This window comes from Pungitius pungitius, chromosome 9, assembly GCF_949316345.1.
Source record: "Pungitius pungitius chromosome 9, fPunPun2.1, whole genome shotgun sequence".
NCBI lineage: Eukaryota > Metazoa > Chordata > Actinopteri > Perciformes > Gasterosteidae > Pungitius > Pungitius pungitius.
In genome coordinates this window covers 19,555,322-19,695,891 of record NC_084908.1, presented here as the reverse complement: position 1 = coordinate 19,695,891, position 140,570 = coordinate 19,555,322, and the positions used below count along the sequence as shown (strand labels likewise).

Sequence of the window (140,570 nt, the reverse complement as noted above, 5' to 3'; positions counted from 1 at the left end):
TAATAAATAAAGCGGCCGTACTCGGGGGGGATCTCGTGTGTCCCAAACAGGGCAGGGAGTCGCCCGGCCATGTGTTCCTAACGTGCCGCGCTAATTGCGGCCTTTTGTACCAAACCAGCCCCCCCCCCCGCGGCCTTTTTGATGTGACTACACTCGTTTCTCCCTCAGTCGAGCTCGCGCTGCAGCCATGCGTGGCCCACTGTTTGCTCCGCAAGGCCATTGATGGCGGTGCGGCGGCGTTAATTGTTTTGTTCTGTTTTGGCGGCCACTCCCCGTAGGTGGGCTCCATAATCTACGCCGACACCAGAGAGAGACTCCTGAGCGAGGCCCGCCCCCCCCGCTCTGACCAAATTGGTAATTAGGAGACTGACGCTCAGATGCAAAAGATGACTCTCATTTGTGTTCCTGTTGGAAGTTTGAGTTTGGATTCATCATCAATGGTTACGTCTCCTGTCAAAGCTTTGCTTGTTCTAATGATATTATTTTAAACCATTTTGACTGTTTCTTTGTTTTGGGTCTCTCGTGACGCAGTTTGAGTTTCTGTTTTTATTCACGGTTGTCAAAAAAAGGTATTTTAGGGATATTAGCTGTGCAGATGTTTTTTGAGGAGACACAAAAGCATGTTTTTATAAGAAAGCTTGAGGCTTCTTGTTAAAACAAGTGGTTCGTACATCACGGCTGACAGTGACGTACGCGATAGGAATTTGTCCTCAGCTGCCCGTTAGCACATCCAAGCGGCAGATTCCTTGCAGTCGAGACAATTAGCGTGCCGGGAGTCACGGAGGCGGGGGCCTGTCGTTCGGGGACAGAGTCCAGGTGAGCCTCCTCCTCGTGATCACTGGCATGTTGGAATCAGCTTAATTGGGCTCTGTTTGATTTTCACCGACAGCGCCCCTTCACCGCCTCCAAACACTCCCACACACCAGCAGACAGAAGAAGAACAACTCCCCCCCCCCCACGAACCCTAATGGCCAGGCGGTGACTCGTCAAAGTCGACAGTGACCTCGCTGTTGGAGGCTCACGGGCACCTTTGAAGCAACAGCAACACCCCCCTCCCCCACCCCCCAACAGTGGGATCATTGGAACAGCAACGTGTTCATTCTTTCACTAATGTTGCAGCATTCATGTCATTGCTTCATTAGCAGTGCACAATTAAAATTATTTTTAGTCATCTCATAGGAACATCTATTTGATTTTTTTCTCATTTCTAGAAGAATTTTCCACTCATCTCCTCAGTTGGTCTTCAGAGTGATGGCCTTTTGTAATGTCTTTTCATCCCAGTTGTGTGAAGATTGTTGCTATTATTAATAATCTCTCAGCATAACATTGTATGAAAAAAGTGCAAATTACTTTTAAAGTACATCCCACACTTTTTAAATCCATGCGATGACCATCCAATTTATGGTCATTGGGATTTCCATGGCTGCGCTGCCGCTAATTGGAGTGGTTTGTTTCCATAAAGTGACGATAAAAAAGAGCAGGAGGTTGTGGCGGGGAGCTAGCAGCTCATCGAGGCGTCATGCTCGCTGGACATTTTTCCATTTAAAGAGGCCAATTAGGCCTGCAGACCGCCCCGCTCATCACATGCCGATCAGGTCGAGGGCACAAACAAACACACCCAGGACCCCATTATCCTCTCCAAAGGCAGTCAAGCAATTTCTTTTCTTAAAGTGATACTCCACCCAAAACTATTGAGTGTCAACCCCTTGAAAGGAGGAAAGAGCCTTTACTTGGGAAAATTAGAAAGATGTCAATAGAAACTTCTGCCATATGATCCATTTCAATGTGGGGAAAATCCAAAACCTTGAGTCTCATGAGCCTTCACCCTCCTGCTCACTCTCATACGAACCAGTTTTCTACCAACTTGGATCCCGCCACGTCGACCAAACTTATTAAAGTCGAAGCTTTGGCTTCCCTCCTACTCGTGTTATGGACACGAACAGCGTTCTGGGTGAACGTCCTCCGTTTGTTTCCCTCCACTCTACATTCTTCAGACTACGTCAGCTGAGCGACTGATGATGGTGCGGATGGGTTCCTGGTGGAGTTGATTGAAAGCGGTGTGCGTTGGTATCCGGTACCGAGGGGTCCCAAGCATCTTGGGCATCAAATATGAATCTGATGAAATTCAAAAACATCAAAGAAACAACATACTTAACGTCCACGAAGGGAAATCGATCTCGGACTCAAAGGTTGCACCCACCATGTGACACAACATGTTGTCTTATTGTTGTTGTAGTAAATAAATGAGCTACAGACAATCAAAGTAACGTGCACTAACGATCTTTAGAACCACAGGTGCCACAAATCACACAAACGGATCAGAAGAAGCAACAAATAAAACAAACTTACGCTGCCTCAACATCGTTTCAGATTCTACTGGGGCCTTTTTGTTATGAAAAATGTAAAGTGATGGAATTACTGCAAAGGAATGCAAAGTCGATACCAAAGAAAGGCACAAAGTTATGTTGAGGGGACTTGAGGCTTTGACCCCCCCCCCCCCCCCTGTGTGTTCTGGAATCTGCCCTCAATGAAAGCACATGGCTTAGCAGGGGACTTTGGGGGGTGTGGGGGGTTCGTGCCGCCCCGTCAGTCGGTGTGCACGAATCAGTTTGAAGGCAGATCAAAGGGGTTCCTCTTCCAGCACGGGGGTCCGGTCGGGGCTCCTCCACCCTCCACCTCCTCCTCCACCAGCCCACGATCGAAAGTCCACCCGTCCCGTCCACCTCTTTACGCCACGGGGGAAAGATTTCTCCATTTGACCCTTTTCTCCTCACCGGGTCTCAACACATCGAGACCGGCTATCAAAAAAGGGACAAGCAGAGAATAAAAAGAATGAAAACATGAACCGTATTGGCCCACCAACATTTCCTTGGGAACGCTATTTGTATGGAAGTAAATCTGTGTCATCGGGTTTTGAAAGAAAAAGGTGATTGAATTTCTAGCACTGAATATTTATGCATTGAAATTATCTGAATGTTAAAATACTGCAAATAATTCAACGTTAAAATATTCAACCGCAAAAAATTCAACTGCAAAATATTCAACCGCAAAAAATTCAACCACAAATAATTCAACTGCAAAAAATTCAACCACAACATCTGGGACCTCAAGGAAGAGCAATCGATCCTAGATTCAAGATGCCCACTACGATACAGCGGCTCATCTTCCTCTTCAAGCGCGTTCCTGGTTTCAAAACTCTGCCAATCACTCCTAACAGCTTGTTAGGATCTCAGCATCATTAAACTAGAAGAAGAGGCGTATTCTGACCGGCTGTACGCTCTCGTTTAACTTCCGCTTAGTTCATGTCCAATACAGTCTAATGTACAAATGTCAGCTTTCTATTACGGAATCTTACAGACACAAACCACACTCATGGCATAAAGAAGAGTTAAAGCCCCGTTATTATTGGACATGGCTACAATCCGGTCACCATGCTGCCAACAAGCCAAAGTTGAATTGGGTGTTCGCTCCATTTGCTTGACGCACGCTCCTGATCTTGAATCTAGGATCGATTGCTCTTCCCTGAGGTCCCGGATGTTGTGGTTGAATTTTTTGCGGTTGAATTTTTTGATTATTTTAACGTTGAAAAACATTTAAGTACATAATTTCAATGCATAAATATTCCGTGCTAGAAATTCAATCACCTTTTTCTTTCAAAACCCGATGACACAGATTTACTTCCATATATTTGTAACAGCTGTAATCTCAATCTTGCGTTAATCAAATCCAAATTCCAGCAAAATCGATGTGACGAGACGATTTCCGGCGCGAGAAGGCACCTACGGTTTCGGGTTTGTTTGAAGGACGATGGTATCTTCATTTGTAGCACCTTCCAGACTTTGTTTTGGTGGTTTCACGTATTTTGGCGTTGTTGCGGCAATTTTTCTGAAAATGTGAATTTCTTTAGGTCGTTCTACTGCATTCGCCCTCGTCAGCCACCGTGGTTTCTTACAGTCGCCTCTTGGTCTCTTCAAATGAACGGAGTTGAGACTTGTCGTCATCGATTCAAGACTTGACTTCTTTCCTTTTTCGGTCCAATCAGGAATTCTGGGTACTGTAGTTGACAGTTTTTGCTCCCCCCCCCCCCCCCCCCCCGCCCACGCTGCCATTCGGGGGCCACCAGGGTGCAAACCTCCCCCCAACACACACACACTTCAACCCTCCTGCTGTCTCGCACCACTCCAGTCCCGCCGTATCATCCTCTCACACACACGCCGCATCATAATTAGGCCATGTACCGAGTTTCCCGATAACGCGTACAGTTTATTTTCTGTCTTAATTCCTTATCGGATGCATCGATCGCGCAGCGCGGCGACTGATCTGCGGCGGCTGTCTGGAGAGCAGCGATAAGCCGCGTTATGTGTGCGTCTCTCGCCTTGTGTGTTCAGCCTCTGTAGGGCGGAGGAGGGTGTGTGTGTGTGCATGTGTGTGTGTGTGTAGCAGCTCAGGATTAGCACCTTATTAGCTCTGCAGCCTCGGCCTTTTTAAACAAGGCTGACACCTCGATGCCTCCTCGCTGAGAAAACAACAAATACTGTGGGAGTTTGTTTGAGCCGGTTGAAAAGGGTGAAGCGTTTACCTTCCTACATCGAGACGGGACGGACGGGTCTGCATCTCTGCACTTTACCACCTTATTTTGAGAAATTTAAACAATTTTTTTTATTTACTGTTAAGGAATATTGAGATATTGACATCCAGGTTCATTGTTGACTGTAGAAACATTGTTCTGTATATGACAAGTGGACATTGTTTGTAGACTGTTGATTTTGAAGCCTGGAGTTTTGGCATTTAAAATTGGGCTTTTGGACGTCGCCATCTTGTTTTTTTGTTGCCGGTGAGCAAAATGAGTTCATTAGGACTACGGAGGCTGTAAATGGACCTGGAGCCCAACCCACAGACGATCCTTCATGATCTATTTTACTTTAATGCTGTGTTAAAGAAGACCTGAGACCATGAACTTTTTACCGAGGGAATAAATCAAGAGAAGAGTAATCTTCTCATTTCTCACTTCTATAGGACCGGAGGAGTCGCCCCCTGGTGGTCACTAGAGTGAACGCAGGTTTTAAGACCAAACAAAATGTAAACCCTTTTACAGTCCATTCACTCAGTTTAAAATAAGCAAACCTTGATCAATCCTCAAATAGAGCCTCATGCCAGAATAATCTTATTTTCTGTAGTCTGTCTGAGCTTACAGAACCCTTAACTCAGCTCTGAGACAGAAGCAATTAGAACGCGATGCTAGCAACAATTAGTAGCAACTGGCTTCTCTTGTTGTTAAACTTATCGTATTTTTATATATAGACATATTTCACGAGAGGCTGTTGGCCGCCAGCCGAAGTAACGCGCTGAACATTAATAAACCTTTAGGTCACTGTTAGCGGATGATATTGGTTAAATGAGTCAGGAATCTAGTGTCTGATCTATTTTAGCTCCTCGCTGACCCAGCCATCCTCCACTTCCTCCTTTGACCACAGCCATAATTGCTGATTTCTCTCTACCGGCCCTCGCTGAAACCATGAAAGATAAGATAAGTCTGATGCCCGAACCGTGAATGAAAAGCGTGACTGAATGTACGTGACCCGCAGTGATCTCAAGTGGAAATCGAGTACACGCACATGCACGGACACAGAAATGCACATTCAGGCCTATCTGATCTCAGAAGCTAAATCCTCTGTCATTCATCCCTGTGAGACCGAGGCTTTGTTTACCCGGAGCTCCCTCTCAGTCCTCATGTGTTGTAACCTGCCTTTTCTTCGGCCGGAGAATACCTCCATCCCTGAGTGAGGGAGGGGGCCCCTGGGGGGGGAATCCTCGTGGCCTCTGGGCTAACGGCTGTGAATGGACTCCCATTAGGACACTGTTATTGGGACTCCCTCATTAGCATATCTGCCCATTGTCTCCTCAAACAATGGCGACAAACAAAACATTAACATGGAAATGGGTGAAATGTACCTAATTAGTTTTCTCTGCTGGTATTGTTAAGCAGAATAAAGATGGGGTTAAATTGCTTTCGAATGAGCTCCGAAGCCCCCACAGCAGCAGCTCCGCAGTGGATTCTGGGAATTCAGCGCCCGACATCTCAATCAAAGAATCTGCAGTACGAAGTTAAACCCTGAATGCAAGTGGAAGTGGAGGAACGTAAAGCGGTACACCGTCTCGAAGTAGAGGCTGTGTGAATCTAACTTTTATGGAGAGTTTTGAACGCAGTAATCGTACGTCGGTGGCGACCAAAACAACCTCAGACGCAACCCAACCCAATCGCAGAGAGAACCCAAACAGCTGGCTAACATCAAAGAGAACATTTAATTAAAAGGGACAATAAGCTCCTTTCTCATGTTCAAGCCAGGCAGCAACCTCGGGGACCGCTGAAGCCTTCTCTGACCACCAGGGGGCGACTCCTCCGGTCGCAGAAAATATTAAGCATTGTTAACATGAGTTTATGGTTTAAATTGCTACTTTAAATGATGGTCCATTTAGAGTCAAAATAGACCACAAAGAGGAGGATGCTTTATGGTCAACCATGTCTCCTCCAAAATTCCAAATAAATTACGATTTAGAGGAAACTGGTCACAGTCCTTTGTTGGAGGAAGTCACATTTATTCACATTTGTCTCCGGTCGTACTTCCCGCTCTCCAACAGGTTGTTGTTTTTTTTTGTGCCCCTGACGATGAACGTTAGGAAGTAAGCTGATGGTGGATCAGCGCCTCCGGGGGCCGGCTGCTGAGCTGCACTGAAGAGCAGGATTAGGCCTGTTCATAGGCTTTACTGGGCTTTAATCTTTAATCCAAAACCATAATATAGACCGCACCTTCAGTGGCTGTCGCTCATTGCAACATAAGATAGAACCATCGCACAAACACTTCAGTGTCAGAGGCCACTCAAACAAAAGCTGTATGTTTTGAGTCCCCAGAGGCAGGCGGCGCGTTGACTGCGTGCGCATGAAGCGACCGCAACCGATATGAAGCCTTTAATATATGAACACATGAGGGAACAGGCACTCTCAGACTAATTTGAATTAAATCTGCATGAGAGCAGAAATGCAGCCCGACGTCCTGCTGCGTGTCCTGATAACGTGTCGACCCCATTTTAATGATGTTTAAGGAATGTTTAAAAAAGGAAACCTAAGACATTTAATAGTGCCAAAGTTACAATAACAATATGCAACAAAATGTAAACAGGATGTAGTCACCTGCTGTTTTTTACTTCACTTTAACAACAATCGAGAGCGGAAGAAACTGTGAGGCCTCGGGAGAGATAATGGAGAGCGATGGCAAGTTAACGACCAGCGTCCACCTCGTTAAGGTCACGGTTCCTCGACGAGGGGTCACCGAGGTGACGGGCCGGGGTCTCCTCGTCTTCGGTTCATTGTGACGAGTCAACTCGCTGCCAATTAGCAGCTTGATTGTGTGGATGGTAAAAAAAAAAAAAAAGAAGACAGCTGCCTGAGTTCAGCAGTTAAACGAGGTGGAAGTGACGGTTCAGATTCTTCACCAAAGTAAAAGTAGTGACATCACACCGTGACAATGTGTGGTGTTAAGACACGCACTAAACAAGGAGAAAGGCAAAATATTATTATTATTATTGTATTAAATATCAAGTGGGAACCGCTGTTGCTACAAAATGAAGCAAAGAGTGAAAAGAACTACATTTCCTCAAATGGCCACTTGGGGCTGTGAAAGCAAATCCGTCCCCATTGTGTTAAATGTTAAAACAAACAACTTCACAGTAGAAATACACATCTTAAGAGAGCGGTTTGGTCTTTGTTGGCATATTTAACAGCTTTAAGTGAATATTTCTGGCTCCTACGCGGCGAGTCGCGGGACTCGGGGATCGGTAGATCGGCCCCTGGCCAATCACAGCCGGCCTCTCGGAATCCAAGATGGCGGCCACACTCGCAATCGAACCAGAGCGACGTCCTTTCAGTTCCTCTAGCACCCTTTTTCTTTTTTTTCACAGCGTTTTGTCTCTCCTCCCTCCCTAAATTTGCAAATTGACGGTGAGTGAATTCCCAAAACTCATTTAGCTAATTACTGCGAATCCCCCAGTGAGTCGACAGTCAACAAATGTTTACAGAGAAATAAGAATGTTGGATCCTTACAAAGAGGTGAAAAGGCGTAAAGAATACACAAAAAATAATAATAATAATAATTCACCAATAACTCAACTAGCAAGCAAGGAGCTTCACGTGAGACACAACATTTAAAGAAACACAGTGACGACCCCTCTCTTTCATATTTGTGATGCTTTTTTCACACCATTTTTAACAGGTTACTTGGCTTTAGGAACAAAGGTATCCGAAACACTAAAAACCAGCTACTTTGGAGACGAAAGGTTCTCAGTGGACAGTCAAAGAATCGCTGCACGTGCTTTCGGAGAAAAACTCACCAACAAGATTCTGTTCAACCCAATAGATTGATTTCCGCGCGCCGTCCTCGCCGAGCAAACGCAGCACAGTGAGGCCAATGCGCTCCACTTTGATGAGTCGGATGGCGCTCGTGCTGCTCAACCGCGGCTCCCGCCCCGAGAGAAAGAGAAAGGTTCTAAGCCGGCGTACGTGAGCCGCATGGCTGAGCGTCCGCTGGCTTTGAAACAAACGGCCTGCGAACGCTTTAAGTATATTATCAGCCAAGTTCTTTTAGGGGACGTATTGCTGAAGGAGCTTACCATTTAATTAATGTAACTTCAGCGAGATTACACCCGGGGCCTTCTGACTGACCTCCTGAGCAAGAGCTTAAAGGCACAAGAATGGCGTTTTTTACTCAACTTTGATGGGATGACTCGTATAATCTTTCACAGCGAAAGGGGGGAATAAAGTGTCTTAAACATAATACCCCTCCGATGTGAGAGCGGCCCGCGTGGCGCTCGAGTGGCGTCAGTGTCAGTCTTGACTTTTTAAAATTCGGACCCAAAAGTTTCTTCGGGCCCGTTTGGCTGAGAAATGACGCGGAGAAAGTGAGGAAATCATTCTCGTCTTCAGCAGGAAACATTTAGTCAACAGCACTGTGTGAAGTAGCTGGAGGTCGATATGAAAGTGTATTAATTAAACTCTACCCCATGAGGCTGCTGCATGTGAGATAAAACAGTTTTATATACGTGTCTCATTAGAGGTTATAATTGTCGACTGTATATTAATAATACATTAATCATCTAGCATCTTTCAAAGCACAGTTACAAGGTACTTCAAATTAAAATGTTGATAATTAAATAAACTAAAAGTAGTAAACTGAACCAAAAATAAGACAATCTTAACATTTAATAGCAATTAAAAAAATGAGAAGTAGAAATATTATTCTTACACACACATTTCAAAGCAATTTTCTAAATTTAAATAGTAAACATGTAAATAAATAGTACAATAAAATATTTTAGAATGTGTTAAATCTGTAGCGGAAATATACACAATAAAAATGAGTAAATTAACAAAAAACTTCAGTCTGGTTTTTTCATTCTATTTTTCCCCTAAAAATGAAATTTCTATTATTTGGCTGTGTTGATTCCTCTTTTTGTGTCGTCCTCCCCCCTCATACACCGCCCCAGATGTTAACTCACCCCCCCCCCCCTCCTCGGTCTCCCGCTTTAGTTTTCGGTGTCGCCCTTTCAAACATTCTTTGACAGTGGGATAAAGGGGACGGGGGGATTGGGGAGATTAGGCCACGGGATCCTCCAGGCATTGTCTGAGAATCTGCAGATAAAAAAAGCATTGCTTTGGTTTTGATTTGGTGGGATGGGGGAGAGGGGGGAGGAGGAGGAGGAGGAGGAGGGTGGAGCTAGCAGATTCAAGGTGGGGGGGGGGCAGGTGGCGTCATGGGTTGGGCGGATGCTGTTTCGGGGGTATCAGAATAAGAGGATCTGGATATTTGGATGTGATGGACAGCAGCTCCCTCACATTAGTTTCCCTCCGAAAAAACTTTTTCATGCAATTCATCCATTTTTACTCATTTGACATCATTACCTGTCGAGATAAAAAGTTAACCCTCTTTTTTTTGTGTTTACTGGGAAAGTCCATTTGAGTCCTTTCAAAATAAACCTCCATCTCCACAGGAACACGGATTATCTTCAGCTAAAGATTGCGGTTCAGGTTGAAATAACAAAAGCAAAGCACTGCAGCTGCTACACAATCTTATTTGGCTTCTTGCTGAAGTATCAGAATCAGAATTGATCCCCAGCTCTTCATCACTCAACGAGCATCAGTTCAGTGATGAAGATGATGGCGACTTCCTTCCCCATAAAAAAAAAGAAGCGCTGGAGGCTCAATGGCTTTTATTTAGTCTCCTCTCAGACGAGTCATTAAGGAAAGTCCTCGTTTAACAGCTGAGTGACTTCACGCGGTGTGTGTGTGTGTGTGTGTGTGTGTATTGATCATCGATGAACCCATTAACTCCGGGTGTGAAGTGACGACTCGTCGGCCCACAGAGGCCAGTCTCTGACTCTGCAGAAGGTCACTATCTTCTCCCATCGGAATCATCTTGGAGCGCAGGCGAAAACATGGAGCTTTGGATAAAAGCTAAATAACATGTAATGTCACGTAATGCAATGCATGCGATGCACTTCCTGAGGACCACGTTGAGCGGCGCGTCTCCTCCGCCTGACGGAGCAGCAGGTGGCTCCCAGCTGCTGCTCCGTCAGAGGCCCGTTTCGGGCTCCATTCAGATGCTCATATCAGTTAATTAGCACCGACCGAATCCCTCCCAATAAACTGCCTCCATTCACGTGCTAAAGCAGCCGCCCATGTACTTAAGTAGTTGTTATTTCCTTTTGTCTTTAATGCCTCTTGGCTGCACAACATCCGCATGCCAGGAGTGATGCATCTGACAAACTCTCAGGAAGAGGACTACATATCGCTGCTGATGCTTGTCAGAAGACGTCTTTGCTGCTCTCTGCTTTTACTCACCAAAAGTGATTTGTTTTCTTTCTTTTTTGTTTGACGCCAGGTCAAGATGGAGACCTTTTACCACAATTAAAGCAGTAAATACATGAAGTATTAATACGAAATCTTCTGAATTACAGTATGGTATTTGCATGAATTAACTAGATTAAAATAAACTGTTTTCAGGAAAGAAAAACAACATGACTTTTAACTTGACAAAAGGCTTTTATTGTGAAATCACAAGTCAATTTAATTTCATTGGGCATGTAAATGATGGAGATATTCAAACATTTTATTTTTTGTATATATATATATATAAATGTAGGCTATATATTACTGTATTTGTGTAGCTCAGATCTCTCCCCCCTGCTGGAACCCTGAGACGTTCTGCGTCCTAATGGAGTTGCTTCAGCCATTAGCCCGAGCAGATTGATTCATTACGCTAATGTGAGTCTAACCCCGTTGGCCCTGTTGAAATGCGTGAAATATGACACTCCTCAAATTTGTTCTAACACACGCCCTGGGGAGCCAAACAGAGCCGCCGCTAATGGGGGGGGAGGAGCCAATTATGCAGAGAGGAGCTGACTGTCAACAGATATTAGGACAATATCTGCTCCCTGTGCTCTCAGCCGGCCCACCTCCTCAAACACCCCCACCTCCTCAAACACCACCAGCTCCTCAAACACCACCACCACCTCCTCAAACACCACCACCTCCTCAAACACCACCACCACCTCCTCAAACACCACCAGCTCCTCAAACACCACCACATCCTCAAACACCACCACCTCCTCAAACACAACCACCTCCTCAAACACCACCACCTCCTCAAACACCCCCACCTCCTCAAACACCACCACCTCCTCAAACACTACCACCACCTCCTCAAACACCACCACCACCTCCTCAAACACCACCACCTCCTCAAACACCACCACCTCCTCAAACACCCCCACCTCCTCAAACACCACCAGCTCCTCAAACACCACCACCACCTCCTCAAACACCACCACCTCCTCAAACACCACCAGCTCCTCAAACACCCCCACCTCCTCAAACACCACCAGCTCCTCAAACACCACCACCACCTCCTCAAACACCACCACCTCCTCAAACACCACCAGCTCCTCAAACACCACCACATCCTCAAACACCACCACCTCCTCAAACACAACCACCTCCTCAAACACCACCACCTCCTCAAACACCCCCACCTCCTCAAACACCACCACCACCTCCTCAAACACCACCACCACCTCCTCAAACACCACCACCTCCTCAAACACCCCCACCTCCTCAAACACCACCAGCTCCTCAAACACCACCACCACCTCCTCAAACACCACCACCTCCTCAAACACCACCACCTCCTCAAACACAACCACCTCCTCAAACACCACCACCTCCTCAAACACCCCCACCTCCTCAAACACCACCACCACCTCCTCAAACACCACCACCACCTCCTCAAACACCACCACCTCCTCAAACACCCCCACCTCCTCAAACACCACCAGCTCCTCAAACACCACCACCACCTCCTCAAACACCACCACCTCCTCAAACACCACCAGCTCCTCAAACACCACCACATCCTCAAACACCACCACCTCCTCAAACACAACCACCTCCTCAAACACCACCACCTCCTCAAACACCCCCACCTCCTCAAACACCACCACCTCCTCAAACACCACCAGCTCCTCAAACACCACCACATCCTCAAACACCACCACCTCCTCAAACACCACCACCTCCTCAAACACCCCCACCTCCTCAAACACCACCAGCTCCTCAAACACCACCACCACCTCCTCAAACACCACCACCTCCTCAAACACCACCACCTCCTCAAACACCCCCACCTCCTCAAACACCACCAGCTCCTCAAACACCACCACCACCTCCTCAAACACCACCACCTCCTCAAACACCACCACCTCCTCAAACACCACCACCTCCTCAAACACCCCCACCTCCTCAAACACAACCACCTCCTCAAACACCACCACCTCCTCAAACACCACCACCTCCTCAAACACCCCCACCTCCTCAAACACAACCACCACCTCCTCAAACACAACCACCTCCTCAAACACCACCAGCTCCTCAAACACCACCACCACCTCCTCAAACACCACCACCTCCTCAAACACCACCACCTCCTCAAACACCCCCACCTCCTCAAACACCACCACCACCTCCTCAAACACAACCACCTCCTCAAACACCACCAGCTCCTCAAACACCACCAGCTCCTCAAACACAACCACCACCTCCTCAAACACAACCACCTCCTCAAACACAACCACCACCTCCTCAAACACAACCACCTCCTCAAACACCACCAGCTCCTCAAACACCACCAGCTCCTCTCAGCTCCTCTCCCAGCGAGGGGAGAAGAAATATATTAAACTAACAGTGAAGTTATTAGCTCTCGAGTCACAGAGATCTCATGAAATGGTTTTTATTTCATGAACGTAATCTTGAACGAGGACGAAAAAACAAAGAAACGGGAAGTTAATAAGAAGAAAAGAAGTAGTTTTGTTGCCTAAACTTAAATAAATTGTTTCCTGTGAAGACAGAAGAACACATCCTTTTGCAGATATTAATCAAATAATACTTACAAAAGTACATTAACTACATTATTTTAAGCTTTTACGGAAGTAAATTGTAAAGTAAACATTTAAGTTTTTTATTTTAAGTGATTTTAAACAGTTTTTCTTCCACTGTGACAATAACATTTCACTGGAATCTGTGAACAACACAAATAAAAAAGACTCACTGCTTCAACTGTGACCTTTGACACGCAGGAAAAGAGATAAAAAGAGGAAGACTATCTGAGCAGCCACCAGTCTGGAGACATGGAGGAGGAGAGGAAACCCTTCAGGGAAACCTCGCATCGCTCCTCATTCATCTCCCCTCCGATGGGGGGGGGGGGGGGGGCGCGCGCTTGTGTGAGGGAAGGGGCGTCTTCGGCGGGCGGAGATAAGGCCCGTTAGGGTGGATGTGGTGGGGCGGGTTATTTACCTGTAGCTCAAGGGGCTCTCGGCTCCCCGCGGGCCGTCACTTTACATTCCCCCCCCCCCCCCCCCCCCACTGCCCCCCCCACACACTGTCAACACTGATCATGAGACCCACGGAGTCAACGGCCTCAGGACCGAGGATCACATGGTCACAGACGACGCACTGGGCGGTGAAGTCAGCTGACATGGCGTGTTGTGTAGATGGCATGTTTGTGTGTCTGTGTGAAGTAGTTTGATTCATCACAAAAAGCAGGCACCACGTTACTAGACATTCATCAGAGGAGACATTGGTCCATCGTTTGGTTGATCCTCATATAGTCCGCCTGACGTCTTCATGATGAAACGTCTTCATGAGGAAACATCTGCTGCAGCTGCAGGTGAACCGGTGCAGCAGGTGGGTCCTGATCTCAGAGGCCCCTCCCTCCTCCGCTCCTCCATTTGGGAGCATTTCCTGCCACATTTGCTCATTCGTGTGAACGAGGGATGGAGGGAGGGGCTCAGAGGGGGGGAGGAAGGGGGGGGGGGGGGGCCTGTCCAGATTGTCGTGCATCTGCCGTTTCCCGGCGGTGTGGCGAAGGACCCGGCCGCCGCCCCACGCAGGTGCTGCCCCCCCCCCCACCCCGCCACCGAGGGCCACATTCTTCTATAGCCATGTGCTGCCTGAGCAAGCTGCGCTGCTGAGCGAGGGGGGGGGGGGGGGGGGCGTCCCACCACTGACTGGCCACTGCCCCGGCAACATGCATTGTTGCTCTATGCAAATGCACTCACACTGGGACAGAGGGCTCGGGGGGGGCATCCTGAGCTCAGGGGCCGGCGTAGAGAACGGAGGCCGGGGGCCAATAAATGAAAGTTTGCCTTAAATCCGGAGGATAATGGAGGCAGAGGTTGGGGCCGAGGCTCCGAGCCGAGATAAACAGAGGGATTACTCCTCGGTTTTGCATCACTCGCTCTCCTCTGGGTGGCCCTTAACCGTCGGGGAGGCCGATAGGGGAGGGGCGGGGGGGGCATAGGGGGGGGGGGGGAGAAGAAAAAACGTTTAACGCACGGACATTCACACAGCGCATGGGGGGGAGAGAACAGAGCCTAATTCCATCAAAGACGAAGAAATTAGCAATTAATTTATTCCAACCTCCCCGCCCCGGCTCCTTTTCTATTTTCATCCCAATTGTTGGTTGGTTCTGCAACATCTGGTCCAGAACCGGACGCCGCCTCCATTAAGGCAGAATGGCACAGAAAATCTCCCCTCTTTCTCATTCATTTCCACGGGAGATTAGTTAGGTTCGATGTGGAAAGTAATCATTAAAAATGTTGCTCTTTTTTTTTTTTTTTGCAGGCCATGCATAACCACCGCAGGGCAGACCCCTTTATTTGCAATTGTAATTTAAAGAATAATTAAAGAAGTTAAATGATTCTGTAAATGTAGAACAACTTGAGTCTTTGTGCTCAAGGGTGCATGAACCTGCGCCGTATGGCTGGTTGCTCCGATAAACCCGGTAATGAAAGAATGCGGCGCCGCGCTAATGGCAAATTTTCAAGTGTTTCGGATTTGCTCGCCTTTTAATCTGAGCCGAGGAGTCGGGAGGAAAAAAAACAGCCAAACAGAGCAGCTCCGTTCGTCTGAATCCACTTCACGTCCTCCAGAATGTAATAATGCACGTTAAATTCACATTTATTGTAGTTGAGGTGATGTTTACAAACCTCTTCTGGACATATTAAGCATTATTCACTCTGTCGTGTTGGGGTAAAACTCACAGACTGTGAAATAAGAAAAAGCCAGTCGGCCTTCTGATGCAGCAGAGATGCGACTAGAGAGAAACTCCTCTTTAAACGCCTCAGTCCTCCAGCACAGCTTTGGCTAAATCACTATTTACGTTCATTATTTAGTAAAATGCCTTTTAGTGAATTAAAATGTGTAATGTGAAATAAACAGCACTCGGTTTGCTCTCATGAAAGACTGGAAGGAGCAACACATCTTCATTGCAGGAAAGAATGGACCTAAACAGTAAATGGATGGTCAAAATATATATTTTTTTGCAATCGTTGAATGACTTGAGAGTTTGTCTCATTCGAGGAGAAGCTGGTGGACGTGTGAAGGCCGACGGGTCGGTGAGATCTTTGAACTGACAAACGAGTTTTAACGATCGCCTCGCAGATCCCCCACGAAATGTGTGTATTAAACGAAGGTTCAGCACACGTTCATCTCACGCCGTTACTGGAGAGCTGAGTCAGCGCCTTGAGGACGCTGCTTTAGTCTCTCGTTTATCGGTGAGCAGAGAGAGAGAGAGAGAGAGAGACGGCCTCGTATCAACCACGACAACCTGCTTCTGAGCAGCTTACGCACACACACACACACACACACACACACACACATTATTTAGGGTCATTCTCCACCACATTGAGGCCAGCCGCTGGGACTTAGCCGATAAAGCGCCGACATCCATTTCACATTTCACCGCATCGGTTAAATACTCAACACAGGCCTTCGAGAAGTTTGGCCACTTTTGCGTTGTTTGTGACGACAGATAAAGAAAATAAAAAGAGAAAACCCTCCGTGCCGGGGTAGTGGGGGTGGGGGTGTGGGTGGGGGTGGGGGTGGGGGTGGGGGTGATGACGGCAGCTCCTGTGGAGGTGACCTTGGAGGCGGCAGGTCCAAGGTGTCTCTGTGGGCGGAGCCGAACACACAGGAAGCAGAGGAAAATCAATCCGTCAGCGGACACACGTTGGGTCTCCCTCAGTGTGCACACGAACATCTGGATGCAGGTTGTAGGTTTTTTCTCAATGTTGGCATAAAAGAACTGAAACATTTCAAATCAAAGCCTTTACACACCAAGGCCGTTTTATCAGAGTTTAATTGATCAAACACGGGTTTTTTTGTCAGAAATACTGTGGAATTCTAATATATTACACATGTGTTTTCCTGAGCTGTCGCATAGCGAATAAAAGGCATCAACGAAGCACATCATATTTTTTTAGGATTATAAAACAACGACAGGAAAAAGCAAACTTCATCCCTCCTTTCAACCTGGAACAACACAACAAGGACCAAATCCACTCCTCTTCTGCCCTTTCAAAAGAAAACCCATGACCTTAAAATATGGAAAGGCGAGTATTTGGCAATGGATCAGAACAATCTGACAACTAAAGCTAAAGGTGAGGCTTTTATTTTGAAGGCCAGCAATCGTTAAGCTGGTAAACCCAGTAAACATCAACAGCTGGGGCCTGTTTCAATAAGGAGGTTCAACCAACTCTGAGTTAAAACTTGAACTCTGAGTTGACTTACCCTGAGATGGGAAACTCTGAGTTTTCGGTTACAGAACAGCTGAAATGAGTTAGTTCAATCAACTCTGAGTTGACCTACTCTGAGTTAAGCGCGTGGACCACAACTATAAAAAGCCATTATCAATGGAGCGCAGATATTACGAGTCACCATGGCAACAGCGCCAGACAAAAAGAGGTCTTCATATTTTTCACCAGCAGAACTGGATGTGCTTATGCAAGCATATGGAGAGTACGAACATATATTTTAAAAAAAAAGCAACACGGCTGCAGCGGCGAAGGACAGAGAGTTAGGAGAAAATAGCTGCTCGAGTCAATGCGTAAGTTTACATTTGATTTACTGTTATACAGTGTTGTGTGTAATTAATTTCTATGTAATCTAAAAACTGTAATTTAATTCCGTAATTTAAAGTAAAATCTGATGTAATTGCATTAAATGCTGCATAAACTATAAAGCAATTCTGTATAAAACAATAGTGGATTTAACATCAAATTTTAAAAGATATATTTTTTCAAGAATAATTCATGCAATTGTATAATGTTTATTTGAAAGCATTAAAAGTGCAGTTTCTTGTCTCTCCTTGTATTGTTCAAGTGGTTGAAGTTGATATGGGATTTAGAAAGTAATTAGTAATAAGTAGACCAATACTTTCTAGAGATAGTCATTATTACATTAATCTAATTACACTGTTGAAGAAGCCAGTTGTAGTTAGTAATATAAGTGACTTGCCCAACTGTTATAATATCAGAAGTGAAACTGGAAGAAGAGTGTGTTATTCAACCTAATTTTAATTTTCATGTAGGTGCAATCTTGCACATTAATACTGTGGATGGACCTCCTGTTGACATAGTCCGCTTCATTTTCGGAAGGTGCAATGATGGGAATATGTGTGCCATCAATGCATCCAACCACATTCGGAAATCCTAAAAGGAATTCTATTATTAGTTTACTTCCAGGGGTCGCAGCAATATGCTCTTAACTGAACGTCATTTATCAGGTTAGCCTCATTTAAACCGATTTATACATCACTGACCTGCAATCCTGTGAAACTCCTCTTTGATGGCTTTCACGGGTTTGTGCCCAGGAAACAGCACAAAAATTTGGAGAAAGCGCTTAAGAGCGAGGCACACTTTCCTTACAACTCTGCAAACAGTAGCCTTACTGATATGTTCTGCATCCCCAATGTTATACAGAAAACTACCATTTGCAAAGAAACGTAATGCAACGCAAAGCATCTGCTCGGATGTTAGAGCACGGCCGCGATGGCTGATGTTTCTGATGTAAGGATGGATGAGATTATGGATGTATCTTATTGACTGTAAAGAAAAACGGTACCGCTCAAATAAAAATGAATATGGATATGACAAAAAATCCACTCTGGGTCTCAAAATCCTCTCCCGACGTAAATGCAACTCCCTACGGATTAATGCAGCCTCTTCATCCACAGGATCGTCCATAAAAGGACATGCCATTTCATTCACTTGATTTGATGCGCTCTGCGTGACTGAAATGTGCGCAATGAATGAATACCGAAAGAATGAATGAGGTGATTAAATACCACTTCCTCTTTAAAAAAGGGGAGGAGACGAAATAAACTCGGGGTTTCCCGAAGAAAACCTGCTCCCGACCAGGTTAGGTTCACAGAGTAAGTTGCCATGGTAACTGACTCTGAGTATAAGTTACCTCTCTTTCTGAAACAGGCTTGACTTACTCTGCTTTCTCAGGTTTAACATACCTCCCATTCTGAAACAGAAAACTCAGAGTTTCCCTCATTTCAGGGTTAACATACTCAGAGTTTTCACTTAACCTCCTTTCTGAAACAGGCCCCAGGTTAATTCTTCTATGGCTAGTTGCTTATTTTGCTAGCTTTAGCCAGTTAGCACAAATAAATCCACAAGCTGTTTTATGCTGCACAAAAGCACATTGACTTTATGGTTTTGTTTGGACAGTTCTTCAGTTCGTCTGCATTGATGAAAACCCTGACATAGTTCAAAATGAACTTTTGTGTATTCACGCACACAATAATATTGTGTAAATAAACCAGCAGTTATTCAATGGTTTCATACACACAGTAACGCTTACAGACACCTGTTTTTAATGTACTGTTAAAACTGGTCATTTGCCAAATTGTAAAACCTAGTAAAGATTAGTAGTAAATATCGCATTTGACTGTTGGCATAATTATTGTTTTTGTGATTCTTTGGCCACGGTGATGGGGTATAAACCTGATGTGTAGACAGCTCAGTGCGATCCGATTCACACGTACGCAGACGATGGCCACACCAACGTCTCTAAGACCCACCAAACCTCAAATCTCACCCCTTTTGTAACGTCAGCATTAATTGCCGCGTCGGGACGGTGGTTAAAACGTGGCGTCAGGTTTTCAATTCATTTCGTTATTTCTCTTCCCGAAGCCACGATATTGTTTTTTTTCTTCTTCTTCTTCTTCTTCTTCTTCTTCTTCTTCTTCTTCTTCTTCTTCTTCTTCTTCCCATGATCCTCCTGGCAACGTCCCGCCAAGGGACGAAAAAGAAAAAAAAACAATCTTGAAAGAACACAAAGGCACAAAGAGGCGGAGGCAGCAGTGGCGGCTGTGGCGGCGGTGGCGGCGGTGGCGGCGGGCGTCTCGGGCCCCGACTGAAGACCCGCTCTCGCCATACAGCCACTCCGGCTCTGAGCGAATGCTAATGAGATTGCTCTGATCCCTCCGGTGCTTCCCATGTTTTCAACACCTTCAAGGACCACATGGCGCTCGCAGTATAAAGACAACTAAATGAGAAATCTGAACGTTTTTTTCCTTTTTTTGGGGGGGGGGGGACGCCGGGGGCCTCTTCGCTTTTCAACCTGGCCGCCCATTCAGCGCACCCCCCCCCCCCCGAGAAGAAAAGATAAGAAAGGCCGCGCCGCAGGAGGGGGTGAGGATGAGTAAACTTTTTCGAGGGGGGGGGGGGGAAATGGCGTATTTGTGAACCTGGAGCAATAATCAATTTACAAAAAACTGGAGGCGAAGCCTTTGAGGCGGACGAGGGGGGGTTTTTTTGCGGAAAAAAAAAAAAATTGAAAAGAAAAGGAAGAGAAAGAGACGGGAGATGCTCAAAATTTTTCGAGGCTGTTTCTCACAAGCGGCGTAATGAGATCACTAACATCTTGAGCCGGGCCTCCACTATGGGCCCGGCGAACAACAGGCTCCCCAGATGAAAGGTGAATGGGCCCGGGTTCCCGCTGGCTGGTTCAGAAGCGCTTTAATAGCGCAGCGCCCTGTGAAAGGTTCCCGGGGGCAGGAGCTCATATTAGCGGCCCGGAGCACACTGCTTAATAGGATGATGCCTTTTTGGCTTTTGTCATGAGATGATTACGGGCTCCGTTTGTCACCGGCGCCTGTTGAGCACAAGAAGACACTAGAGTCCACTCGGGCCCTCGGAGGCCCAGACAATGGGCCTTCGGGGGTGGAAAAAAAAAGGGGGGTCTTTCTTTGATGAGAACACCTCTCAGGGATCTATCAGGTGAGCTGGGGCTTTTGGAGTTCTGCGCGTCTCTCGCGGCCCACTTCAGGACACCTTCGAGTGCGTTTGTTTCCCCCTCTAAAAGACCCTCGAGTCCGTCACGGCGCTCGGGGAGGGGGGGGGGGGGGGGGGACAAAAGAGAAGAAGGGAGATGAAACCTCGCTGATAATGGTCCTCGAAATGGAGACAATGTGTACGCACGTCCGTGATTAACTTTACACTCTGAGCTCGGCGTAATCACGCTTTATTGTGGCGGGGTTTGTTTAAAAATCTGTTGCTGCTACTGAAACGTCCTTCCCGAGAGAGACAAGTCAATTCTTCCTCCACTGATCCTGTGGGAAGGGAAGCGATGCATTCACACACACGCTCCTCTTTCACGCCACCGGACAAGCGGAATTACGTAACAATTTCTCCTCGTCTTTGGAGACGGATCACGAGAGCGAAACGCCCGGCGGAGACCGGCGTCCTCCGGGGTCCTCCGGGGTCACTCCCGACATTCAAGGAAACCCTGGAGGCGCGCGGCCCGTCGAGGGCGTCTCCGGGTCTGGCGTTTTATCCCTGAAAAGGCGTCAAATGAGCCCTCTCTCTGGGTTCTTAGGTGAAAGAAGGTCGGCCACAGGTTCCCCAGCAGAGAAGGTGTTTGAGCGCCATGAGCGTCGCACAGAATCACGTTAAACACAGAATGCACTTTGTCCTTTTTTTTTTTTTTTTTCTTCTCTTTTTTTTTCTTTCTCGCAATCAATGCAGCTCCTTTCAATCAGGAGAGCTTTATACTCGGGATTAGTTTTGGTGACTTAAGAAGCTAGACTACCTCCGTACCCCCACCATCTGCAACTGCAGCCCCCCCCCCCTCGTTCTCCTTTGCCCCACCGAACCCCCCCACCCCCCCCTCACAAAAATAGCACAAGGATACTGCCGGCCTTTTCACTCCCTCCTAACAAGGCGGCTCCAAAGCACAGGCCCACTCCAAGTAATTAAATCAATCCCTTTGTGCTCCCCAATATTCCCCTTCAGCGGGCGACTGCCCAAGATCTGATTATGGCTCTTCATGCATATTCAGGCTGGAACCACAACTTGTCCAGAACAACCTCTCATTACTTTTTATACCCGCGTAACGAGCCGTCGACGCGCACACCGTGGGGTTGTGTTGTTGTGTTTTTTTTTTTATCTTCCTCCGCGGGCTTTGATTTGGCGCGGCGAGGAGGGCCGGGCACCGAGGCGCCGGGCCGCTGACTCCCGAAGGCTCCGCCGCGTTTTAGGAGAAAGCCCGTGAGATGAGGAGAAGTTGGGCTGGGAGCCCCCTGAAAAAAGACAAATTGGATTAGCAAGTATTGGATTAAAAAGGTAAAACGGAGGGATAACAAACAAGAAAAGCTGCCTGTGATCACAGGGTTTAATATATTTCTCTTCCCTTTCTTCTCTCCCTCCCCCTTTTCTTTCTTTCTTTTCGAGTAGAGATCCCAGGCTTAAGACAGACTTATTAAAACTGGGATTAATTTGTAATGCTCCCCTAACCCTCGGGGTCAACCAAAGATGTGTTATCTAAAGCAAACAGGAAAAAATGTACTATGACAACACAACGAGGGCTTTAAATCCGTGTCTTTGGGGCTTCGGGGGAATTTAGCTTTGTATAAAAAGGTGTTATCCCTGAGATATTTATTTTAGCAAGGGAAGGAAATCCCTCTCACTTCAATCTGGATGTAGGTAAATACAATAATTGCTTTTTCCTAATAGAAGCCATAATAAAATGGATGGAAGGAACGTTAATACCCGCTAAAAGATACTAAAGGGGTCTAATAAATCAAGATAATGTGGATAATCATGATAACAAAATGAAGCCTGAAAAGAGCAGAAAACAAGTAAACTCCTCTCCCTTTCTGAGAGGAGGAGAGCTAACTGTGGGCCACTCTCATTAGCCTTATCTTTGTAATGTAGCAGCGGCTCAGATTGGGATCTTAATCTTATTTGGTTATGGAGGCTTCGTTCCCTCCGACGAGCACAAAGACCTTTAGGGAAAAAGAAAAAAAAAAACCGGAGCCTTCGGCGAAATATCGCCTCCTTGTTTCCCCCGTGAAGGCTTTCGGGGGCTTGTTCCTCGGGGGTCGCGGTTCAAGGAGCCGAGCTGACCGGGCCTCGCTGCCGGGCCGCCTAAATCTCTTGGCCCGTTGCCCTTTTCTAGTCTTTGTTTCCCCCTGCGCTCCGTTACCCAGAAATGGAGGGGGGGGGGGTTCACAGGGTCGCTGCCGGACCTTTGATTTAAGATGGAAGAACGACCGGATTCTGTTGAGACGTGTCCTGGATGATTTTAGCGCTAAAGGGTCATGCTAAAAAACTTTCCTTATTAGACTCTTCATTATTAGCTTAGTTTTTACTATTGTTAATTGTTGCTTTTACGTTCCCTTTGATGTACAGAATTCTCTAAAGTCAGTCAGATAAACTATTATTCTATTTGATGCACAAACCGTCTGGACAATCGTCTCCAACAACCATCTACAAGCAGTTTGGTAAGCAGGACTACGCTAGTGACTAAAAGCTGCTTTCTCTGTAGTGACCACCAGGGGGCGACTCCTCTGCTCCCATAGACGTCTATGAGAAAAGCACTCTTCTTCTTTCTTGATTTATTACCTTAGTAAACATTGTAAACATGAGTTTATGGTCTCAGTCTGTAGTTTCAAGTCTTCACTACAGCATGATGTTCATTTTGGGAATGACGGTCCATTTAGAGTCAAACAGACCATAAAGCAAGGATACCTTTGAGCTTGTGATCGACAGGCCACTAGTTGTGAATATTTTTCCATCATAAAACTCAAACCTTGTAACAGTTTTCGTAACCAACATAAAATTTAATTATCGAAGATCTAAGTCAGCAGCATCTGCTCGAGGACACCGGCTCGTGTGAGATCTGGATTCGGATCTGTAGCCCAACAAGACAAAACCACATCAGTGCATCACCATGTATTTAAGTCAACTTGTGTTTTCTGTCCTGTTTTCTCTGCTGTTTCACTGCGTTACAAAGTCAATGTGACTTCGTTCCTGCCTCTGCTTGCAGACGTTCTCCTCCTCAGAACATTTCCGAGACGTAACCCACGAAATCATCGTTTCGAGGTTCAATAAATCTGATAGAAAGTGCTCTGCTTCGTTTAATTCTCCCACCTTGTGTCTTCATGAAGGACGGGTCGGGGGGATAGGAGCACATTGGCTAATCGACCGGCGTTACTGAGACACTAAAACCGCGATGTTGACCTTTTTCTTTTTTCTGACGATGCGTCTCAAAATACACAATTAAGAGTTTGGCGCTATGAGACACGTAGGGGGCACTGGCGGCCATGACGCTTGGTCTGACGCTGCGTCTTCTCCTGCTTTACTTCTCCTTTGATGACATGAAACGACATTTAGTCGGTTTTGCGTCCTCGCTGCGGACGGACGGATCCTCAAGTGATTTTTAGGGGCAGTTTTCGCCTTTTTGTAAAAAGCTCGTTGACCCCCAACATCAAAAGGAAAAGGTGACTCGTCGTCTGACGGCGTGAATCCGCCTGGTTTCATCCCCGTTGATCAATGTCTCTCGTGTCCGTTGGTCTGTCGGTAATCCTCCACAAATTGCCCTCTTTGGCAGTTTGTGTATCAGCTGTTTGCACTGGATTAATGTCTTCAAATCAATGTTTATTAATGGTTTCTTTAAGTGTTTAAAGATTAAGTCATTAACATATTGATGAAGTTCTCAAAGTTGCCCAGGGAGAGAAAAGAGGAACCGCTGAACTGACGCCAGCCGCCGAGAAAGAAGAAAAGAAGAAGAAGAAGAAGAGCTGAGAGGAAGCCATCACCTCCACTTTCCCCCGTTCAGCAAAATGAACACACACACACTCACACACACACACACCTGGGCTACACTCATTTTATATGACGAGCTGAATTATTGAAAGACTTCTAAACGTTCTGTTGTGTCGGATGAACTGGGATTGATTCCAGTGCTCAGCGGCCGCCCTCGGCTCACCATGCTAATTCTCTCTCTCACCTGATAAGGTGATCCATCTTAAATCAATTCTAATTAGTTTTATGTTTGGCTGCTGCTCGCCCCCCCCCCCCCCCCCCCCCCATCACCCTCGGTGGCTTTCAGCCGCCAGTCATCTGCACACCTGATATCGGTTGATCTCCTCGTTATTAGGTGCGGGTTATTGATTGCTGTATTTGTCGCTGCTGCTTGTACATCAAGGACACGCAGGTTTTGTTTGTTTTCAGGGTGAATTGTGTGTGTTTTGTGTGTGTGTGTGTTTGTGTAAACGGGTGTGTTTAGGTGTGGGTGGTCAAACGTGTCCTCAAACATCTCCCAATAAAAGGTTTTCCTGAGAGTTTAACAGAGACGGACGTCTCCCGGCAGGACATTCCGTCCGTTTTCACTCTGTACGCCGACGTGGTTGTGTTGGTCCACACCAGTGCGGTTACTGGGATTACTGGCCCAGGTCGATTAACAACGCAGCGAAGACACCCTGAGATCCGTCCTGTGGGAACCGTCTCGAACTTTGAGACCAACTCTTCACAGACCAGGTTGTCAATCAAAACTCAACACACATTAAACACAACAATGGGGGGGGGTGTGAAAAGAATGACAAATAATACTGAATCAACACAATGCGAAGGAGCAGAGTTGTGATCCCCCCCCCCGCCATCGATTCCCTCCCCGGCCGTTCCTCCTCACGCTCGGCGTCTCCATATTTGAAAGTTGACGCTCTCCTGTGGAGAGACGGACTCATGCATAGACTCCGCCGCTTTTGTGGCGCGTGGCGGTTTTTATACGATAAGCTTTTTTAGACGCTCAAAATCAATATGTAATCCTGTGGCGGGGGGCTTATCCCCTGGACCCGGCCATTTGTGAGGCTCTTTGAGCCTCGTTACAGGTCTCCTGGCAGCTCCGCGCTGCAGATTGATTAGTGGCAGAATCCTATCAAATGGCTCGGCTCAGATGATGGAGAAAACTCCTCTAGTCGACTGGACCTGGAGATAAGGCCCGGGTGGAGATCCCCTCCCAGCACCGGGTCGGGGGGGGGGAGGGGGACTCGTTTCTGACCTTTGCTCCTCCGGGGGCTAAGAACAGGACCGGTTTGGACGCCGTTGGTTCCGGTTTCAGGACATTTAGCCGGGACTTAACCAAAGTGAGGCTCAGGTTTAATCAGAATAATAAACACTATAATAATGACATTGATCCAAATCTGCCTGTACTTCTTGACATGACATGGCGCCCGTCAATCTTCACCTGGGATGCGAGTGAAGTCGAAGAACCAGACTGAATCCACTCTGATGTTTCCCCTGATTCCAGCAGACCTGGCGATTTGCTCTTTGGCGGCTTCTCCCTTTGATGCCCATCGGTGACGCTAATGGTCGCTAACGGAGGTCAAACCGGAGCCTGACACAGTTCACGTTTAAAGGGTCCGTTACTTTGCTTTGGGTCCATTCAATTTGTTTCATGTTGTCAGCGGGAATTCAATTTGGTTTTGGAACGAGAATCCGGGAAGAAATGCTCAAAAGGAAAGAATAAATAAGTCTGAAATAAAACCACGTCGTACAACGTACTGCATTTTGTTTTCTAACAAGCAAAATGATCTTTGGAATCAGTGAATTCATGCTGACGCATAACAAAGTGTGAGGTGGTGTGATGGAAAAGCAGGAACATTACATCAGATTCAGGAAGTGAAGTTAAATTAATTTTGTTTAGGGGCAAAAAGCTTCTTCTGACTCCGGCCAACGGCACTGGTGTTAAAGTTGAGCCTTTCGGTCACGTGACACAAGTCTCCTATGTGACTCTCAAGTTCTACACGTCGACACATGTTGTGCGTTCAATGATCACATGACCTTTTCCTTAGGAAAGGACTGCTTTGCTTTAAAAAAAAAAAAAAAAAAAAAGCAGCCATTTTGCTCCGAGAAATCTGGGAAAATGCTTCCCCCCCCCCCCCCCCCAATATTTTCCCCTTGTTGTTTTTTTGTAGTTGTTTGAGGGAGCGACGGGGAAACCGAATCTGTGCATTCCTGCGAGCCTCGCCAGCGCTCACATGGTTACCGCCGCCACGCATTGTTAGAGATATCTGAATGAGCGCCGGCCGTGCAAGTTTTAACGTGATTGCCCGAGGGGCAACAGAGTGAAAGAGCCAAGAACAGAGCCAGAGAGAAGAGAGGGGGGGGGGGGCATAATCCTAAAAGGATTGGAAGTTAACCCCCCCCCTCCACACACACACACACACCTCTGTGTTTCAGGGGGTGATGGGTACTGGATGGGGTCAGTTTGTTTCGTGGCTCTGGTGTCTGATTTCTCCGCCCCTCCTCCCCCCCTCCCCTCCCATCCCCCCCGGCCCAACCTCTTCTTCTTCTTCATTGTTTGCCGTCTTAATGAGGGGGGCGGTGCCGCGGGGCCTGTGATTGACAGCTACGTGCTCCAGTCTGAGGCCGTACTGTACTTGGATGACGAGTGGTTTCTACTGCGGCTCCTCGGGTGTCGGCTCCACTACTGTAAAAAAAACACCTCCCTGAAGCTGGGGGGGGCTCTTTCAGAGTCATTATTACTAAATATGTTGAATGTGGGAGAGACTGGAGGGGCTTTGGCAGCACTGCGGGGACAGGTTTGGGGTTAGAAGGTTGATTGGCAGCTTGTTACAGACCCAAATGAGCCATGAATTCACCACATTTTTCAATGCTGGTAATGTGAGTAAAATCAGAATAAAAATGTGGCTCCGAACTTCTGCCAAAATCAAACTACAAATCAGAACAAACAATAAATGTTGGTAATGCAATGTTTGTTTTTTGTCTACCGGTGTGTGTTGATGTGGCTTTTCCTCGTGTGTGTGTGTGTGTGCAGGTGCGATGACAACAGTCAGCTGAGCCTGTTTGTTATCTGCTCCATCGGCCTCCGTCAGCTCCACCGAGCCGAGTTCCTTCATCACAGAGATGGCGATGCACAGAGAACGTGGCGGTGGGTTAAAGCCACGGATCGCCTCCATCATAAATATCATCCCAGAGAGGGAGAGGGAGAGAGGGAGAGAGAGAGAGGGAGAGAGGGAGAGAGAGGGAGAGAGGGAGAGGGAGAGAGGGAGAGGGAGAGAGGGAGAGAGAGGGAGAGAGAGGGAGAGAGGGAGAGCATCCACCTGCAGGACCATGCAGCTGATCCAAATCATTTCAGCATAGATCCACTTCTGCTGCTTTAAGAGTTTTCCACTAAAAGTAATTGCACATTTCTATTTTACACCAACAAGCAAAAAACAAACAAATGGAGAAAAAAATCCAACTTTGGTGATTCCAGCGTTACTGTTTCTCTGCATGGACGTGGTATTCTCCTTATCATATTATACTCAATTACTGTTTCTAAAAGCCTGAAAATGGGTTTTTGGAGCCTGGAGCAGGTGATGTGATGAAGAGGATGTTACATCATCACACGTTTAGGCTCATTTCCCTCCATTTGCGTCCATGTCCCGTCAGCAGGGTCACGGTTTTAACTTTTTAAATAAGGTTGAGGGCCTTTTCAGACACACTTCTGCCTGTTTGTCGTTTTTCTTTATTCTTTTAACGAATTTCGTTGAAAATAACTGGTTGATATTCAGCTCTAGTGTCTCCACTAACAATTAAACATCTGTCATTTATTTTTTTTATTTTTATTTTTTACTATTTTCATTGGAAACGACGTCACTGCAAGCATATTTTCACTCAAACCCAATAAAACACTTTCTAAATGAAGCTAATCATTTTAAAGCCACAATCCCCTCCTGAATACCCGGATGAAAGTCCGGTTTTCCTACCTTCTTCTTCTTCTTCTTCTTCTTCTTCTTCTTCTTCTTCTTCTTCTTCTTCTTCCTCGTTGGTCCTAATCCGAGTGTTCTGGTTCTGATGGGCCACGTGGGGTTCGCTTCTGTCTCCTCCTCACCTGCCTGCTCAGCTGCTTTCCTTCATGCAGCCAAACCCGCTGTTGTCAGCTGGTTTTAAAGGGCTGCTGTCGTTTTCCTTCATTTAAAGTGTGCAGAAAGCTCTGAAGACGCCGGTATTTCATGCATCCTGCTTTTTAATAAGCGGCCAAAAACACAAACGAGAAGCCTCTCCAAACTTAACCCCCTCCACACACACACACGCGCACACACACACACACATGCGTGCACACACCCGCGCGCGCACACAGCTCTTTAGGCGGCCTGATCCCTGGATTTACGGGCTTAGTATTAAGAAAATACTCCCGCAATTTGGGATTAGACCCCCAAAAAACCCTCAGAACAACAATGTCTCCGTCCATTTGATATCTTGATACGTGTGATCAATGTAGCCGACCTCTCAGCCAATCACTGGGGACACGCAGAGGAAGGAGACAAATTAAAAAATAGCAACACTAATTGTTTCCGTTTGATGTCGTCAACGTTTTCCCGCTTCAGAAAAACACCACAAGGTCACATTTCTCTCGAATTACTGTGGGGAATTTTAGCCATTTGTTCTCAGGCCTTTGGGTTAAATGATGTAATGATGTAGTCATTTATATTTAATGAAAGTATTGTTAACAACATGTATTTGTTCAATTATGTTATTATAAAATTGCCTTTGTATATTTTTATATCCGTCTGGGAAAAGACACTTAAACAATTTATTTACAATTGTAAATAAATTGATTCCTTTAAAGATCAATTAAGACCAATAATGTATGACAGAAATAACTCTGCTTTAATCAACAGCTCTGTGAAATTATTGCTGCCAGATTTCTTTCTCAAAATTATTTCTGGATTTATTCAGCTGTTAGAGGTTGTTCACGGACAAAAATATATCCTGTGGCCTTTTATAATATAAATTAAAAACACAAAATGACAAGGCCTACTACGAGGGCAACCCACATTCCTGATGGCAGCTTTAATTGGCCATAAATGCTACCAAGCTAAAAAAGTTATTTTTATTTAGATTGAAAACATAGTTAAAAAACTCAAATTTACCGTTTAACTTTTCTTTTTACCTCATAGGCCAAATGAAAATACGTTTATAATAACATCGTTTTAAAAACTATAATATAATATTACATATTAAACATATTGTTATTTTTTTCTCCATTAGTAATATTACTCGATTGTCCTCAAATAAGCGGCCGCATCAAACAATGTTTTCGCCGTGATGGCAGCGGCTCTCCGCCCCCCCCCCCCCCCCGGACCACCCCCCCCCGGCTCTCTGACGCGGGCCGGTCCCTGTCACGTGGTTCCGCGTTACATTCGAAAGAGGCGGGCGTTTCGGCGCGCCGATTGGCCGAGCGCGTCCACCCCGCCCCTCCCGCGCGCCGCAGAGCTCTGTGATTGGCTCGCGGGACGCGGACCCGCATGCTTCCTTGACTCATAGAGGCGCGAGCCTTCGAGCACGAGCCTCAATCCGCGTCCGTCCACGCCGGCAGGAAGAGAGAGAGAGAGAGAGAGAGAGAGAGAGAGAGAGAGAGACGACGTTATGGTGCTTTTTCGTTTATTTTTTACTCCTCTGCGCTGAAATGCCGATTTTCTAGTTTCCGAATCAGGTTTCGCGCGGAGCAGTTTTGTCAGAGAACGAGAAACCGATTGTTTTCTCCATGTGGATATTCCTCGAGCTCTGGATCTGATTGGTTTGATATTTAACAGGATTTAAGCAGAAAAATAAGCAACAACAACAACAACAACAGCAGCAGCAGGAGCCTTAATAAGGTGAGACTCGTACCAGTTTTTATTTCGATTTATTTTTCCCGTTTGTAAATATAAACATAAACATTCCTGAAGTGACATCCGCACTTTACTCTTCTCTTTAAATACCTGGTTGTATTAAACTGTTTTTGAAAGCTCGCAACATACAGTTACACAATTTTAAAGACTTCAAAAACCTACTTAAAATACGAAAAATATTGGGAAATAAATTCAGAAAATAATCCGGGTTTTTTTTTTTGTGCCTCTGAGATCAAAATAAAAACAGCCAAAATAAAAACGGTTTACAGAGCAGTTTACGAACCATTTATAAATTGAGCTCATTAAAAGTTGTCTTTCCCTTACGACGTGTACCTTGTTTAATTCTCTGCGGCCTCCGCTCCGCTAATTGTCGCCCTGTAGATCTAATCTAAATTCTAATGGCCTTCATTTGCACACAGTTTTGACGCATTTACATTGCGTGTTTGGGCTCCTTCCTGCGGTTATGGAAATAGGTCATGCTTTATGTGGAGTGTTAAGGCTACAGTGCAGCTCCACCGGAGCATTTACCTGCTAAAAGGGCCCCACTGGATTAAGGAAATCTTTATCTAAATGCATTGTCTTACACTAGTAATAACAGTTCTTCATTAAGGCCGTTTATTAAAGCTGCAGCTAATGTTGGAACCTCTGCAGGGGGCCAACAAAGTAAATCAAAATAACAGGGTATTTATTCATTCTGGCATTAATGCTTTAAAAAAATATCCATCTTTATTTATTATGTTCTTTTCATTCGACGAGTTTCTGCTTTAAACCACTTTCTTTGTACTCAATAATATTACTATAATATTAATACTAATATTCTCTTTCTTGTTGGCATATTATAAGGCCTCTTCGCCAAGAAATAAATTAAATAAAAACAACCAGTGGATAATAATTAGTTCAGATTAAGGACGTGGAAGAAAGTCGCTTTTAGTCAGCGCGTGAATATTAATCTTATAATAAATATAGGTTCAACGCAAGAATAAAAAAAGAGAACATTTGAATTGTGACCCATGAATAGTTTTACTGATAAAATAAAATAAAGGAGTGCGTCATTTCTTTGCAAAGGCGGCCTGTGTGAACAAATCACGTCGCGGGGAAACCGTTTCTATCCGCAGGTGAGAACAAGTCTCAAGTGGCCTCTAATTTAAACGCGCGTCTTCACGGGTCCATTTCACGTGCGAGCCGTTGAATTAATGACACCGTAATGAAGATGCGAGCGATAACGAGCCCGTCTGCTCCCGATGGTTCTTGTGACTGATGTTAAATCAGAGTTTTCTCCCGTGAGATCAGTCACGTTGCTTTAACCGTTTAGCTGCTGCGTCTTTGAGACTCACGGCGAACTGAAGACATCCCGAAGGTCGGGTGTCTCTCTTTATTTCATATTAATCAAACAGCTGGGACCCCCCCCCCCCCCCCCCATCCTCCATCCTCCCCACTCCCAATCAAGTATTAGTGGGTTTATTCTGAGCCTTCACGTGCCTCCCATTCTCATGTTAAAGGTGTGAATGTTTAAAACACGTTGTGCAGATCAGTTCTCCACCAAACAGTGTATGACTTGTTGAACGCACATTTCCCTCATAATTAGGTTCTTTTCCCAAAAAGTCAGATCGGGTTTCCCCCTTTTCGTAAATGACTAAATTAAAGCCGATTTATCACGTCCCGTTGTTCGTGATTTGGGGATTCGAACATCATTCTAAACGCCCGGAATGTAAAACACAAACGTTTTTTTTTTATTATCTACAATCAGCGGGATAATTAACATGTTGGTGATTGCATAACAGAGTGTTTCTTCTGTTTCACGGCGCTCATTGTTCTAAAGCTTCTATTCTAAATGAAATGGCAGCGTTTGGTTATATTACTACAATAGTTCCACATTCGACGTAATAATGATTGTGTTTAAAGAGGAGCAGCTGAGATAAGCTAAAGTCTACGTGGGGTTTATTAGGCCTGCGTTTTGGAAGAGAAAAAAAAGTAAATAGGTCAAATAAATGAGGGCCCGCTGACTCACGCCTCGTGCTTCTTCTTCCCTCCCGCAGGATCCGACCACAGCCCCGGGAGACCCGCACCTCTCTGCCCCCCCCCCCCCCCCCCCGCACCCCGGTGTCCAGCATGATGTCTTACCTCAAACAGACCCCGTACGGGATGAACGGGCTGGGCCTGAGCGGGGCCGCCATGGACCTGCTGCACCCGTCCGTGGGTTACCCCGGTACGGAGCACCGGCCCAAACACCTGCATAAATACACACATATATATACACATGTACACGTGTGTATATGTGTGTATATTTCATGCGTTTTCATTTGTTTGCGTGCTGCGGAGTTTATTTCTAACACTTGTACACAGCTGCTGCAGTTTAGCACGAAGCATGGCTCGTGGTGTCTGGTTGGGGGGAACTATCATATGGCATCAGATTAATAATTCACAAGTCTTAAAGGGACTTCAAACTTTAATGGGGATTGGGCGGAAAAGTGAGTGATCATCGCGGTGGGGGGGGGGGGGGGGGGGGGAAGTGTCCACGCGTTAAACTCTCATTGTCTGGTGCATTTAACCCTGTAATTATTTGGTGATGTGTATTTTCCGTGCTGTCGTTACACGTTTTCTTGCTGACAAAAACGCAAGTTTAAAGCCTATAACTTAATTAAACTTAATTTCCCCAAAATATTTAATAAGCTAGAAAAAAATAGAACACTCTAAATTCGCGGGGAACGAAGATTATTACACACAAAAAAAGACACGACCAATCTCTAACTTTAGGAACTTTATTTCCAGTTTACATCGTAATTTATAATGAACGATTTGCGTTTTTCTTCTTCGTGCTGCAGGAAACCCGCGGAAGCAGCGCCGGGAGCGGACCACCTTCACCCGGACGCAGCTCGACATCCTGGAGTCGCTGTTTGCCAAGACGCGCTACCCGGACATCTTCATGAGGGAGGAGGTGGCGCTGAAGATCAACCTGCCCGAGTCCAGGGTGCAGGTGAGGGGGAGACTCGCGTGGGACTTTCCATGTGAAGGATCCCTGCGCTTTAAGGGGGGAGAAATCCGAGCTGTTTCCTCTCACTTTTGTTCTGCAAAATGTGTATCGAATAACGTCCTACTTGATCATCTGAGGCTATAAGTGTGAACGCTTTGTAAGGAGTTTGGCGTCAGAATAAGCAGAGAAACGCGTGAGCTCCCAGCAGAAGGACTCAGAGCTCAGGTTTCCTGTTACATCTCATTCACAACACCACCTGAGCTGCGTTTTTTTTTTTTAAACTTCTGCTCTCTGATGGACTTTCTGTTCTTCACCTCGGGCCTCTGCGCAATTAGCTGCAGTCTAAAAAGCAGGAGGGGGAAGAAAAAAAGAAAGAGGAGGAAAGCTCAGCTCCTGTGATCGAGTAGAGACAAGTCCCTTAATGAAAGGGGAGCATTGGATGCGGGGAGCTTTCTTTATAAAAGGCTCAGAGAATGTATTCCTGCTCCAGCGGCCCTCTGCTGGGCTGAAAGGCTTCATCATGGCCGCTGCCTCTCTGCTTTCTGCTGCTGACAGGCCGCTTTTACCACCCGAGGGCTCCACGACTCCCTTCTGACAGGCCCAGTCGTCAGTGTTTTTGGGTGCAGGGGCCGTTGTTATTTTTATGGAAGCGTGGCTATTTTAGTCAAACTGCATGTTTCCGCCGACATTGATTTTCCATTTAAAAAATATCCTTCTCAACAAGCAGTCGGGGGTATGAACTCCAGTTCATGTACGACGTGCCGTAATCATGAGCCACTTATGTATTCACATATATACAAACACACACGTGTTTAAAGATGCTACCAAAAGTCCCAAATCTTCTTCTAGAAATAACGCACACCCGTTACACCCGTTTCACGCAGATATTGTCCTCTGAGATCGTGCTGCACTTTCACTTAATACCATGAATCACTTACAAATATCATTATGTAGCCATTAGCTAATTTAAACTAAGTTACAGGACAGGTTGTGTCAGTTCACTGAAATCACATATATGTATGTGTGTTTCTATATATAGATCTATATGTCTCATCACGTGGATAGATTTAATTTAATTAGTCCAGATTTATTTATATAATTATGTTGGAGGTTTCAGCCTCCAAAGTGTAGTAAGTGCAGATTATCCTGAGAGCAGCAGCCAGAAACCTGAAAAAATAGTTCATTTGGGTGAACTGTCCATTTAAAATGGGGTTTTTTTTCTCAAAGAAACACAGACTCACAAGCGCCAAACGTTTGCGGTTCGTTTCTGGTGCTGTAGTCCTTTAGATGAGCCTCCATCCACAGAAAAGAGTCTCTCTTGAACTGTAGCCAGCAGCTAAGGTCAAAGGTCACAGCCACAGCACCTCAGTAGGGCGATGTTAGAGTAAAGGTGTTTAGTTCCTGCCGGCTCCGCCAGGTTAGGCCTTCTTTTTTTTCTTTTCTGGGAGGATTCTGATCCAGCCACGCGTGACCTTTTGACCTCTCCTCCTTCCCCAGGTCTGGTTTAAGAACCGACGGGCCAAGTGTCGGCAGCAGCAGCAGAGCAGCAACAGCGCCAAGGTGAAGCCCATGAAGAAGAAGTCGTCCCCGGCGAGGGAGAGCACCGGCTCAGAGAGCAGCGGCCAGTTCTCCCCGCCGGCGGTGTCCAGCTCCACCTCCTCCAACCCTTCCTCCGCCTCCTCCTCCGCGTCCTCCTCCTCCGGCCCCTCCGGCCTCCTCGGCGGTCCCGGTCTGATCAGCACTTCGGCCTCCGTCACCGCCCCGGTGTCGTCCATCTGGAGCCCGGCGCCCATCTCTCCGGCCCCGGCGCCGGCCGCGATGCCGGACCCCGCCGCCCCCGGCAGCGGCGCCTCCTGCATGCAGCGCTCCGCGTCGTCCTCCGGCGCCGGGGGGACGCCCTCCTACCCGGTGTCGTACAGCCAGACGGCGGCGGCCTACGGCCAGGGTTACCCGGCCTCGGCTTCGGGCTCGTACTTCGGCGGCGTGGAGTGCGGCTCGTACCTGGCGCCCATGCACTCCCACCACCACCCGCACCACCCGCACCAGCTCAGCCACATGACCGGCAGCTCCATGACGGGACACCCGCACCACCACATCGGCCAGACGTCGGGGCACCACCACCACCACCACCACCCGTCGCACCACCACCAGGCGTACAGCGCGCCCGGCCTCGCCTTCAACTCCACGGATTGTCTGGATTACAAAGAGCAGACGGCGGCTTCGGCCTGGAAACTCAACTTCAACGCCTCCGACTGTTTGGACTACAAAGACCAGGCCTCGTGGCGCTTCCAAGTGCTGTGACCTCCCGGGGTTCTCTTCTTCTCTGCTTACAAAGAAGTGTTCTCTCTGTTGTTTGGTGGTTTATATCTGAAGATGCGTTTAAACTAATATTAGAGACGTTTTTAAGAAAGTTTATTTGTGAACGAACTGAAACGACGCTCGGATAGCCCGAAGGCCTGAGCGGGGGGGCGAGGGGGGGGGGGGGGGTTCAGCTCTGTGGACGTCAGCGGATCCACTCGTCCGGAATTAATTATTTTTCTACTCCAGAGAGAAATGACTCATTAACGACTCTGGACGGCCTCTTTAATAGTAGAATTCCAGTGGAACCTGCAGGTTGTGCAGTTCGGGGTCGCCTCGGTGATCAATCAGTTAACTTTGTTGTGATCGGGATTATTCTTCAAAGAAATAACGTGAAAAAAATCATAAATTGGACTTTTGGTGGACTTTTCCCTACAAACCTTCTTTTTGGTGAAAAAACATTATGCTGCTATGATTCCCAGGATCGCTGATGTTCATTTCCATCTGATTTCAGACTTTACTCTTTCAGAAACTCGTCGTATAGCCTGTGGGGTGTTGTATTTTGGAGAATGAATTGCAGCACTTGTTTATAAAGTGAAAGATTTCTTTGCTATTTGTTATCTGCAGAGGAAAATAAAATAAAAATGTGAAATTAGACACGCAATGTCAGTATTCCATTGAAATTTGAAAGATGTACATTCGTGTCTTTATAATAAAGTCTTGTTAAAACATGAGCAGTCCGGAGAAAAGTTTATTCCTATTCAAGTTTTTAACAAATCACAACGGTTTTAAGAAAATTATGCTGAACTGGTTTCACTGGTTTCAAACTACAAACAGTGACAAATCTTCATTGATTGTAAAGAATAACCACTGGGTTACGATTTGGTCATTGTGCAATTTCTTACGCTCAGATAAATCCTTATTTCTCATTCACACCATGTTCACACAAACATTCACACCTGAAAGCCTCCCAGCAAAAACAGTCTGCTGCGTTTAACTCAATCTGTGCCTTCACAGTTTCTACGTGACGGAGAGTTAAAAATGGAGGCTATCGTAGCTTATTAGCTGCTTGGCAACTTTATCTGCCAGTATAAACTGTTTCAAAACAGAGACAGTAATGAGACAAGAGTGATTAACAGGGCATATCTTTTGAATAACATGTCTAGACATATTGTCCTGTTAGCTAGCAAGCTAACGAACCTCTGCAAGCGTTAGCTAAGTGAAAGCTCTCTTCACTTAATATTTGTTAAACATTATTCAATAATATGCCTCTCAGGAGTAAACGGTTTAATGCAGAGGAAACAGAAGGAGGCTCACAGAGATACTGTGACTTACTGTCAAGCTTGCTAGTGTGTTATCTGTTAGCTCATCAGCTAAACTAGCACGTCAGTTATCGCCTACATTACTCCTAAAATCACATGTATTTGGTCACTTTCTAGTTCAGACAGTTAAGAACCGTCTTGAAAAGCAACAACATTCTTATTGTTTAAATGGATAAAATAACCTATTTTTATGAGACCACACTTGATGAAAGTTATATCAAGAAAAGGTTTTATTGCTTTAATAAGATCCAAAAAAATATTATCAAAGATATATCGAAGACATGATTTCATATCAGTGATGTCTGTCAATATTGAAATTAAAAATGTCCTTACACATCTCGGAAATATGAATGAAAATGATCACTGCTTGGTATTTTTACTATTTTTACTCAGAATTACTAACAACAACTATTAGCCGTAGAAATCCTCGGCTGCCGGAGCGTGAAGGCAGAACAAATGTTAAACATCCAAACAGCGCGTCGATCATCAAACCCCTCCTCCCCGCGAGGGGGCCGACAGCCGGGCAGGTTAGCAAACACGCACACTGGCGTCCCCCGCTGTTTGTTTGGCCGCGTCGACGCTAAAGTACAACTCATTTGATCCGAGGAAAAAAGGCACAAATCACGATTTTAATTAACAGCGGCGCTGCTTCCTCGCGGCGTCCCTACAGCAGCTGGGCAAACAGTTCTTTGGGGTAAACACGGCGTCCGGGACGTGTGTTTGTCCGCCCGGCGCCCCGCTGGGCTTTTAAACCAGCGAGCGCCGCTGCCTCGTGCAAACACCGGTCGGGATTTACCACATTAGAGCAAACTAATCTTTAGGGCCATGTTCAGGAAATCTCTCTGCTTGTTGTGGAGAAAGGACGCCCCTCTCTCTCTCCGAACAGCTGTTCTGGATGTCTTATTATCCCACTGCGCCCCCCTCCCCTCCGGCCCCCGGGACCTTAATTCCCCCGTCTTTGTAGGGAAAATCGACGCCGCTTTTTCTGGCTTCTTACTTTTCCAGGACGCCACTGACAGAAACACTTCTCGGGGGGGAATCGCCTCACTTTCCCCGCCGAGGCCGCGCCTCAGAGGCCGTGAAAGTGTCCTCCCGAGTGCCCCTGAGAAGCACTGCCGGGGGCCTCTCTGGTGCCCCCAACAGATGATTCTCACACGACGACGGGGACGAAAGCAGCTTCCTGGACTGTGGACCAGCAGATGAAGCTAAACCACGAGAGGATGCCCCTTCATCTTGAGGTGGATTTAGGATTAAATGGCACGGTTGCTTTTGACCTTCATCTCCACAGACAAGAAGATAGACGTCTCTTCAAAATAAAAATAAACAATTGTCCAACGTTTATCAGGCGTCAAACCGGAATGAGATGAGGCTTCACCTACTTTGTCCCATACGGAGGTCGTCCATGAAACGTTTAGCCCAGAGAGAATGGGAGCGCGGTGTAACTGCTAGCTTAGCACAAAGAACGGGAGTGTGGTGTAACTGCTATCTTACCACAAGGAACAGGAGTGCAGTGTACCTGCTAGCTTAGCACAAAGAACAGGAGCGCGGTGTAACTGCTAGCTTAGCACAAAGAACGGGAGCGCGGTGTAACTGCTAGCTTAGCACAAAGAACGGGAGCGCGGTGTAACTGCTAGCTTAGCACAAAGAACGGGAGCGCGGTGTAACTGCTAGCTTAGCACAAAGAACGGGAGCGCGGTGTAACTGCTAGCTTAGCTCAATTGTAAAAGGAATCAATTTCCAACACAACTCCTCATACAATAAACCAGTCATTAATTTCCATGAGAGTGTCTAAACTTTTGATTGTATCTCCCCAACACCTGATCAATAATCACATTTAAAGTTGATCTCACGTAGCAGCAGCTCATCGCTGAAGGAGAAGCTGCTGGAGAATTTACTGCGGCAAAAACTTTTTTATCACAGTGTTTAAGCAGTCGCCAAATTGTTTCCTCAGATTGTGTTTTTACGTAAATGTATTTTTCGCTCTGTGGAGCAGGAGAGCTCGCCACGACTGAGAAACGCTGCTGTTCCAATGTTGCACCTTTGCTCGCAAACACCTGTGACTCCTTTTGTGTTTATTCAATTCCATCTTCTCTTTCACAGTGGCTTAAAAGTTGAGCTTTGAAGGTCAAAGAAGTTAAAGCGGTTAGCGGCTCAGAGGGCGGCCTGACGTGTCGTTTCATAACAAAGAGAACGACAAACGGAAAACCACAACGATAACAACGCAGGGCAAATACTGCGGCTTTGACCTGGTGACACACGCACGCACAACGTCACGCACACAACGTCACCGTGTGCGTCTGAGTGACAGGGCGTATGAGGCAAATCCATGCCTCGGGTGACAAATAATGTAAACGTATTTCAACATAATTAATGGTGATATTTTAGCTGTAAATTGAGGCTTCATCAGACGCGGATAAAAGATGCTCGGAGCATTTTTCACGTCGTTCATCTGGCGTGAAGACGACGAGACTTAACGCAGCTTCTCTGCCTGAAATATAAATGTTCAACTTTGAAAAGAAAAAACAAGACGTGGTCTCACAAAAAACTGTAAATGATGCTAAAATGTTGTTCTTTTTGTTTCTTTATTTTTATTTTTTAAGCTTTTGGTGAGTTTCAGATATATAAACATGCAAATCCATAAACTTAAACCTATTATTAAATTATTATTATATTTAATATATAACATTTATTTTAGTTTAATTACATTAAATATTGTTTTTGCATTTATTCATTTTAAACGGATTATATTCACTTATTCATTTTTGACTTATTTGATTTGATTGTTTTTTTATTTTATTTAAACATATAATTATATTCTATTTTGTTATTCTATCTAGTTCCTATTTCACACTATTTTACTGTCATTATTATAGCTTGTATTACATTTCCATCATTTCATTTTCCTGTGTGTGTCGGCCTCAACGTGTCAGGTCGGCAAATGGCTCAACTGCTTTTGTCTCTTCTGTTGTTTCACGGTCCACACTTGTTCTCTCATATTTCCACATGTGTCCATCATCTCTGTGATGCACTTTTGAAGACGTGTGCGAGAGGAGCTCTGCAAACAAAGTTTGATTGACTGACTGATGTGTTCTCACTCGGCTTCGTCCTCCCTCGTCAAACTAACGCGGAGCGGAGAAAAACCCACCAAACAGGCTTGAAAAGTGGGTAAAAAGCCAAATGCTGATTTATGATTTTTAACACTTCCAGCATCTGTGTGTGTGTGTGTGTGTATGGTTTCATATGGAAATCCCTTTAGCACGGCGGGTAAATAGATTACGATACAGTGAGGGATTAGGGACCGCCTCGCCGCTGGCCCACTAATCCCGAGCACAGACTGTCAACAGCCCTGACATGTCCGGGACTCCTTCTGCACAAAATGGCTCCTCGGCTGTTTAAGAAGCCAATCTGGAGACGCACACACCCTCCACCACCACCACCACCACCTCCACCAACATGAATATTCCTATCAGGGCTGTCAGCGGCGGGAGAGACAATGACGTTCGTCTTCAAAGGGGGGAGATTAGATGCTTTGCACGAGACAAAACGAGGCTCTTTGAAGTGATTCCGGTTCACATTCCTGCAACTTTTTGGGCCGTGCTCCGAGAAGAGAAAGAAGTTCTTCTGCGTTTTTTAAAAAGATCTTCTGTTAGCCTTTCAGATTGTGGGGCATGAGAGCGCCTGAGAAACCTCAGCCCCGTTATGTTGTGACTTTCACAGTTTCTCATTCTGAGCTTTTGTTTATCGAAAGTCATTCGTAGTTGGAATCATTGTTGAAAGTCATTGAACATAAAACCAGACTGGAATGTAGTAAAGTAAAGTAAAGTAACCCTAAGTCTAATGTTATGTAATAAACTATGATTAACAAATCGTTAACAAATAGGCTGCATCCTCCTGTAGATGCTCCTTAATAATTAAAGAATGTGTTTGCGTTACTCTTGAATAAAAAGGTCCCTTTTTTTTCCCTTTGTGGAAAATAGTGTCTTAAGTTCCGTGAGTGACAGCTGGCCACATCGTGATGCTGGGGGGCCGGATTTGGGCCGCGAGCCGCTGCTTGACTCCGACTCAACAATAGTTTCAAAACAAACCTGATCTCATGCTACTTTGTATTTAGAGCATATTTGAAAGCACAATAGTTCTTTTTACTCGACTGCATTTATCTATCGTGCACTTTGGCGTTGGGAGATCTGAATGCAGTACTTATTGTTATTGTAGTATTGTGAGCATCGGTGCGTCGCTCACGCCGGGCCCCTGCAGAACCTCGCATCTTGTTCTTCCCGGCGCTCCAGCGTTTGATGTCCTTTGCCTCCCGAGTGATTCTCTCCCCTTTCGGAGGCCGAAGCGGGGGCCCCTCCTTGAAACAAACGGCGAGGGGGGAACCTCTTTGTCGGGTGCGATGCCTAAGCCTAATCTAATGATTCAGATGACTGGGGGCCGTACTTAGTCGGACGGCCACTGGCTCGCTTCAAACGGGCCGCTGTAGGGTGGAAGTTTCCCGAGGATTAACACTTAAAGAAGAAGCAGCAGAAGGAGGAGAAGAAGAAGAAGAAGGAAAAAAAGAAGAAGAGGAGAGCCGCTGCCTTCCAGGGAATCCCCATTAAGTCGAGTCTCGGAGTGGCGGGGAGGAATGTGTTTTCTGCTGAGCCGGGGTCCAGGTCTATTTCAGCACTAATGGAAAAACTGGCCCGCGACGTTTGATCTGTGACTCCGCGCGACAGAGCAACAGAGACATGGAGGGGGGTCTCACTGCGCCCCCCCCCCCCCCCGCCTCGGCCCGGCGTCAATTTAAGGAGGAAAATAAAGTCGAAAATAAAACAGGGAACGTCGTGTCCTGGCCAACGTTTCAACAGCGATTTATGAAACACAAGAACGTCGATTTAAGAGAATTTTGAAAAATCTTAAATTTTCTTTAACAATGTAATTATTTGAAATGATTTTTTTGTGTATTTTTGTGCCTAAAAGTCCGACGCCTGACTTCCTGCTCGACTCGAAACTCAAAATCCAAGCTGCTTGGTCAGCATCCATTTGGCGTCTCTTGGGTTTAGTAAAAAAACCAAATTTGAAATCCCCCCCCGCAAATAGAACAGTCAGATTATAAAGAAGTCTATAAGAAAATTACTTTACTTCTCAATGGATTTATTACCTCAGTAAACAATGTAAACATGAGACTATGGTCTCAATCTCTAGTTTAAGGTCTTCTTCAACACAGCTTGATGTTAATTTAGTAAATGATGGTTATGGGCGGGGCTTGCCGTGATTGTCAGGTCTCTACCAATACCGGGGACTTATCCGGTGTCACGTGACCACTCCGTATTCCAAATGTGGCACAAAAAAACCCCAACATTCCGACGACGGCCTACGACCCCCAGGACGGCGCCCGGGCTTCACGTCCACAAACCAACCGGGTGACATCAGCGCCCCTTCTTCTTCTACACGCTCTGGGGTCGCAAATGGCGTCATCCGAAGCCGGGCCTTCCTTTCTTTCTGCAGCAGCAGATGTTGCCCCCGTGGTCACCCGATCGCTCTGTGGCCGTGTGGCTGGTGGGCGGAGCTCCGCCCCGGGAGACCTTCCCCTGTTTGTTTGTGGTGGACTTTATTCCCGGAGCTGCGGTGACGAGTCGGTGCCTGTGTTTGAGGCGCCCTTCGGTGTTGCTGTCACCGCTTTGACTGACAGGCCGGCGCACAACAGAAGAAGCGCCCGGGATTATAGTCAGCCGAGCATAAACAAACGCTGGCGTTTTTAGGAGGGGGGGGGGCGGCGGGGGGGGGGTGGGGGGTTGGTTCCACTGCGGAAAAAACAGCCCAACTCACCTAAAAGTTATAAAAAGCGGCGCCAGCGGCGTGAAGGGTCAATACAACGGCGGGTGACCCTCACACGTGAAAATATATACACGTTGTCAAATTAATTAATTGTGGGAGAAGAAATAAAACTCCCCCCCCCCCCCCCCTTCCGTCTTCACAGGAAACCGACTCCGGTTTCGATGAGACATTTTCTCAGTTTAGTTTCGGAAAAGATCGTTGTTTCGCTTCAAAAAAGCTAAAATAATCATTTTCGTCATTTTCACCTTCGATAACTGGTTAAAACCAGGAAAACGCTTTTATTTGGCCTGACATTTTCTTTTTTCAGTGAGCGGACGGACAGCAGAAGCAGATGATTTGGATGATGCACATCTGATATCGCTCGTCTTATTCACAAACGTGGCGCGGGAGGTGCTCTAATCTTATTTGTTTAAGAGCTTTAGGGGCTCACAATGAGGGGGCTTTGGTCTAAGCACAGCTGAAGCCTTATCATTAGCAAGAGAGGCGATTAAGAGCAAATTATAAAACAAAGAATTAAGTTCCGAGAGCCAATCTAGATGAGATCTCAGTTAAACTGAATCAATTTGGAGAAGTGGAAAGCCTCCCGACGCGAGGACGTCGATGATGAGAGACAGAAAACTGCGTCACAGTTTTTCATCCAGGGTTTTTAAGGTAATCCGAGAGGCGTCGGCCCTTAAAGGTGCAGCGTGTGCCACCCGGCGCCATCTAGTGGTGGGTCTGCTGATTGCAATCGGTCGAAGCTTCGTTTATAAAGTAAATTTACAGTGAAAGGTGCAACAAAAACAAACAGCTGCTCAAGAGCCACGGAGGTTGCGTGTGTTTTGTTTCCATGGAGACCAGAGCGCTGGTTCCTCGATTATATCAAAAAATAAAAGTAACATATTATATTTTATTTCTGACAATAGATGCTGTTTAGCTGCCGCTGCTTTAAATTCACGGTTCCAGCGTCGCGAAATATTTGCTTCTTTTCCCCGTTTTATTATGTTAATGAGTATGAGCTGTAATAATGTTGATGTTCGGACTAAACAGACATCGTGAAAGTGTCTCTTTGGGCTCTGTGGGTTTTTGTTTGTTCTATTTTGTTTGTTCTAGTTTGTTTGTTCTATTTTTTTAAAACTATTTTTACGAATCAAACAAACAATCAATCAGGCAAATTCAATGTTCAATTCAATCCAAAATAAACATAACTCAGTTTAATAGAGACGCGAAACAAACAGTATTTGTCTGATTAAACAAAAAATATACAAAAAAGAGATAACCTCAAATACCTTTCAATCCTGTGTGTGTGTGTGTGTGTGTGTCTGTGTGTGTGTGTGTCTGTGTGTGTGTGTGTGTGTGTGTGTGTGTGTGTCTGTGTGTGTGTGTGTGTGTGTGTGTGTGTGTGTGTGTGTGTCTGTGCGCTGGAGGGTGGGTTAATTTAGTGACTAATTAAAGAAGGGGGTGACCGCCTGGGTGAAACGTCAGCGCCCCCCCCCCCCCTCACTCTCTCTTTTGTCATCTTTAAAGTGGCCGTAGGAGTGTTAATAATTTGACCCTCCGCCCCCCCCCCCCCCCCTTCCAAATGTGTCTTAAGTGATGGGGAGGTGGGGGCTCGTTTGAAGACTGACCCTCCCCTCTTGTTTCTTGATTCCGCCCCCCCCTGCACACACACAGCCCCCCCTCTTTTCCTTACTCTCTCTTCTCCTGTTGTCTTCTTCTTCTTCTTCTTCTTCTTCTTTTATCCTCTTTCATGCTCCGCGGCCTCGGTTCCTCCTTTTCAATCTGCTCGGCTCTTAGAGGACGAGCGGACTGGAACTGTTGCTGTTCCCTCTGATGTGTGTGTGTGTGTGTGTGTGTGTGTGCGTGTGTGTGTGTGTGTGTGCGTGTGTGTGTGTGTGTGTGTGTGTGTAGGGGGCTTTAAGAGATGTCTCCTTCCTTACTTCCTTTTTACCTCTTTCTTACCTCCTAAAAACTTTCATTTGGTTTCTTTCTGTCCATTTTTGTTTAATATATGAAGATTTTTTTTTAATCACAGTTCACAGATTTTCCTCGTTTTTTGGTGCATTTTGTGGTCACAAAATGAGAAATATATCTTTGTTTTAATAATTGACTCAGAGTGTGTAAATATTCACAGTATGAAGAGACGCTAAGCATGAGATCATTTCTCCCGTTCCTGGCGCATAATAATAAAAATAATAATAATAATAACAATAATAATAATAATGCTGTTGTTTAAAATAAACTGCATTTTAAATTGATTTGACAGTATTTTTATATTGCTCATTTCCTGTACTTAAATGTTGAAGCTGTTTGAGGTGCAGCTCATTTTTTATGTTTTAAATTAATCTTTAACAGAGCATCTTATTTTGTATTTTCTAAAGATCAAACATTTGTTTGTAAAATCGGGTCCTGAAATGTAAGATATTTGTCAAAGGATCTGAACTCCATTCAACTGGAAACACATTTGAAAGTTTGATGGAAACTGCAGTTAAAGAACTTGGCAGATGAGTTCTTCCTTTCATTATTTCCTTTTAGCTTCTCATTCATTCATTGTATTTATTTGCACAATAAAGCTAATAAAACAAAGCAGAAATACAGCAACAAAACAAAAGTAACGTAATGAACAAAGTAAAGAAACATGAAAACTCACAAAGAAAACAAAATACAACAGGAAGCAAATACATGAAATAATGTTAATGTTTGTTTTTCATAATTTCTTTTTAAATAAATTGTATGTATAAATTGATAATAGCTTTATTAAAGGTCAACAAGTAGTTTAATAAAGGTCTATAGGTCACATTCATAACATTTATATTAGATACACCAATTATTTACATATATATATATATAAAGCTTCACAAAGTGATCCATCCGCTTTCTTTTTGTCTTCATTTACTTCCATCCTTTTTTCCCTCCCCTTTTCCTTTGAGCATATCATGTCTTCCTCCCTTCCTTCCTTCCTTCTTCCCTTCCCTCCCTCCTTCCCTCCTGCTCCTCAGACGGCGATGTACCCGCTCGGAGCGGCAGCAGCCGTCTGCTCGCCGGCTGCCAAGAGTGGAATTAAGTCAGTTGCCAGGTTGGATAAGGAATTGGATTCTCTTCCTCCTCTGTTATCCCTCTGGACCAGATCCTGTTGCCCCCCCCACCCCCCATCACACCCCCCTCTCCCCCCAAAAGAAGGGGGTGTGGAGGGGAGGGCGGGGTGTTAGTGGTGACAGGGCAGGGGGTCGGCAGCGAGGTGGGCAGGTGGCACCGTGGGGTTCGATCTCTGCCAGGTCGCTGTCACAGGAGCACCTGTCCCCCCCCCCCCTGTCACCCCCCCCCACCTTACAAAAATACCAGGCTTGTGTGTCTGGGCAGCAGCTGAAGCCGGGGGGGGGGGTGTCGGGCAGGGGGTCTGAGTTTCCGGATCGCGGCCGAGGTCGTCTCTCCACGCCACGCCGGCTTATTTCTCCTCCCAGGATGCAACACCTGGCCGGGCCTCCGCCCAGCTGGACGACGGGCAACGGCTGACGGATCAATCAACCGCAACTCACTGTGCGGAAATAAGGTGGCGTGTGCAAGGCATCCTGGGTAAAGGGAGTCTGTTGCGCTGTCTGTGTTTTTTTTTTTTGTGGGGCTTCAGAAGAATCCTCTGAATAAATGAAGGGTTTAACTCCCGTTTGTAAATGCTACACGCTACACGCTACATGCTACATGCTAACAGAGCTGTCGGCATTTGGTCGTTTCTCGGTTTAAGCAGGAAAGAAATTGTTCTCAGTCCACAGATGCACCGTTAACGGGGGTTTGTGTTGTTGAGCGGCCTCTTGCGTCTTTGTGGAGGTGGAGAACCGGTATTTGACGCCAGGTGAGTCACTTATTTAGACGTTTGGATTCAGGTTATCCTGATCCCCAAAGAAGGGATCTCTTTTATTGAATAAGCACAGTTCATACTTGACTTTCACTTTAGCGCCACCCGCAGTCCAAGTTTCCACATATTACCTCAACATCTCCTGGATGGATTGGCATGCATTTTGTTTCGGACATTCATGATCCCCAGAGGGTGAACCCGACTGACTTAAACGCCGTCCAAGGCTGTTGGATGGATTTCTAATCCCGCCCCAGGACTAATTGTGATAACTTTGGTGATTCTCTGAGATCGGGTCAAAGGTCAGGACCTGGCGTGCAGCCGCTATTACCAGAAATGTCCGCATTAATGACGTAAACGCCGTGGCTGCATGGTGCGTTCAAAGGCTCTGCAGAAATCAGAGGACTCTTTGGGGAGAATCAATGGTTGTAATTTTTAGTTTTTTTTTTTTACTTCTGAGCGGCTCTTCTGCTAAAAGTATCAGCCGAGTCCCTTTGGGGATCAAGGGGTTGTTGTGGGTGAGGGGGGGGGGGGGGGGGGTCTTGTGAAACGGACCATCGGACCTCAAAATACATCCCTCTACTTTTCCATTAAAATTATTTTTCCCATTCTCCAAAGAATGATTTGGAATTTAAAGTCCTCTATAATTGGGCCTATATTTTCCCGGCCTGCCGCGGCGGTGCTTATCAGCCAGGGGTAAGAATTAAGACCACATAGGGAAGCAAATAACATTTTTTAAAAGCTGGGAGACTTAAGTAGAAAATTGGCTTAGCATGCAGATAGCGAAGTCAACAATGGGAACATATATCCCAGCTCGCAGTGATTGAAGTCGCTGTCTTTCTGGATAACAAAGTGTTTGATTTCCTCCACGGCTCTTACATAAACTGCTAACTTGATTTCACACCCCGGATCTGAGGGTGACAACAAACACTTTAATTAGAGGGAGATGATGCCCGGGGAGGGGAGGGGAGGGAAAGGTGACAGACGGTAACAAATCCCCAGCACACTCCAGACCACCTAAATATACAGCCAGCAAAGCAAAATACCATCATTTCTTTCATTTCTTCTCCTACTTTTCGTATCTTATTATTTTTCTCGTCATCCTCAAGCTTGGAATTGTGAATATTTTTGCATAGCTTAAAGCCCGGGTGCTATCTCCCCCGAACCTACGCCGCTCATTTGCATTGTGCAGGGTTTGCACGGGAAGTTGCGCGCTCCGAAGGAGGGAGGGAGGGGGGGGGGGGGGTTGCGGGCCATAATTAGGCTTTTTTTGTGGTCGGCATTTGGAAGCGGACAGGTTACCTGCCGTTCTGGTGCCTTGAGTGGCACCTTGTCGGCCTTTTGAACCCCCGGAAGCCTCTTCCACGCGGTGAGATGGTGAGATCTGCTCCTGCTTCCGGAAGCTCCTCCACCTCCGAGCTGATGTTCACGCGCTGACAGAAGAGAGGAAAGACGATGAAAAACAGCTGAACAAAAAGGCTTTGAGGGCCGCGCAGATCACCGGGGGGGAGGGGGGGGGGGTGAGGGCGATGAACGCAACAAATCGAGGCCCGCCGCCTTTCCCTCCGGCGCGAGGGCCCAACGCCACCGCCGCGCTCCGCTTGTGGCGTTATTGGTCAGCGAAAAAAAAATAATCAAAGCACTTTTTTTTTTTTTTCTCTTTCTCTTTCTCCTCTGGAGGGGATTAGGAAGGCGAGGCTTAGCCCGCTGGACCAGACACTAGCGGGGAGGCCGGGGGGGGGGGGGGGGGTCTCCTTATCAGGGCCGGGCTGCTGGATGCAGCTCCGCGTACGGCGCAGATTGCTTTCACCGCCGCCCTGTCTGCGGGGGGCGAGAACAAAAGACGCGCCGCCCTGCGCCGCCAATAAGGCCCCCGACTCTGGTGGGACGCGGAGGGCTCGGGAAAAAAAGACGCCTTTATGTATTCATTAGGATGAGCCGTGAGATCATTCGTGCCCCCCCCCCCCACCGGCCTCCATTCTTCTTTTCATCCATCAATCTGGCCTCCATTAAAGGGGGTTAATTTCTCTCTGATGGTGTGAGTTGTGAGGATATGTGTGTGTAACAGTGTGTGACTGTGTGTTACGGCGATGCGCTCGGAGAAATGAAGGCCGTCACTGTTGTTGGCAGTGGAGAAAAAACACACGCGTTGGGACTTTGATTCGCCGAGTCGAGTAACGTATCAGAAGGGGTGCAGGTGGCGTTGTGTGGTGACCGCAGTGGGACCGTTTGAGCCGGCGCACCGCTGTCCGTAGTCCTGAAACGCAGCAGATCCACAGACGCCTTTCCTGTGTTTGAAGACTTTGTGTGAAAGACACTTTATTATTCACGTGTGCAGAAGATGCTGCGTTCTTATGTGAACTGGTGTGTGTGTGTGTGTGTGCGCGCGTGTGTGTCCTATTGCATGTCTTTATGTAACACAGTTTGTACAAAGAAAAGCTGACAGGAAATCTTTGGGACTACAAACGTTCTCGCTGGCGGCCATGTTGTTTCTCCCCTTACAACTAACACCCAATATGCGTCACACGGATTCCCAGTTTTGAATTACACCTCCCTCTCTCTCTCTCTCTCTCTCTCTCTCTCTCTCTCTCTCTCCCTCTCCCTCTCTCGGAGTGTCTCTTATTTCTCCTCCTTCTCGCTCCCTCTGGTTTGCGGCCCCCTCTGGGCTTTGGCTCGATTCTTGCCGGAGAAGAAAAAGCGAAAATAAAAAGGCGGCACAAAAGAGCGAGGCGCCCGAGGAGGAGGCGGTGCAGCGTTTCGGCGGACAGAGAGGCGCCGCGATCCGGCACTTCCTCAGACTCCTGGTGAAAGTGAGCCGCCCTTTGACCCCCACAGGGGTGTCATGGCCGACACTCGCTCTTTCAGGCTGAAACTGCAGAAACGAATCTGCCAGAAATGTTGCAACAAGTTGTTCTTTTGTCTCCTTTACATCCAAAGTGTTAAAAACCAGAGGTTTTCGTGTCTGACCTTTGACCTTTAGTGTGAATGCAACCTGGTCTACTTTTTGCAATTCAGGTGCCTTGAAAAAGGGGACTTTGCACCTCATCTTGAGGATGTAACCGAGTCAGAATGTTTTAAGTAACCGTTATGAGTGTGAAGATGCTTTTATTTAACTATTGAACACCTCAAACCCCCAAAATCATGAATCATTATCAGGTTACTATTTACTGATCGTAACTGAAACGTGAAGCTTCATTCAGACGCATTTACTTACTTACATACTGGTGGTACTGATCCATACTGGTGGTACTGATCCATACGGGTGTTTTGTGGGACAGGGAATGTGGGTGTGTCCCATTGACAGATGGTGGACCCCCCCCCCCACCCCCCCCTCTCTGCTTCTCCTCTCTTGACTCCTCGATGGCGGGGGAGGAAGAGAGCACACCTCCTGTCCGGGTTCATCCAACATGGCCGCCGGCCCTCCACCCCCTCCACCCCCTCCACCCCCAACCTGACGCGAGGCGGCGCGTCGGTTTGCATGCGGGGAGACGGCGCCCGGCGCCCTGCGGCACCCGGCCTCCCGTCCCCGGGGGACGAGGGCAGAGTTGAAGGGTTGAAAAGTTCATCGGGAGGAGAAAAGGTGGGCGGGGCCAGAATCTGACACGGCGACAGGAGGCGGGGGCAGGATTAGCCCGGGCGAAGGTGACAGAGGGCAAATAATAGGCGGAACAGGAGCGGCCGTTTTAAAGGTTCTGTTTGTTTGAGCTCTCTCAAAGGAATGCTTTGACTTTAGGACGATTGTTCTTTGTGAGTCTCCTCCTTGTGTCAGTTGGTCCTGTTCTTCACTGAGTCGACAGGTGACAAAACATCAAGGTGTTTATAACGTGGAAAGCATGAAAAAAAACAACGTACAAATGACTTAAAGGGTGTTAAACGTTTGTTCTTGTGCTTCAAAGACGACCCAATCAGATCCTCTGAGGCTCCTCTTCTGATTCAACCCCCAGGTCCGATAAGTACAGCGACTTAAACGTGCATTCTCTGTAATGGACAGCAGGGGGCGACACCCCTGGGTCCAAAAAAAGTCAGATTGTATAGAGGTCTATAAGAAAATGACTTCTGTCTCGATTCATACCCTCAGTGAGCATCGTAAACATGAGTTTGTGGTCTCAATCTCATGATGTTCGTTCAGTGAGTTACGGTCCGTAACATAAGGTATGCGTTTAGGGGCAAACTTACTGTTAAAAAGTCGTACAACCTTAAACCTTTCATTTCATGGTCCGCGTTCCCCGAGCTGCATGGAACCCTTCAGGTAAAGACTTTTACATCTCACCTCCAGACCTACATCCACGCGTATGTTACCAGAGCAGCTGGGAGCAGAAGGTCTGTCAGAACCTCTCTGTCCCTCAAGGGGGGCGCAGCGACGTGATCCAAGGTGACGGAGGATTCCTCACATCGTTGTGTTCGCCGAAACTGCTCTCGTGTCGAGGAGGAGGGCGTAGGACGCGCCCCCCCCCCCCCCCCCCCCGCCCCCCACCTCGGTCTTCACCATTAACCATTAATCAGCGCGCAGGCAGCGGCTCTGGCCGCGTACCAGCACTTTAGGGCCTTTTCTATCAGCGCCATTCCAGGCAGATGGTGGAGTAAGTGTGATTGGCAGCAGAAGTGGAAAGAAGCGGCGACGGAGCGGATACTGTTGCCAAGGAGTGTGTGTGTTGGGGGTTGGGGGGGGGGGGGGGGGTTATAAGAGGCTAGGTGAACCATGTGGGGGGGGTGGGGGGGGGATTCTGGGGCGTGACCAGTCTTAATTATCCCAAAGGGTTGCCAAGTGTTGGCGCCCCGGCAGGAGTTTACAGCCGAGGAGGCAAAGAGGAGGGAGGGGGGTTTGGGGGGGGGGGGGGGGAGTTGGATACCAGAACGTTCATGACTAACGTGCTTCTGCTGGTGTTCGTCGCTGTCAGCGGTTGCGAACTGTCGTTCCCATGAAAGTCGAAGGGGAGGCGGTTGCTATCGGAGCATCTGAGCGTCCTAATCCTCGGTTTAGATGACTTCCACCGATCCGCTCTGCAAATCCCCGTTGGAATGCGGCCGCTCGCACGTCTCCTTCGGCCCCCGGATACGGGTCGACCGGTGCGGCCTGCGGGGAGGAGGGGGTGGGGGGGGGGGGCGGCGGCCTTCGCTCAGCGCGCCCGCAGGTGTGGCGTAAGTCGCCAGGGAGAGGCGCCCGAAATGGTCGTCTGTGGGAGTGGAAGGGCGGAGGCGGGGCCTGGAGGAGGAGATAAGCGGCCACGTCGGGTGTGACTTCACCCGACGCCGTGGTTCACCTGGAGGTCAGGAGGAGCTCCCACAATGCTCCTCGTTATCCGCGATCGACGCGCCGCCGTCGATCGCGGCAACAAACAACAAGAAAAGACGTTTTCGATTGCGATCGCGTGTCCCCCCCCCCCCCCCCCGATGGGAGACGCCCGTGTTGTTGTCGTGGGTAGCGATAAGTTCCTTTAATCCCCACATGGGCGCCGCGGCCAGTCATAACACGGCGGCGTCTACCGGCGGCGCCGAAACCAGCCGAGGCAACGGACGCCGCCACAGTTGGCCTCCGACGAACCGAATGGGCTCGCTTGTCCCCGTGGGTTCAGGCGGGGGGGGGGGGGGGGGGGCGCGGGATGGGGGGGTTGATGAAAAGCTCAGGGCTCAGAGGTCAGAGAGACGCATTCCCGACATTCCTCGGGCGTCAAACCACCGCGAGCCGCTGAGCGACGGCTTCAGTGGGATGAAATTATGGTCATCAGACGTCTCTCTGTGAGGGGGGGCGGGGGGTCACATGTTTGAGTTTGGTATCGGATATTTATAGGGATTCAATTTTGGAACATGTGACCAAACCCTAAAAGTCTTGCGGGCTCATAGAAAAGTTCAAGTGGCAAATAACATCCTTCTTAACTGATAAATAATTTCTTTGAAGTGATTTTAATTCATTATATTTGCATTTTTTGGAAAACTGAATTATTTTGCAGCTTTTTTCTGAGCCTTTAGCATCCATCTTTATTTTTATTTACTTAGTATTTTCTATTTTCCATTACATGAAATATTCTGAATACATTTACTCAGTTTTTTAAAGATAACTTTTTTCAACCATGAATTTTCCCAATTTATTAGGCCTCCGATGATGATGATTTTGTTTTTTTTTTGTCCGGTTGACCTTGATTTCTCAGGTACAAATAAGGCAAAAGGTTGATTCGAGTTTGGAGGTCAAAGGTCACTAAACTGAAGAATTTCCACGCTAATCGTGAGAACGATGGAACGATGTGGTGACATCCGAGCCGACGCGGATGTGAAACAAAACCCGAGGAGCGGTGTGACGAAATCACTCGTTTCACACCACAACGACCACAACACGAACGGGACCTTCTCACCTGGTGAGGCCCCCGAAAGAGACACAGAGCCGACATCAGGGGTCGCTCACATTTTGTTAATTTATTTCTCTAACGGCACATTACGACAGTTGAAAAACATGTTTTATCTTTGTTAGACCTTTACACGAGTCGAAACTGAAAAGTGTTTCTAACCCTCTCACCGTCTGTTCATGAGAGTCTGCATGCGTGCACTTTACTGTGCGCTGTGACCGTCGCCTCCGTGACCTCCGTGACCTCCGTGACGTCACCCCCCAGGAGCCCCAGTGGACACATTTATCCGTCTCTTCATTTATTTTCATTTGAGATGAATACAAAAATAAATGTTACAAATTACAGTGAAAAAAGGCGGTTTTTGGGCCAACGTACCTTCTCCCAGTGTAGTTTCCTGAAGCCTCGTGTAGAACAGAATATTTTCCATTCCAACACATTTATAAATGCTATTTGTACGTTTTGTACCAAATTTCATCAAAGCATTTCATCACCTAAATTCTGTTTTAACCTCCCAAAAACCACATTTAACATCTCTGTGTGAGTGAAAGTCACCAGACATCAACCATTCAGTTAAAATACCTGTTCAAAGGAATAAAGACGCATTAAAGGAGGAATCACAGCGGGACCAAAGAGAGAAGTGAAGAAGGCCGTTGCAAAAAACCTCCGTTTATAAAAGTGTAAAACTACTGGACGCACACGACTTAACTTGAATGACAACTTCACTTCATACGAGCACGTTGTGCCACCAAGACAAGTAACAACTTTCTTCTGTCATTTCTCTGCAGGCTTCGCAGCATTGAAGCACCTTTGGCTGGCGAGCACGCTGGCTACCTGCCGTCTCATCGCAGGTAAATACACGCTGCAGAAGAAGAAGAAGAAGAAGAAGAAGAAGAAGGGGACGCGTCCCCTGATTGACCGAGCGGCTGCTGCTCGCTCGGCGGGTCGGGGCCTGCTGTGCGGAGCACTCAAGGCTGCTTAATCGGGCTTTGTGCGCGCCCGCCGACGGCTGCGTGAAGGAATGCCGGCGCTCACCTCGCGGTCAGGCGAGTCACCGCCGTGGGCCTCGCCGCTGGAGGGGGGGGGGAGTCGGGGGGGTCGGGGGGGGCGTGGAGGTCCGTGTTCATCACCAGGAGAAGATTGCTCTGTGTCGGCTGCTGCGACGTAACGACACTTCTCCCCTTTCTTTCGGGTTTCTTTGAACAAAAACAAAAAAAAAAGAGATGCTAACGAGCGGCTAAATGAGACGTCGTCACGGCGATTAGTTCCCCCCTCACAGCCCGCGTGTGTACATATCGAAGTCTTTAAGTGCTTTGGGTCACTTTTAGGACAACAATGAAAACATGGCGTGCAGGAACGAGTCCATTTAGGCTCAGCAAAAGGGGGCAGCTAGCTAACGCTAGCTTGGTTTTGTCCACGTGGTCCCGTGAGGAAGGGCTTTATTCTCAGGCAGCAACATTTAAATCAAAGGCAACTATTGTGCAACTATTTTCACAACAGCCGGCGTGTCTCAATGTTTTCACGTGGACCGGAGTTCTGTGGCTGAGAGGGTCAGAAGTGGGTCGCCAGCTCGTGTCACATGTCATTCATGAGCTCTGTCAATCATTTCCCTTCAGGTTCGTTCTGTCTTATTATCAGGTCGTCTTTCACCAACTGGCCCCTGGAGCATGTTGAGCCGTTCCAACCCGAAACTGACAGGTGCTTTTTTTGTTTGAATGTGAGGACAGTTATTTTGCAATAAGAATATAAATGTTTTGGGTCAAAAGATTCTTGAAATGAGTAATTAAAAATGTGAATGATGTTGAACTCAACACTGAAAAGTCAGGTCATCACATAAATCCTGGGGAAGACATTAATAACATGTGGGAGGCCCTTATGATCCGATAATTCAAAAACATTCCGGTGTGTGATGTGTGTGATGCTCCGTGGAGCATCAACGCCACACGGACCATTCAAAAATCACTCACTCATTTTCATCTTAAGACAGATATATCAAATGATCCAAATGAGCTGCAATTAGACAAAAGTTGAACTGAAGTGTGAATGGAACAAATGATCCGTCACAGGGTTAGAAGCAAATAAGAGACACATAATAGTGTAAATAATTCAACATGAACTGTTATCCTGTTTATATTTATTTGATTTGATTTGAAGCATTTTATTTCTTGAACATGTAGACATTAAAAAATAAAAAATTTAAAAATCAACATAGACATAGACCACAAAATGATATTAGAAAAGTCACCTTTTGTACAAGAAAAGGTGTAGAGGGAAGCAAAATCTTATAGATACCCACCCCTGTCTTATCCATATTCTCAATTAGTATATATTACAAACACACCACCTTACCTTCTGTGCATTTCTTTTATTTTGTTTCATTTGCACTATTTGCACCTCTGTCACGTGACGGGGGTTTCGTTACAGAGGTTAAAGCTAGTTCCACATCGGGAGGAATGCCCTTAAGCTGTGGGGGTAAAGCACAGATCTGCCCACGCTGCTCGTTTGTCCACGTTTAGCCGACACGAACCCTCCAACACGCAGAGACGCACGAGCCGATTCCTCGGCGCGCAGCGCCCCCTGCTGGCAGCCGGCGGAAGTGACGTCACAGACAGCCACAGTGGTTCGGCGTGGAATGTAAGTACTTTGAGTACGTTGAGTACACTAACTGACACACTGGAGTGCAGTTCTGAGGTATTTGTTCACTTAAGTTATAGTATATTTCATCAAAGAGGGACTCGTTGTACTTTTTACTGGTCTGTGTTCATTTGAGCTGAGGATGCTCGTTGGAATCCAAATTTACATTAAAACACTAGTTAAACACAACACGCTATTAAAAAATTGACCTCTTACAAAAAGCATCTTGCTGTTTTCTTGTAAATCATTAGAGCTTTTTGTTAGTTACACTAAATTGTAATGTTCTAAACATTTAAACTCATATTTCATTAAAAAATAATCTTATATTTTTTTTAAACTGAAAAAACAGATTTATTTAGTTTTTTTTGGTGTTTCTTCTCTCTCCCATTCTTCAACTGCTCTGATAACCTTTTGAAGAGTCCCAGCGTGAACCAGCTGCACCTCCTGCTTCATCGTTGATGCATCAGCTGCAACATCGATCACAGGAAGACGTCCTGTCAATGAGTGCTCTTACATATAATGCCTGTATTTGTAGAGTTTTAAAAGCAGAACTTATTTTTTGCATTATGCAGCTGAAAACTGAATAATGTTGCTATGTTGCATCAGAAAATCACTCAGAGTGAAGTTAGAATAAACAAACAGAATATGTTGTTAGTGACCTTTGTGTTTGTACGTGAGCTCATTGACACATAAAATTGAATTATACTCCAATTTGACGTTACAGTCCATCACTGACCGAATTTCTTTTTTGGGGGGGCTGTTTGTGAGTAAATGAGATTATAGACAAATATCTTGGAGCTATTTGTTCAATAACGTGAGATGAAAGTAATCATTAGAAAAGGAGCCACCGAAGCTCCAGAGGTTCTCTGAGCTTAAAATATAAATAAAATATTACTACTCCTGCACCAGTGTTCTGCTGTCCTCCTCCTGTGGCCTCCCGTCCCCCTGCAGTGACGTCACTGACTCCTGCACACAAAACCCCCTTTCTATCTGTTTTTGTTTTTACAACATTATACTTTATAACGTGCGCCCCAGATGAAAAGCTCTAGCAGGCTATTTACGTCCTCAAAATCGTCTTAAGGGACTAGACTGACAGCAGCAGCGTGTGTGTATGTGCGGTGCGTGTGTGCGTGTGCGTGCGTGTGTAGGTGGAGGGTGGTTGGTGACAGTGAGGCACAAGGAGCCGTAAAGGTTGAACTGCAGCCGGGTTTCCGGTCTCCTCCGGTGCCGTCGCCAAGTCGCACCTTCCTGCCTGTCTGTCTGTCTCTCTGTCCCTGCGGGTGTCTGTCCCGCACCGCGCCCCCTAGTCTCTCTCTCTCTCTCTCTCTCTCTCTCTCTCTCTCTCTCTCTCTCGGTGTCTCTCTCTCTCGGTACCGAGTCGGTTCGATCCGCCATCTCCGCCTCAGAGGACTGTTCGGTTGTCGGTGAACGACAACAACCCCCCCCCCTCCCCGGAGGAAACCATGATGACGATGCTGACCTCCATGTACCTGATGGTGCAGGCGGTGTCCTCGCAGGTGAGTTTCAAAGCGGACACCGAGGCGTCCCTGAACGCAGCACCACAGAGTCCGGAGTTAACACATGACGCGTTCAGTGGGTAATGTCTAAACGTTGTGTATTGAACAGTTGTGTGACTTAACGGGGAGACAAACTCGGTGAGGTTTTTTTTTTTAACGGTCCGTTTGCTCTTCACGTGTGAAAATGGCCGCCGGAAACTCAACACCTCGGTGAAGGCGAAGGATCCCGGCAGGTTGCGTCTTTTTCTGAACCCGTCGACATTAATTCACCGGGAGGAGTCTCCGTGTTGTGAAGCTCGCCAGAGTGATTCAACGTCACATCCGGTCATGACCTTCAAAACAAAAGTCCCACGTCTTCTCATGGTGCATTAATAAATGTGGCAGAATAAATTATGAAAGTGATGAAACTGAGAACTTGAATTGCAAATACCTGCAATTCAGTAATAAAGAAATAATGCTCCAATGATCCCATGACAGGGGGATATTTTTATGGAACGATGGTGATAGTGGAAGTTAGTAAAATAACAACCTCTTCAACCAAAAGAAATGTAAAAAGCCAGTATTTTCAAATCTAAAAAGATGTTACTGTTTTACTAATGCATCATTTCCTTTTATCTAATCGTGTGTCAAGTACCACTGTTAATGTTTGGTTTATCCAAGAATTGTCTACATCTTTAGCGCCAACATGTGGACCTTTATTCTGAAGGCTGAGACCGGGGCTATCCCGCGCCCTGTTTTGCTGCCGCCTTCACGCAGCAGTCTCCGGCTGCAGATTATCAGCACCTCGGTCAGCTCCTGTCACAGAACCGCAGCACAGATCCAACATGGCGGCCCGTGTCCTTGACGGGCCGCAGGATGGACAGCTATGACTGCAACTCCTGCACAAAGCTGGGAGAAACGTTATTGTCTGAAACGTCAAATGCTGCAGCATTACTTGGGACATATCATGAAAAACTGCCTCCTTCGGTGCTTGTGCACAAACATTTGTGCATCAGAGTAGCCACCAACGAGTGTTAAAGTGTCTGTAATAGTTGAGGAGTTTAATTTTCTGCAACTTCAGAGACAATTGTTGTGCTTTTCACGGCACTGTGTTACAACTTTAGTCAGTTCGTCTTGGATAAGCTTATGAATACAACACACTGGTGGCCTGTGGTGTTTTTTATGCTGAAATTGGTATAATGGATACAATATATTTTCACAATACAACGTTATATGCTATATGCTATGCTAAGTATTAACACGGTCAGATATTCATGTCCTTTCAGGTTTCCCTCTAGGACTTGAGTGTTTTTCCATTGTTGTACTTGTACCTGAGGATCGGATCTGAGTACTTCTTCTCCAGCTGGGGATGATGTCTGCTCTATAAATGTCAGCAGATCAGACGGCTCCGGTCAGATCTGCCTTCCACAAGGCCGCAGATAACAGGCTGAACATCGACTTAACGGGCTGGCAACTTCCTGTAGTCTGAGCAGCAAACTGGACCCAGAGTGACCTTTCACCTTTGACCCAAGGCCCCGAGAATAAGTCATAGATTTTGTAAATTCTAGATATACTTTGAAGATATTACATTACCAGAACAACCGGTTCGCCTGGAGAAACTTAGTGAAATTCAAATGCACTCTTATTTTGAAAAATCAAGGTGTATACATGGAGGCCAGAAAGGCTTTGGGGTATTTTTTGTGCAAATTCATCAAATTCCAATCCAAAGGGATTTTAAGGAATCGTAGGAGGGATTGAATGGGTTCACTGTATCAGGGTTGCAGGGATACGTGCTCCAGTGTTTGCAGAATGAAATGGTCCTCGAGAGGTCTTGAGGATGTTCCTGTGTCTGTGTTTCTTCACACGATACACGGAATCCTGGGATTGAGTAAATCACAGGGAATTTTTTATTTGTTTTAATTAAGGAGAAACGCAGAAAATGCAGAACATAAAGATGCAGTTCTTCTACCAACCACTGGGTGTCAGCCATCCAGAGTCTCACTTTAAAAAGGAGTCTTCTTCAGAAAATCCTCCCCTCACACGCGGAGTCGGTGGGCGCGGTGTGACCCGCGCGGTGCATCACGGGAAAGTGTGTTCCTTTCGCCTGAAGCCCGTTCGGTGTCATTGTAAAGAACTACAAGTCCCGTCGCACCGCACGCGCGGGGAGGAGGGGGGGGGGGGGGGGGGGCGTTTAACCGCCTGACTTTACAATACAAGGACGAGAGGTGACCCTTCCATCCAGTCCGAGTCTCAGCAGGGAAAGCAGCGCGGATCCGAATCATCTCCGACCGTTAGCAAACATGGTAGGACGCGTCTTTAGCCTCGCGTCACGCCGGCGACGTGTACCGCGAGGCCTCGTAACGGCTCAACGGGTGCGCTGAATGACGCGCTGTCACGGAGGAGGAGAAGAAGAAGACGACGCTAACGTCGTAGATGACGTTTTTGTTCAGGCGTTAAATGCGCTGAATGGATTAATAAAAACGGACACGTTTTTTGAGTCGCGCAGGAGGAGACGTTCCGTTCATCGTTCAAGTTCGTTTCCGCCTTTTCAAAAAAAAAAAACCTTGCAAACCGGCCGTAACTGACGTCCGTGCATCAGCCTCCATTTTAATGCGTCACGTGGGGCCGCGGCCTGTGGTTTTATTCCCCGCGTCATCAGCGCGGGTCTCCCTCCACACGGGACGCGTCGCTCGCTGGACGCTTTGCTGTCAGTTCGGACAGTTTCCGGACGTTTGTGGGTGGACCGGAAACGTCCTTCAAATAAAACCTTCGCAGCGTTTGAATCGCGCTGGCGGGTCCCGCTTCATTCATTGCGACGCACGGTGGATGACGTCACGAAAGTCGCGTGAACCAACCGTCGAACCGGATTAAGACGTGCTGTGATTCATGCATGTCGAGTTAAATCAACAAGGGCTGACGATGGAGTCTTAAAATTACACTGAATGTCGTCCATTGCAGTGTTTGGGCTATAAGTCTGAAGTCCTCATAATAAGGATAAGGATGAAGGCCTACTCCCCCCCCCCCCCCTCATCTGTTATCTAGGTCAAATGACTCAAACGGCTTTGTTTCCCCCTCACAGACCAAACCGATCCGTGTTGTGGTGACCGGCGCAGCTGGCCAGATCGCCTACTCCCTGCTGTACAGCATCGCCAAGGGGGATGTGTTCGGGAAGGACCAGGTAAGAGCGACCTCTTGATTATGTAACACCCCCCCCCCCTCCACCCCACCCCGAGGCCGAGCGGCACACTGTGTGGGTGATGCGTGCCGTCGGCTTATTGAAGCCCTCAACCAGGGGAAATACTATCAATCTGATGAGCCAGAAAGAAGAATGCAGATCGTTTTATAGCTTTTGTGAGGTTCTGCTTCATGGCGCACGTTGGCTGGACTGTGATCTCGTTATCGGCAGCTGTTGAAATGTTCTGCTGTCTTTGCCATATTAAAGATTCTTGTCCAGAAGTGCAGAAAACCCTGCATATAATGCATCTACTCCTAAAAAGGATGTGGTCCGGTGTTGTGGACCCTCAGGCGCCCCCTTTTTGTTTCGTCTTCCTCTCATTTATTGCTCTTATTATTTCCAGCCGATCATCTTGGTCCTGCTGGACATCCCCCCCATGCTGCCGGTGCTGGACGGAGTCGTCATGGAGCTGCAGGACTGCGCCCTCCCCCTGCTGATGGGTGAGCCAACGCCGCCTCTTACTGCCTGTTGGAACCAAAGAAGCCAACCGGGAGTTTATTTGAACTATCATCAAGAAAATCCTCATTAATTTAATCGCTTTTATGATGCAATCGTCAGAATGAAAAGGCTGACGTCAGCTCATACATTAATAGGAGGATTAGGAGGCCGCTTCACTGTCTCATTTGTTGTCAACCAACTTTATTTCAAGCCTTAAACTTTGTTGCCATGGTTACAGCAAACAGTCTTTTTCACACAAATGTGCCACTAACATTAATCCGCTTACAGGAGTCAACACTTCCTTTGACACAATAATCTGAGCTGCTTTTTCTTTCTGGAGCGAGTTTAAAAAAGTGCACAACGTGTGTTGTTTGTACTCTACAACTTAGTTGTCAGTGCTGCTGTGAGGAGGAGGAGGAGGAGGAGGGTTGGGGGTAAGAGGAAGGAGTGTCTAAAATAAGGCTTCTGGTTGGCTGGTTCTTGAGCCACAGCGGCAGCCAATCAGATCAGTGTTGGAGACGACCATGAGGGGAGGGGACGTGGAGCCGGACTGAAGTCCAGTCTGACAGAACGTATCTAATCAGTCTGACAGAAAATGACCCCGAGGTTCGGGGTTCAGATCTGTGAAAGAACAACAGAGGAGGTCCACATGGAAGAGGTTTCCTTTTTAAAAGAACTATATCAGTATAATCTGTACTTATATTGGCATTTGTAACCCCCCCCCCACAGAGGTGATCCCCACTGACAAAGTGGAGGTCGGCTTCAAGGACATCGACGCCGCCATCCTGGTGGGCTCCATGCCGAGGAAGGAGGGGATGGAGAGGAAGGACCTGCTGAAGGCCAACGTCGCCATCTTCAAGACTCAGGGAGCCGCCCTGGACAAGTTCGCCAAGAAGACCGTCAAGGTGACCTGGAGTCCATTTTATTTAATGCCCCCCCCTCCACAGCAGCTTGTGACGTCAGAACACGAGATTACTAAATAAACCCAACCCCCTCACACCCCCCCCCCCCTTAAAGAAGATCACATCATCAGAGGTTCCATCTCTCTTTGAGCGATGGACAACTCTCATAGCGCATTGATCAGCCCCAAAGTGCACTGTGACGCCCTGTTTAGTGTTACCAAAGAGGTCAAAGGTCAAAGCTTCTCATGAGGGAGACACTGGAGAAAAAACAGACTGATTAATAAGTCTCAAAGTTCATATTCAATCTGAACCAACTATGCAAATATGGGTTTAAACAGCTGTCAAACCTGTAGAATTAATATTTTTATTTGTATTATACACAACCAACCATTTTGCATCAGTAAGTCTCATTCATAGTTTTTACTTTCAACCTCATCAGGCTGACGGAGATCTTTTCTTTTTTTTTTTTCTCCACTTCCTTGTTTTTCAGGTCGTGGTTGTTGGAAACCCGGCGAACACCAACTGTCTGATCGCCTCCAAGTCGGCTCCCTCCATCCCCAAGGAGAACTTCTCCTGCCTGACCCGGCTGGACCACAACAGGGCCAGCTCGCAGGTACACACACACACACACACACACACACACAGGAGCCCACCAGTTAGGTCTTTATTTTTCCTTTTTATCCCGGGTGGAAATGAACTCTGCTTTAGAGCCTTGGGGCTATTTTTCAATTTTACTTTATTGCTTTTTAATTGGATGTTTTCTTAGGCGGAACTTTTCTTTAATTGTTTTTGCTTGTGCATAGAAGAACATGTGACCCCCCCCCCCCCCCAGCAGCCCCTTTGAAGAAGTGAAACCAGACCAAACGTCCTCCCTCTCAAGTTGTTCCTCCCGTGTGAAAGTCTGGTGTAATGTGAGAAATGTGTTTATTGAACAAACCAAAGATGCCCTCAATAGAAGAGAAGAGATTCCACCACTGAATGACACGGAATGTTCTATTTTCTAATTGTTTTCCGTTCGTTCTCACGATTGAAGGTCAAATATCTGCGTGACTCCATCTTATCAAACATGTCCGTCCCCCGCCTGCAGGTGGCGATGCGTTGCGGCGTGTCCTCTGACAAAGTGAAGAACGTCATCATCTGGGGGAACCACTCCTCCACGCAGTACCCCGACGTCCACCACGCCAAGGTCACCGTGAGCGGCGCCGAGAAGCCCGCCTACGACGCCGTGAAGGACGAGGCCTGGCTCCGCGGGGACTTCATCTCGGTGAGCGTCCTCGAACCGAGGAGACGCGCTTCTTTTCCTTCCCTTGTGTCTTCCCCTCCAACCGCCTCCTCGCCGTCTCCACCCTGCAGACGGTGCAGCTGCGCGGCGCCGCCGTCATCAAGGCCAGGAAGCTGTCGAGCGCCATGTCCGCCGCCAAGGCCATCTGCGACCACGTGAGGGACATCTGGTTCGGCACCAAGGAGGTTTGTGTGGACTCCGTGTTGCAGCTTAGTGTGATGATAGTTGATGAGTCTTGTTGTTGTTGTTGTTGATCCAGACTGAGTGGCGCTGTTGTCTCTTCCTGTCCACAGGGCGAGTTCATCTCCATGGGCGTGTACGCTGCCGGGAACTCCTACGGCATCCCGGAGGACCTCATCTACTCCTTCCCCATCGAGATCAAGGTGAGCGCCCAGAGGAGAGAGAGAGGCTGATGTTTACGGCTCGACCTCTGACCTTTACCCCTTGTTTTCGCTGCTCGTCCCTCACAGAACCAGACCTGGAAGATGGTGGACGGACTCCACATCAACGACTTCTCCCGCGCCAAGATGGACGCCACGGCGGCCGAGCTGGTGGAGGAGCGCGACACCGCCCTGGACTTCCTGTCGCAGTGACTCGCGCCCGCCGGCCAGCGGCCGCACGGGGGGCCCCCGCAGGGCGGCTCCTCGCGGCTCTGACCGAGAAGAAGAGGAAGAAACGACCCTCGTCTCTTATTAACCGTCCCAGCTGGCATCTCTGTGCCCCCCCCCTCTCTCTCTTTGTGTGTGTGTGTGTCTCTAGGCCACCTTAAAAAAACCTGATTAACCACCACAACCTCCACCGAGAAAACGTCTGTTGGACGACGACGTGCACAAGTGGAAACTGTAACAGAAACACGTTTATCACCAATAAAACAACAAGGAAACAGACAACTAGTTCTCTTTATGTTCAGAAGTCTCATTAACTTACCAGTTGATGAAGACTAAGCTCATGAATCCTTCTAATTAGAAGGAAGGGGGGGGAGCTTCTAATTCTAATCAAACTTTAATTTAAGGACCTTCAGCGCTAGTTCAGTTTTCCTGGGTGTTCCTGTGTTTTATGCTGCTGGGCTTCTGATCATTTGTTTGGGTATAAATTAAATTTGAATGTATTCAGTGTGATGTTTATACTGATGCTTTCTAACATTCAGTGGATCATTTTGACCACGTGGGGGCAGCATTGACCCAAGCTGAACACAAACAGATATAGTTTTTAATATATATATTATATATATTGACCTTACATATATTTTTTTATAATCATTTTTTACCTATTTAAAAAAATCTTTTCTGTGACATTTTTTGACCCTACATAGTTTGACTTTTTTCACAATATTTTTTTGCCAAATGCGCCAAATTTCTGTACTTTAAACCTTATCTGGGTTCAACCCTCAAGGGACATGGTGGCTCTTCCTAAATCCTTTTTTAGTTTTGGGTAACTGACATTTATAAAAAATCATAATGGGATATTGCCCCAGAGACGGATTGGTGCATCTTGGAGGATCAACCATGCTATTCATCCTTCCTGCATTGGTAAAGGCACAAGTGAATTTGTTACAATTGAATTTGAATGTAACAGAGAATTGGAGGGTGGATGCACTGAAAAGGGTAAACAAATCTACACCCTGTGCCAGACTGTCAGTTTAAGGTTGTCTACAGGATGCCCTGAAGTAGACAAACGTGTGATTGTCTTGAAAAATGCAATCAGAGGCTGTAATAAGTTTCATGTCAGTGTGACCACTGAATGAGACACATCTGCTCATCTTTACTGACTCATCCGGCCTTCTCTCCCGTCAAAAAGGTGGAATAAGTGATAAAAGCTTAATTAGCAATTAACATCAATTCATCATTCAAAAGATTCTTCATCATTCTTGACAATGCCATCATAACTCAAGTGAACGCGCCTTGTGTTTCTGCATAACCCCCAGGGTTCACTTCTCTGAAACAACCAGTGGGGACAATGCCCCCACTACTACCTCCGCGGCAGTGCGCTCAAGACTTGGCAGGAGCAGGATTTGAACCCACTGGCGGCGCTTACAGAGGCTTTCGGCTCCTTCTTGCACCCCTACACTACCAGTCCTGGTCACATTTTGGCAACTTTGATTCTCCTATTTAACCTTGAGCATGTGAGTTAAAATTTAAAATTTGTTCTAAATGCTATTTCCATATCTGGGCTTGAACCCACAACCTTCAAGTGCAGTGCAGGGGCTTATGTCAGCAGCTCTTCCACTGTGCTACTTCACCACACACTAACCAACCCTTTGTTTGTTGTATTTAACCTTGAGATTGCTACTCAAACCTGAAGTAAAGCCAAAGGCTCAAACCCAAGACTGGGCTTGAACCCACAACCTACAGGGTAAGGACAGTAGCTCCTCAGCTCTTGTGCTGCACTACCTCACCATGCACCAATTACATTTTTGTTTCTCGTATTTAACCTTGAGACTGCTACTCAAACCTCAAAACTTTTTCAAAGCAGAAGTGATGTCTGCATGAAGGGCCAAGAACCCACAACCTCAGACACCATGGCCGGAGCCTACAGCCCTTGAGTTGTTCCCTTGTGCTATTCAAGCACATGCCTCATTGTGTTCGTTTCTCATATTAGACCTTGGGATTGTTTACTAAACCTCAAAACTGTTTCAAAGTTTACAGTTTGAAGCCCTGACTGCAACCAAACCCTCCTTCTGAGAGAGCAGGTTTGAACTGAGGAGCCTCCACACTTCAGCCTTCCTGTTATCTCCCTGCACTGTTCCACCACACACCTGTTGATGCTTTTGAATCCAACCTCAATTCTCATAGATTCTCAGGCTGGAATCCACAACACAACACACTTGTCTGCTGGAATTGGTTGAACAAAAATAAAAATCCATGTGAAAAAAATTACTTCTCACTGTTCTCAGGTCAAATATTTATGCAATTAAAATGCGATTCATTTCGATTAATTAATTACAAAGCCTCTAATTAATTAGATTAATATTTTTAATCGAGTCCCGGCCCTAGTTTTTCATTTTTTACTTTCATAACCCCAAGAGATGCGGAAACACTCCGGTATTCTGTTCAAAATGAGGGTTTATGATCTCAAGGCTGATTATAAAGAAACTATTTTGTAGCTTTATGAATAAAATGTGTATTTACTTATATGCAACATTTGCAATATACTAAAAGCTGAAAAAACATGCAAACAAAAACGTAAGTTAATTTCAATAAAATTAAAGGAAGCATTTGCAGTGAAATTGACCCGTGGATGGGCGGGGCATGTTGGCAACTCCTCCCGCCCCCCGTTTGATTGACGGGCGTCTTCCACTAATCGTCGTTCTTTGACGTTTGTCCTGGTGACGTCACGGGCGTCGATGACGTACCGCCTGCCCAGTCCGCTCCAGCAGCAGAAGAAGAAGAAGAAGAAGAAGACGAAGCCGCGGCGGCTTTTAGCGCTTCGTTCGGCTCCAGGAGACGAAGCGTCCGGTCCGAGCCGCGCTCCCCGCCTCGTGTCCCGGGGGGAAAGTTGTCTGCGGGGTCTCAGCCGCGTTTTTGAAGCTTTTCCGGCGCGTTCAGGTGGGTGAACTAGTGGCTTCAGACCTGCGGCTGCGCGTGCACGAGGTGTTTGTCCATGAACGTGCCTGCATGGCCTGCAGTGTGAAAGTGAAATAAATGCACCTCGAAAGCTCTACAAGCCGAAACGTGAGAACAGCTGACACGAACCTGCTTCAGCACCGTGTGCGCGCGCGCGTGTGTGTGTGTGTGCGCGTGTCTGTGCGCGCGCGCGTCTCTATCAATACCACACAAATAAGTTCACACAAACACTCAAGTATGCAAAGTCACACAGTATTAAAATCGTTAAATATGACCATAAAGATGCATATTACTATTTAAACTAGCACTTATAATGATGCATTTTATTTTACTTATTACATAGTATTTCAATTATTCAACTTGAGCATGAGTTTTATTATAAAATTGTGATATTACGTTTTGAAATGAGCGATCAAAGTTTGTCTCTCACATCGAGGTTTAGGACACAAGAGATTGACGAGTTAAATGGTGCAAAAAAGTTTTATTTAAGAGAGAGAACAAAAAAATGATCAAGTTATACGTAAAGTAGTCATTTCAGAACAATCCCACCCACCTGTGCTGTGTGATGCTGCTGTGTGTGCATGTGTACGTGCGTGTGTGTGTGTACGTGTGTGTGTGTGTGCGTGCGTGCGTGCGTGCGTGTGTGCGTGCGTGCGTGCGTGCGTGTGTGTGTGTGTGTGTGTGTGTGTGTGCGTGTGTGTGTGCGTGCGTGTGTGGGGGCAGGTCCTCTGTGACTCTCAGATCTCTGAGCCCGCGATGAGGAGCTCGTCTGTTGTTCTCTGACAGCTGCTCGTTTCTTTGGGATCGTTTCTTTTCTTCTTCTTGCTTCTTGCTGCTGGGTGAAAATGTCTCTGACCGTTGCAGGTAAGTCTGCGTCCAGGTGACCTGTTGGGACGTCGTTTACCTGACTGTTCTGTTACAGGTTTGAGTACAAAGTGACTTTGTTTTATGAAGAGTTTCATGTTAAATGTCTCATAAATATGTGAAAAAAACCATGTTATCCTCAAAGTGTCATTGAGCTCCAGAAACAGCATCTTTAATTATTCAACAATATGTCAACATGTAAAAATAATAATAATAAAATCAATAAGTTTAATATTCAGATGAGGATCGTTACGCAACAACTGAAAGAAGGTTTTGTTCTATTTAAACAATTGAGCAGCAGCTGAACATGTTGCTGCAGTGAAATCATTTCCATGTTCACGTGAGGTCATTTAAAGTGACCACATTTGGTTTTTACAGCGTCGCGTGCGAGTCGAGTCCTCAGTTAAAGCAACATGTTCCTCTCCGAGAGGAGAAGGAGCGCTGAACTAAACGCTGACGTGTGTTGCAGACCTGACCCGCGGCGCCATGACCGAGTTCCAGGAGAAGCTCCGGCAGCAGCAAGAGGAGTCGATGCACCGCGAGCTGGAGGCGCTGCTCGCCACCGCCGGCAAGGCCGAGGCCGAGGTGAGACCCCGCAGAAGAAATACTCATCCTGCCAGTCGCCATCTTTGATTTGGGTGGAACCGGTTTATGGTCTGTTTGACTCTAAATGGACCATCAGTCACTAAATGAACATCATGCTGCATTGAAGAAGACTTGAAACTAGAGACTGAGGCCATAAACTCATGTTTACAATGTTTACTGAGGGAATAAATCAAGAGAGAAGTAGAGTCATTTCCTCATAGACGTCTATGGGAGCAGAGGAGTCGCCCCCTGCTGGTCACTACACAGAAGTAGAGTCATTTCCTCATAGACGTCTATGGGAGCAGAGGAGTCGCCCCCTGCTGGTCACTACACAGAAGTAGAGTCATTTCCTCATAGACGTCTATGGGACCAGAGGAGTCGCCCCCTGCTGGTCACTACACAGAAGTAGAGTCATTTCCTCATAGACGTCTATGGGAGGAGAGGAGTCGCCCCCTGCTGGTCACTACACAGAAGTAGTCATTTCCTCATAGACGTCTATGGGAGCAGAGGAGTCGCCCCCTGCTGGTCACCACACAGAAGTACAGTCATTTCCTCATAGACGTCTATGGGAGCAGAGGAGTCGCCCCCTGCTGGTCACTACACAGAAGTAGAGTCATTTCCTCATAGACGTCTATGGGAGCAGAGGAGTCGCCCCCTGCTGGTCACTACACAGAAGTAGAGTCATTTCCTCATAGACGTCTATGGGAGCAGAGGAGTCGCCCCCTGCTGGTCAGTGGTAAGAATGCAGGTTTTAGGAGATGGAGCTTTGGGTCTAAACCAATCCACAACTTACCAGTTTACAATCAGCTGTCTTATATTACTTTATTTTTAGTTTACATTACACTGGATTTCCCTTTGTCCATTTTAACATCCTGAGTGTTGGGAAACTGTACATTGTGTGTTTTTTTTGTGGTTCTTCATAAGGTAACAAGGGTTACGGACTGAAGTCTCTCACAAATATTTGTAAAGTAACGCACACAGTCCACTCGGCCATCTTATCACTCAGATAACACATGCACTCTGCTGGGGGGGGGGGTTTGGCCTGTTGGGAAACATGAGGTGAACAACCGAGAGATCTCACACACACACACACACGCACAACATGTCATGCCGCAGTGATTTGGATGATATAGACTTTGTCCACTACGTTATTCACACAGCAGAACCCAAAAAACACCTTTACCATAAATGACCTTTATCGTGATGGAAGGACGCGGCACACATGGCCCGGTTCAGTTCTGATGTTCGGTTTCTGCTCCCTCAGATCTCCAGGAAAGATTTCGATGGCTTCAAGAAGCTCTTCCACAGATTCCTGCAGGTCAAAGGTCCCGCAGTCGACTGGGCCAAGATCACCCGGCCGCCGGAGGACTCGGTGAGACGCCGAGTACACAAAAAATATACACTAAATACACATCAAATATACACTAAATACACAAAGCAAACACACACCACATCTCGTGTTGCAATCCACTGCTGTAGTCTGAGGTCAAAGGTCAGACTGAGGCTCGGTGGGGCTGCAGAGTCACAGATCTACAAAGGTCAATACATTTATTTGATCATTCAATCACATTTTATTTGTTGACGTTCAAAGTTTCAAATAAACAGTAAAATGAAAGTAGCAGAGTATAAAATGGAAATTGTCAGATGTACCTTAAAGTTGTTGCAGACTCTCATATTAAACTTCGTATTAAAGGTACTTAGTTACTTTACACCAGTAGAGAAGAGAAAGTCTGCAGATTCATGGACTTTAAATCAAGTACGAAGCCGACTGTAAGAAGCTGAAACAAGTTAAAGTAACCAGAGAAGAAGAAGAAGGACTTGCAGGCTGAAGCCAACTATTTCTCACCAGTGTGACACACACACACACACACACACACACACACACACACACACACACACACACACACACACACACACACACACACACACACACACACACACACACACACACACACACACACACACACACACACCTCCCTAAATACCCGAGCACACACAAAGGTCAGGACCAGAATAGTCTCGACCGACGCAGCATTTCAAAGTCTAGTTTTAGGCCGACTGACCTTCGTCTTCGTGCCTGTCCCCCTTGTTCCCTCACTCCCTTGTTCCCTCACTCCCTTGTTCCCTCACTCCCTTGTTCCCTCACTCCCTTGTTCCCTCACTCCCTTGTTCCCTCACTCCCTTGTTCCCTCACCCCTTCAGTGTAACGTTGGTAATAATTACCAGGTCATTGTTACTGTCGACAAAATGAGACCCTGTGTCATGTGTATATATGCAAAACACACACACACACACACACACACACACACACACACACACACACACACACACACACACACACACACACACACACACACACACACACACACACACACACACACACACACACACACACACACACACACACACACACACACACACACACACACACACACACACACACACACACACACACACACACAGTGTCCATAAATACTCGTGTCCTTTCGGCTGTCATGTGTCTCTGGCGAGCTTTTAAAGGTCAGCACTGCCGCTCTGGACGGGATTAAGTCAAAGTTAGTGAGGTGATTTATTTGTTTTAATTCAGATGGATGAAGCTCGTTAGAATAACACATGAGAGCTCATCATCCCCTTCGTCCCTGTGAGGAGACGCCGGGACTCTTGAGCTTCCCTTTAGTGACTAAAGCAGGACACTTTAGACCCAAACAGCGTCCGTCGAAATCCTCGTCCCGTCCCCGCCAACCGTCTCCGTGTCTCCGCTCAGATCCGCCCCTACGAGAAGATCCGGACGGAGGGTCTCCCCGACAACATCAGCGCCGGCCTCAACAAGCTGGCCGTGGTGAAGCTGAACGGCGGCCTGGGGACCAGCATGGGCTGCAAGGGCCCCAAGAGCCTGATCAGCGTGCGCAGCGAGAACACCTTCCTGGACCTGACGGTGCAGCAGATCGAGGTGGAGTCACGTTAAAGAGAAAACGCCGTGTCCTGTGAACGCTGTGGAGGCCCGAAGTGAACGCCGTTTTTTTTTTTTTTCCAGCACCTGAACAAAACCTTCAACGCCGACGTGCCGCTGGTCCTCATGAACTCCTTCAACACGGACGAGGACACCAAGAAGATCCTGCAGAAGTACAAACACCACCGGGTGAACATCCGCACCTTCAACCAGAGCCGCTACCCGCGGATCAACAAGGACTCGCTGCTGCCCATCGCCAGGGACATGGCGCCGGGCGGCGGCGGCGACGTCGGGGAGGCCTGGTACCCGCCGGGCCACGGCGACATCTACGCCAGCTTCGCCAACTGCGGCCTGCTGGACGCGCTGCTGGCCGAGGGCAAGGAGTACGTCTTCGTGTCCAACATCGACAACCTGGGCGCCACCGTGGACCTCTTCATCCTGCACCACCTGATGAGCCAGCCGGCCGACCGCCGCTGCGAGTTCATCATGGAGGTCACCGACAAGACGCGGGCCGACGTCAAGGTCAGCGCCGCTTTCGCTTCTTTTAAACGTTTTTTTTATCCCATTAATCTTCGCTATTCAGTCCTCCTCATCCTCCTCTTCCTCCCCCCCCCCCCCGCAGGGCGGCACGCTGATCCAGTACGAGGACCACCTGAGGCTGCTGGAGATCGCGCAGGTGCCGAAGGCGCACGTCGACGAGTTCAAGTCCGTCACCAAGTTCAAGATCTTCAACACCAACAACCTGTGGATCTCGCTGCCCGCCATCAAGAGGCTGCAGGAGAAGAACGCCATGGACCTGGAGATCATCGTCAACCCCAAGGTGACACCTCCCCCCCCTCCTCAGGCGGTCGGATGGAGAGGGAGAGCGGATGTTTCCATGGTTTTCTGATATTTCCCTCCCCCCCCCGCAGACGCTGGACGGCGGGCTGAACGTCATCCAGCTGGAGACGGCCGTGGGCGCCGCCATCAAGAGCTTCAAGAACGCCATGGGCGTGAACGTGCCGCGCAGCCGCTTCCTGCCGGTGAAGACGTCGTCCGACCTGCTGCTGGTGATGTCCAACCTGTACAGCATGGACGCCGGCTCGCTCACCATGAGCAAGAGGAGGGAGTTCCCCAGCACGCCGCACGTCAAGCTGGGCGGCTCCTTCACCAAGGTCGGCTCCCGGAAACTCTCGTTCGTTTTATTCAGGAGCATCAGGAGCTTCGTTTTGAGATGAAGTAGTTATTATGCTTTTTATTTAAGAAAAAAAACACATTTCTTTATATATTCAGGAATCTCTTTGATACATTTCCTGAATAAAAGTCCTTAAGGTCACAAAGGCCGACGGCAGTCGATGCTCCACAGATGTTTTGTGGGTCAGGAATCGATAAATAAGAAGCGTTCCCACGCGGTTTGTGGTGCAGGTGCAGGAGTTCTTGTCCCGGTTTGAGAACATCCCGGACATGTTGGAGCTCGACCACCTCACCGTGTCCGGAGACGTCACCTTCGGCAAAAACGTCTCTCTGAAGGTAAACAAATAACAAATCATAGTCTAGTATTTCTAAGAAAGGTATCTAATAGTATGATAAAGTTGTACTGTAATATATCCAAAAGTGTCATTTGTAAAGAGTCTAATACATTGTATCGCAGGTCGCAAACAGGTCCAAAAAAAGTGGCGTATGTTGAAAGTCACTGTAGTATGTAGTAGGTTGTAAGACATGTCGTAAGCATGTAAAAGCACAAAAAGAGGAACGCTGTGTTAGTGGTACTTTGAGGAGAGAAAAGGATCAGAATACTTCTTCCAAGCGACATCGCTGCGCTGTGACGATCTGACCTTTTGACCTTCGCCAGGGAACCGTCATCATCATCGCCAACCACGGGGACCGGATCGATATTCCCGCCGGGGCGATGCTGGAGAACAAGATCGTCTCAGGGAACCTGCGCATCCTCGACCACTGATGCATGCTGGGAAAACATTATTTTAAGTACATGTACCACTCACAACACAATGTTGCGGATGAGCGATCTGACTGTACCAAGATGGCCGCCATCTGCGGACGTAAGACATGTAGCCTAATTTATATATATATAATTATATATTGCACCTTGAAGATTCCGATGAACTGTCAGTTTTCAATGTATTGCTGACCGCGGAAGGGTCAAAGGTCAACCTGCTGCTCTGAACTCATTACTGCAACCAATCGCTGCAAAGCCTGAAGCCCGACTCTAAAATTAGGTTTGTGGATTTTAATATTGTTTTGAAATGGAGCTAAATTTATCGTCATGATGGTTGAAAATAGTTGGTTTCCAAAATAAATCATGGTTTTTCATGCAGGTGTGCACATATACACAGTGTGTACATGTACACAGGATTCCTGAAGTCAATGTTTCTGTTCAACTTTGCCAAAAACAGCTGGGTTTGTAATAAAGACCTTCACATTAAAACACGTTTCCACTAGCTCGCGATCTGAGTAACAGTTCAATGAAGAGAACCAATCGTGTTCCAATTTAACACAGCTTCCTGTTTCAGAATAAAGCAGCATTTTATTCATATTTAACTACTCATTCACTTCCTTTTCTAAATTAAAACATTTGCCGTGATGAAACAATATTGAATAGACGACGTGAGCATAAAGAGCTGGTTGGTCCCGTGTGTCTTTGCAGACGCCTGATGGACATTTTAATAAAACCCTGAGAAGGTTGTTAAATGGACCAAAATACACAAAACTAACCGAGTCCCTTTGAGCAGATACAAAGTATCAGAGAAACACAACAAGCCGCTCCATCGTCCTGTTTTATTCACATCAGGTTTGAAGGAGTCAGTACATTTTGGATTCTCATACATGCAGCCCAGCTCTCACACACTCACACACACTCACTCAGAGACACACTCACACACACAGACACACACACACACACAGTGGTATGGTAGGCACACTGTAGTGGAGAGCTCAGAGGTGTCGTCTCTGAAAGGAGGCACTTCTGAAGCGCGGAGAGTCTATGCTTCCCCCTCCCCCCCAACGTGAAGCCCTCTGACCTGGAGATTAGTTCCTTTACAGCCTGGTGACCGTCTCATTATTTGAAGGATAAGACGGTTGATTATTTCATGTTGTCTTGGAGAAAATAAATCCTTTCTCTGTAATAAAAGGCGGTGTAATAAAGTACTGTAGTGGATTAGAGTCGTCGTCGTCGTCCTGGGGGGTGGGGGGGGGGGCAAACTGGCGCGGGGGGGCGATGCGACCACAGCTGGACAGGTGTGCGTTTGTTTGGTCGCAGCTCAGAGGGACCGAACTTCACTCAGGAACAGAACCTCTACGTCACACAGGTGTTTCCTGTGGTTTATGGTGGACCTGAGAACAGGTGAGAACAGGTGAGAGCAGAGGGGAGCGCTCCAAAACCACACCAGCACAGCGCCGACTGGAACCGGGCGGCCGCAGGTTTCAGCACCAGATTGAATTAAATGTTTAACAGCATTTTTTTTTTTTAGGAGACGCTGCTGAGTGTTGTATCGACGACTGCGCCTGAAGGCACCGCGACTTCCTGTCAGAGTTTTCCTCTTGACTCGTACTTCTCCTTCAGTAGAAGTTCTGACAGCAGCTTTTTGAACCGATTTTCTGTTCCGTCTTAAGTGGTTTCAGCTTCAGAGGGAACGAAACGCTGGCGTCCTTCATGCAGATTAAAGGAGGGACAACAGCTGATTTTCATGCTTCATGTTCTGCAGGCAAACTCGTCAACGACCAGGCGTAAAAAAAAAAAAAAAAAGTGCCTCTGCAGCTTCACGACGGAGGAAAACTGAACTTGATGCATAATTTAACAGTTCGAAAAAAACTAAAGGCGTCATCGAAGAGTTTATATATGGGGGGGGGGGGCATCATTCAGGGGGGTTTGTGAGGCGTCTGGACCTCCAAAGGCAACACGTCCCCAAAAAGAACCGCAGCAAACAAAACCACAAATGGAACCGGTTGGTTCAAGTTGAACCCAGAATGCATTGCTTCAGTGTGCGTTGATGATAAACACCGCCCCGGCTGAAACATCTGGGGGGGGAAAGTTGGCCTCAGAATCAAATGTTTAAAGAGAAAAATAAATTAAACATCTTTAACTCCCACCAAGTCCCTGACGTCTCCTCTGTGCTGGAGGAGCTTCTGAGGAGGCTCCGTGTGTCAAGTCTTCTAAAGGTGGAGCCCCCCCCCAGCGTGACACCGCTTTGCTTCACCCGCTTCTGTGTTTTTGGTCCCTCTGGGCCTCCTGCCCCCTTAACCCCAACGGGCCGCCCGTCTCCGGGGGGGCGGGGGGGGCGTCTGTGAGTCCTGGACGTCCCGTCGCCGTCCTCCATCACCTCTTCTGCTCCCAGATCTCCGCCATGTTGAGGTCGAGCCGGTCGAGGCTCTTCAGCGCCTGGACGTTCTCCGTGTAGAACGCCACGTCCACGCCGACCAGCCTGAGAGGGAGGGGGGGGGGGGGCATTGAGTTTAAACATTGACTTCTCACCGTCTTCACAGGTCGGCATGTCAGGTGTGTGTGTGTGTGTGTGTGTGTGTGTGTGTGTGTGTGTGTGTACCCGTGCTGAGGTCCCCCGTCGTTAACGACTCCGAGGCGAGCCAGCTGCCTCTTCAGGTGAGTCTTAAAGCTGCCGTTGATCCTCAGGAACAACATCTGTGCAGAGACACCACATCTGTGTGAGGGCGCCGTGTTGATAACAACAACGTATTGAATAAATAAACTGATCAAACAGCCTCACCTGCGTCTGCTCCTCAGGTAGAAGTTCAGAAATGGCTTCGTGCATCTTCGCCATCTGTTTACAGACGTTTCTGAAGCAGGCCGAAGGCATCGGGGCCTTCACCTCATACTGAGCACACAAACAACAACAACAACAACAGTGCTGAAGCGTGTTCTAATTCAACATCAACCAGGAAGTGAAATATTAAAGTGGCAAGTAGCCTTTCATGAGGAAATAACACGATTTCTTTGAAATAGTGATCTTAAACGTCCTGCTAATGTTTTTTTTGTATCAATAAATGTACGATGTGCGTGAGGGGAAACAAAGCTTCACCAGATGAAGTGAAAATAATCTGATTTAACGCTGGTTTCAGTTCAGCCAAAGATGAGGATGTCAAAGACATCCATTAACTGGATTAAAAACAAGGAGTTTCTCTCTTATACCAACATGGTCCAAACTGCATGGATCGTATCCTTATTGAATCTGATTATTATAAAATGTCTAGTAGATCTCATTTTCTCCTCCTCGTAGAAATAAATCCTTTTAGAAAACAATTTTAAAATAGTTGAGGAAAATCACAACTATAGAGCGTGACTCACCTTTGACAGAACCTTCTCAAACAGACCGTCCATGATGGCCACCAGCTTCGCAGAGATCTCGGCCACGTGGTCGTTGTAATCCTGCAGAGGAACAAAAAGCGTGTGATGACGGTGTAGAACATGGACGTAGATTAAACCACTCAGCGGGATATAAAGAGCCGACATTAATGCATCAGATGTGACTTATTGCTCCACTACAAGGACGTCCAGTTTTAGTACTTTAAGTAATTGATTTTTATTTTTTTTGCAAATATTTGAATTCACAACTATTTTGGCGGGTGTTGCGTCACTCATTTCACATCACGTGTAAATGTGCGCACACACACACACACGCGTGTTTCTACCTTGGTGATGTGGTCAAAGTGCCTGAGGACGCTGTACTGTTTGGGCTGCAGTTTGGTCTCAAAGTGACCTCTGATGACGGGAATGTAGTGAACCACCAGCTGCAGGCAGCGGGAAGCTAGCGCTGCAAACACAACACGCACAAACAAACACACAAACAAACACACACACGCCACTGTTAGCAGGTCCGTTTCGGGGCGACCTGAAGCGCTACGCACAGCCGGCGGGTCGGTCCTACCCAGGTTCTTGGTGGTGATGGTCTTCAGGCCGACGACCTGCAGCGCCCCGGCTCCCAGAACCAGCTGACAACTGCGAGAGTTGAAGTGCTGCAGGAAACCAAAGAAGAAGAAGAAGAAGAAGAAGAAGAAGAAGCGCTTTTTAAAACCTCGCAGGGTCGATAACATCCTCACAAAGAGAGACCATGTAACTGGTTCCGTCTTGATTGACAGCCCGACGGACCAATCGTCCCGCAGCGAGGCTCTGACCTTGAGGAGGTCCGACAGGCGGGTCAGCATGTCGGTGGCGATGGACGGGATGTCGTTGACGCACTGACAGTATTCCAGAAAGATCCGGATCAGCAGCAGAACCGTCCTGGAGAGACACGAAGACGCCGGTCACAACACGTCTACCTGCCGGTCTCACGGACCGCGTGACTCCAGCGGATCTCGGGACGGCGCCAGAAGGGCCACGTACCCGACCACGGCGTACTTCTGCCCGTTGACCAGCAGGAAGTCGGCGGGCTTCCTGTCCTCCGGACCTGCAACCAGCGAACAAAACATCGCGTCATGGCGGTGCACATGAAGCGGGTCGTTGATTTACCCACGAAGGTCAAAGGTTAAAAAGAAGCCATGCGGAACAGCGTCTTAGTTTATGAGCAACTTCCTGTCTTTGATGTGACGCAATTCAGGGTCATCGGGTCGGCTTCCACAGGAGGAAGTAAATCGCTCAACAAAATCAGCCTTTTGACCACAAAACCCACAAAATTTCAACCAGCTGCTGAACGAACTCAACAACGTGGGCTCATTCAAAGTTCACTTCTTTATTCAGTCGAAGCGGCTCTATTCATAATTTTTTTTGAAGGAGCACAGCTAAAGAAAAAAAAGACTGCCGGGTTTTAAGAGACTCAAAGTGTGAAAACATTCAACCTCGACTTGTTTATCAAAGCAAAGCATAAGCGTGACCACGTTTTCACAATGAACTGGTTGCTCAGTTTCTCCTGAAGGAAGAGAATCCGTTAAGAGGAACCTGGGACTTTGCGCTCCGGCAGCTCCATCCTTCCCTCCGCGATGGAGTCCACTAGGTCCTGGAACTCTGCGGGGACCTCGGCCTGCTTCCAGCGCTCGTTGTCCATGAGGAGGCTGCGGAGCATCCACACAGGTCAGAGGTGCTCCTCAACCTCCTCGCATGTTGCACAAATAGCTGTGTGTGTGTGAAGGGGGGGGGGGGGGGGGGGGGTCACCTGAGTTTGGTCTTGCGCTCGTCGTGGAAGCGGTGCACGAAGCGGTTGGCCTGGCTCTGCAGCGCCCCCCGCAGGGAGACGCTGCGCCTGCTGCACAGCTCCTCCGTGTCCCCCACGAAGGCCTCCACGGCCCGAGAGAGGCACACGAACTCGGCCGAGCTGAGCCGCTCCAGGGAGCCGTCCTGTGGGGGGGAGAGCAACGGCGTGTCAGTGGCGTTTCACTTGCAGCGCCAGCGGCGCCCTACCCCCCCCCTCCCCCGCCCCCCCCTCTGTACCTTGGCTCTGGCCGTGAGGACTTTGACGCAGCGGTCGTGGCTGACGTCGGAGGCCGTGTGCAGCAGCTCCTGCAGGTTGTTGATCACGCGGTTCAGCTCCAGGTCGGTGGGCATCGCGGCGTCCCCGGACCTGAGCGCGGTCACAGCCGTTAACAACCGAGGACGCGTCGCAACAGATTACTGCGCTTTTCTATTTCCTTCTAGTGACTTTTAGCTCTTATGTTGAGGTCTGTCAAAAAGCTTCCCCGCAGGGGAGCGACGAAAAGAGGGGGAAAAACCGGGGGGCGACGTACATGTAGCTCGTCTCCCTGCCGACGGAGGAGGTCCCCGCCGGGTCGCCGCCGGCCGCCTCCGCCCCTCGGCCCCCGGGGGGGCTGGGCTCCCGGGCCGCCTGCTGCCGGGCGTCGTTCAGCGCGTCGCTGATGAACAGCCCCTCGTGGGTGAGGTAGGCCAGCTCGGCCTCCCCCTGCGGGAGCGGGGGCCCGCGCTGGGCCTCCTGGTCCGGAGCCCCCGAGCCGGCCCCCGCCTCCAGGAGCCGGAGCCGCTGGTTGGAGGCCAGAACCTCCAGAACGACGCCTTTGATCACGCTCAGAGTGGCCTGGGGGGAGAGATGCATTCAGCGCTTTCTGAGGACACGTTTCCAAACAAAACGGACCCGACGGGACCGACCTTGATCGTCTGCAGGAAGAGAAGGAAGCTCTCAAAGATGTTCTTCAGCAGCTCAAACAGCTGAGGGAACGTCATCAGACGCATCTGGTCAGCTAGCCTTCAGAGACACACACACACACACACACACTTAACAACATCCTGTTCACGCAGCATAATCTGCATTCAGAGCTCAACTTACTTAGTGATGACTTCAGTGTCGATATCTTCTATGTTCAAAACGTTTTCTGCTACACACTGAAAATAAAATAAAACCCACGAGCATCTTATATTAAGACAGTTTTTCCAAATAGCAAAAAAAAAAACCTAAAAGGCAGATGAAAAATGTGCCTTTTACCTGAGAGACGATGGCCTTCGCTGCCAAGATCATCTCATCGCCGTAAATATCCAGAAAGTCCAGCTTCCTCTGGCGCAGCAGGCCGAACACCAGCGACTCCAGACGCTCCTGACGCACACGTTACAAAAAAAAGGCTGATTTTAAATACATTAAGACCAAACTAGACAAAATGCAGCATTTCATTCGGCAGGAAATGTGATTCAGTTTGATATAAATTTGGATTTCTGCCACCAATCAAACAAGCAGCAAAACACAGAAATTCTGTAATCAACCATTTCATCAAAACACATTTACACAAAACCCAGAATAAGATCAAAAACAAATCGTTTAAGGTCAACGTGATTATTTAAAATAAGTTCATCCATGAGACAAAAAAAAATGCAGATTAAACTTCATTCAAGTAATTAAATGGTGCAGACGCAGGTATTAGTGGAATAATTACATGAATTTGTTTAATTTTATAGTTAAATCATTTTTCAAATAGTATTTTCTTTTTGTACAACAATATCAGAAACCTCTTTTCATCTCTGTATGATTCGACTGACGACAGATTTTAATCATTTTTTGGTACACATGCAACACTAAGCCCAAACTCAAGAGACGACCATTCAGTAATTAAATCAAATTTAAGAAGTAGTGAGAGTTTCTTCAACCTGCCTGGAGACCAGAGGGATGTAAAACACCTGAATCATCAGAAGCAGTTAACTCCACCCGTCAGGCACTCCAAGCACGTCGAAACTCACACTCAGATGATTGATTGATCAATTTAAGAGTGTGTGTGTGTGTGTGTGTGTCCCACCTTCTGTGAGTCAGCATTAGGTCTGTGGACCTGTGATGATCACATTGTCTGTTAAATGCATAACAGGTCACATGATCTAACCCTTCATGTGGCGCTCAATAAATGTGACTGTTGCAGAAAATCAAAACTTTTGTGTTTTACACAAGTCCGACTTTGTTGATCGACATCAAAGAAACAGGTTTCTACTTAAAAAGAACCAACGAACCCGTAAAGCAACGAGTTGAAGAAGATTCAAACGCCGCCTTAACATCAAGCAACAAATCCCTCTGCATATTACTGGATGTTTTGTTTTTGTTTACTCTTTGATTTTAACATATTAAAAAAGGTGACTGGATGAAGGAGGAGGAGTTCAGACCTTCTCCAGGACCAGCGGCTCGTCCCTCAGGCTGCGGTTCAGGTCGCTGCGGGCGTACATGCTGAAATCCTCCACCATCATCTTATCGATCAGCTTCTCCAGCTCGCACAGCTGGGAGCCCAGATGTCTGAGGAGCAGACGGACAGACGGAGGCGATTTGATGAAAACTGTGGTTTCACACGAGAAGAGCTCCAGACATTTAAAAAAAAAAAAACTGAGTTGAAATTATGTGTAACTCAGATAGAATGACACTTTTCAAAATAAAGCTTGTCTTTTTTTGCTCATCAACGGGTCCCACGAGGATGCACTCCTGTCTGCATCTGAACCCACCCTCACCTGAAGCTGTGGATTCCCTGCAGCTCCTGCTGCAGCACCTCCTTGGTGGTGGAGATGAGCTCCAGCGCCCCGACGAACTCGGAGGTGGAGAGCAGCAGCTGCACGGTGGGCTGCGTCTGGTGCACCGCCGCCATCAGCTTCAGCTTGTTGTGCAGCCGCGCGCAGTTGTTGCGCGTCAGGGCGGTGCGGAGCGCCTGCAGGGGCCCCCGGCACATGATGCGGTCGATGGCGGCGGTGCGGCCCCGCAGGACGGCCACGGCGCGCTGCGTCTCCTGCAGGCGGTCCTGCAGCTCGTGCTGCGACGACATGGCGTGGAAGAAGGCCTCGGAGCGCAGCGAGATCTGCCGCGCGATGCTCACCTCCACCACGTCCAGGTAGTGACTCAGCTGGGGGAGAGAGGCGAGGGGCTCGAGGTGAAGTTACACTCGGGGGAGGATTCACAGGGGGGGGGGGGGGCTGGAGGACGAGGGAGGTCACCTTCTCCTGCAGCAGCTTGGAGGAGGCCACGTCTCGGCTGCTCTTCCCCGCGGCGCTGTTGAAGTGCGACCAGGGCAGCACGCTGTTGAAGGTGGCCGAGTCCTCCAGAGCGAATTCAGGCCTCATGAAGATCTGCAAATCGAAAGCACGGAAACGTCGTGAGGCGGCAGGTGTCCAGCTCCGCCCCGAACATCTGGATCGGACCGTTTAGAACATGACAGCGGGAATGTTAAACCAAGCACCTTTTATTTACATGATTACAATAATACAATAACTTCCCCTGCAAAGAAGCTTTGATGCAGCTTTTAGCACTAATGATAAAGTGTTTGTGGAAGTAATCTGTTATCAGTATCATCAGTAATTGGAAGATGAAAGGGTCCGGGAGGAAGTCGAGCTCCACGTTATCGAGAGTCGAGTTAAAAAAGGAGCGTTACCTTCGGCACTTGTTCCAGCTCAGCTCTGGATTTCTCTGCAAACGAGAAACAGACGTTTTGGATGTAATTATTCAGCGGTGTTGGAGCTTATTTCATATTGTGAGACATTAACCCTAACCCTCCTGCACACTACTACTACTACTTCCTGTCCATCATTCATACCGTGGCTGGCGTCGACGCTGGAGGCAGCGTCCACATCGTCTTTGTTGGGACAGATTGTCTTGCAGCGTTCGTGGATTCTTTCCTTCTAAAAATAGAGAAACACAAAGAAAAGTCAAAAAATCTACGACGCCTCCTCGTGCGAGACGTCGGGGGTTAAATCACAAAAACATGAATGGTTCCAAAGGCCAAACTTCCTGTTGTCAGTGGAGAACAATGAGAGCAGAAAAACACGGGAATAAGGAAGCACTTAAGAGCTTTTATTTATTATTGGACATCATCATGAAACCCGGAGGAGGAACCGACGCTCAGACGGGAACCGAAAGGAGTCGATTCAGGTCGACAAAGTCCAAAAGCCTCAAAGTGAAACCACACACTGCTTGTCTGGAGAGTTTAAATCACCAGTTTCATAACTTATTTTTCCTTTGACAGCTGCAAGGAAATGAACTTAAAGCCGAGCAACTTTAAAACGAAATACCGCTGTTTGAGCAGGTAAATGGAAATCCTCATCACTCAACATTTAATAAGGGAAGAACAACCACATCAGTCATCAATGACCACAGGCCTTTTTAGGATGAACAAAGCGGTTTGATCAGAGATCACATGATGTCAAAAGCTAACGTAAGAGTAGCCGTTTCCCTCCAATAGTGAAAACACAGTCACATGGTCTTCCTCCATATCTGATATTAGACAGCTCCGAATGACAAAAAGGGACATTCAAACGGGTTCGGGTGTTTCCAGCCAGCTGTGATATTAACATAAGATAAGAACTTTATCCGGATGAGTGAGCCTGAAACAAAAAGAAAAGGGAAGGAGACAAAACTGCTTCAACAGCATTCCTTACACGCCCGTAGGCCGAGGTATGGGCCCGTAAACTAGGGTTAGGTTCATCTATTACCATTTATGAATAATTTAAAAACACACGCCACAATTAAAAGGCAGAGCGTATTGCTTCATGGAGCCGTGGAGGTCGCTGCAACTTCTCTCAGAAGACCATTTTCTTTATGGGTTTGAGACATTCTTTCAGCCACAAAAAGAGCTTCGCTGCTCCCGCGCGGTCAGTGAGGCCCGGACGACCGGCTGAACAAGTCACATGACCAGCTCCAAAGCCACGCCCTCCCTCCCTCACCCGAATGATTCAGCACGGGTTACCTGAGCCGTCTCCTGCAGGTACGGTGCGAAGTGTTCCCTGGTGACGTTGGGGAGGTAGAAGGAGGGCATCACTTCCGTCTCCGCGAAGTCCAGCCCCCACGTTTTGGTGAAGAAGTCGGACTCCCGCTTGGCGAGCCGCGGGTCGTTGAGCGCGGCGGGGAGGTTGACCTTGGAGCTGTACACCGTCCACCTGTCGTGCTCCGCCACCACGGACGGGCCGTCGCACAGGCCCCGCCCCCCACCTGCAGGACATTTAACGCATCCGTCAAGTCGTCGGACGACAGAGACGCAGTGAGGTCCTGAACGAGGAGGACGGCGGGGGCTCCCACCGGTGGGCTCCTTGGGGCAGACGTCGGGCAGCGAGCGGGCGGACCGGCATCGGGCCGGCGGGGCGTCCCGCTCCTTGAGACAGACGCCACCGCGGCCTCCACGAGGGACAGGGGAGGAGCCGTGGCTGGAGGCCATGGCATCGGGGCTCGCCGCCCTGGAGGCTAGCTGCAGACAGACGGTGGAATACTCAATTAAACAATGTGCACTTCATAATGTTTTAATTGCTTAAAACTTTATTAAACCTCAGACACACAAAGGATTATTATTATTATAGTTTGTGTCCATGAGACGAGAGTCGTAACACGCAGTGAAAACAGAAACTATGACGAGAAATCTCTTTGTAAAAAGACAACCAGTAAAGAAAGTATAAAAGAAAATCATTTTAGGGATTCATTGTTTTTACTTGCTGCCCTCTTTCTTTAACGAATAAAGTTCCACCTTCAGTATTTCATAGACAGCCTCGCTGTCTCAGAGACACGTCGCGTTCTGGGTCAAAGGGCAGCGAGGCGTCGAGGTCTCTTATCTCCTGGTGCCTAAAGATGATCGTCTTTCAGCACTTTGATTTTTCCCAAAGCGCCCCCCCCTCCCCCACACACAGTTTCAGCATGTTTTTCTTTCTTCTATATATTTCCTCCCCAGAGAAGAACACCTTTGAGTGACCTTGACACACGTGTGTGTGTGAGTTCTGTCTCCTGTTTGCAAACATTATACCTGTTGCACCCTGAGGCTGTTTTTGACCTCTGCTCCAGAAATGGCAAACTCGTGATATAAAGCGTAACAACTCTGTAACTACTTTGTCTATCTGAAGGATTCAAGAATTATTTTGAACACCGTTAACTGAATCTGACACATGAAGTGGTGACTTCATGTGGAGGTTTAGACAATTCATCGACTTCACAGATGTCGATACGTCTGTAAAGTTGACTCAGTTCGTCTCATCGGCCTTTTAGAAAACACCGCTGACACAGAGGAAGACGAGATGACTTCGCACAGGATGCCAAGCAGAGCGGCGTTGTTTCGGTTCTAATCTGACGGCTCAGACGTGGAGGTGTAAAACCCTCTGTCGCTAATCCCATCGCAGCAATGAGAGGATTAGAGGAAAAACGTCGCTGTTGCCGCCACTGCTTTTCAGCACATTCTGTCCACGTGTGAGAAGCAGTCACATCTCCAACGGCACAATGAATGATTCAAAGTGTGTAAAACCTCTACCTGCACGCAGAGACGTCTGAAAGGTAAAAATAGAAATAATTGGATGTTTTTGCTTCGGGCAAAGACACGCTGCTTTAGAGGGTTAGGTGCTGCACTCAGACTAAATGATTGGTATTTCCTGCCACTTGGATCGGCGTTCTCTTTAGTAGCAAAAACAAGCAGTATTTAGTGGGTGTTTACGGTGTTTCCGTTGATTACTACTGATTTCACAGAGTGGAAAATCACACAATAAAGCTCTATTATTCGGAAATAACGGTTCTCTACATTTATCCCACGATTGCCAAATACATTGAATAAATGCAGAATGTTTTCATAAATCCAACTCATTATTATTTTAAGGGTAAACGCACCGTAGCAAAGTTTCGGATTGAATAAGATAATTTGTTTTACCCTGAATTCTTGCCAAAACTGAATAGGAAATTATCAAGGAATAAATACTGTACTTCAAATATGTTTAGTAAAGTTTGATTGAAATAATAAATCACTACTTCCAAAAAAGGTGAAACAATTTAGATTCCATTATCGAGGAATTATGAAGGATTCGAGGAAGTACCGATACAACACTGTAAAAGAGATACTTTGCTGAGTAATGTAATGTAATGTAATGTAATGGTTCCGCATCAAAAAAGTAATTTAAGATAATTACAAGTTGTGCAATAAAATGATTCTCGACTAATATCCCTGCTAAATAATATGCATGTTGCATTGCACAGGTGTAGATGCTTTAAATACCTTTATATATTGTGGGGTAATTTCTTAAAAGTACCCAAAATGTGTATATAAGTGAAGCACGTGACTTATGCTCACTTTCCACCTCTGCTGCCTTTCAGCAGGACAGACAGCTGTGACAGAAGCTAGCCGGCTAGCTTTAGCTTAGCGCCCGCTCGTTCACCGCTGTAGCGGTTAGCGTTAAATCCACCGGGCTGACAGTGACGTCAACACCACACGGTAACACAGGGCGCACATAACACGGTGTTCCATTCGGTGACAGCGCGGAGAAGACTCCGTACGTCCGTGGAGTAAAGCTAATGCTAAAGCTAATGTTGTCAGCGAGTCCAGCAGCGGTTACACGTAGACCAGCTAATGCTAGCATGCTAGCTGACAAGCCGGAGCTGTGGCGCTGACAGGCGAAGTGACACAAGAGGCGCACCGGCAGAAGTTCGGTGACAGCGGGGCTTCAGCCGCTCCCGTACCTGTTGTGTGAAGCACAGCGACCGGTTCTTCTCCTCTCCACCATCACAGGAACGCCGGAGGAACCGGGAGGAAACCAACAGGACGAACGGCAGATACGAACAGGACACCGACCATCATGCACCGCAGGAGGCGGGGCAGCCGCCGTCTCTTCTTCGCTTTGTTTAAAGCTCGCTGCTGCCGCCTGCCGGCCGGCTCGCGTTTTTCCTCCTGTATTTGATGACTTCGCTGTAGGGGTTTTGGTCAGAAGCATCCAGCATTTAAAAGTGCTGATTAAAACTTTTTATTTTTCTTCATATTTAACGTATTTGGACTTTTTTTTTCAAAACTGTCTTGGATCCAAGTTTTTTTATTTTTTATTTTACATTTTTCTAGCCTAAAATGGTTTGACTTTATTTTTCAAAAATGTTTTTGACCTAATATTTTTCTTTTTTTTCCCATGACATTTTTCGACCAAATATAAAAATAAAAATTTGTTCGAAACATTTGACTTAATTTTCAATTCATATTTTGACCTAGTATTAAAAAAAAAAAAAAAAAACATTTTTCAACTTAATATTGATCTTTTTTTTACCTGACTTTTTCCATTTTATTTTGGCTAAAACATAATTTGATTTTTTTTTAAAAAAAAGCCGATTTATCGGTTTGAAATACTAAAAATAGAGCAACATTTTTTGAAAAACAAAATATTACATTTTTAAATGAGACAATCTGGCCTCATGGCAGCGCTGGAGGAAAGATCAATAACCCCTTCTTGGATCATCACGATAATCTGGTCAATTGAGCAAACACCTAAAAGTTTTAAGATACTGATATTAACTAACTATTGTATAGTTCCCTCTTGTATTACCCATGCAAAGCTAGATTCACGTGTATATGTAAACCCATTTCTGCAAGTATAACTTTAAAAGCACTTTGGCAACATGAAGCGTTGACTTTGTACTTTTGTATCTTTTGTCACTGGACAGCAGCCTAAAATGTTTCAAAAATAATATATTTTGGTAAAGTCATGATAAAAGCTTGTTTTAAGAGAACAAAATACAGTCCCTGCCAATTCAACAAAACAGTGTTAACAAGAAAGGTCACTTGATTTTGGTGAAAAAGGATCAAATACAGAAATAAGTTATGAATCATGTGAGCATCTGCCTTTAGAAACAGGAAGTGGATCGACTCACGTCTCTGTGGCTCTTTAAGAAAAGGCGAGACAGGAATCAGCTGTTGAATTCCGCGTTGATTTATAAAAGAGGACATTGAAAAGGAATAAATAGAACACGAGGGTCCAGGGAGAAACCCTAGAGGAGGATAACGCTGCATGAAGCATTTCTGATTTCCCCCCAAAAATGGCAACACAATCAATTCGTAATGCTCAAAATAATTAAGTTAAATTAAGTCAAGAGGGGAAAAACCCGCCAGAGAGTAGAGTGTCGCTTTGAAGCCCGAGGCGGCCTCTAGTCCAGCGGGCTCTGGAAGATGAGCCGGACGCAGCCGGCCCCGGCGCCCAGCGGCTCCACGCAGAACGGGCAGGCGGCGTGGAAGGCGTGCGTGCCGTGCGGCAGCGGGACCCGGCCCCAGTACGCCGCCGTCTTCTCCGAGCAGACGTGGCCGCAGGGGGCGAAGGCGTGCGTGGGCGGCTCGGCGTCCACGTAGAAGCCCGCCTCGCAGCCCAGCCACAGCGGCTTGTAGGGGCCCCGCGTGCGGCACATGGGGCACTCCCTCTCCGGGCACGCCGCCGCCACCTCGGGGTCGCGCCGCCCCCCCCAGCCGTGGTAGCCGTGCACGTGGCCGCAGCGCAGGTAGGCCCAGGGCTGCCTCTCGTCCACCACGTCCCTGCGCCGCATGCTGGGGAAGGCCAGCGTGTTGAGGCCCACGGGGCACTGCGGCCGCCCGGCGTTCAGCTCCCGCCGCAGCGCCTCCAGGTGCTTGGCGGTGGGCGCGTGCGCCAGGCCCTCCGCCGTGCGCCACAGCAGCGTGGCGCCGCACAGGTCGACGAGGGACCCGTCCGCCAGCTCGTTGGACTCGGGCTCCACCTGACACATAAAAACACAAAAAAAACAACTTCACGTCACCGCCGCCATCGGTCGAAAAGGGTTTGTTCAACACAGGGGAACCGCCTCGAGGTCACTCGCCATCTGGCCCCTCTGCGGCGACGACCTGGTCTCCCGCAGCGTGAAGACGTTGCCGCAGACGGACACCTCCCTCCACGGGCCGGGTCGGGAGCCCTGGCCGAAGCCGTGGCGCGGGTTCATCACCAGGACGCCGTTGGTGGTCAGCCCGTCCATCTGACCGTCCGCCGTCCTCCACTTGGCGGCTTTCTCCTGCGAGGACGCGGCGGCGCCGTTAAAACCGATGTTGAACCCTGAGTTGGGAGCCTTTCTGGCGGCGGCGGCGGCGTCTTACCCCGAGGAAGATGTTCCTGGAGGAGTCGAAGCCGGCGGCGTAGATGCGCGCGGCGTGGGGCGGCTCCCTCTGGCAGACGACGCGGCAGGCGAAGCGGGAGATGGTGCTCTGAGCCGATTGGCCGTCGGCGGGCGGCGCGTCCGTCACCACGAAGTCGATGGGGCTCTCCGTGGAGCGACCCACCTGGAACATGTCGACGCCGCCGTCGTGGCTGTACTCCACCACCACCGTCTGCGCGCGGGACAGCGTGTACGAGATGCTGTGCTGCTCCTTGTTGCTGACGGCCTGGCGGGGGGGGGGGCACACAAGAGACGCACCGTCACAAACGAGAGGGGGGGGAGGGGGGGAGACGCTGACGTCGCGGCTCGCTCACCTTGGCGGCCTGCGGCGTGCAGGACGCGTGGACGGTGCTCGGCTTCACCCCGTTGGCCTTGCTCCGGCGGCACAGAGCGAAGCGGCTCCTCCCCCTCTCCTTGTCGCCGCCGCACCTGAGGCACAGAAAAGGTTATTATTGTTATTTATTTATTTATTTGTTGGTGCTTCGCTGCACTTCTGGATGCAATAATACAGAAGCTCCCTTGTGAGCGCCGTGAAAGGCGCTCAGTCAGGAAGTCGGCTGCATTCTTGGAGTCCGACCCGCGCTGACCCCAAACAATAAGAACTCTCTACAAAAGGCCCGGAGCTCTGGAAGAGAAACCAACATGTGTGGAACAAGGGTTCCGTGTTCATCAAGTCCAGCTCAGGTCCATACTGGATCAGAAACGCTGTAAATAAATAAACTGTATTCTGTGCGTTTCAACAAGTCTCCAAACCAGTCCTCTTTGTCTTCATGCTATGCTAGGCTAGTCGATCCCGATGTGGGTCAAAACAACCACGTTTCCCCAGACAGAGGACGCGTTGTGTGGGAGAGAAAGCTGTGGGTCCCCCGTCTGTCCCCCGGGACGCGTCTTTAAGGACAACCGCCCAGCGACGGGACTCAGTGGGACGCCGTCCAGCCCCAGATAAGACGTCCACCTGCTTTCCTTAAGATGATCTCTCTCTGAACAGGAAGAACATGCTCCAATGCTCAAATGGACAGAAGCTTCTCAAACAGATGTTGGTCCTCAGAAGATGAAACCGCAGCTGTTTAAGCTTCTTACCCGAGCACGATGAGCTCTCCATACTTCACCGGCCCTTTGGTGGAGATGTTTTCACTACTGGGAAAAGACATCTGGGCAGACTTCAGAGGGGGAGGGGGGGGGGGGGGGGCGCCTCTCAGTGTGACCCTCAGAGCGCCTCCATCAGGACGGGAACACACGTCACCTGCAGACACAGAGGAGGAATCGTCACATTCACTTTTCATTTAAAAGGCTTCGACACCACACTGTGCACTGCTGACAAAGCGCCCACACGGTCTCTGTGGGGGGAGGGGGGGAGGGGGGGGGGGGCACACAATGTGAGAATTCAGTGCGGCTGTGAGGTGTGACGGGGTAATGCGTCATGATGAGCACATTAACTTTGACCACCGGGTTGTGATCAGAAACGCAGTTCAAGGTCGGAAGGCAGCAAGTCAAAAGTCAGCGATGGTTGCGTCGGATAATTTGTTGGATGAAGAAAAAGAAAATGGCCGAGAGCGTTGGGCTTAATCCATGATCCATGACCTTCTTCAGACTTTATCTGCAGGAAGGTAAACGGTAAAATGTACGGAATCTCTGCTTCAGTCGGATTCACGTCACACTGAGCTACTGGAACTCCTTCCTTTCTGTTAAGTTGGTGGGAAAGTGAGTACCAAGCTTCCTTTGACGCTCACAGGCATCAGCAGCTTTAAAAAAAAAAACGAAAAGGCATCTGTCTGAAATCTGGAGCAGCAGGTTTCCTCTTTTGACGGGCACTTTGAAGAGCAAAATGACAGGAAACAAAAATGACAGAGTCGATAACGTCCAATGGCATCGGAGGCCAGGATGTGGTATGAAGATGGAAATCGTTACTCTGCATCACAACGTGCTGAGAAACACACACTCAGCAGGGGGGGGGGGGGGGGGGGGCGGACACTGTTGTGTTTAGTGGGTCAAAGACATTTGTAGGTCCACGTATCAAAGAGGACCTTCGCCCTCCCAGCAGCCCCCCAGCGGCGATGACCACGGGCAGCGACCTGCAGGAGGACAGAGAGCCATTCACTGCTGGCCCGATGAAGAGGACCACTTCCAAAGTGACTTCACTCCTTCACAACAACCGCCCTTCTGTGGGGGTCCCTTCTACTCACGCGGCTGAGCCCCCTCGACGCTGGCGTCATCGCTCACGTGCTGCTCGCCGCTTCCAGTCAACGGCGCGCAAGCTTAATGCAGTGCAGGCTTCCACCGCGCTTTGATGGCATCGCCGCGGCAACGAGTAAATCACGACATCATCCGAGTAAATAGTTCATTCAAATTCTTTGTATTGTCGACATACGAGTTTCCTTTCTGTAAATAACCATATAAATACAGATACATCTTATATAGACAGGTCAGCGCCACGGAGGAAGTGCACAACCAGTCTGACCGGGACTTGAACCCTCAGCTGATATAAAACGTGTGAATTATTCATCCGGGGAGGCGACGCACAGGTAAACCACAGGTCTCACTAACGTCACCCGAGGCCTCCGGCCGCTTGTAACCGGGGAAGGTCACCATGGTAACCGGTCTGACGGACACAGATACTCAGCTGGATATCTGGAATGCCCCTTTGAACACTTTCTCAGCCGAAAGGGCATCAGAGCAAATTCCCTTTATTGTTGTTGTTGTTGTTGTTGCTCCTTGGTTTCGTCAAGTAGCTAAAACCGACAGGAACAACAAGTCCAATCTTTGCATGTTCCTCCAGGAGTCAAGAGTTCAGTGAGAGACGTACGGCTCCAAGTTAAAGGGTATTAGGTCTGACCCCGTGGGCTGTGCCCACACAGCATACCGTATCCCCCATTGGGCCAAAACTTTGATCTTCGCCCACAGAGCAGCTCACCAAACGGAGGGTTTAACTCCACCCGTGGGTTGTTATTCACACCGGCCCTGAAGAGGAAATACGTCCAGGGCGACACACACACACACTGAACTAACCTAGTTCTCCGTGGCAACGGACGTAGACAAAGGCTGTGAGGCGTCAGCGAGCGGCCCGCCTGACACGTCAAACTGCAGCGTGGACGTGCGCGTTGGTCGGACGGAGGGCGTTGAGACAATGACCTCAGTGTGCACTGGTGATTCAGGAAGAAGAGAAGAGGCAGATTGAGCCAATCGGGTGGTCTCACTACAGGTTGTTTAGTTAAAATCTGAATTAGGACACTTTTTAAAACAAAGTTAAAAGGGGGATTTACGCAAAGCGTCGATTGTCATGTATGATTCAGGTTTAGAAAAGCTTCATTTAAATATCAGGTCATGATGTTGTACAGGACAACAACCCCCCCCCCCCGACCCAGACAGTACTTTCCCCAGGTTTTAGGTCAACATTTGCGTGTGGATGTCAATGGGCTTTGAATATGAGGGGGGACAGTTGGGCCAAAAAAATACATTTTAAAAAAGGGGGCAAACTTTCCAGTTCAACGTGGGGGACAATGGCGGCGTCTGTGGGGACAGATGCTCTGACGGGACGGGGGATGCTAATCAGCTTGTGTGTGGCCCCGAGACAAAAGAGGGCAGCTGGACGGGCCGGGCCTGCTCGGGACACCGCCACCGACACCCCGGTGTGAACAGAACATGGATCAATGTTCATAGATCACAACTCCAGGATCAGAGGAGGGAGGGACATGGAAACATTTACAGTACAAGTGTATGGATTTAAAGACTATTCAACATGTCAACTAAATAACATTCTAAGTCACAAGAGGAATATTTAAGTGATTTCTACAGAATGTTACTTGAAGTGTTAAAATAAAATAAAAAGATGACTTGTAACTTTAACTAAGTTATTGATTTAAATTACGGGTGTTAAAATAAGTGTACAATATATCGTTACGTTATTGGTACATTCGTCGTTTATGACAACAATAAAAAAAAGTGATAACACAGATGTCAAAAGTATTAAAGTTAACGTGATCCAGCGAAGAAAAACTCCTTAATTCTCCATCTCACGTTAACTAGTCATTTAGCGCATTTAAGTCGTTAGTCGCAATGATTTCTACGTTAAAACAACGTGTTTTTCTAACGTAGAAACTCACCGGTGGCCTCAACGCGTCCGTCCCGGATGTGTCACCGGTTTCTGGGCAGAGGAAGGCGGCTTTCTGCCGGTGGTCCGGCGGCTGCGGCGCTTTGACGGCTTCTCATCCGCGTGGGACTCGTTAAAACTGAACAAAAAGTCGAGCCGAGGTTCGGCTTCGTCTCCGCCGCACCGACACCGAGCCGACCGTAAGCTGCACCTGCTTCCGGCGGGCTTTTCAAAGTAAAACCAGGAAGTTCGCGATGTGGAGTGAAGCGAATAAAAACATTAAGCGGTCTTTGAAGACGCCATATTTTTTAAAGATTCAATTTTAAGTAATTTTCATCCCACAGTTAATAACATCGACATGTCCAAGTTAAAAGTAAAAAGTATTTACCATTCATATACGTATGAATTATATTTTTATATTTGCTGTAAAATGTACATGTTCACGAAGTAAACTTACTCTGTGCATTTTGTCAACATGTCTTAAGTTACCATGAGAGGTGTTTTATTTTGAAAGGCAGAATTTGTTCCTCCTTTACCTCAGCTGGTCTCTTATTCTCTCTCTACACACACACACGCACGCACAGACACACTTAACAGGTTAAAAACATGTACTGTGCATTATATGCTTAACGGTTTTATTGGTGATTTGTTAATCAAACGTTAATAAAGTCATTCATTTAACAAAGTAGCACTACTTTAATACACTGACCCATTTGTATTGGTGTTGAAAATGAATTCCCTCGTGTTTCAAACATTGGTAACGTCTCTTCCTGCTGTATCACCTGACATTGACGCCCGTGTGGTTTCACCTGTTCTACCTGGTGCTTAGCGCCCCTAGCGGCCACCACAAAATCAAACAAAAAATATCACAGGATTCAAGCAATCATAAAACCATACACAGGACCAGTCCCTTTGTATACAGAAGCGTGTGTCAAAGGCCATCTAGTGATAGTGGAATCAAATTGAATTTTAAATAGTCACATAATCCTCTCACGGCCTTGAACAATTTTGTAGGCGTTACCTTTTTAACCATGACCAACCCCCCGTCACTCCCCAAATGCAGCTTTACAAAAATAAGAAGAAGTGCGCGCGGTCCTCCGACCCCCATCCAAAAAAAACCGCCTCCCTGACCAGTGCGCCCGGGTCTGACCCGCGAGGACGCGCCGCGACTCTCAGGTGAGCTCCGTCCGCCTCACGCGCGCCTCGCGTCCTCAAAACTCTCCGATGGATCTCTGATTTCCAAACTGATCTTCTTTCTTCTAAAGATTAATTTACGACTACAGGTGACATATAATGTGCATCGCTATAAGCAGAAAGTATCATTCCGGTGTTTTTCAGGTTTGATAAACTTAAATAAATTGATTGGGAGCGTGAAGAAGAAGGCGGAAACACAGCTGACAAAATCAATGAATCGAGATGAGTGACAAGATGATGACGTGCACACCGTGAGAGGAAGAAATTAGTGTCAGTTTACATCTATGAAGGGGTTATTTTCATTACCTCAACGTCACTTTCTTTCTTAACACTTTAATCCATTAAAAATGAATGAATGTGATTCAAAGATATTAAGACACTTAATTAGTAATTCAAATGAAGAGCTGAAGCCATCAAGACCTGCCATTAAGACCCACATTTAGGCTCATAATGATAGCAGTGTGTTTAAAAAGGTGAGAAAACCTCAAAATTCTTCAAATAAATTGTACTTTAACGAACACAAATGTTTTGGGGACACCGCACATACGATTTCAAAGCAAGAAAACTGGAAAAAGTAATTGAATTTGATACTATTTTACAGAAAGTCAAGAAATATGATGTTCCAAAAAAATAACAGCGTTGACGTCTTTCTTGGTTCTTCTCCGATCCATTCGAAGAGTCCGTTTTCTTTTTGTTCCTCGCCTTTCTGGTTTCGGGAGCCGTTTTAAAGCGTTTGATCCCATTTCAGCTGAACAGCCTGTCGTTTTCTGCACTTCTTTTATAGGTCGTCCCCTCTTTGGTTGATTTCTTAATCAAAAAACGCTCTTCAGAACAGCGTCTGTCGCCTTAATCCTTCACACAGGTTTATTGACATTGTGGGATTGATCCAATATTTGGACACTTCCTACCTTCTTTTTTTTCTCTTTTTCTTTTTAGAGGCTTCGCTTTTCTTTAGAAACCTGACAGAAGACTCAAAATGTCAAAGCAGGGGAGACCCGTCAACTGGTGAGTTTGGTACTGTGTATTTTATGGATTTGGTGTGAACTGCGGCGTTAATGTGTTGACGGTGTTTGTGTTTTCCACAGCGAACACGTGGAGCGCTGCGTCATCGTGGTGGTGCTCGGTGTCGGATCTCTGCTGCCCTGGAACTTCTTCATCATCGCGTCTCAGGTTTCTGTATTTAAGAAGAAATATAAGAAATGTGTAAAGCACGAGTTCAACTCTACATCACTCGTGTGGACCACACGCAACGCCATTCAACGATGTCTCTCGTAACCCAGTGAACATTTTTTGGTTGAAAAGACGTTGAATAGACGTCTATGGCCGACGTTGAAAAGACGTTGCAAAATGGTTTAAAAGTGAAAGTTGTTTCAACGCCTATTCGTAGACGTTGAAAAGACGTCTATATTTAGACCGCATATCAACGTGATTTTTAATACGGTAAAATGTCGTCCTCTACTTTGTGCTATAGCATTATTTTATAGGTGTAAAAAGAAATGACGTCCACATTTGTGCGTTTACCACCGATATTAAAAATCACGTTGAAAACGGGTCTAAACATAGACGTCTTTTCAACGTCCTTTCACTTTTAAACCAATTTTCAACGTCTTTTCAACGTCGGGCCATAGACGTCTAGTCAACGTCTTTTCAACGGATAAATTGCTCGCTGGAAAAGTACAAGTTACACACAATCAGCTCTTGACAGTTGTCAATCATGTCAACAGCCCTTAACAAGGACAACACAATTTGATTAATTTGTATTTATTCATATCAATATAGCACTAAACACTTTTCCTATACAAAACACAATACAAAAATAAATTATACTTTGTGAAAATAAAACTATGAAATTATAAGTGGAGGAACAACATGAACCAGTTAGTTTAGAATTGTGTGTTTGTAAACCATTTTTCTGAATCATTGGCACTTCATTTTCGGATTCTGTAACAAGATATGGCTCTGAGTCACTTGAATCCGGATCGTATACCTGAAATCAGCTCCGTCTCCCTCATCGTCACTTCAATGATTCAGAATGTGCAGAACACCCCTCAGTTGCAGATGCCTCTTGTCAACATGTTCGTTCAATTCATTTAATTTAATTTTGTTCAACCCAAAATGAAAAATAAGCCTGAGGGAGCTTTACAGTCTGTAAACGTGCAGCATCCCAAAACCATCACATCGGCACACGTAAAACTCCCTTCAACTGGACAAAACCTAAGGGAGAACAGCAGAGGAGTAAGTATGTACAGAAAGAACAACTTAAAGATGTACAGTACGTTCAATTCCTACGACAGAAATTATTCAAATATTCAGAGTAGTACACCAGGTGTAAGGCAGGACAACTGCAGGGACAAACTCCATCAGATGTAACCTCCCTCCACAGGAACCTGTGAGGAGGGAAGAACAAAGACTTTAGGGAAAAGGCAAAGTGTGTAATTTGGGTTTATGACAGTAATAAAAAAGTTTAATAATGATAACAGCAGCAGGTGTTTGAGAACCCTTATTTATAGATTGTTTACTTATGACAAACAATTTATGGCATTTTTGGAGTAACATTTCCAGGTATATTATACAGTACCATACTTTACAATGTTGCTTTAAGCATGCCGTAACTTACGATGTTTTGGCAAGCTTGTTTACAGGCCACAACTTGTTGAATTCACCTGCGATCTGTGTTTAGGCCGCTTTGCTTTAAAAACGTGTATTTTCTACATGACATGGGAACGGCAATAATATGATATGTGTACAGCAACAACCTAACACATAAGCAACACCAAACACACGGAAAATACTCTATGAGGTTTACTTTTGGTCCAGTTCATGTTGAACGCTAGCATGCTCCGAGCTAGCATGCTCCGAGCTAGCATGCTTCAAGCTAGCATGCTTCAAGCTAGCGTGCTAACTAGCAAACTATCTGCGCTAACGCTAACTAGCTTACCAAAATAACAGTCTTCCCCGTATCGAGTGGGCAGCACAAGTAAAATAACTGGTTATAGTTCCTGGTTTGCTTCATTCAAACACTGACGTACTTACAGAGTATTGGGGCCGTGGTTGTTTCAGCCCGTTCACGTCGCTCTGCTCCCGGACACACTTCACCTCGCGCTGCACCCGGTGGAAGAACTTGCGCATGCGCGTTACAGATGTGATCAGAGTTAGGTATTTTCAACTAATGTTTGAAACGGCCCGCATTATTTTGTACATGAAGCATATTGTTAACGACACACACTCTGTATTTCCATATTGATGACGTTTTAAGAAAAATCTTAAATGCGTTGAAATCACGTCTTTGTGTAGACCAAATTTCGCCGACCAGTTCATTCATCATTATGATAATCTTAATGATATTATCGTCTCTCTTTCAACCTTACGTTACAACATGACACATAATCAATCAATTTACCCGTTTCTAGCACGTTGAGGTTTCACGCACTTTTTCGCCGGTTGAAAAGACGTTGAAATGAGGTCTTAGACGTTCAGACCTCAATTCAACCCGATTTCAACCATATTTCAACGTTGAAATAACGTCTTGTGCTCACTGGGAACGTCGGAGCTTCTCGCGTCCGAAGCATCAGAACCGGCTGATCTCACGGGACATAAAGAATGTAGAAAGCTACGTTCAATGTGACAAAGATCGGTCCCAGGCCTTTATTTTCAAACAAGTTGTTCGTTTCTCTATCTTTTCCAAGTATTTCCACCAGCGCCTGGCAGCAGCTCCCAACGCCACCTGCAATGCCACCTCAAACGCCACCTGCAACGCCACGTCGGGAGGTGGAGACTACAGCTATGGCCTCTGGATGCCTCTAGCCTCCAATCTGCCCCTATTGATCCTCAGCCTGTTTAACACCCTGTGGCCCTCCAGGTGAGTTCCCCGACACGGCGGCGTCGGGCTGTGACGCGTCCGACCCCGCCGCGTGACGCGTTTCCTCCCCAGTTGGAGTGGGTGTGACCTCCCCGCGGCTCGCTGCAAGCGGCGCGGCCTGGCGCGCGACCCCCTCGTGGTCTCCAGCATGGCCTCAATCATCGCCTGCTTCGCCGTCACGGCCGTCCTGGTGAACGTCGCCGTGTCGCCGCGCGCCTTCTTCATCGTCACCATGGCGACCATCGTGCTCATCAACAGTGGGTCCACGCACGCACACGCACACACACACACACACACACACACACACACACACACTCTGATGTTTCAAGGTCACTGCTATGTGTGTGTGTGCAGTGTGCAGCGGCGTGCTGGTGGGGAGACTGTTGGGTGTGGTCGGCCTGCTCTTCCAACAGTACTTGCCCTGGTTCATGAGCGGTCAGGGGGGGTCCGGGCTCTTCGCTGCACTCGTGATGCTCGTCTCCATCGTCAGTAAGAACAAAGGACAAATGATTTAATAGATATTGTTGAGCTGGTGTTATTTTGTAATTAGATGCCACACTGTGAGCTCGTTTTATTGGATTGGCGATGCAACAACTGGGAGAGTTATTTAAAAAAAGGATGACTCGTATTTCCTCTTTTGCTGTGCAGGTGAAGTAGACGCGCTCGTGTACTTCATCACGCCGTGTATCGTCACCGTGATCACGCTGTTGTGTTACCTGCGGCTGCTGAAGCTGGCGACGTCACCGAGGACGCACTCGCACACACGCGGGGACGCTGTCGACTCCCCTCTGCAGGACGTGGCCCCTCAGGGGCCCCCGGGCATCACAGGTAGGCTCCTCTCACCACGCAGCCACTTCAGTCATTTGAAGTCTTTCGTTGTCGTATTACAGCTGGTACGAGCTCAGAAGCAGCTCGTCACCAATCAGTGATCAGCATCAAAAGCTGCACTACGACACAAACGCATCAACAACCACATTTAAACAACACAACATGTTTTACTCTTAAATGATGAGAACTCCTTGGTATTTATTTTCCATTATTTCCCTGAAGCAGAAAATCCGAGTCCTTCTCGCGCCGCTGGCTGCAGCTGATTGGATGATGGCGTTGTGAACTTACACGCTGGTTATCGGTTCCCTTCCCTTTACAGAGATCACAGCGTTGAGCAGCAGCAGTGACGCCCCCGAGGAGGGAGGAGACCAGAAGAGGGACGAGAACCTGGAGAAACACTGTGGCTGGCATGTCTTCAACAAGGTGAAGGACTTCACGCCTGTTTGGTTCAAACTGAGGACAAAGTCACTAGTGTTTGATTCAGGAGAATCACATCACAGGAAATCACAATAAAGATGTATGATGCAAAAAATATTTAGTTTACATTGAGATAAAGAAGCTGCAATCAGAAGGTTTGATTAAAGATTAAAACGTTGATAGCTGCAGATGTCTCTCAAATTCACTAAAAACCTTCATTTGTAGGTTTCTCAGTGGTTTAAATGCGTGATGGAAACGGTTTGGTTGGTTTCCAGGTGGTTTCCGCTCCTCACCTGAGATCCACCTGTGTTCCAGCGTTGCTTTGGGCGTCTTTTTGAACAACGCGTCTCTGCGTGTCCCTCAGATCCGCTGCATGGCTTTGTGCGTGACGGCCGTGTTCCTCGTCACCCTGTCGGTGTTTCCTGTGATCACGAGCCGAGTTCGCACCGTCTACAAGGACAACGCCGCCTGGGGTAGGGCGCCGCGTCCGCAGCCCGTCAGGCGTCGTAACCCAGGGTTACCGTGGCCGTGGACCAGTTTAAGGTCTGAGCGTGATGGTCATCGGTGTGTTTGTCTCCACCTGCTCTCCGTCCCTCGCAGACAAGGTGTTCACCTGCGTTTGCTGCTTCATCGTGTTCAGCGCCATGGACCTCTTGGGCCGCGTCCTCACGAATTGCGTCCAATGGGTGAGCAGCGCCGGCCGCTTTGACCTTTAACCCTTTTGAACGCGGCCCCTGAGTGTGTGTGTGTGTTCAGCCCTCGAAGGAGAGCTGGTGGCTTCCCGTCGCCGTGGCGTCTCGTGGCGTCTTCGTCCCTCTGCTGGTGATGACCTTCAGGCTTCCCGCCTTCCTCTGCCGCGACTGGTTCTTCATCTCCATCATGGCGACGTTCTCCTTCTCCAACGGGTACCTGGCGAGCCTCTGCGTGGCCTACGCTCCACAGTGAGTCCGCGACAGGAAGTGCTTTGACCTCCAGGTGGGGCTGGATGGGGTTCTTCTGCTCAGACCCCTCTGAAGTCACAGGTTGGTTCGTGTCCCTCAGGTTGGTGCGGGGTAAAGACCGCGAGGCGGCCGGCCTCCTGATGAGCCTCTCCATCGCCCTGGGTCTGTCACTGGGAGCGTTGGTCTCCTTCTGCATCGTCAAAGCTCTTGGTGTCGACTGATTCCAGCCTCACGTCCACAACGCTCCTCCCAACCTTCGCCAACGTGGATCACGTGACCACCGACGTCCACTGGGCCACGGGGCTGCGTGGCGGCGTGGACGGGAAGGAGACGATGTTCATGCTGCGGTTGGTTTAGTTGCAGAAAATGTGTGAAAAGGGTTTTTTAAACTGTTCTTTTAAGTAATTTTTTTATTTGACTTTTTTGGTGGTTTTGTTGAACAATGGCGTCTTTTTGTGTCCTTTTTAAAAGGAAAAACTCAGTTTCTCTGTCTTTCATAATAAAGTGAACAAATTGTGTATTTGTTCATTGGATGTCGTGGCCGTGACTTTGTGTACAAACACAAAGTTTAACTCAGTCAGTGGCCACTGACCCACAAAGGGTCCCAGGGCCCCACCTTGAGCCACACACACATATATATGAATAATTAATACATTTTGTCAATTTTTGAAATATGGAATATACCCAATAACCTTTTTAAAATACGTTTTTTGCTTTTTAAATCAACGGGGACAGAATCCAGCCTGGACAGACACGTGAGGGACATGAAGCACTTGTTGGATTAAACATAAGAAAACGCACACAGGTGACTCGGTCAAGCTCGACGCGTTAAGTTAACATCGCTACCCAGCTGTGATGGACACAAGCTGAGGACACACAACGAGGACGGGGATGAAAATGTATCGCTATGGTGAAAATGTTCTTGTCTGTGTCTCATTTGAGTTTTATTATTTATAATATCAATATTGGAATTGATCCTTTCTTCATTCGTTTTGGGTTTCCAATGTTGGGTCACTTGCATTAATGATTTCAAGTCGATTGAATCGATGTTCGTTCGGCTTCTTCTTCAGGAATCAGGAACATTTATTGCCAAAATGTGTTAGATATTTGACATTTGAGATGTTCATGCGCAGAACAACAAGGAGACAACAAGACAAATAACTTTTTGTTTAACTCTACAGTATGAAATCAAATGGAAGCATATGGGCTATGGTTTATATAGAATACAAATTATAAATGGGACGTAAAGGAAACTAAAAAAACATAATCATACTCTACACAACTGTGTTGTGAGTGTGTGTGAAAGCGACAAGTGGAGTGTGACGGGAATGACTATTCCTTTAAAAGTTAAAGTTAACCTTGTCTCTGCATCCTGTTCATGTTTGACTCCTCCACCAATCAGAATGAATCAGAGGGAGGAAGCAAACGTCACCAGCTGATGAGGCTCCAGTAAGAGGCGGAGCTACACGGAGGGGCGGGGCTTCTACGTCACTCTCCAGAAACGAAACTTGAGTTGGTCAGAGAGACAGACGCGCTGCAGTGAAGACAAGTCTCCGTGTTTGTGAGAGAAAAGTCAAAGTGACGTCATCAGGTGTTCCTCAGCAACACAGCAGAGTCTCTTGAGAACACAGGTGAGTACAGCTGGTCACATTTACACCTTCAACAAGCAGGAAGAACACACAACTTGTAAGTTCCTCTCTGTTCACCAGAGATGTCAAGTAACGAAGTGCAAATACTTCGTTACTGTACTTAAGTAGAAACTTTGGGTATCTACAGTTAGGAGTATTTATTTTTCAGACGACGTTTTACTTCTATTCATTACATTTTCACGCAAATATCTGTACTTTCTACTTCTTACATTTAAAAAACCGCCTCGTTACTCCTATTTCATTTTGACTTGTTTTACTGTTTGTCGTTCAAAATCACACAAAAAACAGATCCGAATAAAACGCGACGTCGATTGAGTGAATTTGATTGTGGTTGGATGAGAAGTGTAAACATTTACCATCCAGACTCCCTATTGGTTTATCAGCGATGCGCCTCAGATGACGCAATTCAGACATGAACCCGCCTCCTCCTCATGCAAAGCCCATATCACGTTAAATGAGTATCTTCATGACCACATGGACATGTTTTTCTCACTTTTTAAAAAATCTGACACCACACAGCGACCGAACGCTGGCAGATTACCCCCCCCCCCCCCCAGCCGATGAGTTCAGAAACTTTAGTCTCTCTGTTTCCTGATCCCTTCCTCTGTTTCCTCTTGCTGCGTCACGTTAAACGTGTTCAACAGGAACCTGCTGGAGGCTTTTAGTGTCAATCATCTAAACGAGATGCTACATGTTTGTCACCAAGTAAGCAGAGCGTTGTTAGCGTGCTGCTCTTTATTCACAGCATGTGGACACGTTCTGGGCTGTTCTACAAGAATAGTGACCATGAAGACACAGGATTTTACCCAATGTTACACGCTACAATCCCACTGCTTTCAAATGACAACACATTATAATTATATATATTTCTTCTCTTCCACAACATGTGCAGACATGGCTTCTGCAAACTATGGTCCATCTGAAGATCAGTTCCTGTGCTCCATCTGTCTGGATGTGTTCACTGATCCAGTCTCCACACCATGTGGACACAACTTCTGCATGAACTGCATCAATGAACACTGGAACACCAGCGACCAGAACCTGTGTCCAATGTGTAAGAAGGACTTCACCACCAGACCTGATTTGAGGGTCAACACCATGTTCTCTGAGATGGTTGTTCAGTTCAGACAGTCCACTCAGCAGAAAGCCAGCAGCAGCAGCTCAGAGCAACAAGAGTCCAAACCAGGAGAAGTTCCCTGTGACGTCTGCACTGGAACCAAAGTGAAGGCCCTCAAGTCCTGCCTGGTGTGTCTGGCCTCCTACTGTGAGACTCACCTGGAGCCTCATCTGACTATGTCAGGTCTGAAGAGACATCAGCTGATGGACCCTGTGGAGAACCTGGAAGGCAGGATGTGTACGAAGCACGATAAACCTCTGGAGCTGTTCTGTAAGAGCGACCAGACGTGTGTCTGCGCGCTCTGCACTGTTTTAGACCACAAGATGCATGATGTTGTTCCTCTGAAAGAAGAATATGAAGAAAAGAAGGTTGAGCTGAAGAAGACAGAGGCTGAAATCCAGCAGATGATCCAGAAGAGAAGACTGGAGATTCAGGAGATCAAACACCTGATGGACCTCAGTGAGGAAGATGCAGGCAGAGAGAAAGCAGAAGGTGTTCAGGTCTTCACTGATCTGATGGAGTCTGTTGGAAGAGGCTTGAAGGAGCTCCTCAAAACAATAGAAGAGAAGCAGGAAACCACAAAGAAACAGGCTGAAGCTTTCATCAGAGAGCTGGACCAGGAAATCTCTGAGCTGATGAAGAGGAGCGCTGAGATGGAGCAGCTCTTTCTCTCTGAAGACCACCTCCATCTTCTCCAGTCCTTAAACATCCATCAGCCACCACCCACCAAGGACTGGACAGAGGTCCGTGTTTGTCCTTCATATGAGGGGACTGTGGAGAGAGCTGTGTCTCAGCTGGAGGAGACACTCAGTGAAAAGATGAAGACGGTGTTTACTGAGCTGAAGAAGGTCCAGATGTTTGCAGTGGATGTGACTCTTGATCCTGAAACAGCTCATCCTCAACTCATCCTGTCTGATGATGGGAAACAAGTGAAATACGGTGATGTGAAGAAGAATCTCCGAAACAACCCAAAGAGATTTTCTAACGGGTTTTGTGTTTTAACAAAGCAGAGTTTCTCTTCAGGCAGATTCTACTTTGAGGTTCAGGTTGAAGGAAAGACTCACTGTTTTTTAGGAGTGATCAGAGAGTCTGTCACCAGGAAGAGAGACATCTCATGGTGTCCTCAGAATGGTTACTGGACTATATGCTTGACAAATCGAAATGTAAACTATGCTCTTGATGCTCCTCCAGTTAATTTCTCTGTGAAGTCTGGTCTTCAGAAGGTGGGGGTGTTAGTGGACTATGAGGAGGGTGTGGTCTCCTTTTATGACGTAGAAGCTGCAGCTCTCATCTACTCCTACACTGGCTGCTCCTTCACTGAGAAACTCTTCCCGCTCTTCTGTCCTGGTTCTCATTACGATGTTAGAAACTCTGCTCCTCTGATCATCTCTCCTGTCAAAGTAAACTAATTATTCTCTTCTTTCATGTGATGATTTTATTGATTAAAGGGAATAAATGCACATATTTTGTATGAAAACTGTTTGTTTTTCTCTTATTTTCATGATCCTTATGGAGAATTTATATTTCAACCTTTTGAATCCAGACTTTTTTATTTTCACTAAATATCCAAAGCTGAAGTTTGACTTTGAGTAAATGATCAAAACAAATCATATCTGATGTCTGTTACCTTTCCATCATGTTCACAGGATGCACTTTGTTATTGTTGTTTTGTTAATATTTGTAAGATGATTTCAAAGTAAGGAATGTTTATTTTGATTTTTGAAAAAAGATAAATGTATGTTTTTATGAAGGTCGATTTGTGTCTTTTATTATGCAAACAAAAAAGAATGTTTCGATAGCAAATTTCTTGCAATGCAAGCAAAAATAAAGTAAGTAATTAAAAGTATATGAAATGAGAATTAATTATTTGTTAAAGTTTAGAAAGTTGACACTCTTTTTGAGTGTAATCCTTCAATCGAAAGTGATTCATAACTTTTGCCTCACCTTCCCTACATGACACCACTAACCAAGCTCACACGTCTATCTATGTACAGTCGGGTTAGTAGTAAGTAATGAGTCCTCCTTGGAGACACAACACGAGCCCACATGAAAGAGGGGCTTCATGTCAACACAGCAGCCCTCCATGTCGTCCTCAATAAAACCCTCCGTGACACTAACAACATGAACTCAACATGAAGAGGAACTCAACATGAACACGGGTTCAATAACAGACACATGAGAGAATGCAGCTGGTACGAGCTCAGAAGCAGCTCGTCACCAATCAGTGATCAGCATCAAAAGCTGCACTTATTCAACTGGGCTGAGCGACTAAAGTGGAGAAACGTCCCGGTGGCAGAAAGAAAGTCCTCACTCCAAAAAACACCTCACATTCCAAGTGTTGAGATTCAAATGTTTGAGTTTGGTTCAAATGTTTATTTTGGGAAACGGAATCGTTCAGAAATGGAAGTGACACTGAAACGGTAAAATATGTTATAACACAGTCTGATGCTAAAAGAGGGATTGTTGTCTGAATTAAACTGACGTGCAAAAGCAGGGTGATTCTAAAGTTTCCTTTTGACGTTGATCACTCATCAAGACCCTGTTTTTCTTATTAGACAAACATTGAAACAAATCATTCTCTTCTCCCTAATATTCCACAACAACACCTGTCAATCATCTCACCTCAGAGCGATTGGCAGCCTGCAGCAGGTAACTTGATCTCATATAATCTGTGTATGGACATGTTTAGTGAGTGCATTTGATATCCTGGTTCACTAGTATCGATATATTGACTGTCTCGTCTAATACGTCCAACATTACGAACCCTTTTGTCCAGTCAACCATCCATTTTTTCTTCCGTTAACATCCAAGGCAGTGTTTCTCCTACCATAAAACCACATGAACAAAATAAAATATGAAACTGTTTAAATACATGAGCAGTACTTACTCTGTAAATGAATGTGTGGTGGCGGGCGTGGTTTCAGCTCGGCTGCAGGGGGGAGAGAGGGGGGAGCGGCTCGGGGAACAGGGCCAGGTGGAAGTAATAATGATCAGCTGTGGGTGATTGTGTGTGTGTGTGCGTGTGTGTGGGGGCTCCCTTGCATTTAAGGAGAGCGGGGACAACGAGGGAGCCAGACGCCGGCACGGTTTCCCGGAAGAAATAATAAAACTTGTTGTGTTACTCAATCCTGGCTCCGAGCCCCTTTGTCCGCATGACGCACCCACCCTACAGTGGCGCCCAACTCGGGAGACTGGTCGGCGGCGGTTTCGGGGGGCCAGGCTGGGACCCGAGGACCGGCCATTCGCCTACGGGCAGCGGCTCAAGGACGCGGCCGCCAGGTAGCTTCTGCCAGGCGGGGTGGGATCAGCCGCGGACGTCCTCGAGAAAGTGGTCCTCAAGCAGTTCGTGGAGGGGCTCCGGGCCCGGACGGCGGCGTGGGTCCGGTATCACCGCCCACCGACACTGGAGGCAGCCGTCACCCTGGCAGAGGACCACCTGGCGGTACACCCCCGCGGACCAGGCGACAGGGAGGACGCGCCACCGCCGCCCCGACCCGCAGCGGCACCCCAGGGATGGAGCCAGCAGCAGGCGGCAGGACGACCCGGACCGGCCCCACGGCGGACACCGACGGCCCCGTACCGCGACCCCCCAACCACAGCAAGCCCCGGCCCCCTTCCTGACCCACAGGGAGGTTCTCAAGCACCAGGGCAGGAGCGCTGGAGGTGCGGGCGGCCCGGCCACCTACGGAGGGAGTGCCCGCTAATGGAGGTGGGGCAGGTGATCCGGGTTGCCGGCGCTCCAGCACCCTCCCCCGGCCCGGGAGCGACGTACCGCGTTCCGGTAAGAATCCAGTGGGGCACACGCCAGGCGATGGTGGATTCGGGCTGTTCGCAGTCCATGATCCATCAGAGCCTGGTTCGGCCTGGGGCATTGGTGGAAGCGTCACGGGTGAAAATTAGGTGTGTGCAGGGGGACATTCATGAGTATCCCATAGTGTCCGTCGAACTTAGGTTCAAGGGGAAAAAATATAGAATAAAGGTCGCGGTTAGCTCCCACCTGACGCACCCCGTAATTTTGGGAACGGATTATGAGGGATTTAACGCGCTAATGGGAGAGGCTGCGGGGGTGCGTTCACGGCCGACAGGGACATGCGGTATTTGTGCTGTGCTCAGCGGTGACGCGAGGTCGTCCGACGCCGCCGGGGGGAGACTCCGGCGGTTCCCGAGTTCCGCTCCATGGAAGATTTTCCACTCGAGCAGTCTCGGGACGATACTCTACGCTCAGCCTACGACCAAGTGATAAGAATTGATGGTCATTTGGTGTGCCCTGACGCAGCACGGTCGTACCCGCACTTCTCATTGATTAGGGACAGACTGTATAGAGTGAGTCGTGACACTCGAACGGGGCAGGAAAACACACAGCTACTGGTGCCGAAAAGCCGCCGGGAAATGGGTTTCCAGGCGGCTCACTATAATCCGATGGCGGGTCACATGGGATACGGGAAAACACTGGACCGGATAATGGCCCGATTTTATTGGCCAGGCATCCGGGCCAATGGCTTGACCCTCTGTTGTTTGCAGTTCGGGAGGTTCCCCAGGCCTCCACCGGGTTTTCCCCCTTTGAGCTTCTGTTTGGCAGATCACCAAGAGGGGTGCTGGACCTTATTAAAGAAAGCTGGGAGGAAGGTCCGAGCCCCGGGAAGAACGAGATCCAGTACGTCCTGGACCTACGAGCAAAGCTCCACACACTGGGTAGGATGTCACGGGAGAATTTGCTCCAGGCCGTGGAACGACAACAACGGCTGTACAACAGAGGAGCCAAGCTGCGAGAATTCACACCGGGAGAAAAGGTACTTGTATTACTTCCTTCTTCCAACTCAAAACTCCTGGCTAAGTGGCAAGGGCCCTTCGAGGTCACACGCCGGGTGGGGGATGTTGATTATGAGGTGGTGCGGTCTGACAGGGGCGGGGCTACACAAATATACCACCTCAACCTCCTGAAACCCTGGAGGGAGGCGGAGTCTGTTTCTCTGATTTCCACAGTACCGGAAAGAGAGGACCTGGGGCCGGAGGTGCCAAAAGTGGTCAATCCCACCCCGCTCCCGTGTGAGGGTCATCTCTCTGAGGACCAGAGAGCAGACATTGCCCAGTTGCAGGAGCGGTTTGCTGATGTGTTCTCCCCCCGGCCAGGCCGCACCGACCTGATAGCGCACCGAATCGAGACACCCCCGGGGGTGACGGTGAGGTCACGACTCTACAGACTACCCGAACACAAAAGAAAAGTGGTTCGGGAGGAATTGGCGGCTATGTTGGAGATGGGGGTAATAGAAGAGTCCAACAGCGCCTGGTGCAGCCCCATCGTTCTGGTGGCCAAGAAGGATGGGACTGTGCGGTTCTGCGTGGACTACCGCAAGGTGAACGACTGTAACACCGGTGTGTTGGTCTTGTCATTTCCTGTCTTATGTTGAAAGTCTGTTCCCTCCTCTCGTTTCAGATCGCTTGCCCTTCCTCTCGTATCACCTGTCCAATTACCCGGATCCCTGATTGTGTCCACCTGTTTCTCATTATCCTCATGTGTTTATTAGTCAGCGTCTTCCCTCGTCTTGTGCCGAAGTGTTTTCGTTCCCATCGACTTCGCCAAAGCCATTCTCGCCACGATCACGCCAAGATTAAGTTAAGATTATTGTTGCCTGTTGTTTGATCTTAGTTTTTGTAGACCGGGTTATTTCCTCCGGACGGAGTGATTTTGAGTTTGTTATATTTCCCCTCCCCTTCTTGAAGGACCGTTTGCCCAAGAAGTACTTTCGTTAATTATTAAATAAACCCCTTTTTTTGAATCCTCTGCATTTGAGTCCTGCCTTCCATCACCAGCCTGACAGTACACTTCGGCCAGTATGGACTCAGCAGAGGATACCCAGTGGAAGGCACGGGTTCGGGCTCAGGAGGTCCGTATCTCCCGCCAGGAGGAGTTCCAGACGGTGATGGTGAACCAGCTGGGTCAACTTACGAACCAGGTGAGGGAGCTTAGGGATCACCTGCAGCAGACAGCCAGACCACCAACGCCAGGGACCCCAGCCGCGGAAGCAGCAGTCCCGACCCCGGCGGCATCCATGGCTGGAGTAGGAATTAAGCTGGCGCCACCGGAGCGGTTCTCCGGAGATCCAGGACAATGCCGAGCATTTTTAACGGACTGTTCGATACATTTTGAACAACTTCCACATGCATTCACCACTGACAGGTCAAAAGTGGCCTTTATGACGTCTCACTTGACCGGAAGAGCCAGAGCCTGGGCCACTGCGGAGTGGGCTCGCCAATCCCCATTATGCAATTCTCTCACAGAGTTTGAATTGGCGCTCATGAGAACATTTGATCCGGTTTCTACAGATCGAGAAAAGGCCAGGGCTCTGAGCGGGCTAACACAGGGCGGAGGCTCCGTTTGTGACTATGCCATCCGCTTTCGCACGCTGGCGGCGGAGAGCGGGTGGAACGACATCGCCTTGTATGACATTTTTCTGAAGGGACTGGCGACCCACGTCCAGGAGCTGCTATTATCCCGGGACTTGCCAGAGGACCTGGATTCACTCGTCACGCTGGCCATCCGGACAGACAACCGGGTTCGAGAGCTTCGACGGCCGCGGGGTTGCAATCCGAAGCCAGAGAGGTCTCATCGTCTCCAAGCCCCGGATGGATGGAGTCACCATTACGCGCCGCCGGAGAGTCCGTTTTCCTTCCCCGGCACTACGGAAGAGGAACCCATGCAGGTCGGCAGAGCACGGCTGTCACCACAGGAACGAGAACGACGCCTGCGAGAGGGGAGCTGTTTTTACTGTGGTAAGACGAACCACTTCGCCGCAGCCTGCCCCGCCAAAGGAACCAGGACGCCGTTTCAAACCCCAGCCATGGACACCTCATCACACGGGCGAACACCCGTTAAGGTAACCCACCACGCCAGGACAATAGACATTGTGGCGCTCATAGACTCGGGGGCTGACGAGAGTTTAATGGACTGGGCTCTGGCGGAGACACTCGGGGTAAAGATTAAGCCTCTGGTTAACCCCATCAGGGCCAGAACTCTTAACGGCAGGGACATTTTCACGATTACGCACACTACAGAGCCAATAGAATTACAGATTCAAGACCATAGAGAACTCCTGTCCCCATATTTATTCAAGTCACCGACCCATATACTCGTCTTAGGAAATTCATGGTTACGCCAACACGAGCCTCACATTAACTGGAGAACGGGGGCAATCGTGGGTTGGGGAAAGGACTGCGCGGACCACTGCCGACACACAGTGGCTCCCGGAACCAACATAACCTCCACTAATTGTGTTGCCATCTCTGCCACAGGAGCCGAGGTCACAGACCTAAGCGCCGTGCCCTCCTGCTACCACCATCTCCGGGAGGCTTTTAGTAAAACAAAGGCCATGTCCCTTCCGCCACACCGTCCTTATGACTGCGCCATTGACCTGATACCGGGCTCCCCCATTCCTAAGGGGAGATTATACTCCATCTCCGGGCCGGAGAAAGTCACGATGAAGGAATATATAGAGTCGTCTCTGAGCGCAGGGCTTATTCGTCCTTCCTCCTCCGCGGCTGGGGCTGGATTCTTTTTTGTGGGGAAGAAGGACGGATCACTTAGACCCTGCATTGATTATAGCCCTCTGAATGCCATCACGATCAAGAATCGATACCCTTTGCCTCTCATGACTTCAGTATTCGATCAGTTGCAGCAGGCTAGGATTTTTACCAAGTTGGATCTACGTAATGCTTATCATTTAATTCGCATCAGGGAAGGGGACGAATGGAAGACTGGGTTTAACACTCCTAGCGGTCATTATGAATATCTGGTCATGCCTTTCGGACTCACCAACGCGCCGGCAGTTTTTCAGACCATGATTAATGATGTTCTCCGAGAGTTCCTAGATCACTTCGTTTATGTTTATTTGGACGACATTCTTATTTACTCACCCGACTTAGAGACTCACAAGCGTCATGTAACCCAGGTTCTCCAACGATTAATAGACAATAAGTTGTATGTTAAGGGTGAAAAGAGTGAGTTTCACGCTGACACCATCTCCTTCCTGGGCTTTATCGTAGCCCCTGGAAGGGTGCAGATGGATCCAGCTAAAGTAAGCGCTGTGGCCAAGTGGCCTACACCTGATAGCCGCAAGAAGGTCCAGCAATTCCTCGGATTTGCTAACTTCTATAGGCGATTCATCAGAGGTTTCAGCGCAATAGCGGCCCCACTGCATGCACTCACCTCTACAAAGGAGCGCTTCCACTGGACCCCGGGGGCGGAGGCAGCCTTTCAGCACCTCAAGACCCGATTCACCACGGCTCCCATCCTCATAATGCCGGACTCCCGACGTCAGTTCGTTGTAGAGGTGGACGCCTCAAACGAGGGGGTCGGAGCGGTCCTGTCCCAGCGGTCTGAGCAGGATGGGAAGATGCATCCATGTGCCTTCATGTCACGCCGCTTGTCCAAAGCCGAGCGGAATTACGACGTGGGCAACCGGGAGTTATTGGCGGTCAAGCTGGCCTTGGAGGAATGGAGGCACTGGCTCGAGGGCGCTGATCATCCCTTTATAGTCTGGACAGACCACAGGAATCTTGAGTATATCCGAGGGGCCAAGAGGATGAATTCACGCCAGGCAAGGTGGGGACTGTTCTTTAACCGTTTTTCTTTCTCCCTCTCTTACAGGCCGGGGTCTCAGAACGTCAAGCCCGACGCTCTGTCTCGTCTTTACGATCCCGAGCCTGCTGCCAAAGAACCAGAGCCGATCCTTCCACGGTCTTGTGTGGTTGGAGCATTGGTTTGGCAGATAGAAAAGGAGGTCAAGCAAGCCAACGGTGTGAGTCCGCCACCTAGTGGGTGCCCCGAGAACCGATTGTTTGTCCCAGTTGAGCTGCGCCCACAGGTGATCCACTGGGCTCACACCTCGCTGCTTTCCTGCCATCCGGGGGTTCGACGAACTGTGTTTGCCATCTCACGGAGATTCTGGTGGCGGTCCATGGAGAAGGACGTTCAGGAGTACGTCGGGGCTTGCCCGGTCTGCGCCAGGAATAAGTCGTCTTCCGGGTTGCGCATGGGACTTCTACAGCCGCTGTCCATCCCGTCCAGACCGTGGTCCGACATCTCCATGGATTTCGTCACGGGGCTCCCGGTCTCTCAAGGTAACACCACAATCCTCACAGTGGTGGATCGTTTCTCCAAGATGGCACATTTCATAGCCTTGCCAGGATTACCCTCAGCCAAAGAGACTGCAGAAATAATGCTGAACCAGGTCTTCAGAATCCACGGCTTTCCAAAAGATATTGTTTCAGATCGGGGGCCCCAGTTCGTGTCACGGTTCTGGAAGGCGTTTTGCCAACTGATTGGGGCTACATCCAGTCTCACGTCAGGCTATCACCCGGAGGCCAATGGACAAGCTGAACGGGTGAACCAGCAGCTAGAGACCTCTCTCCGATGTCTGGTGTCCCAGAAACCCTCGACATGGAGCCAGCACCTGATCTGGGCTGAATACGCCCATAACACCCTGCCTTCCTCAGCCACCGGGTTCACGCCTTTCAAGTGTGCCCATGGGTACGACCCCCCGGTCTTTCCGGACCTGGAACCGGAGGTGTCGGTGCCGTCCGCCCGCGCCATGATTCGTCGCTGTCGGAGGATCTGGGCCGCCGCACGACAGCTCCTTATCCGACAGGGGGACCGGGTCAAGAGGGCAGCAGACCGGAAAAGACGCCCGGCCCCAAAGTACCAGCCAGGCCAGAGAGTGTGGCTCTCAACCAAGAACCTCCGGCTCAAGGGAATCTCAGGGAAATTGGCACCACGCTTCGCGGGTCCATTCCCGCTCGACAAAGTGGTTGGTCCTGCAGCAGTCCGCCTTCACCTGCCCCGGTCTCTCCGCGTCCATCCGACCTTTCATGTCGGCCAGGTCAAGCCAGCCAAGGAGAGTCCCATGGTTCCACCTACCCCGCCTCCCCCCTCCCCGGTCATGGTAGACGGGGGTCCCGTCTACAAGGTCAAGGAGCTGCTGGCGGTGCGCAATCGGGGTCGCGGCAAGCAGTACCTGGTGGACTGGGAAGGGTACGGGCCGGAGGCACGGCAATGGGTCCCGTCCCGGTTCATAATGGATCGTTCCCTCATAGCGGACCTGATGAGGGCTCGCCCTGACCCGCCTGGGCCGTCAGGTGTCGGCCCTTAGGGGGGGGGTACTGTAACACCGGTGTGTTGGTCTTGTCATTTCCTGTCTTATGTTGAAAGTCTGTTCCCTCCTCTCGTTTCAGATCGCTTGCCCTTCCTCTCGTATCACCTGTCCAATTACCCGGATCCCTGATTGTGTCCACCTGTTTCTCATTATCCTCATGTGTTTATTAGTCAGCGTCTTCCCTCGTCTTGTGCCGAAGTGTTTTCGTTCCCATCGACTTCGCCAAAGCCATTCTCGCCACGATCACGCCAAGATTAAGTTAAGATTATTGTTGCCTGTTGTTTGATCTTAGTTTTTGTAGACCGGGTTATTTCCTCCGGACGGAGTGATTTTGAGTTTGTTATATTTCCCCTCCCCTTCTTGAAGGACCGTTTGCCCAAGAAGTACTTTCGTTAATTATTAAATAAACCCCTTTTTTTGAATCCTCTGCATTTGAGTCCTGCCTTCCATCACCAGCCTGACAACGACGTGTCACGATTCGACGCCTACCCAATGCCCCGGGTCGACGAACTCCTGGACCGGCTGGGCACTGCACGTTTTTTTACGACCCTGGATTTAACTAAGGGCTACTGGCAGATTCCCCTGTCGTCAGAGTCCAAAGAGAAAACAGCTTTCTCCACTCCGTATGGTTTGTACCAATTTACCATGCTTCCCTTCGGCTTGTTCGGTGCCCCGGCCACGTTCCAGCGCCTCATGGACAAGGTGCTGCGTCCGCACGCCGCATATGCAGCCGCATACCTGGATGACGTCATTATCCACAGCACCACCTGGGCGGAGCATGTGCGGCGGGTGGGCGCGGTGCTGGAGTCGCTGAGGCGGGCCGGGCTCACCGCCAACCCGGGGAAGTGTGCAGTTGGACGGAGGGAGGTACGGTATTTGGGGTACCACTTGGGGGGGGGGGGGCAGGTGCGTCCCCAGGTAGACAAGACAGCGGCAATTGCAGCCTGCCCGCGGCCCAAGACGAAAAAGGAGGTGAGGCGGTTTTTGGGGCTGGCAGGTTACTACAGACGGTTCATCGCCGGGTTTGCGGACCTCACCAGCCCCTTGACCGACCTGACCCGGAAAGGTGCGTCAGATCCGGTCCAGTGGTCGGAGCAGTGCCAGCGGGCGTTTGAGAAGGTAAAGCAGACTCTCTGTGGGGAGCCGCTCCTCCACACACCTAACTTTTCTCTCCCGTTTGTTCTGCAGACCGACGCGTTGGACAGAGGGCTGGGGGCCGTTTTGTCCCAGGAGGTCGAGGGGGTCGACCGCCTAGTGGTCTACATCAGCCGGAAACTGTCGGAGAGGGAGGCCAGGTACAGCACGGTGGAGAAGGAGTGCCTGGCCATCCGGTGGGCGGTGGGCTCCCTGCGCTACTACCTCCTTGGACGCCCATTCACCCTCTGTTCGGACCACGCCCCGCTCCAATGGCTCCACCGCATGAAGGATACTAACGCCCGGATCACTCGGTGGTATCTGGCCATGCAGCCGTTTAACTTCAAGGTGGTCCATAGGCCGGGGACGCAGATGGTCGTGGCGGACTTCCTCTCCCGCCCTCTGGAGGGAGGGGGGGGCTAGTAAGCTAGGCCGGACGGCTCCCCGGCCTAAGTCGGGCGGTGGGGGTATGTGGTGGCGGGCGTGGTTTCAGCTCGGCTGCAGGGGGGAGAGAGAGGGGAGCGGCTCGGGAAACAGGGCCAGGTGGAAGTAATAATGATCAGCTGTGGGTGATTGTGTGTTTGTGTGCGTGTGTGTGGGGGCTCCCTTGCATTTAAGGAGAGAGCGGGGACAACGAGGGAGCCAGACGCCGGCACGGTTTCCCGGAAGAAATAATAAAACTTGTTGTGTTACTCGATCCTGGCTCCGAGCCCCTTTGTCCGCACGACGCACCCACACTACAGAATGGATTGACTGTTCATGTCTCCGGGGGGGTCTTGTTGGTCAGCTCGTTTTAGCATGAAGACACGGTGTCCAAACTCAAAGAAGACATGGAGACACTCCACGATGTGTGGTGAGTGTGAGGGAACCTGGCGCTGTTACGCTACTACGTTACATTACGCTACTATGAGCCACGCAGGCCGGAGGTCATGGGGTCAAACCCTCGCTGTGGGGGGGGGGGGGGGGGGGGGGGGTCAGTGGGCCTGCTGGTGCTGTGGCCACTTACTTGCCCCCGTTTACATGTTCATTGGGGTCTGTTCACACAAACCTGGGCCTGCGTGTGGGCCAGAAAGCAGGGGATTAAAAGCTCGCCGCATGTTGCCTGACAACCTTTTGGAGAATATTGAGATACTTTGTATGCAAGAGACATTCTTAGCAGAGCAAGATTTGGTTGAAAACTAAACTCTCTCCATGAAATCATTTGATACTGTGAAGCATCAACGTGCTTCTGCCTCCAGACAGCTGTACGTCCATCAGTGAGGCCTGGCCCACCACGGCATGGCTGGACCATGGTCCAAGTACAGCTGATGCACATGCCTCATTAGGATGTATGGGCATTCTTTATGGGGCAGCAACAACTGATCAAATACCTTTTTCTATGTCGATGGATGCTGAAGGTCACCCGGCACCAACTAGCAGCAAAACTAAACTGGTTGACTCTCACAAAGGAGGACTTGTTAGCCTGTAATGCTCGCACAGATCCATCTGTGAGTAATATTCATCTGCCTAGAGATGCAACTATGTGTACTCAACTGTAAGGATGTGGAGCAGAGGAGAGATCTCTGCTCCATGTAGAATGATGCAGTCTGTGCTTTGTCTGAAGGCAGTAAGGCCGAATACAAGCGTAACAATAAGACCCATAACATGAGACCTGGTTGGAACCGGTATGTATTATTATTAGTTACTTTCTGCAGAAGACTTATTTTATTTTCATCACCCAGGGGCTCGTGCACGGAGAGAAGCATTTGGCTGTTTTGGCTGCACCAGCAGGGACGCTTTGCACCTGGCAGTGAGAGTCCGAGAGGGAACCACCAGGATGCGTTATGGCCTGTTTCTGGAGCCCTGTTGGTTTTGTCTTGTTTCGTTGCAACTTTGAGGTCTTTGTAGATTTGATAAAGAAGAATACATTCTTGAATATTGTTTGCCCGATCCGCTGTTGTCTCCTACAGCTCAACACGTGGAAACAAATACCGGATGTGAGTCTGCATGCTCTGCAGTGTTTTAGACCACGAGATGCACAAGATTGTTCCTCTGCAAGATGAATGAGAGGAAAGGAACCAAGAGTTGGGGACTAAAAAGGTGGAGTTCTAGCAGATGATCCAGAGGAGACAGCTGAAGATTTAGGTGTTCAAACACTCGGTGAAGCGTATTAAAGAGAACGCCCACATGGAGGCAGCAGAGAGCGTTCGGGTCTTCACTTCCCTGAAGAAGTCTCTCGATAGAGGCCTGAACGAGCTCATCAAAGCGATAGAAGAGGCACTGGTTAGAGCAGGGGTGTCCAAACTACGGCCCACGGGCCACCTGCGGCCCGCCATCCGAATTTAATTGGCCCGCATCGGCGAGGTTTCACATTTACTGAGTTTATAGGGCCAGTGAAGGGCTCACCATGTGATGTCAATCATCGTAGTGCAGCCAATGGGAATGCGTTGTCCTGATGTTTGGGGGGGGTTGCAGTAATGGAACGTGGGAGCGTTGCTGGAGTTCTGCTGATTAAATCGTGTGGTTGGTTGGTGGTTTTCGGGCAGGCTGCGGCCCACAGTGGCCTGTTTTCCAGAGGGCTATTTCCACGAAACCCGGATAAGGGATTAAGTCGGGCTTTCCAGGTTATCCTGGAGGAATTTAGCTCCGACTTGGTTGCACGAAAGCAGGTTGAATTAAACCCGGCCAAGTAACCATGGCGATTTATTCTTTGAACCTAGCCTGCTCCAGACCAGGCTGAAAGCTAGGCTAAGATTAATCCTGCAGCCTCATGTGTTAAATCAGCTGCAGCTTTGACCGGGGGGGGGGGGGGCTAGACGAGCTTGTCTAATTGTAAACTGACTAAATTGTGATGAGGGCGATTTATAAAGTCCCATTCACCGGTGCTTCTTCCTGCACCATGATGTCCACTTCTGAACCACGTGTTGGATGAAGAAGCGCTGATATTAAGACGTGCTTTCAGACGTGAGAGGGTGTTCCGGGACAGATCCGACCCTTTAGCTGTTCCCCAAGAGTACCTCCACCAGAGGTATAGATTTTCTGTAGATGGAATCCGGTATTTGTGCAGACTGCTGGGTCTGAAGCCTGCTCTCACCATCCCACAGATGGACTGTGTGGCACTGCGCTTTTTTGCAAGCGGCATGTTTTATATGCCGTGGGAGATGCCCAAACTGTAAATAAAGGCACTATTTGCCGTACCGTCCGAAGTGTGTGTTTGGCCCTGAAGTCCTTGGCGCACATCTTCATTACCTTCACTGGCCACAGAAGCATGTGTTCCACCAAAGAGGATTTCCACAGTCTGTACACATGCAACATCCTCTGTTAAGGCACTTAGCAGCCTGCAAAATGGGTTTATATTTTATCTTGTTGCCACGATCTTTGCTGTCCAGTCAGGTTTGTTCTGTATGAACATTAATTGTAGAAAGATATTTACAATTAGACACAGCATAAATATTTGTGTATATGGTTGTAAAACGCATCCTCGCATTGTGGATAAGGATTTTAAATTAGGCTTCGTTTTTTGGATACATTTCCAGAGGAGGTTTAATTCCTTCTGCTCAGTTTTGAAACAATCATATTAAAGCAATTACAACAGAGTGCACAACTTTCCTAGTAAGGAGATATTTCTAAATCCTTCTGCATTCAGTCGGTCCGCGTCTGTTTTTTCTCATTGTTTAGTTCCAGCTGCCGTATTCCTTTTTTTGCGTATGATATGCTTCACTTCCTCATACATTTCATTATAAGTTGCTGCGCGCGGCGTCTTCTCCATTTCTGCATCAGTGAATCTGTGATCGATATCGTGGTCTACTTAAGAAAGCCGTGGACGTGCACTTATTCGAGATTTGTGCACCTGGATCGACTTGGCGCCTCTTTTCAGCGCGACTCGGCAAACGTGCAACCGATTAAGCCGCAACGAGCAGGTCAAACTAAGCAAAGCGGCCTTTAATCACATAGCCCAGATTTCTTTAGTCTACTTTTGTGAAATACCCCCCAGATCTCACTACTGCTCATCTGCATGCTGGGATCAACCCTCCATCTAATCCCCATCGTCCAATAAGGAGCCAGAGAAAAGCCACCAGCTGATCGATGAAGTCCTCGTCAAAATAAAAGCATATGGAGGGTGACTGTTAAACGAGATACATCATCACTCTTTCATTTGCATCTTTACCTTAAAACTGTCAGAATAAAACAGGAATTGAAAATGTGCTGACTACAGAATAAAAGCCTCAACAGTGTGCTTACTAAAAATATTTGTATTAGTTATATAAAATGTAGTATTCATGTTAGTGGTTGAATACTATTAAGACAATTTTGCACAGGAGAAAAAGTAAATGAGAATAATAATAAAAACCTTTACTGACTGAGTACTATTTCAGTACTTAAAATTAAGTCGACGTTCTTCATTACAAATTTACTAATTAAAAAAGTAGATAGTTGAAGCACCTTAAAAGCAACACACTTTCTGCAATTTTGATTATTCCTTTAAAAGCATCATGACTCAGCATGAATCCGAGGAAGGAAACAAACGTCACCAGCAGATGACGCTCCAGTAAGAGGCGGAGCTACACGGAGGGGCGGAGCTTCCACGTCACTCTCCAGAAACGAAAGCTAAGTTGGTCAGAGAGACAGACGCGCTGCAGTGAAGACAAGTCTCCGTGTTTCTGAGAGAAAAGTCAAAGTGACGTCATCAGGTGTTCCTCAGCAACACAGCAGAGTCTCTTGAGAACACAGGTGAGTACAGTTGGTCACATTTACACCTTCAACAAGCAGGAAGAACACACAACTTGTAAGTTCCTCTGTGTTCACTTCCTACTTGATAGAATGTTAACAATAAAAGCCTGTGTGTTTATCCACAGTCCCACGATACAGTAACTCAGTGTAACAGCTTCAAACTGTCCCAGGACTTCAGTCACTTGGAGCTGAATCTCTGTGCTTTAAACTTTAGTCTCTCTCTGTTTCCTGATCCCTTCCTCTGTTTCCTCTTGCTGCGTCACGTTAAACGTGTTCAACAGGAACCTGCTGGAGGCTTTTAGTGTCAATCATCTAAATGAGATGCTACATGTTTGCCACCAAGTAATTATAATCATATATATTTCTTCTCTTCCACAACATGTGTAGACATGGCTTCTGCCAACTATGGTCCATCTGAAGATCAGTTCCTGTGCTCCATCTGTCTGGATGTGTTCACTGATCCAGTCACCACACCATGTGGACACAACTTCTGCATGAACTGCATCAATGAACACTGGAACACCAGCGACCAGAACCTGTGTCCAATGTGTAAGGAGGACTTCACCACCAGACCTGATTTGAGGGTCAACACCTTCATCTCTGAGATGGTTGTTCAGTTCAGACAGTCCACTCAGCAGAAAGCCAGCAGCAGCAGCTCAGAGCAACAAGAGTCCAAACCAGGAGAAGTTCCCTGTGACGTCTGCACTGGAACCAAAGTGAAGGCCCTCAAGTCCTGCCTGGTGTGTCTGGTCTCCTACTGTGAGACTCACCTGGAGCCTCATCTGACAGCTTCACGCCTGAAGAGACATCAGCTGATGGACCCTGTGGAGAACCTGGAAGGCAGGATGTGTACGAAGCACGATAAACCTCTGGAGCTGTTCTGTAAGAGCGACCAGACGTGTGTCTGCATGCTCTGCACTGTTTTAGACCACAAGAACCATGAGTATGTTCCTCTGAAAGAAGAATATGAAGAAAAGAAGGTTGAGCTGAAGAAGACAGCGACTGAAATTCAGCAGATGATCCAGAAGAGAAGACTGAAGATTCAGGAGATCAAACACTCGATGGACCTCAGTGAGGAAGATGCAGGCAGAGAGAAAGCAGAAGGTGTTCAGGTCTTCACTGATCTGATGGAGTCTGTTGGAAGAGGCTTGAAGGAGCTCCTCAAAACAATAGAAGAGAAGCAGGAAACCACAAAGAAACAGGCTGAAGCTTTCATCAGAGAGCTGGACCAGGAAATCTCTGAGCTGATGAAGAGGAGCGCTGAGGTGGAGCAGCTCTCTCTCTCTGAAGACCACCTCCATCTTCTCCAATCCTTATACATCCATCAGCCGTCACCCACCAAGGACTGGACAGAGGTCAGTGTTTGTCCTTCATATGAGGGGACTGTGGTGAGAGCTGTGTCTCAGCTGAAGGAGACACTCAGTGAAAAGATGAAGGTGTTGTTTACTGAGCTGAAGATGGTCCAGATGTTTGCAGTGGATGTGACTCTTGATCCTGAAACAGCTCATCGTCGTCTCATCCTGTCTGATGATGGGAAACAAGTGAAACTTGGTGATGTGAAGAAGAATCTCCCAAACAACCCAGAGAGATTTTCTAATGGGTTTTGTGTTTTAACAAAGCAGAGTTTCTCTTCAGGCAGATTCTACTTTGAGGTTCAGGTTGAAGGAAAGACTGAGTGGTATTTAGGAGTGATCAGAGAGTCTGTCAACAGGGAGGGATTCACCTCACTGAGGCCTCAGAATGGTCACTGGATTCTATGTTTGACAAATGGAAATAAATACACAGCCACTGATGATCCTCCAGTTGATCTCTCTGTGAAGTCTGGTCTTCAGAAGGTGGGGGTGTTTGTGGACTATGAGGAGGGTGTGGTCTCCTTTTATGACGTAGAAGCTGCAGCTCTCATCTACTCCTTCACTGGCTGCTCCTTCACTGAGAAACTCTTCCCGTTCTTTAATCCTGGTGATGATGTATTTGGTGTAAACTCTGCTCCTATGATCATCTCTCCTGTCAAAGTAAACTAAACATTCTTGTTGTGAATTCTTCACGGGAGAATGTCGATGCTTTTATTTTGAAGTTTTATTTTGACAGCGCATGTTGTTTCCGCTTCCGGTACCGCGAATACACGCTACGCGACACGGACAGTAGATCCGTTAGATCGAGTCATTGATGATGTAAGTTATGTTGCCTCAATTTGTACTCATCTGCTCACACTGTTAAGCCTGTTAGCTTATGTGTGTTTACTGTGTTCACTGTCAGTGTTATTTCTGTAATGTAGTCGTTCCATAATCGCTCAATGTTGAGCTAAGTGGCTAATCTGGCTAGCGAGCCTGCATTATTCAGTTTGTAATTTGTTTCTGTGTTTATTTCAGAAACTCCATCCGTCTTTACGGTCATCTTACTGTCCACTATGTAACTCCTGTCAACTAATCTGTAAGCCTGCAACGGGTAAATACAGAAGGGTATAAAACAACCAGATGTCCGTGTGTTCTCTGACCGGAACCCTGTAGTGGTCAATGTCCTACAACAAACAGCATCTCAGGGGGGCGAATCCCCAACAATTCTCTACTTTGAAGTGATAAGTGATAGGTGATAACTTATCACTTCATGTTAAGTTTATTCATTAAAGGGATGTGGGGGGTCAGTGGGCCTGCTGGTGCTGTGGCCACTAACTTGCCCCCGTTTACATGTTCATTGGGGTCTTGTCACACAAACTGTCGTGGCCTGCGTGTGGGCCAGAAAGCAGGGGATTAAAAGCTCGCCGCATGTTGCCTGACAACCTTTTGGAGAATATTGAGATACTTTGTATCCAAGAGACATTCTTAGCAGAGCAAGATTTGGTTGAAAACTAAACTCTCTCCATGAAATCATTTGATACTGTGAAGCATCAACGTGCTTCTGCCTCCAGACAGCGGTACGTCCATCAGTGAGGCCTGGCCCACCACGTCATGGCTGGACCATGGTCCAAGTACAGCTGATGCACATGCCTCATTGGGATGTATGGGCATTCTTTATGGGGCAGCAACAACTGATCAAATACCTTTTTCTATGTCGATGGATGCTGAAGGTCACCCGGCACCAACTAGCAGCAAAACTAAACTGGTTGACTCTCACAGAGGAGGACTTGTTAGCCTGTAATGCTCGCACAGATCCATCTGTGAGTAATATTCATCTGCCTAGAGATGCAACTATGTGTACTCAACTGTAAGGATGTGGAGCAGAGGAGAGATCTCTGCTCCATGTAGAATGATGCAGTCTGTGCTTTGTCTGAAGGCAGTAAGGCCGAATACAAGCGTAACAATAAGACCCATAACATCAGACCTGGTTGGAACCGGTATGTATTATTATTAGTTACTTTCTGCCGAAGACTTATTTTATTTTCATCACCCAGGGGCTCGTGCACGGAGAGAAGCATTTGGCTGTTTTGGCTGCACCAGCAGGGACGCTTTGCACCTGGCAGTGAGAGTCCGAGAGGGAACCACCAGGATGCGTTATGGCCTGTTTCTGGAGCCCTGTTGGTTTTGTCTTGTTTCGTTGCAACTTTGAGGTCTTTGTAGATTTGATAAAGAATAATACATTCTTGAATATTGTTTGCCCGATCCGCTGTTGTCTCCTACAGCTCAACACGTGGAAACAAATACCGGATGTGAGTCTGCATGCTCTGCAGTGTTTTAGACCACGAGGTGCACAAGATTGTTCCTCTGCAAGATGAATGAGAGGAAAGGAACCCAGAGTTGGGGGCTAAAAAGGTGGAGTTCCAGCAGATGATCCAGAGGAGACAGCTGAAGATTTAGGTGTTCAAACACTCTGTGACGCGTATTAAAGAGAACGCCCACATGGAGGCAGCAGAGAGCGTTCGGGTCTTCACTTCCCTGAAGAAGTCTCTCGATAGAGGCCTGAACGAGCTCATCAAAGCGATAGAAGAGGCACGGGTTAGAGCAGGGGTGTCCAAACTACGGCCCACGGGCCACCTGCGGCCCGCCATCCGAATTTAATTGGCCCGCATCGGCGAGGTTTCACATTTACTGAGTTTATAGGGCCAGTGAAGGGCTCACCATGTGATGTCAATCATCGTAGTGCAGCCAATGGGAATGCGTTGTCCTGATGTTTGGGGGGGGTTGCAGTAGTGGAACGTGGGAGCGTTGCTGGAGTTCTGCTGATTAAATCGGTTGGTTGGTGGTTTTCGGGCAGGCTGCGGCCCACAGTGGCCTGTTTTCCAGAGGGCTATTTCCACGAAACCCGGATAAGGGATTAAGTCGGGCTTTCCAGGTTATCCTGGAGGAATTTAGCTCCGACTTGGTTGCACGAAAGCAGGTTGAATTAAACCCGGCCAAGTAACCATGGCGATTTATTCTTTGAACCTAGCCTGCTCCAGACCAGGCTGAAAGCTAGGCTAAGATTAATCCTGCAGCCTCATGTGTTAAATCAGCTGCAGCTTTGACCGGGGCAGTGTTAAGGCGGGGGGGGGGGCTAGACGAGCTTGTCTAATTGTAAACTGACTAAATTGTGATGAGGGCGATTTATAAAGTCCCATTCACCGGTGCTTCTTCCTGCACCATGATGTCCACTTCTGAACCACGTGTTGGATGAAGAAGCGCTGATATTAAGACGTGCTTTCAGACGTGAGAGGGTGTTCTGGGACAGATCCGACCCTTTAGCTGTTCCCCAAGAGTACCTCCACCAGAGGTATAGATTTTCTGTAGATGGAATCCGTTATTTGTGCAGACTGCTGGGTCTGAAGCCTGCTCTCACCATCCCACAGATGGACTGTGTGGCACTGCGCTTTTTTGCAAGCGGCATGTTTTATATGCCGTGGGAGATGCCGAAACTGTAAATAAAGGCACTATTTGCCGTACCGTCCGAAGTGTGTGTTTGGCCCTGAAGTCCTTGGCGCACATCTTCATTACCTTCACTGGCCACAGAAGCATGTGTTCCACCAAAGAGGATTTCCACAGTCCGTACACATGCAACATCCTCTATTAAGGCACTTAGCAGCCTGCAAAATGGGTTTATATTTTATCTTGTTGCCACGATCTTTGCTGTCCAGTCATGTTTGTTCTGTATGAACATTAATTGTAGAAAGATATTTAGAATTAGACACAGCATAAATATTTGTTTATATAGTTTTAAAACGTATCCTCGCATTGTGGATAAGGATTTAAAATTAGGCTTCGTTTTTTGGATACATTTCCAGAGGAGGTTTAATTCCTTCTGCTCAGTTTTGAAACAATCATATTAAAGCAATTAAAACAGAGTGTACAACTTTCCTAGTAAGTGCATCAGTGAATCTGTGATCGATAGCGTGGTCTACTTAAGAAAGCCGTGGACGTGCACTTATTCGAGATATGTTTACCTGGATCGACTTGGCGCCTCCTTCTCAGCGCGACTCGGCAAACGTGCAACCGATTAAGCCGCAACGAGCAGGTCAAAGCCAAGCGGCCTTTAATCACATAGCGTCTCTCGGTTACGTATGTAACCTTCGTTCCCTGAAGGGAACGAGACGCTGCGTAAAAACGCTATGGGAACGCCCCTTAATAACCATTCACTTGCTGCGGCTCTGTTATACGCCTGGTCCGACGTCAGGAACGGAGGACCGGGTGCCACAAAGGAAGAGAGATGCCCCAAAGGCAGACGGGAAGACCTGTGGAAACATAGCAGGACCTCCAGTACTGAACCCACCGGGCAGTTAACTGGGTCCGTAGTTGTTTCTACAGCAGGTGGCACCATCTACCGGCATACGCCCTCCTAGTGGCGGGGCTCTGGAGTAGGAGGTGGTCTCTACGACCTCAGTCGAGAGACCGGACCTTAAAGGGCGGGCCCCCTCAAGGGCCACGCCCATAGCTTCCAAAGCTCCGGGCGGGGGTGAACTATGGACCCTGACGCCTGAGACAGCAGGTCCGACCTGATGGGGATCTCCACCGGGGGGCCTGCGAGAAGCCATATTAGGTCCGCAAACCATATTCGGGCCGGCCAGAACGGAGCTACTACCAGTAGGCTGAGAGATCGCCCCTAAAACGGGCCCTTGGGCTAGAAACCCAGGGTGCCTCCATATGACCAAGGCCCTCAGGCAGCGCCGAGTGACTTTGATCAGGCGGCGCTGGTTCCCCCTTGGGGAGAATCCCTTGGTCTTAAGCCACCACTGCAACGGTCTCAAGTGTAACAGGCAGCGAGGGATCACATTGGATGCCGCTTCCAGGAGACCTAATAGTTTCTGAAACTGTTTCACAGTGAGTGGCTGGCCTAGCCTAGCCTGTGACTTTGATCAGGCGGCGCTGGTTCCCCCTTGGGGAGAATCCCTTGGTCTTAAGCCACCACTGCAACGGTCTCAAGTGTAACAGGCAGCGAGGGATCACATTGGATGCCGCTTCCAGGAGACCTAATAGTTTCTGAAACTGTTTCACAGTGAGTGGCTGGCCTAGCCTAGCCTGCTGAACAGCAGAGAGGATCGAAACTACCCGAGCGGGAGACAGGTGTGCCCGCATCGTGGTCAAATCCCAAATTACGCCCAGGAAAGTGGTCCTACTTGCTGGGGACAGCACGCTTTTCCTGGTGTTGAGTCTCAGCCCCAGACGGTTGATGTGAGCGAGCACAACATCACGGTGTTGGTCCGCCAGGCGCTCGGAGGGCGCTAAAATCAACCAGTCGTCCAAGTAGTTCAAAATACGGATGCCCTGGAGACGCAATGGCGCCAGAGCTGCATCCATGCATTTTGTGAACGTACGGGGCGAGAGGGCTAGGCCAAAAGGAAGGACCTTGTATTGGTAAGCTTTATCCTCAAAAGCGAACCTCAGGAACTTCCTGTGTCGAGGGAGGATGGGAATATGAAAGCAAGCGTCCTGGAGATCCACCGTGACAAACCAGTCCTCGGACCTGATTTGTGCCGCAATCTGTTTGAGAGTGAGCATTCTGAAGCTCAACTTCGCAACAGCATGGTTCAAACGGCGGAGATACAGAATCGGACGCAAACACCCATTCTTCTTTGGAACGATGAAGTACCGGCTATAGTAGCCTGACTCTCTGTCTGGGGGGAAAACTCGTTCTACGGCTCCCTTCCGCAGCAGGGTCTGTACTTCTTGTTCCAACACCAGAGCCTGCTGGGGGTCTACCACCGTGGGTAGTACGCCCCGAAATCGAGGCGGCCGCCACCTAAACTGGATGGCGTAGCCGACATCGATTGTGTGCAGGACCCATTGAGATACGTTGGGGAGGGCTCGCCACTCACCCAAAAAGTTTCTCAGGGGCTCCGGCCCCTCGGGGCCGGTCTCTGGAAGTCCTGGGTCTACAGACACCGCGCCCTGTAACAGTGTACTGGCAGGGAAGCGCTGATGTAGTAGAGCCGGCACCCTCCTTAGAGGGGGCGAGCGGCCCTCGGGCTCACGCTCGCTGGACCCGGTCGTGCACCGAAGCGGCGGCGGGAACAACGGACCGACTCCCTTACGGTGTCAGGGCCTATTGGACGAAGTCCTCCCCGCGACGGCGGTCCTCAGACCAGTCCGGCCGCGAGAGAACCTCCTCCGAGCGTGCCGTGCTGCGGCCCGGCCATGACGGGGGGGTGCGCGCAGCGCGACGCTCTCCTGCTGCACCAGGTGGTGAGAGCTCGTAGCCGGGGCCGCCCTCGACGTGGCGTCGTCGGGGAACGAAGGAATCGAGCGCCTCCGCCTGCCATCCTGCAGTCCGGAGTGGCTCAGCCAAAGGTGCTGCTCCGTAGCCACCATGGCTGCCAAGGAGCGGCCGACGGACTTCGCCGTCTCTTTGGTGGCTCGCAACGCGAGGTCAGCCATGTGCCTCAGCGCACGCACTGCCTTCGGCTCCATCCCCTCGGCCACGTCGGCCAGCAGCTCTGCCTGATACGCCTGGATAAGCGCCATCGTATGCAGGCAGCACGCCGCTTGCCCCGCCGCAGAGTAATCCCTGCCCACCAGAACCGAGGTGGTCCTCGAAGGCTTGGTGGGCAGTACCGGTGTCCTCAACGACACGTCCGCGGGGGAGACATGGCTCGCCAGGGCCCCCTCCGCGGCCGGAATCCTTCCGTAGCCATGTCGCTTAGCCTCATCTAAAGACGAGTACAATGCCGTATGCGGGTTGTACACACGAGCAGACACTGGCCTACTCCAGGACGCCGACACCTCAGTGTGGACGTCTGGGAAGAATGGCAGGCACCGGCGTGGAGGCACTCTGCAGGAAGGTAAAAACCGCTCCTGCAGTTTACCAGGAGCAGACGGCTGCTGCTCACCCGCCGGCCAGCTGATATGTAATCTGTCAGCGGCTCGGGTGAGGACCTCCAGCAATTCTTTTGCGGCAGCGGGGGAATGAGTCGCCTCGGCGTCAGCCTCCGCTGCCTCTACGCTCACCACGTCCAGCTCCTCGGAGCCGGAAAAGCGTGAGAGCGGCGTCTTACTAGAAATTAATTTGTATTAGTTATATAAAATGAGGTATTCATGTTAGTGTATTAAGAGAATTTTGCACAGGAGAAAAAGTAAATGAGAATAACAATAAAAACCTTTACCGACTGAGTACTATTTCAGTACTTAAAATTAAGTAGACGTTCTTCATTACAAATTTACTAATTAAAAATGTAGAGAGTTGAAGCACCTTAAAAGCAAACACTTTTTCTCCAATTTTGATTATTCCTTTAAAAGCATCATGACTCAGCTTGAATCCGAGGAAGGAAACAAACGTCACCAGCAGATGACGCTCCAGTAAGAGGCGAAGCTACACGGAGGGGCGGAGCTTCCACGTCACTCTCCAGAAATGAAAAGTTAAGTTGGTCAGAGAGGCAGACGCGCTGCAGTGAAGACAAGTCTCCGTGTTTCTGAGAGAAAAGTCAAAGTGACGTCATCAGGTGTTCCTCAGCAACACAGCAGAGTCTCTTGAGAACACAGGTGAGTACAGCTGGTCACATTTACACCTTCAACAAGCAGGAAGAACACACAACTTGTAAGTTCCTCTGTGTTCACTTCCTACTTGATAGAATGTTAACAATAAAAGCCTGTGTGTTTATCCACAGTCCCACGATACAGTAACTCAGTGTAACAGCTTCAAACTGTCCCAGGACTTCAGTCACTTGGAGCTGAATCTCTGTGCTTTAAACTTTAGTCTCTCTCTGTTTCCTGATCCCTTCCTCTGTTTCCTCTTGCTGCGTCACGTTAAACGTGTTCAACAGGTACCTGCTGGAGGCTTTTAGTGTGAGTCATCTAAATGAGATGCTACATGTTTGTCACCAAGTAATTATAATTATCTATATTTCTTCTCTTCCACAACATGTGTAGACATGGCTTCTGCAAACTATGGTCCATCTGAAGATCAGTTCCTGTGCTCCATCTGTCTGGATGTGTTCACTGATCCAGTCACCACACCATGTGGACACAACTTCTGCATGAACTGCATCAATGAACACTGGAACACCAGCAACCAGAACCTGTGTCCAATGTGTAAGAAGGACTTCACCACCAGACCTGATTTGAGGGTCAACACCTTCATCTCTGAGATGGTTGTTCAGTTCAGACAGTCCACTCAGCAGAAAGCCAGCAGCAGCAGCTCAGAGCAACAAGAGTCCAAACCAGGAGAAGTTCCCTGTGACGTCTGCACTGGAACCAAAGTGAAGGCCCTCAAGTCCTGCCTGGTGTGTCTGGTCTCCTACTGTGAGACTCACCTGGAGCCTCATCTGACTATGTCAGGTCTGAAGAGACATCAGCTGATGGACCCTGTGGAGAACCTGGAAGGCAGGATGTGTACGAAGCACGATAAACCTCTGGAGCTGTTCTGTAAGAGCGACCAGACGTGTGTCTGCATGCTCTGCACTGTTTTAGACCACAAGATGCATGATGTTGTTCCTCTGGAAGAAGAATATGAAGAAAAGAAGGTCCAGCTGAAGAAGACAGAGGCTGAAATTCAGCAGATGATCAAGAAGAGAAGACTGAAGATTCAGGAGATCAAACACTCGGTGGACCTCAGTGAGAAAGATGCAGGCAGAGAGAAAGCAGAAGGTGTTCAGGTCTTCAGTGATCTAATGGAATCTGTTAGAAGAGGCTTGAAGGAACTCCTCAAAACAATAGAAAAGAAGCAGGAAACCACAAAGAAACAGGCTGAAGCTTTCATCAGAGAGCTGGACCAGGAAATCTCTGAGCTGATGAAGAGGAGCGCTGAGGTGGAGCAGCTCTCTCTCTCTGAAGACCACCTCCATCTTCTCCAGTCCTTAAAAATCCATCAGCTACCACCCACCAAGGACTGGACAGAGGTCAGTATTTGTCCTTCATATGAGTGGACTGTGGAGAGAGCTGTGTCTCATCTGGAGGAGACACTCAGTGAAAAGATGAAGAAGGTGTTTGCTGAGCTGAAGATGGTCCAGATGTTTGCAGTGGATGTGACTCTTGATCCTGAGACAGGAAACTCATCCTGTCTGATGATGGGAAACAAGTGAAACATGGTGATGTGAAGAAGAATCTCCCAAACAACCCAAAGAGATTTTCTAGTTGGTTCTGTGTTTTAACAAAGCAGAGTTTCTCTTCAGGCAGATTCTACTTTGAGGTTCAGGTTGAAGGAAAGACTGAGTGGTATTTAGGAGTGATCAGAGAGTCTGTCACCAGAAAAGCATTCAGCTCATGGAGTCCTCAGAATGGTTACTGGATTCTATGTTTGGAAAACGGAAATGAATACAAAGCTCTTGATGATCCTCCAGTTGTTCTCTCTGTGAAGTCTGGTCTTCAGAAGGTGGGGGTGTTTGTGGACTATGAGGAGGGTTTGGTCTCCTTTTATGACGTAGAAGCTGCAGCTCTCATCTTCTCCTTCACTGGCTGCTCCTTCACTGAGAAACTCTTCCCGTACTTCTGTCCTGGTCATAATTACAAAGGTAGAAACTCTGCTCCTCTGATCATCTCTCCTGTCGGAGTGAACTAATCATTCTCTTTGATGTGATGATTTTATTAATTAAAGGGAAATAAATGTACATTTTTTTGTATAAATACTGTATCTTTTCTCTTATCTTCATGACACCTTATGGAGAATATCTATTTCAAACTTTTGAATCCAAACTTTTTTTATTTTCACTAAATATCTAAAGCTGAAGTTTGACTTTGAGTACCGTATTTTCGCGACTATAAGGCGCACTTAAAATCCTTTTTTTTTCTAAAAAAACGACGCGTGCGCCTTATAATCCGGAGCGCCATATATATGGATCAATTGGTTGATCCATACTGGTTAACGAGGATCCATTGGAGGGAAAGTCTGGTGCCAGCAGCCGCGGTAATTCCAGCTCCAACAGCGTATTGTAACGGACTGTGTTTTCATGTTCTGGAGCGGCGTTGCACTTTACAGAGTTTTGGGATGGTCAGTGAAGGGCGCACAATGTGACGTCACTCATCTTGGTGCCACCTATGGGGACGCGGGGATTGTTGTTGTTTTGGAGAGCGATGGTGTGTTTTTGTTCGGCGCAGGCTACGGCCGACAGTAGCCTGTTTCTCGACAATAAAACCAGAAGATAAGCACATTGTCCAGAGATTCATTAGCGAGAGTCGCTACAGTACATTAAAGCTCGTAGTTGGATGTCGGGATCGAGCTGACGGTCCACCGTCTGTTCCAGCGCTGCCTCTCGGTGCACAAAAGCATTTACCAAGAATGTTTTCATTAATCAAGAACGAAAGTTGGAGGTTCAGAGATATTGTTAATATCCACAATAACGTTTGAACAACGTTACCATGGGAGTGAAGAGTTTTCAGAACGCTTAATAACGTTTGATTCAGCACAGCCCGATCTAGTGGATGCACAACGCAGCCCCAGTCAAACCTTTTACTGCAGGGACGTTCTCTAATGCAGCGGAGTGTCAGTGTTTTTCCGGCTCCCCCCCCCCCCTTGACCGATCGAATTGGGTCGCGGCTCGTCATTAAGTGGTAAAGGTGGGTCCCGGAGCCAGACAAGTTGAGAACCACTGTTCTATTCTAGGCGCCTTATAATCCGGTGCGCCCTATATATGAAAATAATTCTAAAATCGGCGATTCATTGAAGGTGCGCCTTATAGTCGCGAAAATACGGTAAATTAGCAAAACAAATCATATCTGTTGTCTATTTTCTTTCCATCATGTTCACAGGATACACTTTGTTATTGTTACACTGCATTAAAGATCAATGGACAAAATTAATTCATATACAAATGTTCTTTTAATGAGAAAAGTTACTTTGGCTCATTTTGATTTGTGAATATTTGTAATAAGATTTAAAAATAAAAATAAGTGTTCAAGAAGAAACCTTTGTTGTTAATCAAGTTACTTTTGCCTCGTAAATAACTTTGCTCACTGAACACAAATTACCGGTTTACACATGAGTTATATTTATTAATCTCAGTTCATACAAATACATGTTTATTCGTTAAAAACATCTTGTTTAATGTTCAAAATACAATTACTAATGCAGGATAGACTCTTAATACCCAACGTGGAGGAACCAGAAGGACTCGTGGGGTCCACACGGAGGACAAAGAGACGTGTCCCCTACCTGGCTGATGCTGGGCAGTTTGGTGAGCAGCATCTGGAAGACGGGTGGAGGCAGAGTCTGCTGCAGCACCTGCAGCAGCTGCTGAAGCTGACCACACACGGCGATGGCGTTGGTCAGGTGGTCCACGCCTTTCTGGTGGTCTCCTGAGGAGCACAAGGACGCGAGGTGAAGACGCTTGTCGAACCTCATTCTTGAGCAGGATTGGTCAAGTAGAGGAGCGAGACAGAAGCAATCGATCCCAGCACTTCGCTCCTGTAGCGCGTCTAGAAGCTGTTGTTCAAGGTGCCAACTTACTAACGTTGTATTAAACTGTTAGATAACAATGTAGCCTTCACTGCTTCATTTATTTTGCAGCACTGAGAACCGCAAACAAACCAGTTTCAGGAGCACGTCTGAATTGAAGCATACAGTTTGTACAAAGACATCCAACACATTGGACAGGGGGCCTTCAGCGTTGCAGTTGAACCTCCGGGACCAGAACACCAGGCTGACGATGACCACACGGTCCAGTCCAGTCAACTCCAACCTCCATGTGGACCTGCAGCAACTTAGTGTAATGTGAGATACAATGAGGTTCATGTTGACATTGTCCCATGTGGAAAAGTAAGGTCATAGTAAAAATAAAATGACTGAATTAATTTACACCTGTACTGGGTCCTGCTGGGCCTCGTGTTCATGGAGACTCCACAGTTGCATCCAGACTTTTTTATTTTCACTAAATATCTAAAGCTGAAGTTTGACTTTAAGTAAATTATCAAAACAAATCATATCTGATGTCTAATACCTGTCCATTCTGTTCACAGGATACACTTTGTGTTATTGTTGTACTGCTTTAAAGATCAATGGACAAAGGGAATTAATAATAAGATGCATATGTTCTTTCGGTGTGAAAAGTGGTTTGAATAATTAAAAATCACTTTGGCCGATTTTGTTTTGTGAATATTTGTAAGAAGACTTAAAAACAAAGATTGTTATTTTGATTTTGAAAATAGAGAAATCCACATTTTGTCAATACGGGTGGGTCTTGGGCATGGAGGGAGGACTCAGACACGGAGTGTTGATGAAAATAAAAAGGACTTTAATAGTCAAAAGTCAAAATCACTCCAACCAAAAGAGGGCGAGATAGAGGAGACAACAATAAAGACAAAAAAAACAGGGACCTGGACTTGAGAACAACAAAAAACTTACTTGACATGACACGTAACCTCGACGCGCAATGACGCCACAAAAGACAAGAGACTCACAGGGCTTAAATACACAAGGGAGGTGCAGGTGATCGAACACAGGTGGAAACTATCATTGACACGGCAGACAATCACAGGGGAAGACAGGACAAGGCAGTGAAGTTACCCAGGAACACAAGAGAAATTAAACTACAAAATAAAACAGGAAGCAGACCCAAACCGTGACACATTTGTTGATGAATAAGTTACTTTGGCCTCATAAATAACTTGAGAATCAAACACTGAACAGAAATAACTGCACATAAGTTATATTCATAATATTCCTAACAAGGGGAGATGAAATCCAGCGCTCCGATTGGTTGAGAGTGAGTCACGAGGGGTACATTATTGAACGATAATGTACAGTTCCTGTTCACATTGACCCCATTGTTCCATATCACTGCGCACTCAACGTAACAGCTTAGATTTTGCGCGACCGTTGACATTTTAGCTTTTAGCTCGGTGACGTTCGCCAGAAATCCCCTGGAAATCCCCCAAATGATTGTTTTGAGACAATGCGAGCTTTCGGAACCGGACAATTAAGGTGGACGTCATGATGGTGCGGTACCCAATGCTGTTTATATGCACATACTATTTTTCCTCTAGACTGATGAAATGTGATACAAAACCTTTGCCAGCTTCACAGCGAGCAACTCACGGTTACCAAGATCATAATTCTGCTCCGCCGGTGAAAGTTTTCTGGACAGGAAGGCCGGACCACCCCCACACCGTCGTTAGAGGCATCCACCTTCTTGCGGTTATCAGGTGTAGGCCACCGAGCCACAGCGCTGACTTTAGCCGGATCCATTTGTATCTTTCAGGGGCTATGACGAAACCCAGAAAAGACACAACATTAGCATGAAATTCACTTTTCTCTGCTTTGACATAAAGCGGGCGGACATGGCAAACATGAGTGTCTCGGCCAGGGGAGAAAATCAAGATGTCATCTAGATAGACAAATAGAAAAAGGGTTAAGAAATTCCCTAAACACGTTGTTTATCAATGCCTGAAATACCGCTGGGTTAGAATCTGATGAATCTGATTCGATAGGAGATTCACCTGGGTTGTCATGGCGGCCTTGAAGTCCTCCTGGCCGCTTGCCAGCTCTTTCACTGCATGTTGAAGGGCGGACAACTGATCCTTCTGTTGATTAAGGCGGGTGCTTTGGGAGCAAATGGCTGCCTCTAGGTGGTCTGAGTCGGCTGGGTTCATGCTGGCCAGTTTGTTCTGTCACGACCGGACAATGGTCCTGAACCCAAATGCACTACTCGCCCGACGAGGTTCACCAAAAAATCTTTATGGTGAAAATGTTCTGTGTCTCATTTGAGTTTTATTATTTATAATATCAATATTGGAATTGATCCTTTCTTCATTCGTTTTGGGTTTCCAATGTTGGGTCACTTGCATTAATGATTTCAAGTCGATTGAATCAATGTTCGTTCAGCTTCTTCTTCAGGAATCGAACATTTTTTGCCAAAATGTGTTAGATATTTGACATTTGAGATGTTCATGTGCAGAACATCGGACAGAAAGACAAGGAGACAATGGACAACAAGACAAATAACTTTGGCTTGTTCGAATTCCAATTTAACTCTACAGTATGAAATCAAATAGAAGCCTATGGGCTATGGTTTATATAGAATACAAATAATAAATGGGACATAAAGGAAATTTAAAAAAAAGTCATAATAATAAACATAATCATACTCTACACAACTGTGTTGTGAGTGTGTGTGAAAGCGACAAGTGGAACGTGACGGGAATGACTATTCTTTTAAAAGTTAAAGTTAACCTTGTCTCTGCATCCTGTTCATGTTTGACTCCTCCACCAATCAGAATGAATCAGAAGGAGGAAACAAACGTCACCAGCAGATGACGCTCCAGTAAGAGGCGGGGCTACACGGAGGGGCGGAGCTTCCACGTCACTCTCCAGAAACGAAAGTTAAGTTGGTCAGAGAGGCAGACGCGCTGCAGTGAAGACAAGTCTCCGTGTTTCTGAGAGAAAAGTCAAAGTGACGTCATCAGGTGTTCCTCAGCAACACAGCAGAGTCTCTTGAGAACACAGGTGAGTACAGCTGGTCACATTTACACCTTCAACAAGCAGGAAGAACACACAACTCGTAAGTTCCTCTCTGTTCACCAGAAGTGTCAAGAAACCAAGTACAAATACGTCGTAACGTTACATTACATCTTCATGCAAATATCTGTACTTTCTACTTCTTACATTTTAAAAACCGCCTCGTTACTCCTATTTCATTTTGACTTGTTTTCCGGTTTGTCGTCGTTCAAAATCACACAAAAAACCGATCCGAATAAATCTCGCAGTCGATTGAGTGAATTTGATTGTGGTTGGATGAGAAGTGTAAACATTTACCATCCAGACTCCCTATTGGTTTATCAGCGATGCGCCTCAGATGACGCAAATCAGACATGAACCCGCCTCCTCCTCATGCAAAGCCCATATCACGTTAAATGAGTATCTTCATGACGACGTGGACATGTTTTTCTCACTTTTTTTAAAAATCTGACACCACACAGCGACCGAACGCTGGCAGATTACCCCCCCCCCCCCCCAGCCGATGAGTTCAGAAACTTTAGTCTCTCTCTGTTTCCTGGTCCCTTCCTCTGTTTCCTCTTGCTGCGTCACGTTAAACGTGTTCAACAGGAACCTGCTGGAGGCTTTTAGTGTCAATCATCTAAATGAGATGCTACATGTTTGTCACCAAGTAAGCAGAGCGTTGTTAGCGTGCTGCTCTTTATTCACAGCATGTGGACACGTTCTGGGCTGTTCTACAAGAATAGTGACCATGAAGACACAGGATTTTACCCAATGTTACACGCTACAATCCCACTGCTTTCAAATGACAACACATTATAATTATATATATTTCTTCTCTTCCACAACATGTGTAGACATGGCTTCTGCAAACTATGGTCCATCTGAAGATCAGTTCCTGTGCTCCATCTGTCTGGATGTGTTCACTGATCCAGTCTCCACATCATGTGGACACAACTTCTGCATGAACTGCATCAATGAACACTGGAACACCAGCGACCAGAACCTGTGTCCAATGTGTAAGAAGGACTTCACCACCAGACCTGTTTTGAGGGTCAACACAATGTTCTCTGAGATGGTTGTTCAGTTCAGACAGTCCACTCAGCAGAAAGCCAGCAGCAGCAGCTCAGAGCAACAAGAGTCCAAACCAGGAGAAGTTCCCTGTGACGTCTGCACTGGAACCAAAGTGAAGGCCCTCAAGTCCTGCCTGGTGTGTCTGGCCTCCTACTGTGAGACTCACCTGGAGCCTCATCTGACAGCTTCACGCCTGAAGAGACATCAGCTGATGGACCCTGTGGAGAACCTGGAAGGCAGGATGTGTACGAAGCACGATAAACCTCTGGAGCTGTTCTGTAAGAGCGACCAGACGTGTGTCTGCATGCTCTGCACTGTTTTAGACCACAAGATGCATGATGTTGTTCCTCTGAAAGAAGAATATGAAGAAAAGAAGGTCGAGCTGAAGAAGACAGAGACTGAAATTCAGCAGATGATCCAGAAGAGAAGACTGAAGATTCAGGAGATCAAACACTCGGTGGACCTCAGTGAGGAAGATGCAGGCAGAGAGAAAGCAGAAGGTGTTCAGGTCTTCACTGATCTGATGGAGTCTGTTGGAAGAGGCTTGAAGGAGCTCCTCAAAACAATAGAAGAGAAGCAGGAAACCACAAAGAAACAGGCTGAAGCTTTCATCAGAGAGCTGGACCAGGAAATCTCTGAGCTGATGAAGAGGAGCGCTGAGGTGGAGCAGCTCTCTCTCTCTGAAGACCACCTCCATCTTCTCCAGTCCTTAAACATCCATCAGCCACCACCCACCAAGGACTGGACAGAGGTCAGTGTTTGTCCTTCATATGAGGGGACTGTGGTGAGAGCTGTGTCTCAGCTGAAGGAGACACTCAGTGAAAAGATGAAGAAGTGGTTTACTGAGCTGAAGAGGGTCCAGATGTTTGCAGTGGATGTGACTCTTGATCCTGAAACAGCTTATCCTTATCTCATCCTGTCTGATGATGGGAAACAAGTGAAACTTGGTAATGTGAAGAAGAATCTCCCAAACAACCCAAAGAGATTTTATAATGGGTTTTGTGTTTTAACAAAGCAGAGTTTCTCTTCAGGCAGATTTTACTTTGAGGTTCAGGTTGAAGGAAAGACTCAGTGGTATTTAGGAGTGATCAGAGAGTCTGTCAACAGGGAGGGAAACACCTCACTGAGTCCTCAGACTGGTTACTGGGTTACATGTTTGCTTAATGGAAATATATACAAAGCTCTTGATGATCCTCCAGTTGATCTCTCTGTGAAGTCTGGTCCTCAGAAGGTGGGGGTGTTAGTGGACTATGATGAGGGTGTGGTCTCCTTTTATGACGTAGAAGCTGCAGCTCTCATCTACTCCTTCACTGGCTGCTCCTTCACTGAGAAACTCTTCCCGTTCTTTGATCCTGGTCATAATTACAAAGGTAGAAACTCTGCTCCTCTGATCATCTCTCCTGTCAAAGTAAAAGTGATGATTTCATTAATTAAAGGGAATAAATGTACATTTTTTGTATGAATACTGTTTGTTTTTCTATTATTTTCATGATCCTTATGGAGAATTTCTATTTCAACCTTTTGAATCCAGACTTTTTTATTTTCACTAAATATCCAAAGCTGAAACTTTGACTTTAAATGAATTAGAAAAACAAATCATATCTGATGTCTATCATATTGTCATATTATATTTTTCATTATGTCCACAGGATACACTTTGTTATTGTTAAACTGCATAAAAGGTCAATGGACAAAGTGAGTTAATAATATAGAATCAAATGTTTCTTGGTGAGAAAAGTGGTTTGAATAATTAAAGACCACTTTGTGAATATTTGTAAGATGACTTAAAACAAAGATTGTTTAATTTGATTTTGTTGATGAACAAGTTACTTTTGCCTTATAAATAACTTGAGAATCAAACACTGCTCTCGTCGGGGCTCTTACTTTGTCAGCTTGGAATCGTTTGTGCCGACAAAACTGTCTTTGTTTGTTCTCCAAAAGTTCTGCTTCCTTAACGTTTCAATTTCATAACAACATCCAAGGGAGTAAAAGTTCTCTTTAATTCTTTGAATCTTCAGACTCGCCAAATGAGTCCTGGTTTCTTTGCTGGTCAGACTCCTGTCGTCTCTCGTTCAGATTGTCCAAGCATTTCGAGATGTTCATTGATGGGGCTCTAGTTGGTGGTTCTTCTTCATCCTTGGTGTGGGGGGAGGTTGGCGGTACCGAGGGAGATCACAGCGGGTGGCGAAGCGGAGTCCAGTTCAGGATCCACTGGAACATGTTCCTCGTATGATAAAAACCAAAAACAACAAAGTTCAGTCAGACATCTTCTATCAATTTTAGAGATTCTTTTTTTAACTTTTATTCTACAGTTTCTTCCCTAATTATCTTTCTTATTTAGGAATTGTGCTTCGGTCCAATATATATATGCGTGTGTCTATGTATCCATTTCTATTTCTGTTACCATTAATCCAACAAACCCTAAATACTTGTAAGTCCAATCGTGGTCTAGGTGGCATCATTGCTCACCAATCCCTGCAGTGCAGATCCACCTCTGAGCTCCATCCTACAGACCCTTCTAAACCCCCGGGCGTTATTACTCCCCTCTCAAAGTGACCCTAATGGCTTCCACCTGGGTTCTTCACTGGTTCCAGCTAGGTGACCTTATTGTACTCACCTCCCTGGTTCGCCAGCCCCGCCTCGGAGGAGTCAGGTATCTGCACAACTGAGTCATCAGCAGTGCAATCTCCTGCTGGCAATTGGCTCAACCTCTTACATCTTATCCATTTATATCCATTTTATTTTTGCTCGTGTATTTTTAATCAAATTTTACCTTATCTTGTTTTTCCCTTAAATCGCAGAAACCATTAAGACAAATTACTCTATGTGTGTTACATATGTGGCAATAAATGACTCCTGATCCTGCATGAGGTGGATCCAGGATGCTCTCTCTCTGCTTGTTGATTGTTGGTGTGATGGGTTCATGTCCGGCTCTCTGTGGCCTTCATGACCTGATAAGGAAGCTTCTGTGGAGGAAAAACATTGAGCAGAAAACGTAATCTCTTCTCTTTTCTTATTCTCTGCTTTCTCCCATTTGTTCAACAATGATTTAAGCTTGGTAAGATAATAAGTTTCCATCATGTAATAGGTCAAACGTCAGAGCCCTCTAATGCTACTTAGTTTGTGACTTTAGCAAAAAGGAGCGACCTTGTATCCAATTATTTTCCGTCCATTATTTTCTTATTTATTCACTCAGTCCTGCTGACTGTGGATAAAAACAGCAAATTATTATTTAAATTCTTCCCAAAAGTAGAAATCAGATACGTTGTTACCTTGTTCTCATCGTGTGTTCATGTTCAAAACAAAACCTTTCGTCCAGTTTCTCAAATCTCAGTCTATTTTCTTCTGTTGAGTTTTTCTTTCTTTTTTTTTGTTAAAACATTAACATCTCATTTATGATGGTCGGACAATATTCCTTTTCTTTACCTTGATTTAGTTAAATTAAGTCCATACTAATGTTTTCTCGTAATTTAAACCTTGGGATTGTGTCTTTCGCAATCAATGCATGACAAAAAATGTTCTAAGTAATTTACCAGCTAAATGCTCCTCAGCCTTCCCATCCCTCCTGTTGAGCATGTTGAGGACTTTGAGAAGAGTCATAGACTCCCTGTGCACAGTTTCAGGTCCAAACCTTGAGAGGAAAACGAGTTCTTGAGATCCGACTCGAAGAACCAAATATGTTAGAACAAGAGAAGACACGTCTGCCACTCAATTTCTGACCTGGAAAATACTTTTGTTGTGTTACAGAATGTGTAGCCCCTTTTTTCAATTAAAAATGAAAGATAATTAAAGTTTCTCTCGAACTCTCCCCATAGTGATGGGCATAATTTCCACTGAACTCTTATATGTGTGTTTGAGTGAAAGCTTTTGTTTCAAATGGCTTTGTGATGTCCATGTGAGCTTGTTGCTGCTTGGATGTGTGTGTGTGAGTGAGTGTGTGTAAGTGTGTGAGTGTACATGCAGTTAGTGCAGAAAGCGTTTCTTCATTGCAGGCGGCGGTGTGTGTGTGTGTGTGTTTCACTTCCCTCATCATTTGAGGATCTCAGCATGGATGCCGTCTCCCCCTCACATGCGGCCTCCTGCTCCCTCTCCTCACGTCAATCAGATTGTGTGCTGTGGAACCTGGTTGTTGTGGTTCTTTCTGCGGATCAGCATGCTTGGGAAGGGTGCGATATTGGCGGACATGTGATGAGAAGAGGGCCTCCAGCATCGGTTAGACTCGGACACATAGCAGAAAAGAAACCCATCGGTCATCTTGTCCAGAAACCTTTGTATCTGGTTCGTGAACCACTGGTCGTAACGCACAATAATTCTTCAGTCATACGTTTCTTATTGACTGCATTCACATTCATGCCATCCAAACATTTTGATTTATCTTCATATTTCTGTCTCATCACATCCACAATGTGTCCCTCCGGAGGACTCATTTCCTTTTTACTTTTACCCAGTACACCACCCATCTGTCAGGTGTGGTGAAGTATACTTTGTATTCCTTAAAATATAGTCGTCACTATAAGTCTTGATTTTCTTTTACATAGGAAAAATACAAGTTAAAACCCAACCAAAAATATTGGTTAATAAATATAGGTCAAGGGCGCAAATATCTGTTCTCAGATTATTATTATCCGAAACACAATATTGTTCCTGTCTTCCTGTCAGGTCAAGGCCTGCGATTATGCGATTTCAGTGTTGGTCTGAATACAATCGTTAGATCGCAAAATCCATCCTATCTTCCCCCCTCGGTCAAGGGTCACAACTAATGTTGTCCCTGTCTTCCTCTTGTTCAAGGGTCACAACTAATGTTGTCCCTGTCTTCCTCTTGGTCAAGGGTCACAATTATACGATTTTCGAGTGTTAGTCTGAATACAACCGTCAATCCGCAAATTGCCCCTGTCTTCCTCAGTAAAAAGTTGGATGCTGATGAACCAGAAATACTTTACAATTACTTTTATGATTTCATTTCAATAACCGGTGAAAGACAAGTTATCCTCGTTAGAAACCCAATCTATAACCGGAATTTGGATTTTATAAAAAGAGGAAAAAAAATGTTTAAAAAAATCCCAAAGTACCAAATAGCCGCTTTGTAATCTGTTATCACCCATTACAATTCAGAGCATCCCGTTTGAAATCAGAATATCAACTTCTTACCCGATTTGAGTGAAAATCTTCCTTGGTTTGATCGTGTTGAAGTCAGTCAGGCCCCTTTTGGTCGCCGGACCCCACTCTCTGAATCTGATGAGGTTTGGGGCAGAATCACTTTTGTTTTTGATCCTGAAGAGGCCTTATTTACGTCCATAGAGTCCCGACGGAACTTCAAACGATCCCACTTCTGACACCAAATTGTGGTGGAAGATTTTGCACAGACAATCGTTAAGTAAGAAACAAAGGCTCTGAGTCAAATATGTCTTTCTCCGTTTATTTCCTTGCAAGGGAAGAAAGGTCACAGCAGCTACGTGCTCTGCAGACTGTCATGAACCTCCTTCCCCCCCCGTAACAGAACAAG

General features: G+C 47.6%; 9 protein-coding genes across 14 annotated transcripts; 7 read left to right on the top strand and 2 right to left on the bottom strand.

Moving 5' to 3' along the window:
* The first annotated feature begins 32,452 nt into the window (after positions 1-32,452).
* Positions 32,453-35,806, top strand: LOC119218001 (homeobox protein OTX1 B-like). The gene is made up of 3 exons (XM_062564271.1): positions 32,453-32,562; positions 33,179-33,330; positions 34,825-35,806. Exons 1-3 carry the CDS (start codon positions 32,466-32,468, stop codon positions 35,626-35,628), a joined length of 1,053 nt encoding a protein of 350 aa, XP_062420255.1. The 5' UTR covers positions 32,453-32,465; the 3' UTR covers positions 35,629-35,806.
* A 21,122-nt stretch (positions 35,807-56,928) lies between these two features.
* On the top strand, positions 56,929-63,797 carry LOC119218000 (malate dehydrogenase, cytoplasmic-like). Of its 2 annotated transcripts, none has more exons than XM_037472115.2 (9): positions 56,929-57,076; positions 60,135-60,233; positions 60,634-60,730; positions 61,458-61,633; positions 62,121-62,243; positions 62,718-62,894; positions 62,984-63,097; positions 63,206-63,295; positions 63,383-63,797. In XM_037472115.2, exons 1-9 carry the CDS (start codon positions 57,023-57,025, stop codon positions 63,503-63,505), a joined length of 1,053 nt encoding a protein of 350 aa, XP_037328012.2. In that variant the 5' UTR covers positions 56,929-57,022; the 3' UTR covers positions 63,506-63,797. The 2 variants fall into 2 exon arrangements, with proteins under 2 accessions (XP_037328012.2, XP_037328014.2); XM_037472117.2 differs by lacking the exon at positions 56,929-57,076 and adding an exon at positions 59,228-59,358.
* A 2,431-nt stretch (positions 63,798-66,228) lies between these two features.
* Positions 66,229-73,407, top strand: LOC119217933 (UTP--glucose-1-phosphate uridylyltransferase-like). Of its 3 annotated transcripts, none has more exons than XM_037471987.2 (9): positions 66,229-66,457; positions 67,809-67,924; positions 69,189-69,296; positions 70,689-70,874; positions 70,959-71,396; positions 71,497-71,694; positions 71,786-72,028; positions 72,279-72,383; positions 72,706-73,407. In XM_037471987.2, the coding sequence occupies exons 1-9, from the start codon at positions 66,256-66,258 to the stop codon at positions 72,811-72,813; spliced, it is 1,704 nt and encodes a 567-aa protein (XP_037327884.2). In that variant the 5' UTR covers positions 66,229-66,255; the 3' UTR covers positions 72,814-73,407. The 3 variants fall into 3 exon arrangements, with proteins under 3 accessions (XP_037327884.2, XP_037327885.1, XP_037327887.1); XM_037471988.2 differs by lacking the exon at positions 66,229-66,457 and adding an exon at positions 67,181-67,339; XM_037471990.2 differs by lacking the exon at positions 66,229-66,457 and adding an exon at positions 67,657-67,725.
* A 235-nt stretch (positions 73,408-73,642) lies between these two features.
* vps54 (VPS54 subunit of GARP complex) lies at positions 73,643-85,820 on the bottom strand. Of its 2 annotated transcripts, XM_037471887.2 has the most exons (24): positions 85,694-85,820; positions 83,291-83,456; positions 82,962-83,203; positions 81,813-81,897; positions 81,651-81,685; positions 81,217-81,348; positions 80,740-81,125; positions 80,404-80,530; positions 80,049-80,078; positions 79,250-79,357; positions 79,094-79,149; positions 78,916-79,012; positions 78,540-78,844; positions 78,247-78,376; positions 77,972-78,153; positions 77,758-77,870; positions 77,206-77,269; positions 76,998-77,103; positions 76,751-76,838; positions 76,515-76,636; positions 76,171-76,251; positions 75,593-75,700; positions 75,413-75,507; positions 73,643-75,292 (listed from the first exon to the last, which is right to left on the bottom strand). In XM_037471887.2, exons 2-24 carry the CDS (start codon positions 83,424-83,426, stop codon positions 75,187-75,189), a joined length of 2,934 nt encoding a protein of 977 aa, XP_037327784.2. In that variant the 5' UTR covers positions 83,427-83,456; positions 85,694-85,820; the 3' UTR covers positions 73,643-75,186. The 2 variants fall into 2 exon arrangements, with proteins under 2 accessions (XP_037327784.2, XP_037327785.2); XM_037471888.2 differs by lacking the exon at positions 80,049-80,078.
* An 849-nt stretch (positions 85,821-86,669) lies between these two features.
* LOC119217978 (E3 ubiquitin-protein ligase pellino homolog 1-like) lies at positions 86,670-92,489 on the bottom strand. The gene is made up of 7 exons (XM_037472079.2): positions 92,248-92,489; positions 91,154-91,287; positions 89,228-89,390; positions 88,462-88,576; positions 88,089-88,373; positions 87,818-88,006; positions 86,670-87,718 (listed from the first exon to the last, which is right to left on the bottom strand). Exons 3-7 carry the CDS (start codon positions 89,296-89,298, stop codon positions 87,140-87,142), a joined length of 1,239 nt encoding a protein of 412 aa, XP_037327976.2. The 5' UTR covers positions 89,299-89,390; positions 91,154-91,287; positions 92,248-92,489; the 3' UTR covers positions 86,670-87,139.
* Positions 92,490-93,293: 804 nt separating this feature from the next.
* LOC119217973 (equilibrative nucleoside transporter 2-like) lies at positions 93,294-100,767 on the top strand. The gene is made up of 12 exons (XM_037472067.2): positions 93,294-93,410; positions 94,365-94,433; positions 94,514-94,598; positions 97,115-97,287; positions 97,360-97,544; positions 97,642-97,776; positions 97,936-98,115; positions 98,435-98,538; positions 98,897-99,005; positions 99,133-99,218; positions 99,289-99,473; positions 99,574-100,767. Exons 2-12 carry the CDS (start codon positions 94,405-94,407, stop codon positions 99,692-99,694), a joined length of 1,392 nt encoding a protein of 463 aa, XP_037327964.2. The 5' UTR covers positions 93,294-93,410; positions 94,365-94,404; the 3' UTR covers positions 99,695-100,767.
* Positions 100,768-100,957: 190 nt separating this feature from the next.
* Positions 100,958-104,724, top strand: LOC134132691 (E3 ubiquitin-protein ligase TRIM39-like). 2 transcript variants are annotated; one of them, XM_062564260.1, is made up of 2 exons: positions 100,958-101,104; positions 102,015-104,724. In XM_062564260.1, exon 2 carries the CDS (start codon positions 102,017-102,019, stop codon positions 103,646-103,648), a length of 1,632 nt encoding a protein of 543 aa, XP_062420244.1. In that variant the 5' UTR covers positions 100,958-101,104; positions 102,015-102,016; the 3' UTR covers positions 103,649-104,724. The 2 variants fall into 2 exon arrangements, with proteins under 2 accessions (XP_062420244.1, XP_062420245.1); XM_062564261.1 differs by having other exon boundaries at positions 100,959-101,159.
* An 11,602-nt stretch (positions 104,725-116,326) lies between these two features.
* Positions 116,327-120,255, top strand: LOC119217945 (E3 ubiquitin-protein ligase TRIM21-like). Its single transcript, XM_037472016.2, has 2 exons — positions 116,327-118,231; positions 118,619-120,255. The coding sequence occupies exon 2, from the start codon at positions 118,621-118,623 to the stop codon at positions 120,250-120,252; it is 1,632 nt and encodes a 543-aa protein (XP_037327913.2). The 5' UTR covers positions 116,327-118,231; positions 118,619-118,620; the 3' UTR covers positions 120,253-120,255.
* Positions 120,256-126,980: 6,725 nt separating this feature from the next.
* On the top strand, positions 126,981-137,189 carry LOC119217949 (uncharacterized). Its single transcript, XM_062564392.1, is given in 4 exon segments — positions 126,981-127,110; positions 127,498-128,610; positions 128,613-129,122; positions 134,851-137,189. Coding segments are annotated over 3 exon segments (3,300 nt in total). The 5' UTR covers positions 126,981-127,110; positions 127,498-127,499; the 3' UTR covers positions 136,530-137,189.
* Positions 137,190-140,570: the final 3,381 nt, after the last annotated feature.

Coding starts and splice junctions, on each gene's coding strand:
- LOC119218001 (XM_062564271.1), top strand. CDS start 32,466: ATGATGTCTTACCTCAAACAGACCCCGTACGGGATGAACGGGCTGGGC. Junction 32,563..33,178: donor CCCGTCCGTGGGTTACCCCG/GTACGGAGCACC, acceptor TTCGTGCTGCAG/GAAACCCGCGGAAGCAGCGC. Junction 33,331..34,824: donor TGCCCGAGTCCAGGGTGCAG/GTGAGGGGGAGA, acceptor CTCCTTCCCCAG/GTCTGGTTTAAGAACCGACG.
- LOC119218000 (XM_037472115.2), top strand. CDS start 57,023: ATGATGACGATGCTGACCTCCATGTACCTGATGGTGCAGGCGGTGTCC. Junction 61,634..62,120: donor TCGCCAAGAAGACCGTCAAG/GTGACCTGGAGT, acceptor CTTGTTTTTCAG/GTCGTGGTTGTTGGAAACCC. Junction 62,895..62,983: donor TCCGCGGGGACTTCATCTCG/GTGAGCGTCCTC, acceptor TCCACCCTGCAG/ACGGTGCAGCTGCGCGGCGC.
- LOC119217933 (XM_037471987.2), top strand. CDS start 66,256: ATGACGTACCGCCTGCCCAGTCCGCTCCAGCAGCAGAAGAAGAAGAAG. Junction 71,397..71,496: donor AGACGCGGGCCGACGTCAAG/GTCAGCGCCGCT, acceptor CCCCCCCCGCAG/GGCGGCACGCTGATCCAGTA. Junction 72,029..72,278: donor TGGGCGGCTCCTTCACCAAG/GTCGGCTCCCGG, acceptor TTTGTGGTGCAG/GTGCAGGAGTTCTTGTCCCG.
- vps54 (XM_037471887.2), bottom strand. CDS start 83,426: ATGGCCTCCAGCCACGGCTCCTCCCCTGTCCCTCGTGGAGGCCGCGGT. Junction 83,204..83,290: donor CTGCCCCAAGGAGCCCACCG/GTGGGAGCCCCC, acceptor AATGTCCTGCAG/GTGGGGGGCGGGGCCTGTGC. Junction 75,701..76,170: donor TTGAGAAGGTTCTGTCAAAG/GTGAGTCACGCT, acceptor TTGTGTGCTCAG/TATGAGGTGAAGGCCCCGAT.
- LOC119217978 (XM_037472079.2), bottom strand. CDS start 89,298: ATGTCTTTTCCCAGTAGTGAAAACATCTCCACCAAAGGGCCGGTGAAG. Junction 88,577..89,227: donor GGAGAGCTCATCGTGCTCGG/GTAAGAAGCTTA, acceptor TCTGTGCCTCAG/GTGCGGCGGCGACAAGGAGA. Junction 88,374..88,461: donor GCACGCCGCAGGCCGCCAAG/GTGAGCGAGCCG, acceptor CCCCCCCGCCAG/GCCGTCAGCAACAAGGAGCA.
- LOC119217973 (XM_037472067.2), top strand. CDS start 94,405: ATGTCAAAGCAGGGGAGACCCGTCAACTG. Junction 97,545..97,641: donor GACCATCGTGCTCATCAACA/GTGGGTCCACGC, acceptor GTGTGTGTGCAG/TGTGCAGCGGCGTGCTGGTG. Junction 99,006..99,132: donor CAAGGACAACGCCGCCTGGG/GTAGGGCGCCGC, acceptor CGTCCCTCGCAG/ACAAGGTGTTCACCTGCGTT.
- LOC134132691 (XM_062564260.1), top strand. CDS start 102,017: ATGGCTTCTGCAAACTATGGTCCATCTGAAGATCAGTTCCTGTGCTCC.
- LOC119217945 (XM_037472016.2), top strand. CDS start 118,621: ATGGCTTCTGCCAACTATGGTCCATCTGAAGATCAGTTCCTGTGCTCC.